Below are 113,075 nucleotides of genomic sequence, written 5' to 3' on the forward strand. Positions count from 1 at the left end.
CTGCACAGCACTTTCAACAGATGAGCCTAGGAACTTAAATTCGTAACTTTACTAGACACTAAAAGTCATGGTCTTAATAAAGATACTGGATTTATGGCTTATTACAACTATCTGTAACCCACGAATGCCAGTTTTTGTCCTATGACTACAGGGGTGTTAACAGGCCACATCACTTTGAATGGTCTCTTGGAAATGTGCTAACTACTTAAGCTAAACTATCTGTTCCACCTTGTATTTAGCTGTGACACTCTGAGTACCTTTCCCAGACTTGAGGAAGAGTTCTGGGTAGCTTGAAAGCTTGTCTCTCTCACCAACAGAAGTTGGTTCAATAAAAGATATTATTCACCAACCTTGTCTCTCTAATAAACTAAAGACAATTTCTTTTCCTTAGGAGCAGACCATTAACAAGTGTATGGGTGTGTATGTACACAGCAAAAAGACAAAGCATAGAAGAAACACATGGTCTCATCTGGTAAATTCATCCGCAAAGCCCTCATCCTCAGAGAACCAATGATGACTCTTACTCTCTGAATGGAAGAGTTGTGCAAAGGTCTCTCAAAATCTTAGCTCTCATAAATGCATGCTGTCTCTCTTGAATCTGAAAGAAATAAATGTCACACCTTTTTAAGTTTCACTCATAGCTGTACTTTATAATTTTATAGGAAAAATATAAATAAAAACATTTTCTTGCCACAAAACCTAATTTTAGCTTGTTGATAAAATTTAGATTCAGGTTGAAATTTATCATATACATTCTCAGTTTGGGAAGGAATTAAACACCACATTACTCCATACACACACAATTTAAATTTATAAAAATGCTTTCAGGGTCTTTTAGAACTTAAAACCTAGTGCAGTAGCGCCATTAGAACCATAATGACATTGTAGAAAACTTCAGCAACAACCATCTAAATAGCTGAGATAGTAAATACTTGAAAGGAAAGAGGGTGTAAAATATTGAAGTTTTTAGTCATGATATTTTCATTGACAAGGGGGAGAGAGTTTTGCCTGAGCAAGGACTTCAGGAGAAGGTTCAAGGACAACAGGAAATCATGAATATAAGCATACAGAAATACAGATTCCACCCATTTAGGATTCTTTCACAATTGGGTGTTTTCAGCAGAATCCAAAGTCTTTGTATAGTTTTCTCATCACTGCCTCCTTAATTTTGCTGCAGTTCCAGAAGGTTTATGTGTTATTGGTACAGATCACCTGAAAGCAAATATGACAACAAAAAAGTCACAAAGCCCTCCCCCCGAAAAGATTTGCTGCCTCTTTATTTGTTCTCAGATGCTTCCTGTGAATTTACAGCTTCAGATTCTAAGATTTCCCCAGCTTCTGTCCCTGAGGATGCTACAATGGACTAAGGGAGGGTTGCATTTTTCACATGGAAAGTGCTGCAGTGTTCTTTCCTCCTTATGAAGGGCACTTACTCATGGTGCTGGAGAGGGGGTTGGGGGAGCAAGATGGTGGAAAGATGCAGATCAAATGGTAACAGAACGTTAGCTCATTTCATTATTTTCCTCAGCACAGGCGCCAGATGCTCTTTCAGCTGTGGGTCAATTTGGATGTTGCTGAGTTCCTTGATATTCAGGATAATCTCGTGTGCTTCCTGGAAGAGTTCCTTCCCCACAGCTTCCTCCACCCGGTTGCGCCATTCTGACAGCTTGGGTCTGTCTTCAAAGATGTCACAACCTACTCCAATGGGCTGCATAGAGAGACGTAACTGAAGTGAGAAATGCTGAAGCTTCCACAAGGGAAGTCACCACTAAGTGTGTGTGTGGGGTGGGGTCAGGGGGAACTCATGGAAGAGAATCAGAAAGGTTGGGAGATCTCCTAGTCTACCTGTGCATCTGGAAAAAAACCCAACTGGACTGTATTTCTTCATGCGTTTTAATAGTCCCAAATCCACTCCTGACAACAGTGGCCCCTTTTACTTGATGATGACACAGGATGTGGCTAACACTTATTTGAGTAATGCTCAGCAACAGCATTAAAGAGATGGGGCTAGAGATCCCATTGGTGAATGCTATTGCCTACTTGTTATTTGTAGTGAGGAATGCTAAACCAGGTAGCAACATATGAGACCACCACCACCATTGTAACTTAAGCTGAGGTTTTAGTTGGGGGGCTTCCCCTCTACTTTCTGCCTGTCCCACCCTCTGAAATTCTTCACTGCAGAGATGCAGCACTGCTATTTGTTAGTCACTGGGACATGGAATTAAGAGCGGGAAATGCTCTTGCTCTGCAGGATCCCAGCTCTGATGGCCTGGGACCGAGCAACCAATCTCGGTATGATCCACTTAATTTGATTAAAAAAAAAAGCTCCCCCCAGCTTTGCTACTGGAGGAGTTTCAAGTTGGTATCTTGTGGGTCTGCTGTGGGGAAGAATAGGTAGGTCTGGAGGACAATATTTTAATATAGGAATCCAGCCCTCTGCTGAATTAGATCTGCATTCCTGCTCTAGGGAAACATGCTGCTCATCCCCAGGTAGTTAGACAATACCATCTTTTCCTTGTGCTGAGTCTTCATGATTACAATCCACTACTCACCTGCATGAGCTCCACAATAGCCACTAGGTCTGCCAGGGAGATCTCACTGCCCAGGATGAACGGCTTGTTCTGAAGGAATTTCTCCTCAAATTGCTTCAGGGAAATAGCCAGCTCATCCATAACCTCCTGCAGCTTCTCCGGAGGCAGTGTCTGGCCTGTGAAGAGGGGAATGAGCACCTGTTTAGGGAGAAGGGAATAGACTTAGCCTCCATAGATATACTTGCACTGGATTTCCTTTGCCTTTGCAAATGGGATCCACTAAATTTACCGATCATCACGTCATACAATCTAGGATCAGTTTGAAGTGATGCTATATTCACATGTGGCAAGATCTCAGCTTTCATTAAAAGATGATCCTTTATCCTTCAAAATGCTCACAGTCAAAGCAATCGTGTCCAAAGCAGTGCACAGAATAAAAACCCTCAGTGTTTCACAACTTCACAGCTTCCTCCTGCTATGGCTTCTGGTTAAGCCTCTTGTTTATTTTGGGAAAGTGGAGCTGACAGCTAGCCAGCTCAGGTCAAAACCTCAAGGAAGTATTAAGTGTACAAATTCACTTGTTAGAACAGAACAAAAAGGGATGTTATCATATTACATGTACCTGGTAATTACATTTGCTTTAGATGCGTGAAAGCTAGTGAAATTATGTTATTGTCTTCACCTGTTTCCTGTAATTGCTATCTTTGTACTTAATTAACCTTAGATCAGCAGTTCTCAAACTGTGGGTCAGGACTCCAAAGTGAGTCACGACCCCATTTTAATGGAGTCACCAGAGCCGAAGCCTGAGCCTAACCCCTGGGGTTGAAACCTGAGGGCTTCATCTCTGGGTGGTGGGGCTCAGGTTACAGGCACTCAGCCTGGGGTTGCAGCCTCTGGGCTTGGGCTTTGTCCCCCACTCTCTCCCCCCCACACACTGGGGGTCATGTAGTAATTTTTGTTGTCAGAAGGGGGTCGTGGTGCAATGAAGTTTGAGAACCCCTTAGATCCCTGCCTTAGATCAAAGATGTGTTAGGATAAGAGTTGTCACATTGTTCATGAAAACTAATGAAATTGTCTGGATGTCTATAACTAAATGTATTAGGATGTCACAATAATTGAATGGCCCATCAACCGGGGTGTGAAGCCTTAAACTTTAAATGAAAAGGTTGTTAACTTCAAAGTATGGATCATTATGTAAGACAATGGAAGATCTACAAACTTGGTCTGCATTTAATCAATAAAACAAGACCCCTGCAGTGATGGAAACGCTTGCCAGACTTTTCAACTATAAAAAGGGAACCTGAGAATGATTCTGCATCTCTCATCCATTTGGATGCTGTTAGGGGGTGTTCCAAATAAAAGAGAGAGGTCCCCAAAGCCATTTTGGGAAGCCCTGAGAGACTTATGGAGAACTAAGCAGATACACCATCTCTGCTGTCACTTTGGACTTACAAACTTTGACTCACCTGTTATGTATTTTACCTGCTTTAACCTCTCAGTAATGCTCATTTCTTTTTCTTAGCTAATAAATATTAGGTTAGTTTACTAGAGAAATTGGCTTTGGTGATTTCTGGTTTTAATAAACTTTCATCATAAAGTCCACTTTATCTGGGTGATAAAAAGGTGCTGGAGAGCTTAAGGGGACTGGTCATGGCTCCATGGTTAGACTAATTCAGTAGTCCAGGAGCGCACATTTGTTACTGGTTTGGTGAAATCTAATTATAGAATATACCGCCAGTTTGGGGTATCGGCCCTGTTTTCTGACAGTCTGACCTGAGATTTTCTCTTTCTTTTGTAGCCACATACCAGGCACCGTGACAGGAAAGCAGAACTCTGATCACAGATTTTTGCAGGTGAAACTGGGAGCAAATGTCTCCTAATCATTAGCATATACAGCAATTCATTCCATGATTGCTTAATCCAGGCCAGAATTTAAGCAGATTCTATGTGGCAACAATATGAAGCACAAGCAGTGTTCCTTAGCATGTGGGCTATATATTCATAGATTTCAAGGCCAGAAGGGACCATTATGATCATCTAGTGTTACCTTTGCCATTGAACTTCACCCAGTGATTCCTGCATAAAGATAACTTGTGGCTGAACTACAGTATTTTTGTTTTTTAGAAAGACATCCCGTCTTGATTGAAAGACTCCAACTGATGGAGAACGTACACACCCCTTGGTATCCTGTTCTAATGGTTATTTACATTCCCAGTTAGAATCAAAGGTTGCTACAAGGTCTTTGTAAGTCCGGCATCCTGAATAAAGAATCCCCTCTGTGTTTACTCCACCCAACGCCTGGCTCTTCTCCATGGCAAGGGACACAACAGTCATATGGTTTTAATTTGATATTATAAATTAAAAAGATACAAATCCTGCATTTATTTTCCAGGGATCACCAAGTGAATCAAGAAGAAGTTTTATTACTTGGTTCAGAAGCAATGCTGGAGCTCAGCATAGTTTATTCAGAACTGGATGTGTCATAGATCTTTCAGGCCAGAAGGGACCGTTAAGATCATCTAGTCGGTTCTCTTGCATATCACAGGCCAGTAAACCTCATCCTGCAATTTCTCCATCAAGCCCATAACATCTGTTTGAGCTATAGCATATCTTTTAGAAAGATATCCAGTCTTGATTTAAAGACTTCTGGTATAGATAATCCCATACATTCCTAGGTCAGATGTTCCAACGGTGAATCATAGCATTTCTGTGTAGTGGCTTGGGACAGCATCTTCCTCCTTTTCCCATTCTAGGGACAGTTTGTCTTCTCCCATATCCTAGTTAGTGTGCCCTGTGCTACAGAGTGGTTTTATATCCTTCCCTACCTCCAGTGTTCCAGCAGCTACTTCCTGGACCAGGGTTATCTAATCAGCAGCGAGATTAAGTTGGATTAGAACATAAGCACATAAAAATGGCCATACTGGGTCAGACCAAAGGTCCATGTACCTCAGTAACCTGTCTTCCAACTCTGGCCAATGCCAGGTGCCCCAGAGGGAATGAACAGAACAGGTAATCATCAAATGATCCATCCCGTCACCCATTCCCAGCTTCCAGCAAACAGAGGCTAGGGACACCATCCCTGTCCTTCCTGACTAATAGCCATTGATGGACCTATCCTCCATGAATTTATCTAGTTCTTTTTTGAAGCCTGTTATAGTCTTGGCCTTCACAACATCCTGTGGCAAAGAGTTCCACAGACTGACTGTGTGTTGTGTGCAGAAATACATCCTTTTGTTTATTTTAAACCTGCTGCTATTAATTTCATTTGGTGACCTCCAGTTCTTGTGTTATGAGAAGGAGTAAATAACACTTCCTTATTTACTCTCTCCACACCAGTCATGATTTTATAGACCTCTATCATATCACCTCTTAGTCATCTCTTTTCCAAGATGACAAGTCCCAATCTGATTAATCTCTCCTCATACGGAAGCTGTTCCATACGCCTAATCATTTTTGTTGCCCCTTTCTAAACCTTTTCCCATTCCAATATATCTTTTTTGAGATGGGACGACCACATCTGCACACAGTATTCAAAATGTGGGCGAACCATGGATTTATATAGATATTTATATAGATATTTATATATATAATACTTTCTGTCTTATTATCTATCCCTTTCTTAATGATGCCCAACATTCTGTTAGCTTTTTTGACTGCCACTGGACATTGAGTGGATGTTTTCAGAGAACTATCCACAATGACTCCAAGATCTCTTTCTTAAGGGGTAACAGCTTATTTATATTTTATATGTATAGTTGGGATGATGTTTTCCAATGTGCATTACTTTGCATTTATCAACATTGAATTTCATCTGTCATTTTGTTGCCTAGTCAGCCAGTTTTGTGAGATCCTTTTACAGCTCTTCAGTCCGCTTTGGACTTAACTATCTTGAGCAGTTTTGTATCATCTGCAAATGTTGCCACCTCACTGTTTACACCTTTTCCCAGATCATTTATGAATATGTTGAATAGGATTGGCCCCAGTACAGACCCCTGGGGGACACCACTGTTTACCTCTCTCCATTCTGAAAACTGACCATTTATTCCTACCCTTTGTTTCCTATCTTTTAACCAGTTACCGATCCATGAGAGAACCTTCCCTCTTATCCCATGACAGCTTACTTTGTTTAAGAGCTTTTGGTGAGGGACCTTGTCAAAGGCTTTCTGGAAATCTAAGTACACTATATCCACTGTATCCCCCTTGTCCACATGCTTGTTGACCCCCTCAGAGAATTCCAGTAGATTGGTGAGGCAAGATTTCCCTTTACAAAACATATGTTGTCTCTTCCATAACAAATTATGTTCATCTATGTGTCTGACAATTCTGTTCTTTCCTATAGTTTCAACCAGTTTGCCTGGTACTGAAGTTAGGCTTACTGGCCTGTAATTGCCAGGATCACCTCTGGAGCCCTTTTTAAAAATTGATGTCAAATTTGCCATCCTCCAGTCATTTGTTACAGAAGCTGATTTAAACAATAGGTTACAAACCACAGTTACTAGTTCTGCAATTTCACATTTGAGTTCCTTCAGAACTCTTGGGTGAATACCAGCTGGTCCTGGTGACTTATTACTGTTTAACTTATCAATTTGTTCCAAAACCTCCTTTAATGACACCTCAATCTGGGACAGTTCCTCAGATTTGTCACCTAAAAAGAATGGCTCTAAAAAGAATGGGAATCTCCCTCACATCCTCAGCAGTGAAGACTGATGCAAAGAGTTAATTTAGTTTCTCCTCAATGGCCTTATCGTCCTTGAGTGCTCCTTTAGTATCTTGATCATCCCAGGGCCCCACTGATTGTTTATCAGGCCTCCTGCTTCTGATGTACTTAAAATTTTTTTGCTATTACTTTTTGAGTCTTTGGCTAACTGTTCACTTTTTTTTGGCCTTCCTAATTATATTTTTAGACTTCACTCGTCAGAGTTTTTGCTCCTTTCTTGTTTCCTCAATAGGGTTTAACTTCCATTTTTAATTTTCTTTGAAGCCTTGTGAGAGCAGGTTGCAGAGATTGGAAGCAATTGTATGTTGCATACGTGACTTATATTTGTGTTTCTTCTTTGTGGCGTTTAGCCAACTGTACTCCCATGTCAACAGAACAGGAAGCTAAACAAGCCCCAAAGTGTTTAGTCAATTACTGACAAGGGCAAAGTTACAACAAGCAAGATGAAATTATTACATGTTTACTGGCAACTCTCCGCACAGAGTGTAACCCCATTATTTCTATTCTTGTTCCCATTTTGGACTAGCATCTGTGTGTGCTGGAAGCAGACAGTCTCCTACAGATTTCATAATTGGTGAGTCTGCAGGGGAGCTGTGATTAAAGAATACAAGCCTTTCAGCTTTGTTTTGCAGAGCATGCACAAGGGAAGCAAAAGGAACCCAGGCTCTATTCACACCTCCAAGCTCTCTCTTTGGCTATGTCTATACTAAAACCACAGGGTGTGATGCGGTTTGTGTACACATACCTGAGCGATCTTTAATCTAGCGGTGAAGGTGCAGCAGCGCAGGCTTCAGCAGGGACTAGCTGCCTGAGTAATCCCTAGGGTACCGGGTCTGGGTGGGCTTGTACAGCCTGCACTGAAGCAGCTTCCCTTTCTGAAGATCTATAAAGATCTGTGCTTCCCTGGTGAGGTTCAGACCTTCTGTGTTAGACTGATATTTTTAAGGGAAAGTTGTTACCAAAGCCTTCCTTCCCTCATCCAAATACTAAGGAACTGGGAACAATTGCCTAAGTGAGTTTCCTCTCAGCTGGGTATGGGGCCAAGTGTGCTATTTTGGGGAGACAAACTTGCTTTGTATAGGAGCTGTTTAAATGTCCCATGTCCAGTGAGGAAATACTAGTATTCTGAGCTTTTAGCATTTAATCTTCTTACCTTGATCCACAAGGTCTTGGGAGCATTAGCCCGGATGTTGGTATGATGCCATGACAGGTATTCATCTACCCGGGCCCGTTTCTGTATGTCAGACGGGTACCAGTGATCAGGGGTGTTGTACTTCCTGCTCAGATACAGAAGAATTGCAGTGCTGTCCAGAAATTAACGGGAGACAAACAGTGGGGCAGATAAGGTGAAAGAATATATTCAGCTGCATCAATCTCTCCTCCCCCTTTCCTAATGTTGCTTCCACTAAAAAGTGTTGGGGCTTGGATTTTCAAAGGAGCCTAATGGAGGGAGCCACTCAATTCCCACGGACAGTCAGTCCGAGCTGGGCACCGAACTGTTGTAGGCTCCTTTCAGAACTTTAACCTGTAGGAAAATTAAGCCTCAAGATGAAACCAGTGTTTGTACAGTGCCTAGCACAATGGAGTCCTGGTCCATGACTAGTGATCCTAGGCACTCCACTAACACTGCTATTACTACTGCTAACACTAATAATAATCTGTAGACAATATTTTGCTAAAAACCCATTAGCAGCTGTACTTTTCTGATGCCTCTCTCATCACTGCAGATTTCCAAGGGGTTTGTGTACCCACAGAAGCTCTCTTTAAGTGGCATCCCCCTCCAATCATCTTCATAAAGGCCCTATCTTGCAAGATCTCCCCACCCACCCTCGTGAGTTCAAGGGAATTGCTTGCACAGAGAGCTTGCAGGATCCGGCCCTTGGTGTTTGTTGCCATCCAGTGTTTGTGTCATCACGAGCAGGCAGGAGAAATCAGCCGGTTAAAAATCTTGGTAATTTGCAATGATGTATGGTCAGCTATTGTGCTGGGGAGTGAGTCCCATAGAAAAATCTATACTGACAAAAGTAAAGAAAGAAAATACAGGCAGCCCTTGCCATTTTGATACAGATATCATTGAACTATTTTAGCATGATGACAGTGTAAGCCTGCTGAGATAAGGCTTTTCAAAGGATGCAGACAGGTCATTTTGTAAAATAAAAACGAGGTTTTTTCTGTCTGATGCTTATATGACCTTTGTCGCTGTAGTATCTGAGTGACTAACATAAACAGAAATGTTGCCATGATTTTGTATTTCAGAGTAAAAGTTTTTTTTGTTTGTTTAGCTTTAAACATTCCTCTGCAGTGTTCGTAACCCAAGACTTTGTTGTGTAGTGCATGCACATGAGAACCAGATGGCAAAACCCATGCCTAAGATCCTAGGTGCTATGGTAACACAAATCATACAAAATAACAATAGTATGTTTTCATCATGGAAGCTAACAAATGCAGAAAAGCAAACAAAGTAAATGAGATTTTTTATTACAATAACCTGAGATGTTAAAAGGTACGAATTTTAAATCTTTGTGTATGATTTTTATCATTTTTTGGCAGTGTCAAGAGGTTTCAAATGTGAAAAGGTAATTGCAAAACATTTTAAGTGGGCACCCACAGCCCAAGCATGAGTGTCAGTTAAATTAACCGCTTCAGGGCCAGCAGAGAGGCACATGAGACAAACACTGTATTGTCCTGCTCCAGCCCATGCTAGAAAATCCTTGGTTCCCCATAAATAACGACCAATTAAGCTAGAAATGGCTACTCCACAATTTCAATTACATCTAACCAAAGAGGACCAGCTCCAAGTCTGAATCATATCATATATTTGAAATATGTGCATAGATTTAAGAACATAAGAACACAAGAATGGTCATACTGGGTTAGACCAAATGTCCATCTAGCCCAGTATGCTGTCATCTGACAGTGGCCAATGCCAGGTGCTTCAGAGAAACTGAACAGAACAGGTAATCATCAAGTGACCCATCCCATTGCCCATTCCCAGCTTTAAACATCTAAATGATAACACTGCATGTGAGTCAAGTCCCTACCATCTCCTTTCTTTGCAGGAACATAGGAGCTGAGATACTAAAGCAGACCATCAATCTGTCTAATCCATAAATGCATATGGCAAATTCTGAATTTTCTTTTTAATCAGACATAGGGAATGATACTTCCCAACCCCTGAATTTAATTAGCTTATCCCTCAGTAATGGTATTTGGGGATTGAATTCTTACCTCTCTGCTAAGGTGAAGACTCCATCCTTCAGTGCTGGCACTTTCTTTAGGATGTTCACTTTGCCAAACTCTTCCCTATAATGTTGCCCTAAAAACAATTAAAATATGATAGTCCATGGTCAGAAGTATCTAAACCTGTGAAAACTGAAGCAAGCACCTAGCTTATACGTAACTAGACCATGCATGAATGAGGATCAGTCAAACCCATAAGAACATTCTGCCTTCACTTCATGGTGTTCTGTTAGAGTTTTCCTACATGTGCATGTTTCAGATTAAAAAGGGGCATAAATTAAAGAGTCAGAACATAAGCTATCTGTGAACTTTGCAAACTGCTCAGGTCTGCCAATGGCATGGAGCAGTTCAGGATGTTGCATTAGGATTCAGACATTTGATTCCTGTCAGTGCTAGTTAGTTAGTATTATATAGTTTATATTATGGAGCAAATATTATGTATTTTTAAAGGCCCTCTATTTAAGCTGTATGAATCACCCTTCTACCATGCTTTGCACTAGAAATGTATTAAACTGTGATTAGGCTCTTGTTCTTGATACATGTGAAAATCATCAAGGACAAGGTAATGTTTAGTTGAGGTTTGCTAAAATTAATAGGTAACTATAATTTTTGCAGTTTTTCTAGAAATATTTTGCTATAGATGTTCAAGAACCTTGGAAAACGTGCAAACTGGATAAGAAAGAAAAATAGGGTACATAATGAGACAATGGAATGTGGGAAATTTCCTGTCCATGATAACACGGAGGTGTGCGTGTGTGTGTATATATATATATATATATATATACACATACCGCTGTCAATCAGCAGTGTGATGAGGTGTAATCCCTGACCCACATAGCTCTGCTGGGAGATGCTTGTAGTGCATTATACTGGCAAAAACATGCGCTTACCGGGAAATCTTATTTAACTGGGAGTGAAGGTTGGGGACTGGAATAAGCATCATGCCAGTATAACTGCATCCGTATTAGGAGTGCTTTGCTGGTACAGTAGATATGTATACTATATCAGGAAAGTGCTCCTCACTCTCCAGGGTGTAATCTTTGTTAAACGCTCTCCACTGCAAAGAGAGACATATAAAAGAGATGGTTTGCTGTCAGACTGGGAGGATGTATCATCTAGTGGAGTCCCACAGGGTCTGGTACTATTCAATATTTTTATTAATGACTTGGATAATGGAGTGGAGATTATGCTTATAAACTTTGTGAATGACACCAAGCTGGGAGAGGTTGCAAGCACTTCGGAGGACAGGATTAGAATTCAAAACTACCTTGACGAGTTAGAGAATTGGTCTGAAATAAACAGGATGAAATTCAATAGAGACAAATGCAAAGGAAAGGAGGAAGAAAATCAAATGTACCACTACAAAATGGGAAACAACTGGCTAGGCAGTAGTACTACTGAAAAGGATAGTGGATCACAAAATGAATATGAGCCAATAACCAGGTCCCCCCTCAGTCCTCTTTTCTCAAGCCTAAACATACCCAGTTTTCTTAACCTTTCCCCAGAGGTCAGGTTTTCTAAACCTTTTAATTGTGTTGCTCTCCTCTGGACTCTCTCCAATTTGTGAACATATTTTCCAAAGTGTGGAACCCAGAATTGGACACAGTAGGCCTCACTAAGCTAATATAATTCTGGGGTGCCTTAACAGAAACGTTGTATGTAAGACACAGGTGGTAATTGTCCTGCTCTACTTGGCACTAGCGAGGCCTCAGATGGACTACTGTGTCTAATTGTAGGTGTTACACTTTGGGAAAGATGTTCACAAATTGGAGAGAGTCCAGAGGAGAACAACACAATTAATAAAAGGTTTAGAAAACCTGACCTCTGGGGAAAGGTTAAGAAAACTGGGTATTTTTAGTCTTGAGAAAAGAAGACTGAGGGGGTACCTGGTAACAGCATTCAAATATGTTAAGGTCTATAGTAAAGAGGATGATGATCAGTTGCTCTCCAGGACCACTGAAAGTAGGACAAGACGTAATGGGCTTAATCTGCAGCAAGAGAGATCTAGGTTAGATATTAGGGAAAACTTTCTAACTCTAAGGGTTGTTAAGCTCTGCAATAGCCTTCCAAGGGCAGTTGTGGACTCCCCAGTATTGGAGGTTTTTAAGAAAACGTCAGACAAACACCTGTCAGGATGGTCTTGGTTTATTTGTCCTGCCTCAGCAAAAGGGGCTGGACTCAAAGACTTTCTAGTGTTTCTTCCAGCCCTACATTTCTATGATTCAATGAGATTGTAACGGAAGTAACCAGTTGATCCCTGATGTTCTATCATTTGTTTTGTTTTAGATTTTCTTTTCCTTTCTTTAATCATAAAATAGCCATGCTTAATAATTGTGATTTTGCATGGTCTCAGTCATGGTGTCCCCAAGGGTTTGTAAAAGAACCCCTGCGACTCAAATGGTGAGAGTCACATCCCTGAGGTGGCTGTAAGAGGGATGACTAGTAAGGGCTGGCCGACTTTTGCGTGTTTCTTAAAACACAATATCGTTAGTAATTTTTCAAATGAAATTACTTGGCTTCCAACCATTTAAAATCACCCTTTTCCACCCCACACTCCCTTGAGTGTAATTTGGCTCAGGGGCACCTACTGGAGTATTGCTGGGGCAGGTAGCAAGTGGGGACTAAACCCCAAGCCCCTATGTCCTTGTCTAGCTCAGTCAGGGCTCCCGGTGGGGGTGTCGCTAGGCCCAGTGTTCCTGCTGAGCCCCTCAAGGGGCACGGCTGAACCTGTGCTCTCCACCGCAGGCCTCTTGCGGGCAGGGTTAAGAGCAGCTGAGGACCGAGCCAGCCCGCAGTGTTGCCACATGGGACAGGACTGGGGCTGAGCTGGAGCCCAACTGGCATGAGGGGAAAATTTCCCGCCTTCCAGTGAATTGAAACCTTGCCTGGCCTGAGGGGAAAAGCCCTCTGACTGGCTGACTTCCCTACTTGCCCGCCTTCTTGGGCTGAGTGACCACCTACAGGAGAGCTAGCGCTCACTCCCTCTCTCACCGCAGCAACCCAAAGCCATTCTCACAGGAGGGGAGGGGGCAGCGGAAAGAGCCCAGCCCTCAGGGCAGCTCTGCTCCCTCCTCCCGCGTCCCTTGCTGCAACACTGGCCCTGGGCAGGCGGAGAGGGGACCCCACGGCAGCCCCCAGGCCTGGGAGTGGGGTGCAGAACCCTAGAAGGAGCAGAGGTGAGGCTGGGCGGATGGGGGCGGGGGCTGAACTGATGAGCTCTGGGAGGCAGGACTGATTTGGAGGTTGGGGCTGGGGCAGAATTAATTGCTGGGTAGGAGATGGGCAGATGTGGGGTGAGAGTTCCTGCAGCAGAGGCCAAAATCACCTCACCCAATAAATCTGGGAAAGTAATCAACACCGGTTGTCATACACAGCCAGGCAGGCAGGCACACACGGGCATGCACAGACACTACACACACGGGCTGTCCATAAATTATGTAATACATCTTTTTATTATTTTCAAGCCCCACCCACCTCTTGTAACATGTTGTAATAACACTGAAACAAACACACAAAATTAAGGACCCACCCACCCCCTTATGTAACTTATGGATAGCCCCACCATCACCACCTCACAGACACAAAGGGGATGGGCAGGAGGAGTTAAAAAATCAAAAGTCAGACCGAAAAACCACAGTATCACCTTTAAAAAAAAACAAAAACCCTCATGATTTTTTGGGGTCTGACTCATGGCACTTGAGGTCAACAATACTGGAATCAGCCAAGGAAAGTGAAGATCAGCAGAGCAGGGTTGAGGCACGGTAGGAGGGCTGAGTGGTGAGACCTGCACCGCAGCTGCTGTAGCTATCCTGTGCAGAAGGGGGATTTCTTTGGGGGTCTCATTCTAGCATCTCTCACCACCCCAAATAGTCACTGATGTTAAACAAATCTATTAACTGAGAGGCTCAAACAAATTTCCAAAGAAAAGAACAGCCCTGAGGCAAAGTACAAGGGCAAGGGTTATTATCTCCAATATTTTGAGCTCTGTTGACCGAGTGAGCTCCCTGCAGAGCTAGGGTTGGCTTTTGGATTCTGTAACAGACAGAGCAGGCTGTAGGGAGTTGTCTCTATGAGGATTTAGTTGTTGTCCATGTTAGTGAGACAAAAGATCCCAGAATGTGGGGATTCTGTATGTGGGAATTAGCATGTGCATCCTGGACAGTAGGTTCATCATGGTCTTAGGTTAAAGGGAAACAGCATCCATGTTTCCCTGCAGTCTAAGTTCACAAGGTAACAAACACCTTTCAAAGCAAATGCACTGTGAATTTATATATACGCTTTATGCTAGTTATCCCTGGTGTCTGAGCCTATTGTTAGAGGCAGCCGGCGACTGAGTAATGATGTCCTTTATCACAGTGGCAGCAGGAGAGCTCCATGTGTAATACTCTGAACCAGCTTCCAAGCTGCTTTAATTATTAACAGTCCTATTAAGAACTTAAAATTAGTGTCCTTGATGGAACTACTAAATCATTAAAGCAGCTTGGAGACTGGTTCAGAGCCTCTTACAGGAAGCTCTCATGCTGCCATTGTCACAAATGAGAAATTACATCTAATTTTTTTGTTTCATGATGGCTTTACATATACAATACAGCCTTGCTGAGATTTCTGTCACATGGCTCTGCAGCAAGCCATTCAGGTTTGCAAAGAAAAGCTTTAATACCAACACTGGTTTCACATTGCTTCAATGGGATTAATGGTTTATTTATTTATGTATAAAGATAATTATTATGACTGATCTTTATATTTGCAATTTAGCAGACATAACACTGTAGCCCCATTCTACTAGGCCAGGGATCGGCAACCTTTGGCCCGCAGCCCGTCAGGGAAAGCTACTGGTGGGCTGGGATGGTTTGTTTACCTTCGGCATCCGCAGGTTTGGCCGATCGCAGATCCCATTGGCCGGGATTTGCCGTTCCCTCGCCCCCAACAATGGGGGCTGCGGGAAGCGGCAGCCAGCATGTCCCTCGGCTCGTGCTGCTTCCTGTAGCCCCCATTGGCCTGGAATGGTGAAACCCAGCCAGTGGGAGCTGCGATAGGCCGAACCTGCGGACACTGCAGGTAAACAAACCATCCCAGCCTGCCAGTGGCTTTCCCTGATGGGCTGTGTGCCAAAAGTTGCCCATCCCTGTACTAGGCTGTGCTGGTCAGTATATGTGAGAAGCCTGTTCACAGGTCACATGGTGTTGACCTGACTTGTGGAGTCATCTTCTGAATGGGAACCAGATCCGCTGCAAATAATTAATGATTTCAAAGCAGCACCTCCAGCTCTCTTGGGGTTATGTACACAAGGGTGGTTGCCCTGCCTCCTAGAGCAATTTCAATAGGTAGCATACACAGTTGTTCATGGAATCAAAAAACTTGTTAGGATACTAACAATGAGGACTCCTAAGTATAAGACCTTAGGGGAAAGGAAGTTTACTAGACAGAAGGGAAAGAGCAAAGTGGGTAACATATTTTACAGAAAAGAGAAAAATCAATCTATTCGCCATGGCCAGCCATTCTCCCAGGACTCACATGTCTGAGAACTCCACTTTTTTGTTTCAAAGTTGATCAGGGTGACCAGATGTCCTGTTTTTAAAGGGGCAGTCCCATATTTAAGCCCTCATGCAGGTGTCCTGATTTTTTCTTAAAAACAGGCAAATTGTCCCGTATTTTCTGCCTCCCCCACCCCGCATGATCCCTGCCCACCAGCCACCTGCCCACCAGCGGTGAGTGGGAGGGGTCCAGTGGCCGACGGTGGGGGTGGTGGTACAAGTTTGGTGGCGGGGCAAAGCTGCAGCGCACAGGGTCGGGTGCTCCCTTGCTGATCCATCAGTGCAGTCCCTGCTGCGTGCCGGCTCTTGGCCAGCAGGGCCCCATCCCCTGTCCCATTTCCAGCTGGCACTGGCTGCGAGCTGCGGTGGCTGGTGAGTGCGGGCAGGCACCAGGCGGCGTCCGGTTATGTGTCACCGCTGCTGCCCACCCACTGGCCCTTTACATACTCCCCCTCTCACTGTCCTCTCCCTGCTTTGCCCCTTCACCTCCCCCAGACCCACTGCTCCTCCATATTCCCCCCGGTGGGGTGCATCCCGCTGCCAGTGCTGTGCGGAGAACCAGCCCCCGGACAGAGCTCTAAGCTCACCAACAGCCCAGGTCATCTCTTCCCCCACCTCCGCTGCGGCTGGAAGCAGCTCCCATTCCTTCCCTCCCACACAGCGCCAAAAAGCTGCTGCTGGCCACAATTTGGTGTGAACCCTGGCAGAAATCGGGGGGGGGAGCATGTGCCCCTGCGTGCGCCCCCACATGTGTTGCCAGGTACCATGAGAGCCGGGTCCGTCCCGGGGGCCCACCCAGGCAGGGAGGGCGGAGAACACTGAGCAGGGAGCATCGGGTTGGTTGGTCACCCTCCTGTGTGAGAGAGGTGTACAGGAGTGTGTGTGTCACCTCTCGCTATGTGAACCCTAAAGCCTAAAAGATAAGAAGGTAAATAAATAGAATCTAACTACACAGTATTTCTTTTTAACAGGGGCTCAGTCAACTTGATGTTAATTTGAACATTTGTACTGCATAGTTCTCATTGATTGCCGTTGAACTAGCTTGAATACGAGTAATTTTACCAGGAGTCCAATATTCAGCATAGGGAAATATGGCCACCCTAAAGCTGACAGATGGATATAGCTGGAAGGTGCAGTCAGTAAATGAGTAACAGTCATTTTAAACAATTGCGGGGGTCTAAACAGAAGCAAGCTGATAAATACACAGTCCTATATCGTGCTCCCATGCAGACATTCAGGGTATCTCTAAACAAAACAATGTCCAGTGCCCAGGCTGTCCTTCCCCTGCAGATTCTCTGTAACGAACCAACTAAACTTGCTAGACATGGCTGTAGGGTATTCCTAGCAGTGCCACAGAAGCAGCCACAATACAGATGAGTCAGGTGGGTATTCCAGGAATAGAAGCACACTAATCAAACCACAGTGGCCTCTCCCTTAGCTCCCCGCAGTAGGGAGTTCAAATAATGCCATTGCCTTAGCAGTGAATCCGTCTCTCTCTCAACAGGCCGGGCAAAGTTTCCCGGGGCTGGACTAGTGGAATGGATTCAGTTAGGCTGTGCACCCCTTCACAGGCTGCTGAATTGGAATTCATTTGCAAATTGGATACTATTAATTTAGGCTTAAATAGAGACTGGGAGTGGCTAAGTCATTATGCAAGGTAGCCTGTTTCCTCTTGTTTTTTCCTACCCCCCCCCCCCAGATGTTCTGGTTTAACTTGGATTTAAACCTGGAGAATGGTCAGTTTAGATGAGCTATTACCAGCAGGAGAGTGAGTTTGTGTGTGTATGGGGGTGGGGGGGATGTGAGAAAACCTTGATCTATGCAGGAAATAGCCCGACTTGATTATGTAAAGAGTTGTCACTTTGGATGGGCTAGCACCAACAGGAGAGTAAATTTGTGGGGGGAGGTGGAGGGTGAGAAAACCTGGATTTGTGCTGGAAATGGCCCACCTGTTGATCACTTTAGATAAGCTATTACCAGCAGGACAGTGGGGTGGGAGGAGGTATTGTTTCATGATTTCTGTGTGTATATAAAGTCTGCTGCAGTTTCCACGGTAAACATCTGATGAAGTGAGCTGTAGCTCACGAAAGCTCATGCTCAAATAAATTGGTTAGTCTCTAAGGTGCCACAAGTACTCCTTTTCTTTTTACCTTCTTTTGTGTCTCTCCCATGCATCATGGGGCACTGGCTGGCAGGATGACAGCAAGAGGCTACATACAGATGTCTCTGAGCTCTGCCCCTCTGTGTTCCCCCCAAAAACAGTCCCTCTTACCCCTTCCCTCAGCATATTTTACAGGCTATGAGAGCATGTGTCCACTTTCAGGGAACACAAAAGCTCTATTTTCTCATGCAGCACTGACAGCGGAGAGGGCCTGCTGACTTGCGCTCACTAGAATTACAGTTGTTTGAGTTTCCCTGCAAGAATTCTACAAAATGAATGTGATGAATTCCAGAAAAGTGGCAGTTTATTGAGGAAGGACAAATTTAAAAGGAAGCAATTGAGATTCTGGTCACAGAGCAAAACTGGAGAGGGAAGAATGTGATGACCAGGTAAAAGACAGCAAGTATGTCTCCTCTTATTGGTGGGACAACAGGATTCCACTGATACTGGTGAAAACAAAAGTGCTTGTTGATTGGACAGCAATATTTGCTCTTTCATATCTAGGCCTTTCAGACCTATGAGCAGAGATGTTGTTTGAGGAAAATCAGCCCATTAGCTTGAGAAAGCAGCACATGGATATAAACATACTGATTTGCTGTGGTGGCAGAAACTGCCCATAACTCCCATGCATGACTGTACCATTGAATCTCCTGAGTTATAAGCAGCCTCCAGGTCACAGCTCCCATTTAATTGAACAGGTAAAACTAGACACCCTGCAATTCCAAAATGACCACTGTCTAGGATTGCCAGCTGTATGGCTCCTGCCGTACAAAGTGATCTTCTGGTTGCTGGATCCCAAGAGGCCCATCTACGCTGCAAAAAGCCATGTTACAAGACAATATTTTCCTGACCACTTTATAGAAAATTCTGTTCTTGCTGTGTAGATGGCACCAAACAGTGTTACACATATTTATTGCCAAAGCCCTGTAAAGCTCAGTTTGTTTCCCCTTTCCATCCAGATGAGGCCAACCCATTTTAAGAAGATCCAAGGACTATCTTGTTATAACATCATGCCAAGGGACAGTTCTTGGTTGTTATTTCTAAAGGAGAGAGGCCTATGGTTTGTCAGCTGAACACCCGGCATTGCTTATTAACTGGTTGTAAGTCCTATTAGTCAGCTGAGGAGTCAGTGCAGGAACTCTCTGTGAGTCCCTATTCCAGGGAGAGAAGAAGCTGCTGAGATGACACTGGGGGAGGAACGGGAGAAGTAGAGAGCGAAGAGTGGCGGGGGAAGAAGAGGGCCAATTCAGGGCCCCCGACCTCTGATAGAAAGGGGAGACAGTTCATTTTTGTAGGATTCTGTCTCTTTTGTGTAATGCAAGAGCAGTGTCTGTAACCAGGACCCTTACCTTCGTATGAGTGTCCTGGGTTATTGCCACCTGGCATTTTCCTCCCCAGAATGGAATCTGCCAACAGACAGGTAGATTACTGTGACTGAATGCACCCCTGTATTCGCACTCTACACACTCTATAATCTTTGTACAAAATATGCCTTGTTAGGTATCATTTGAAAACTAATAGCTTGCCGGTCAGTAATCTCATGGTAAAATGTGTGTAGCAACATTATATGTAAAGTTATGAATTCTTCTTGAATGAAGTTAGTGGCACAAGTTCAAACCCATATAGCTCCAATTTGGCAGAACTGGTCAAGCAGGCCTATCTTAAACAAAAGAATGTGTGTTTAACTCAATTTACATAGACGTAGTAAACAAGGTCCTTAAGACAGCAAGAGGGAGACAAGGCAAATCTGCATTTTAGCAAAACACAGCAGGAAACCTCTTTCACCACCAGATTCCTTGTCTCTGTGCTCACAGCAGGCCTGAACTTTTACTAAGGGTAACTCTGAGGAATATGTCAGGTTTCAGAGTAGCAGCAGTGTTAGTCTGTATTCGCAAAAAGAAAAGGAGTACTTGTGGCACCTTAGAGACTAACAAATTTATTTGAGCATAAGCTTTCGTGAGCTACAGCTCACTTCATCGGATGCATTCAGTGGAAAAAAATAATGCATTTCAAAGAGTGGCAGACCTATAAAAGTGAGGGGCAAAAACATCCCAGGTTCTCTCCCTATTCATCTCTCTCTTGCACCTAAGAAGACAAAAGAAACAGCCTATGGATGTGGGAGCAGATCCTAAATTTGTTAGTCTCTAAGGTGCCACAAGTATTCCTTTTCTTTTTGCGGATACAGACTAAGACGGCTGCTACTCTGAAACTTGGTCAGCAATGTTACTGGAAATTTGTGGTAAGAATTTCACCTTGGACCAAGCCTAGTTTGTTAAGTTTAGTACAGTTAAGTTTAGGAAGCATTTTATCTTTATTTTGCTAGTGATCATTTCTGATTTTAATGCCTTATACTTGTACTTATTTAAAATCTATCTCTTTATAGTTAAATAAGCTTAATTTATTGTTTAATCAAAGCTAATCCAGTGTTGTGAATTGTTTGGGTAACACCATTTAGGGTAGCAAGCTGTTGTATGTTGATCGCCTTAGAGGAGCAATGGACCTATGTATCTGGACTGTGCAGGCGGGGGCTGGACAGTGCAGAACACATTTTGGGGAGAAAATCTGGGACTGGGAGTGTATTGGGGTCACCTTGCAAATGGTACCAAGGCTGGTGGAATTCAGAGTGTGACTGATGTGTGGCTGGCAGGCTGCAGCTATACAGACATTCAGGATGTTACCTGCATGCTGGAAGGCTATTCATGAGCAGCCCAGGTGGGAGGTACAGCAGCAAACCATTGTGATGGACTCAAATTGCAGGACAGGGGTGCCACAACCTCTCACGGGTCTGGATTGCACTCCGCAATGTCATAATTACACAAACCAGAGGGACAAAAGGAAAAAGGCCTTAAATACTAGGGGGTCCTTAGACTGGGCCTATTTTCTTCTCACCTGAAGTAAAGCCCATGCTGTGTACAAATGTCCATGCAAACCTCACATTCCAATCTCCTCATAAACTTCCAACCCTTTCCCTAAAACCTCTATTACCCCCATCTTCCTACCCCACCCCCCAAGAAAAACTGACTGCCACACAGTTTATCCCAATCCCTATCTCCCTTGTGTGCTGCATCCCACACAGGATAAACTACTTCTCCACATACAGACAGACTTCTCATCCCCCACAAACTCCTGGCCCTCTCTAACTCTAGCTCCTTTCCCACTAGGAAAGATCCCAAGATTTGAACTCAGCCTTCCAGCACCCAGGCCTTGTAACATCTGTCTCCAAACTTCCCTATCCCACTCAGACTCCCTCTCAGCAGAAAAGGCTCTCATACTTTGCACTGCTCTTCTTTCACTGACTTCTGTAAAGTCTGTTACTAGCAGAATAATGAAGGGTTTTCAACCTGGAAATGTACCAAAATATCTATCCTGGAATATTCCAGAAAAGTTATGTTTGTATGAGCCTCTACGTGGCCCCTCCTATTCCAGAATAAGTATGTCATACAAGAACTGATACCAAAATTATAATCAACCCAGAATAACTATTTTGATACAATCCCACTTTAGAAAAGTCCTTAAAGGAGGAAGGGAAATGCACAGAAATCCTGGGGAGGGGATGGGGGAGAAGGAAATGCACCACAGTTCCTTAGGGTTTGAGGAAATGGGTAATATTGCCCCCTCTCCACAAGTGCAGGAAGTGTAATTTGACTGAGTTCCCCATGGACAGGTGCTAACCAGGCTCAGCCCCCAAGGGGGGATGGGATGCAGAGTGGTAAAAAGGCTCAGCTCCCCTCACTCACCTTTGAACAGCTCCACATGCTTGAACTCAAAGGGGATGTTGTTCTTCTTTGCGAAGATGTAGACCGTTCGGCAGGGCTGGGAAAGCAGATCCAGGTAGAGCTCCAGCCCCATCCTTCCTGCTGGGCACAGGGAGCAGCAGTGAGAGAGAGAGAGAGAGAGGCTTGTCTCAATGTGGCTTTGGCAGCAGCAACCGACAGGGTGGACAGAAATTTCTCTCCAAGGCAGACAGTGGCTTAACTTTGAACCAATAAGGAGAGCCCTTCTCCTGGACTGCTAGGTGTTCCTCTAGGGGAGGTAGAAGGGGCAGGGACTGCAGTAGGTGGGTGGTAACTTTCCCTCTCATTCAGAAAAGGACTAGACATTTATACATATAGTACTGAGAACAGCCACTGTTATGTTACTTTGGGTAGCAAAGTACAAGGAATATCAATAAACCTTCATCTTCAGGCCAACCACTCACTAACTGGTTAAGCAGCTGGCATACTGTGACCACTGCTTATTGCCCAGATATTGCTATCTTGTAATTCCCCACCTGTTTGTTTTATTCCATGTGTTTCTCACCATAGATTGGAAGGTCTCTGGGGCAGGCACCAACTTTTCATGATACCTATGTACAATACATTGGACAATACAGTGGCTGATCACACAATACAAATAATTAGAATTAATCAACTGCATGGAGTTAGGAAGACCTTTCCCTTATGGGCAGGTTATTCCGTAACTGTGGGGCTCTTGTACTTTCCTCTGAATCATCTGGTACTAGCCACTGCCAGGAACAGGATACTGGACCAGATGGACCACTGGTCTGATCCAGTGTGGCTATTCCTATTAGAATCGTGCCAGCTCCCAACAATCACCACATTGACATTGTCCCTGAAAAGGGACCTTCACCCAAATTCAGAATGAAGTCTCATTATTATTTTTAACTGCTCTAATTGCTGAAGTCTCTGTAACCCTTTGATTATTTGCTGCTTTTCCATCCCCTCCGGGAAAGCAGCATCAGGTCATTGATCAAAAACAACTACAAACCAGGCAGTTCAGCAAACTCAGTAACCAATAGGAGACAATGGGTTGGGAAAGAGCCTAGGATTTGGGAGACCTGGGTCCAAGTCCCTGCTCCATCACAGACTTCCTGTGTGACCTTGAGCAAGTCAGTTAGGTGGGAGTGAGGCACCTAAATACCTTTGTAAATGCCATCCTTAGTCTCTCTTTGCCTCAGCTCCCCATCTATAAAATGGGGATAATAATACTTCCCTATCATTAACAATTGTTAGGCACTCAGATACTACAGTAATGGGGGATATATAAGTACATAAGATAGATAAATTTCCCCTCTACCGTTGTCTAGGACTGGCCTTTGGGACCTGAGAAATCCACTGTCAAAGGCCCCTGGTGTTTAGGGGTGAGATCCCAGACCGATTTGTAGATTTGTGAGGCCATGCTGCCCAAGGAGTCAGTGGTGGCATCAGAGCTCTGGAAAGTTTCCATCCAGGTGCAACTGAGGCTATGTCTACACAATGAAATTAGGTTGAATTTATAGGAGTCGGTTTTGTAGAAAGCATTTTTATACAGTCGATTGTGCGTGTCCCCACACAAATGCTCTAAGTGCATTTAGTCAGCATTTAGTTGGCGGAGTGCGTCCACAGTACCGAGGCAACCGTCGACTTCCGGAGCGTTGCACTGTGGGTAGCTATCCCACAGTTCCCGCAGTCTCCGCTGCCCATTTGAATTCTGGGTAGAAATCCCCATGCCTGATGGGGCAAAAACATTGTCGAGGGTGGTTCTGGGTACATATCGTCAGGCACCCCCTTCCCTCCATCCCTCGTGAAAGCAATGGCTGACCAGTCGTTTCGCGCCTTTTTTCCTGGGTTACCCGTGCAGATGCCGTACCATGGCAAGCAAGGAGCCCGCTCAGCTCACCATCACCGTATGTCTCCTGGGTGCTGGCAGACGCGGTACTGCATTGCTACACAGCAGCAGCTCATTGCCTTTTGGCAGCAGACAGTGCAGTATGACTGGTAGCCATTGTCGCTGTACTCCAGGGTGCTCTTTTAGCTGACCTCAGAGAGGTCGGTCAGGGGTGCCTGGGCAAACATGGGAGTGACTCAGCCAGGTCATTTCCCTTTTAAGTTTCATCTCATGGAGATTCAGTCCTGCCGGCAGTCCTACTGCACCGTCTTCTAATGAGCAGCCAGGAGACGATAGCAGCCAGCAGTCATACTGCACCATCTTCTGTCGAGCATCCTGGAGATGATGATGGCTAGCGGTCATACTGCACAGTCTGCTGCCAGCAAGATGTATAAAGATAGATGAAGTGGATCAAAACAAGAAATAGACCAGATTTGTTTTGTATTCATTTTCTCCTCCCTTCCTCCTTCCCTGCCTCCCTCCATGAAATCAATGGCCTGCTAAACCCAGGGTTTTGAGTTCTATCCTTGAGGGGGCCATTCTGTTTCTCCTTGATGCAAAGTCACCCCCTTTCTTGATTTTAATTCCCTGTAAGCCAACCCTGTAAGCCATGTTGTCAGTCACCCCTCCCTCCATCAGAGCAACGGCAGACAATCGTTTGCTGCCTTTTTTCAGTGCAGACGCCATAGCACTGGGAACGTGGAGCCCGCTCAGATCACTGCGGCAATTATGAGCACTATAAACACTGCACGCGTTATCCAGCAGGATATGCAGAACCATAACCTGCAAGAAAAGCGAAACCAGGCGAGGAGGAGGCGACTGCAGCATGGTGACAAGAGTGACGAGGACATGGACATAGACTTCTCACAAAGTACGGGCCCCTGCAATGTGCACATCATGGTGTCAGTTGGGCAGGTTCATGGCGTGGAATGCCAATTCTGGGCCCGGGAAACACGCGCAGAGTGGTGGGACTGCATAGTGTTGCAGGTCTGGGATGATTCCCAGTGGCTGCGAAACTTTCGCATGCTTAAGGGCACTTTCATGGGACTTTGTGACTTGCTTTCCCCTGCCCTGAAGCGCAAGAATACCAAGATGAGAGCAGCCCTCACAGTTGAGAAATGAGTGGCGATAGCCCTGTGGAAGCTTGCAATGCCAGACAGCTACCGGTCAGTCGGGAATCAATTTGGAGTGGGCAAATCTACTGTGGGGGCTGCTGTGATGCAAGTAGCCAATGCAATCACTGTGCTGCTGATATCAAGGGTAGTGACTCTGGGAAATGTGCAGGTCATAGTGGATGGTTTTGCTGCAATGGGATTCGCTAACTGTGGTGGGGCCATAGATGGAACCCATATCCCTATCTTGGCACCGGAGCACCAACGCAGTGAGTACATAAACCGCAAGGGGTACTTTTCAATGGTGCTACAAGCACTGGTGGATCACAAGGGATGTTTCACCAACATCAACGTGGGATGGCCAGGAAAGGTACATGACGCTCGCATCTTCAGGAACTCTGGTCTGTTTCAACAGCTGCAGCAAGGGACTTACTTTCCAGACCAGAAAATAACCATTGGGGATGATGAAATGCCTATAGTTATCCTTGGGGACCCAACCTACCCCTTAACGTATAGCTCATGAAGCCGTACACAGGCACCCTGGACATTAGTCAGGAGCTGTTCAACTATAGGCTGAGCAAGTGCAAAATGGTGGTAGAATGTGCATTTGGACGTTTAAAAGCGCGCTGACACAGTTTACTGACTCGGTTAGACCTCAGCGAAACCAATATTCCCACTGTTATTACCTCTTGCTGTGCGCTCCACAATATCTGTGAGAGTAAGGGGGAGACGTTTATGGCAGGGTGGGAGGTTGAGGCAAATCGCCTGGCCGCTGATTACGCGCAGCCAGACACTAGGGCAGTTAGAAGAGTACAGGAGGGCGCGGTGCACGTCAGAGAAGCTTTGAAAACCAGTTTCATGACTGGCCAGCCTATGGTGTGAAAGTTCTGTTTGTTTCTCTTTGGTGGAAACGATCCCCCCTCCCCTACCCGGTTTCATTCTACTTTCCTGTAAGCTAAGCACCCTCCCCTCCCCCCTTCTATCACCGCTTGCAGAGGCAATAAAGTCATTGTTGCTTCACATTCATGCATTCTTTATTTATTCATCACACAAATAGGGGGATAACTGCCAAGGTAGCCCGGGAGGGGTGGTGGAGGATGGAAGCACCGGGTGGGGTGGTGAAGGAAGGAAGGACAAGGCCACACAGCACTTTAAAACTTTAAAACTTATTGAATGCCAGCCTTCTGTTGCTTGGGCAATCCTCTGGGGTGGAGTGGCTGGGTGGCCGGAGGCACCCCCACAGCGTTCTTGGGCATCTGGGTGAGGAGGCTATGGAACTTGGGGAGGAGGGCAGTTGGTTACACAGGGGCTGTAGTGGTGGTCTGTGCTCCTGCTGCCTTTCCTGCAGCTCAACCATACGCTGGAGCATATGAGTTTGATTCTCCAGCAGCCTGAGCATTGACTCCTGCCTTCTTTCAGCAAGCTGACGCCACCTACCATCTTCAGCCTGCCACCTCTCCTCGCGGTCATATTGTGTTTTCTTGAGGGTAACACAGAGAGATAAAGAACGGATGTTGTTTGAATGCCAGCAAACACCGGGTCCATACGCTGCAATGCTTTGTTCTGCAATGATTCCTGACTACGTGCTACTGGCCTGGCATGGTAAAGTGTCCTACCATGGAGGACGGAATAAGGCTGCCCTCCCAAAGACCTTTTGCAAAGGCTTTGGGAGTACATCCAGGAAAGCTTTATGGAGATGTCCCTGGAGGATTTCTGCTCCATCCCCAGACAGGTTAACAGACTTTTCCAGTAGCTGTACTGGCCGCAAATGCCAGGGCAAATTAATCATTAAACACGCTTGCTTTTAAACCATGTATAATATTTACAAAGGTACACTCACCAGAGGTCCCTTCTCCGCCTTCAGGGTCCGGGAGCCTGCCTTGGGTAGGTTCGGGGGGTACTGGGTCCAGGTCCAGGGTGATAAACAGATCCTGGCTGTTGGGGAAACCGGTTTCTCCGCTTCCTTGCTGTGAGCTATCTACAACCTCCTCCTCACCATCATCTTCCTCGCCCCCAAAACCCACTTCCGTGTTGCCTCCCACTCCTGGGACAGAGTCAAAGCACAGAGTTGGGGTAGTGGTGGCTGCACCCCCTAGAATGGCATGCAGCTCATCATAGAAGTGGCATGTCTGGGGCTCTGAACTGGAGCGGCCGTTTGCCTCTCTGTTTTTTTGGTAGGCTTGCCTGAGCTCCTTAATTTTCACGCGGCACTGCTGCGGGTCCCTGTTATAGCCTCTGTCCTTCATGCAACTGGAGATTTTTTCAAATATTTTGGCATTTCGTCTTTTTGAACGGAATTCTGCCAGCACGGATTCGTCTCCCCATACAGCAATCAAATCCCGTACCTCCCGTTCGGTCCATGCTGGAGCTCTTTGGCGATTCTGGGATTGCATGGTCTCCTGTGATGATGAGCTCTGCATGGTGACCTGTGCAGGTGAGTTTGCCACGCTGGCCAAACAGGAAATGAGATTCAAAAGTTTGTGGGCCTTTTCCTGTCTACCTGGCCAGTGCATCTGAGTTGAGAGTGCTGTCCAGAGCGGTCACAACTGAGCACTCTGGGATAGCTCCCGGAGGCCAATACCGTCGAATTGCGTTCACAGTACCCCAAATTTGACCCAGGAAGGCCGATTTCAGCGCTAATCCCCTCGTCGGGGTGGAGTAAAGAAATCAATTTTAAGAACCCTTTAAGTCAAAAAAAAGGGCTTTGTCTTGTGGACAGGTGCAGGGTTAAATAGAGATAATGCTGCTAAATTCGACCTAAACTCGTAGTGTAGACCAGGCCTGAGACTGCTCCACTGCTAAGCTCACTTTGCTCTCAGGAGGGAGAGCTCAATGACATAAAAGGCATTTCAGGGTAGTGAACTAAGCACAGGACCGAGAACAATGACGTTATAGTTAGGGTTTAATCTTGCATGATTAAGGCACATTAAAGGGCTTTAATTTGCCTGGATCATCAAGACCTGCACTGCCAGTTCCCAGTATAATAAAGTGTATTTCTGACAGCATCAAATTACAGGCCTGCAACGTGACTTCACGTGCATTATCTGGGTACCTGAGTCGTGCAGGACAGACAGAACTGAGTGGGGAGACACTTTGTTTAGGAACATTGGGGGAATGTGTGGTCATGTGACCTAGTATGCTTGCTGGCAAAACCTTTAGTAATTAAAAAGCATTATTAATATCTCAAATCAGTTTAATCATTTAATATTTTTACTGATTGTATATTTCTCTTTAATCAAATCATTACAGAGAGTATATAGTTATTGTTTTTAATTGGTTTCTTGAGTTTGAATTATTTGTGAGTTCAAGTGTGGTAGCCACTGCTTTAGTGTGGTTAATTCTTTGTCTCACTGGAGGCACTACCAAGAAGTCTTTTTCTTTAGCACACCAGGAGGAGGAGTTGGCCATCTATCAGCAGCACAGCAAAATGAGACCAGATGACAGAAATTTTGGGACTGTCCAAAGACTGTGAGGTAGGAACATAAGAATAGCCATATTGGGTCAGACCCAGTGGTGAGCTGGAGCCGGTTCGCACTGTTTCGCTCGAACCGGTTGTTAAATTTTGAAGCCGGTTTAGAACCGGTTGTTAAAGGGGTGGGCAAACTCTGGCCTGCGGGCCAGAGCTGGCCCGCGGGACTGTCCTGTCCGGCCCGCCTGAGCTCTCGGCTGGGGAGGCTCCCCTCAGAATCCTTTTTTAATTTTTACTCACTGGGCGGCGCTCTGGGTCTTCGTTGGCACTTCGTTGGCGGGTCCTTCACTTACTCCGGATCTTCGGCGGCACGTTGTTCAGTGCCACCGAAGACCCAGAGCGACTGAAGGACCTGCCACCAAAGTGCCTCCGAAGACCCGGAGCGACTGAAGGAACCGGTTCTTCAGCTGTTGGCAGCTCATCACTGGTCAGACCAATGGTCAATCTAACCTAGTATCCTGTCTTCTAACAGTGACTGGGGCCAGATGCTTCAGAGAGAATAAATAGAACAGGGAAATGTATCAAGTGATCCATCTCCTGTCATCCAGTCCCATCTTCTGGCAATCAGTGGTTTAGGGACAACCAGAGCATGGAGCTGTGCCCCATATCATTTTGGCTATTAGCATTTGCTGGACCTATCCTCCATAAACTTCGCTAATTTTTTTTTTGAACACAGTTATCCTTTTGGCCTTCACAGTATCCCCTGGCAATGAGTTCCACAAGTTGACTGTGCCTTGTGTGAAGAAGTACTTCCTTAGCTTTATTTTAAACCTGCTGCTTATTAATTTCATATGGTGACCCCTGGTTCTTGCGTTATGTGGAGGGGTAAATAACATTTCCTTATTTACTTTCTTCACACTATTCATGGTTTTATGGACCTCTATCATATCTCCCCCAGTCCTCTTTTTTCTAGGCTGAACAGCCCCAGTTTTTTAAATCTCTCCTCATATGGAAGCTGTTCCATACCTCTAATAATTTTTGGTGCCCTTCTCTGTACTTTTTCCAATTCTAATATTTTTTTATATGAGGTGACCAGACCTGACACAGTATTCAAGGTGTGGAAGTACTATGGATTTACATAGTGGCATTATGATGTTTTCTGTTTTATAATTTATCCCTTTCCTAATGGTTCTTAACATTCTGTTAGCTTTTTTGCTGGCCACTTCACACTGAGCAGATGTTTTCAGAGGACCATCCACAATGACTCCGAGATCTCTTTCTTGAGTGGTAACAGCTAATTTAGACTCCATAATTTTGTATGGGTAGTTGGGATTTTTGTTTTCCAATGTGCATTACGTTGTATTAATCAACATTGAATTTTATATGCCATTTTGTTGCCCAGTCACCCAGTTTTGTGAGATCCCTTTGTAACTCATCACTGTCAGCTTTGGTCTTAACTATCTAGAGTAATTTTGTATCATCTGAAAACTTTGCCACCTCAATGTTTACCCCTTTCTCCAGGTCATTTATGAGTATGTTGAACAGCACTTGTCCCAGTACAGATTCTTGGGGAACCCTGCTATTTACCCGTCTCCACTGTGAAAATTGACATTTATTCCTATTCTTTGTTTCCTATCTTTTAACCAGTTACTGATCTATGAGAGGACTTTCCCTCTTATCCCATGACTACCTACTTTACTTAAGAACCTGTGGTGAGGGACCTTGTAAAAGTCTTTCTGAAAATCCAAGTACACTATATCCATGTTTGTTGACCACCTCATTGACTTGTATTTACAATATATCCTTGGCATAGGGTTGACAACCCTCCCGGATTGGCCGTGAGTCTCCTGGAATTGGGCTTGTTCTCCTGTTACTGAAGCCAATCAGGGAGATTTTAGGCTGCTAAAAGTCCAGTCAGCTGTGCAGTGGGGCTAAGGCAGGCTCTCTACGTGCCCTGGCTCCGTGTGGCTCCCGGAAGTGGCTGGCATGTCCCTCTGGTTGCTAGGTGCAGAGACGGCCCGGGGTCTCTGTGTGCAGCCCTCAGCCCAAGCGCTGACTCCGCAGCTTCCATTGGTCAGGAACTACAGCCAATGGAAGCTGTGGGGGTGGTGCCTAAAGGCAGGGGCTGCACGCAGAGCCACCTGGCTGCCCCCAAGCCTAGGAGCCAGACTTGCCGGTGGCTTCCAGGAGCCTCCCGAGGTAAGCACCACCCGGCTGGAGCCTGCACCCCAACCCCCTCCCCATTGCTGAGCCCCCTCCTGCACCCAAACTCCCTCCCAGAGTCTGCACCCCTCATCCCCTCCTGCAGCCCAACCCGCTGCCTCAGCCCTGAGCCCCCACCACACCCAAACTCTCTCCTGGAGCCCGCACACCTCACCCCTTCCTGCACTCCAATCCCTGCCCAGACTCAGCCTGGAGCCCCCTCCCACACTCCAAACCCCTTGGCCCCACCCCCATCCCAGAACCTGCACCCCCTCCTGCACCCCAACCTCCTGCCCCCAAGCAGAGTGAGCAGGGGATGGGGCCTCCAAGAAGGGGTGGGGCCTTGGGGCAGGGGCGGGGCAAAGGTGTTTGGGTTTCTGTGATTAAACAGTTGGCAACCCTATCTTGGCAGGAATTTATAAAGCTGCTATGGAGAGCTCAGTACATATCTTTAATTCAGCATTATTCTCACAATGTTGGAGCTTCATAAGATGCTCATTTCTAGAGATCAATATACCCCATGCCCATCTCCTGGGTCAATTACCACTGCTTGGTGATGCCCTGGAGTGGAGATCTGCAGAGTCATTTTGGGGGCATGAAGAAAGCTTGCTTGCTTACTTGCTTGCTTACTAGAAGTAGAACCTGTACTTCTCTGAATATATGACCTCTGCAGATCCACAGTCACCAACCCTTTTCCCCAGTTCTCTGAGGTTTAAGATTCCTTGCAAGGAAAAAAGAACAGAGGGAATCCAGAATAGACACAAGCATGTGCCTTGAGCCACTGATTGTTCTCTGCTCTGGAATGGAGCTGCAGCTTATGTGATTCCTTGGGTGTGGATATGACGATATTTGGAGCATTTCAGTTACTGGAAAGTATCCTTCTGCACACCCCAAAGTCAGAGCAGGTAAGCCAATGAAAAATAAAGTAATCCATAATTAAATCTACCTCAGTCCCCTAGCATCCCCTTAAGTTTACCGCAATCACTGAAGGCTTATATTTCAGACTTTTAGGTCCTCTGAAAGAGTCACAAGAATCCCAATGAAAGGAAATCACTGGATTTGCTGCCCTTTTATTTATCACACATATGATTGTTACATACTACTATGAAAAAGCTTTAGGGCTCTGAGCACAAGGGAGCTCTCAGGTTGAATTAGAGTTGGAAACAATCTCCATAGTTTTTGTTTATTTTGATACACACAGATTGCTAGGATTCCTGCTCTGCATTTTCTAGGAGGAATAGGGATTGCTGTTAAACTAGTCTATCTGCAAGAGTCTTCTGAGCAATTTGGTCTGGAGTCACTTCAAGGCAGTAATCAACGAACCCACCCCTTTTACAGAGCCATTTTTTGGAGTTACAGCTACACTTTAAGACTCTTCCTCACTTTCTGTAGCTGAGCAGAGAGAGATGGGCTGTGGAAGTGTTTCATTTCCTATATGATGTGGAGTTCTTCCCTCACAGCCTAAGACCAGCCACACATGCAGCTAGGAGGCCAGAAGATGCAAAAGAAATAAATGTACTTTTTAAATAAACGTTTAAATAAACGTTTCAGGCCACCATCTTCAGCAGCCTAGGTTTCATTTGCTCTTTTAGTTGTGGCTCAATCAGCATGTTATTCAAATCCTGGAAATTCAGGATCACCTTATGTGCTTCCTGGAAAAGCTCCTTCCCCACAGCTTTCTCCACTCGATTGTACCACTCAACCAGTTTGGGCATGTCCTCAAAGATATTATAACCAATTGCTATGAGCTGCAGAGAGAGACGTAGCTGCGAAACACTTGGGTGAGACTTCGATAAGGAAATTCACCACTTACACAGCAGAATCCATTCTTGGCGAGTGCAGGAGTGCAGGAGGTGTCACTGACTTGGATTTACTTGTGATTGCCACAGGTAGGAAAAGAAGTCAGCAAGGGTGTCACTAAAAGCTGGAGGATGACACCCTCAGTCTTTTCTCTCACCTGCAATAAGAAGCACCTGACCTGGATTTCTGTGCCCATCCCCCCAGGTTAATGACAGCTGCTTTATGATCAAAGGGGACTGGAACTATGTTCCGCCACAGTGCTACAAGTCGAGTAGTCTGGGCTGGATTTTCAGGCGCTGTGATTCATCTGCTCACCATATGCAGGGGGGCATACTGAAAATATAATAAATGTATCAGATGACACAGTAACATGCATCTTTTCCAAGATTAACAAATTCAGACACCAGTGTTTTTCCCACTTTCGACCTGCAGATGGTATGACTGAGCTTGTCCACATCACAGTGACTAACTCCAGAGACAGTCAGTGCTGCTACTTGTGTCATCCAGAGGGGGAGAATGGGAGGATGTCACTGCCAGCCTGGAAGTGAGCTTCTGACCTATCCTAAGTGCGATCCATTTAATATTTAGAAACGACCCATCCAGAAATCTGAGCTGCTGGAGAAGTTTCTGGTTAGTGTTTTGTAGGCAACGTACAGGGAAGCCATTGCCTTGTGGAGGAAATAGTCACATGGGATCCCTCTCCCTCTGTCCCCATGCCAGGGCATTCCTGAGCATTTGTTCTCCCTTAGGAGAATGATATTACCTTTTGGATCTTGCATTAGGAGAATTAAGAAGCTGCAACTATGGATGAAATCCTGAGGGGGTGGGTCAGGCAAACGGGAAGAGAAAGAGCTGTGAGAACCTCATTCAGTCTGTGCTCAGCATGCACCTGCTTCACTAGGTGTCTGACGTCCTTGCACATACTTTGCTCCCCATCTCTATCCTGTGCTGATAGGGTACAGAGCACACCCATTTGGAAGTGGTACAGCATGCTGTCCAGTGGCCAAGCAGTTCAGACAGCGCTGCTTTCCTCATCCTTCTCCAGCCCTTACCTGCATGAGCTCCGTAACTGCCACCAGGTCTGCCAGAAAAATCTTGTTGCCTACAAGGAAGGGTTTGTCCTGCAGGAACTTCTGCTCTAACTGCTTCAGGGGAATGGCCAGGTACTCTAAAGTTTCCTGCAGCTTCTCTTCAGAAGCTGTCTGGTCCATGTATAAAGGAAACACCACCTGTGTGGGGAAGAGGGTATAGACTTAGCCTTCATACATCTACACACACTTGATCCTGTTTAGTAATTGTGAAAAAGGTAAGCTCAGTGATCATCATGCTGCAGCCAGTGCCACAGTAACGAACAACAGTGGTGCTGTTTGTGTGGATAATACACAGACGGGAAGTCTAGACTCATACAGAGATCAAGTCCCTTATCTTAAATTAGAAGATGATCACTTGTCCTCCAAAATGTTTACAGTTAGGGAAGTAATGCTCAAAGGAGAAAGCAGAATAAAAATTCTCAATAATTCACAGCCTTAGGAGGCTGACAGCATATGATTTCTGCCCAAGATGGTGGATGGGGGGAGGGATAGCTCATGGGGGGAGGGATAGCTCAGTGGTTTGAGCATTGGCCTGCTAAAGCCAGGGTTGTGAGTTCAATCCTTGAGGGGTCCATTTGGTATCTGGGGCAAAAATTGGGGACTAGTCCTTTGAGCAGGGGGTTGGACTAGATGACCTCCTGAGGTCCCTTCCAACCCTGATATTCTATGATCTCTCTCAAGATCTGCTTATTTGCAGGTATTGGAACTGGCAGGGCTGCAGGGGAGGAGAAGGGGAACTACGGTCAAAGAATAGGATAGGAAGGCTGGTCTAGTGATTAGGGCACTAACCTGCGTGCTTCGGTAGGCCTGGGTTCAGTGCCCTGCTCTGACACAGACTTCCTGAATCACTTGCACAGGTCTCTCTGTGCCTCAGTTCCACATCTGTAAAATGGGGATAACAGCACTGTTCTACTTCATAGGGGGTTGGGAGGATGAATACATGAAAGACTGGGAAGTGCTCAGATACTACAGTAATGGGGGTTGTCACAGTTTCAGGGAAACTGCACCTGTATTCCCCCCACCGTTGTCCCTCAAGGGCACACACGTAAGGTTTCCGGCTCTCACCATCTACTCTCTTGCTCAGAAACCTGCGTCTCGTTGCCTCTGGACCAGGGTTTTAAGGCTGCACAGCTACCTGTCTTATGCTGTGATTTCCCCAGCAAACCAATCTACCTAAAGGCCATTGCCTGTGTTTTGCTTTGCTTTCTCTCTCAGGGCTATGACCAATGTACTGCCAGCAGTTACAAGTTATTATACAGCTCTTTCTAAGCAAGCACATTTATTCTTAAGGTAAAACCATTACAGAGAAAACATGTATAAAACAAAAGTTCCTATACATGTGCTCAAAACTTACCAGAGGTCACCAATCAGTCACTTAGTAGGCCATAGTCTTTCCAACCCTTTTGTAAAGGTCAAGGTCCTTGGACAGAAGGTCCTGTCCATATTCTGGATCAGAATGAAGGCCCTGAGTCAGTTTAACCACAGCCTTTTTATGCCAAAAGCCCTCTCTTTATGTCTGTTAGTCTCTGGAAAATCCAGTTTGGACCAGTAGATGTGCGCTTCCCCAGGGGTAGTGCCTCTCTGGAGGTGTTTACAACCTCAGTTATTCACTTTTTTCACTCTCCTGCACGTTTCTGATTCCTAGAGGAGCTGTGGTAACCCTTCCCCCTGGAATTGCATACAATCCCTGGCCACAGTAGCACACAAACTTACAACAATATGTTCCCCCAAAGATACTGGATGTGGTTGCAGTATCTGTCACAGGGGCCATAGAAAGTACCAAAGGTAGATAGCATTAGGTTCTGGAGCACAATTCTCCACCATGGGAAATTCAGCAGCTGCTGACTCACACGAGGTCCAGCTTTGGATATTTAAATCTCTTACCTTGAGCCAGAAAATCTTTAAAACACTTGGCCGGATGGCAGAATGTTGCCAGGCCAGGTATTCATCTACCCAGGCTCATTTCTTCATATCCAATGGGTACCAGTGGTCAGGGGTTTTATACTTCTGACTCAGGTAGGCAAGAATTGCAGGACTGTCCAAGTATAAAGAGAAGAAGATAGGCAGGTGAGTTAAGGTGAAAGAAAGTTTTCATCTGCATCCCTTTCCCCTTCATTTCTTCATGTTACTTGCATTATAAAGCATAGGAATGGAGAATGGTAGAAGGGGACAGCCAGGAAAAAGGGAAAGTTAATGGAGATAAAAAAATTGAAGTGGGGAAACAGGAGGACGGAATAAAGAATTTGAGAGTTCTGAGTTTGTTATTCCCCTCCAGTGAGCTATATTTGCTTTAAACACCTGAGCAACATTTATTAATGTAATTCTGCTGGGATGATGGGAGACAAGAAAGATTGGAATTCTGGGGACAGAGACTTAGGGAAGAAGGGTGACAGGAAGCAGGAAAAGTGATCTTGAATTGAGGAACAAGTGGAGCACCAAGGCCAGTATATTGCAAGAAATCCACCTATGGCATCACATTCCTAATGGTTCCACTTGTGGGGAAAAACAGAGATAACTTTATTCTAAAGACTGCATCACTCTCCAAACAGACAGACAGGCCTTGATGAGATTCCAAGCTGGGTCCCCATGGAACATTCAGCCAGATTGCAGCGGCAGTGAGAAGAGCAATCTCAAAACAGCAGAGAACTCTTATCATCCACTTTTCCTTGCCTGCTTCAGGCCAAAACCATCATCCTACAATGGATTGCAGCTGACAGATGTGCAGCCTCAGAAGGATTAAAATTATGAATAACGGGATAAGAAAGAGAAGTGTGTACTTCTATGGAATTCTTACCTTTCTGCTAAGGTGAAATCTCCATCCTTCAGTGCTGGCACTTTCCTTAGGACATTCACCTTGCCAAATCCGTCACTGTGCTGTTGCCCTGGAAACAGTGAGAAAAAACTCACCAGTTATGAGACTGGTAGCTGGACCAATGGAAGCTAAAGTGAAAGGAGCACCCAGCTCGGACTGGACTCTGCCCACAAGAATGTCCTGCCATCATTTTATGATGCTTATAGGAACCTTTGTGATATACAACTAGAGTTTTTCCCATATCATGTATTTGTTTGAAAAAAGGGACTATATCGGAGAGAGACAAAAGACCTTGCCCAGATTTGACAGTCACCTGGAGCAGGGGATTTGCTGTTGCAAGAGGATTCAACCACTGATCTCTGTCACTGGGAATGGCAATTGTGCAACTTGCTGAAGTGTTACTCACAAATGTCCACTATGCAGTAGAAAGCGAGTGTGCCAAGGTCTTAGAGGCAGGGAAAGAAGAGGGAGATTTGAATAAAGGCAACTGAACATCTTAAATATATTTTCATATTTGTGAAGGAAATAGGCATGGCCTGGAAGAAACACATTTGTGCACAGAGCATTATAATGAGTCAGATGGTCACTAACCCCCCACTCTTCCTCATAGGGAAAGTCAAAGCTAAACCATTTTCTTGCAGCTCATGAAGGAGACCAACACCAGCTAGGACGGAATAAAGAAAGGAGCTTGAAGACTGTGGATCAATAGAGATCACTGCAGTGGATGAATATCAACTGTAGACAGCCCAGCTGTAGGAGCAAAGTCTCCGCTCCAGTTTGCTAGGCTCTGAACAGCGGAGGACACTTAGCGCTCACATGAAAAGAAGATGCTATCAGCAGAATCTGCTCCCCGGGGAGAGGAGTGGCTGAGGAAGTTTCCAGAGCCCTGACTAGGAAGAGTACGACATGGATGTCAATGACACAGCAGTCAGCTTGTTGCTGCATAAACAGTCACAGAAAATGATTCATCTGCAAACAAGGGTTCTGCGGCTCTGGAATAGCAGAGAGGCTGGAGGTCAGAGTGGATGAGCATTGACCTAGTTATGGAGAGGGAAGCTTACACAGCATTTCCCTGCACTGTTCCTGGCTTGAGGATGCTGATATTAGTGCATCCCTTTCAGGAGACCTCGTGAAATAATTTATTCTTCCCTCTCTCATAGGAGAGTTAAATTCCACAACCATGCTGTTCCAACTGGCAGATGTTAACAGAGTTTGTTATCTAATCAGGTCTTCAGCTTCTTTGGAAACGGGACCGACACAGCAAAGCATAAAAGTGGGGTTTGCGCTTTACTTCGGAATGATCTAGAAAATATATCTCAGAGTTTGATTTTGGTTTTAACTGTTCCACCCTTTCTCCCTGCCCTCACTTCATATTACATGAGAAATCTTGGATTCTCACTTTTCTGGCTTTGCTGGAGTACCTTGGCAAGAACCTGGGGGCCCAAATAGGGATGACACATGAAATGGTAACCTGAGCTGTAACTTCTACCTGCCCTCTAGATGCTGATTAGGTGGTAGACTGAGTGGGGGAGGGAAAACTGGTTGCATAAGTTGCAGCCTCATGTGACTTTAGTGACCAGACCCGCCACAGATCTTGCTAGGCCCTCCTAGAACTACAGAGAGAATGAGGGTCTGGTAAGCAGGGCCGGTGCAAGGATATTTTGCGCCCTAGGCGAAACTTCCATCTTACGCCCCCTGCTGATCCCCCACTTCCCCCTCAAAACCTAGCCCAGCACACAAAGAGCCCCCCCAGCCAGGCACACAGCCCCCCTTCACAGCACTCAGCCAGACACGCAGCCCCCCTTGACTCCCCTCCGCCTTCTCCCCCCCGGCACACAGCATCCCCCCTCCGCCTTCTTCCCGCCCAAGCCCTGCTTGGCACACAACACCCCCCCTCCACCTTCTCCCCCCAGCACACAGCACCCCCCCGGCACACAGCATGCCTCCCCCAGCCCTGCCCGGCCCATGACTGAGTCCTGCTACTGTCTCCAGAGTGTGGCACGCAGCCCCCTCTGGCCCAGCTCACCCAAGCCTCAGCCTGACCATGCCACGGGATCCTGCCCCCTGCTCCAGAGCTTGGCATACATTCCCCCCCCCCCACATCTCCCCCCAGCCCGGCCAGCCACGCCACGCTGCCCCTCCCCCCAGAGCCTGGCACACAGAGTCCCCCCCACCCTGAGCCCCCAGCACCAGCAGGCCCCTGCCTCCCCCCAGAGGGCAGAGCTTCCCAGGAAGCACATGGAGCCCCCTCCCCGGCAGCCCGAGTCTTCCCCCTCACTCCGCCCCCACAGCCCGGGTGCCCAGCCCTCCCGCCCTGCCGCCTGCCTCACCTCCTCGGGTCCGGGGGAGCCGGGGCTGGGCACGGGATGGCATCTGCAAGGGGAGAGGCGGGGGAGAGCGATCAGCGTGTGTGGGGGGGTGACACCAAGCTCAGCCCTCCCCCCTCCACCCAGCCACCTCCCACCTGCAAGCTCGTCACCGCTCATCCTGCCGGAGCCCCTTTTGGCGCCCCCAAATCTTGGTGCCCTAGGCGACCACCTAGTGGTTACACCGGCCCTGCTGGTAAGGTAAAAAATAAGGAGAAAAAACACACGCCTTCTGTTTGTAGGGAGGATAAAGTTTCTGGGGCTGTCTTTGTACATCATAAAGAACCAGTAAAGGCCACAATCCTTTCTGTTGCTCTTGTTTTGCAGTTTATCTTTAAAGAAACTGAAACATGCCCGTTTAAATTATTGGCAGGGAGAGTCAGTGTTCTGAGTTCCTGGATGGTCACCTGGGCACAGACAGCCCATCTGTTTGTTTATTTTATATTTCTACTTAGTGGGACATTAAGGTCTCTGTTTCACATCTGGCTCAGGTCAGTAATGGCTGATAGTTATCATCGGATGGCTGTTCATTGGCCAAGATTCCTTATTCTAGTTCTTAGTGCAGAATTCCTTACATTACATTAATCACCAATATCATTGGCACCCTCTGTGGGAGGCCAAGGGCTGAATGGCCATGGAAACTGAAATCCCCTATAATCCCTGGAGGTGACCTTGTTAGTACAGAGGCAGAGTGGTGAGGTCTGCGGTGTTGCTGCTGTCCCTGTTCTGAGCAGAGTGGGTTGCTTTTGGGGCTCTCAGTCTGGCACCTTTCACCAGCTCTCCATATTCACTAAGTTAAATAAAATTCAGGTGACATTCCAAACAAAAAGGGGGCGGGGGGAACAGGCCAGAAGGCAAAGTACAAAGAGGAGGCTCATTATCTCCAATATTTACAGTATGGAAATGCTGAAGCAAATTCATTCCTAGTTTACTGACATCCAAGGAGTTGCTCCATGGATGCACTTGGCCTTGTATACTTGGATGGGTTCTGATTGCCAGCGGTCATGGTATACACAGCTCTGTTAACAGAGTGAGCTCTTGGCAAAGTTAGGCTTGGTTTTTGGATCCTGTAGCAGATGGAGCAGGCTATTGGGAATTGTCTTCATGGGTATGTGTAGCAAGGTGAGGACGCACCGGTGAGGCGCCTCCTGCTAGTCTAGGGAATTAGCTCTTTTGCAGCTTACGGAGCACCCTCTGCAGGACAGTGTCTCACCTGCCGCTGGCCCCGTGTCCCTCCCAGACCCTGGTGCCCTTTACCTTGGGGTGCTGCCCCCTGTCAGTGCTCCCACACTCTGGGTCTCCCCTCCCAGGGGAACCCCCAACCCTCTAAACCCACCTTGCCTCAGTGGCTACTGCCAGTCATCATCTAGCCCCCACTCACTGGGGCAGACTGCGGTCTGTAATGGGCACTCATCATTGGCAAGGGGTTAGGACCTGCTGCCTTTGCCTATTCCCAGGCAGCCCCTCTGCAGCCCCAGTACCTTTCTGGGCCTTTACTAAGGCCTGCAGCCTGGGGGTTTACCAGGCTGGAGCTCCCCAGCTCCCTTTGCCCTTCCCCAGCACCGTTCCACTTCAGGTACCTGCTCTCAGGCAGCTAACCCTTCTCACTCTGGGGCTAGAGTGAAACTCTCCTGCTTCTGGCCTACAGCCCTCTTATAGGGCCAGTTGTGGCCTGGTTGGGGCGTGGACCCAGCTATGGCCACTTCCCCCAGTCAGCCTAGGTTTGCTTCTTTCAGTCTTTTTCCCCAGCTGCAGCCCTCTCCAGGGCTGCTTTAACTCCTTCAGGGCCAGAGCGGGGTGACTACCCCACTACAGTATGTCTATGGTACAATTAGACACCAGCACTGAGCCAGTACCAGCTGATTCAGGTTCGCAGGACTCGGGGTGAGGGGCTGTTTAATTGCGGTGTGGATGTTAGGGCTCAGGTTCTAGAGCCCAGGCTCCAGCCCAAGGCCGAACATCTATGCACAATTAAACAGCCCCTTAGCCCGAGCCCCATTAGCCCAAATCAGCTGGCACAGGCCAGCTGTGGGTGTCTAATTGCTGTGTAGATATATCTCCATGAGGCTATAGTTGTTGTCCATGTTAATGAGACAAAAGATCCCTGTACCCGAAGGTGAGGATTCTGTATGTGGGAATCTGTGTGGGTATCCTGCACAGTAGCTTTATCGCTGTGTTAGGTTAAAGGGAAACTGCTTCCATGTTGCACAGCCCAACAGTCTAAATGTTCACGAGGTAACAAACACAAGCAAATACACTGTGAAATCCGATATGCTAGGCTGTTAGTTATCACTGGCATCTGAACCTACTGCAGGAGGCAGCCAGCAAGTGGGGAGTGAGGGTGTCCTTTGTGGCACTGGGCAACAGGAGAATTCCATGCAAGGGACTCTGTACCAACTTCCAACCTGCTTTAATAATTTATCAGGCCCATAAAGGACACTAATTGTGTGTTCTTAATAGGCTGTTCCATTTTTAAAGTAGCTTGGGAACTGGTTCTCAGTTTCTTACATGGAGCTCTCATGATGCCATGATGTCATAAATGAGAAATGACACCTTATTGGCTTGGTGTCACACGATGGCCTTTCATACACAATACAGCCATGCTGAGAATTCTGCCACAGGGCTGTGCATTGCACCATTCAGGTTTACAGGGAAAGCATTTCATGCCAACACTGGTTTCAAGTTATTTTGACAGGATTATGGGTTTATGTATTATGATCATGGCTGTGACTGATTTCTATATTCTGTGTACACCTGAGCAGAAGCGATGCAAGGTGTTTGTCAGTGTTGGGGATGGGAGGTTCATCCTTTATTAAAAAAAAAAAGAAAGAAGAAGTTAGAGGTCAGGAATTTGGAGGATGGGTGGAGAGAACAAAACGTAACAGAGAGGGGAGTGAGACCAGTGAACTCTGAATTCTCTCACACAACATAGATGCATAAGAGGGTCCATTTTACATTGACCGTGCTGAAAAGGATAGCCAGTTGCCTTGGGTAGGCTGTCATTCATAGAGGAAGGGCAAAGCTGTGAGAGGGTGAGCCAGTGTGATGTGGCTCACACAGATGATTTTCTTTAGACTTGACCAAGTGCTGCATGCAGGCTGCTGAAAGCAAAGGGAAATTAGTGCATTGAGCACACAGGGCTTAGTAACTAAGCCTCCTGCGGCTGGGCAGGCAGCAACACTGGGGTGCTATTCCTGGACAAGAAAGAGCTCCTCTAACCACAGAGTAACAGCTTCTTTTAGACATACTTGCCTGGTTAAAAACCAGATAAAAAACCAAACATTTTCTTCCTGTGTTAATATCAGCATGAACACGGATGGAATTCTGGAATCCAATTTACATTTTCATCACTGGTACTGTTTGTTGATGTTCTGCATTTCACTTAGCTTGGAGGTGGGAAAATAAATTAGCCCAGTTCACTTTCTGGCTTTTGTGCAGTAGCCGAATGCTGCAGTATGTGCATTGAAAACAAGGTGTCAGGATGCCCTTAAGTCTTTTGAACTGAAGAGGTGTTAAAACTTATAGATCCACCTGAAAGGGCATGCTAAGCTCCCTTGGGCAGGTAGCGGCCTTCTCTGACTTATTTAGTCACTTGACTTGAGGGTGGTGACCTGCATCATTTTTCCAGAGGAGAAAAATAGCATATCTAGGTAAAAGCATCATTACCTGTGTCACCCATTACTGCTGCAGGGGAAGGATTGCATTTCTCATACAAATCTCACCAATCAAGTGAAAACCTTTTGTAAAAGTGTTGGCTTCGGGGTGGATGGTGAAGGGGCTGTTCAATGTTCCAAGAAAAGCAGGCATTTACCCTCCTAACACAAACTCTACATTCTGGGTCTAAATTCACTATCCTTTTAATTATCAGCTACTCTGATCTGTGGATAAAGAGGCTGAATAGGAAAAGCGGCACACCAAGCTAAATAGAGAACGCCTTTCTCTGTCAGATCTCCCATTGACTTCAATGGGATTTAGTCTGGAAGTCCTTATTCCACTATCATTAAGGCAGCAAAACTCCCACTGAAGTCAACATCGGCAAGTGACTGACTCCCCATATTCCTAAGAGCATTCTGCGCCAAAAAATTAAAAATTCTGCACCAGAAAATTAAAAATTCTGCACACAATATTTTAAAATTCTGCAAAATCTGTCAAATAAATGTGGAGGCTCTAGCATGGCATTGGGGAGCACAGGCCACTGGCTGCGCAGAGGTGGGAGATCACTGTGCAGCTCCCCCCGGGACACGGACTCAGCAGTGAGGCTGCACCCACCCTGACACAGTGGAAGGACAGGGCCTGCCCCAGAAACACCTCAGGGCCCTGCCCCTACATGCCAGGTGCACCAGGTATGGGCAGGCAGGCACAGCAAGGCAGGATCCAAGTGTGAAGGGGCTTAGTGTAGGAGGAACCAGGTGTGGGTCGAGACAGTTATGTGTGGGGCAATCTGGGTGTGGACAGCTTAGTGGGGGATCCGGATGCAGGGGAACTTGGATGCACAGGGGCTTGTTGAGAGGTTCTGGGTGCAAAGGTAATGGGACTCTGCGGTGGGGAGGGTCCAGGTGAAGGTAGTTGGGGCTCAGCAGGGTGGGGTCTGGATATAGGGGGGTGTGAGGGACTCAGTGAGGAGTCCAGAAGCTGAGAGAGTAGGGCAGGGATCCAGGTGCAGCTGTTTGGGGCTCAGTGGTATGGGGATCCTCAAACGGGTGTCTCGTCAGGGTGGTCCAGGTGCCGGGGGAGTGGGGCTCATGTGGGGGGCGGTTCTGAGTGCAGGGGGTGAGGCTTCACAGGGGAGTCTGGGTATGAGGGGGTTTGGATGCATGGGGGCTGGGCAGATGGGGGAGCAGCTCCCTGTACAGGGATCCCTCCCCCTGCAGCTGAGGAGCAATGGGTGCAGGAAGCGAGGGGTGGGAGAATTTGCAGAGCTTCCTGCAGCTGGGGGAGAAATCTGGGGGTGGGTTTGACACAGCCCTGGATGCTATGCAGGGGAAGAGGAAGTCCTATCCTGACTAGCAGCTGAGCCTGGCACAGGGTAGGAGGCACCAGCCATCTCTTCCACAGTCCTGCCCCCGTCCTGCAGTGTTTAACCTCTCTGCTGGCTGCCCTGGGCACCTGAAACATACTGCTGGGGAGGTTCTCATGACCGCTCTTGTGGCTTCCCTTTGCTTCCCCATCAGAAAGTCATTTTTCTGCAGGGGAGCAAATAAATCTGCAGGGGACATAAATTCTGTGCATGCACAGTGGCACAGAATTCCCCCACGAGTACTATAAATACCTTGGACAGATAGACAAAGATGTTGGGCTAAATCTTAAACAACAAACCACCCAAATCAGTACTGAATTCTGAATTGGATACAGAGTCAGTGCTTGCTCAAGTGCCTTGCCAGGATTTTGCAATTAGGCCCCAGTGGGGCTTAAACAGCCTTTTACTTCCTGCTCCCATTTCTTTCAGTATCTGGGTTTAGAGTTCCTTCACAACCCAAATTACTGCTGCTAAGCCTCCTAGCTCTCTCATGCTTGTGTACAGAGTAACTTTCCTGCTGCTGGCTCCTAGGAGCCCTTGTCTGACAAAGTTTATTGGGCAGAACTGCTGAATCATAAGCTTTTCCCCACTAATTGGTTGACAGCCCCATTACTCACCTGGGGAGGAGTCATTTGGGGCTCTGAGTAAAATGCCTCAGAGGAGAAGCTGGAGAGAAATGAGACTTTGGTCAAAGCAACACACTCCCCCTCCATTACACCAAGCTGTAGAAGACCAAAACCAAAAGGTTGATCAAAAATAAACCCACACCTCTTTTCTACATAGAGTAACCTCTCATGCAGCAGCATTAACCGCCACACTTGTGAGATAAGCTTCCCTATTCAAAACATGAATAATGCTCAAGAAGGAGTGTGAGGATTCAGGCATGTTTCAGACCAGTTCAGCCCTGGTGGAAGCAGGCATAACTCCCATGGGAGTCAATGAGGATTACATCTACTTATGTTAGGCCTGCATTTAGCTGGCCATGTTTTTGATTAACTCTCCAATGGACATCCCAAGCCTGCCTATTTTCATGGCAGACTGACAGACTTTCCATTCATATAAAGCATTATAGTGACTTGAAATTACAGAAAAGAATACAATAAAATTGATTATGCAAAAGGCTCAGGAGACAGCAGTAGCCAATGGAGGACTGTGGGAAGCTGATTCACAAAGCTTTGACAGCTCCTCATGTGGAATGCATCCGATGAAGTGAGCTGTAGCTCATGAAAGCTTATGCTCAAATAAATTTGTTAGTCTCTAAGGTGCCACAAGTCCTCCTTTTCTTCATGTGGAGTGCAGACCTCAAAGAGAGGGAGCTGGCCAGCACAGAAAACCAGCCAGCTTCCCAAAGGCTGCTTCCCACTGTTGGCCAGCAGCATGTGAGCTCCAGGACTTCTGTGGACTAGTCAGACTTCAGCACTGAAAGGTTTATGTTTCATGCAGCCATGAAGAATTCACCATTTAGATCTGTATGTGCAGGTCAGATGTCCGATATAATGTGTGTATATTGAAGACATATGTAACTTTCAGATACACTTCTGTTCATCTGAGGTTCAGATTATCATGGTTTCTATGTATGGTTTTATACTCACTTCCCCGTCAACATTGGTATCTCAGGACCTAGTTTATCCACTGACTTTAGAAAGCTCCATGGATGTGCTAAAAATGTTCCCCAGACATGTTGTTGCTTATCCCTGTGGCCAAGATTCTAGCCCTAAGGAGACAACGTTCTGCCTAGAGGGAAGAAGAGCTAAAAACAACCTACATTCTTTTGGTCTAGCAGGTACCTCAGAACGTGATCAGTAAAATGGAGGTAGATGCTTACCAAATGCAGAATCTGTGATCACAGATTAGAAATGAAAACCGGGAGACCCTCTGGCACCACAATGGGGAGCCATTGTGTAATGAGCGAAAACAAGGAAAGATTATATACATTTTCTGCGTCACTATCCAGAACATAAAGAAGGGCAGAAAACCCTACTCAAGGCAATCAGAGTAGGCAGAGATTTCCCCTAATCAGTGAGGAAGAAAAACTGCCTAGGGAGGGGAGCGAGAAGAGAACCTCCCCCCATAATATATCACAACCACCACTGAGTCAGAAAAAGACAGCAGTACAAGATGGAGACCCTGTATAAAACCCATCACCCACCTGTTCCTGGCCACAATGTATTTATACTGGGCAGCATCCATATGGCTTGTCAGGTGTTGAAATGGAAGTGGAAAGTACATGGGGCTGGGAAGGGGGAAGCAGAGTAAAAAGAAACAGAGACGGGGAGTAGAGCACAGAGCCACAGCATGGGGCTTAGGACCCTTGAAGCTGCAAAGCGGATAGGAGGCAAGCTCTAGCAGCATTCGGAGTTGGCATCTGCAATGTCATGCCAGAGTAGTAGCCAGAAACTTAATTCTTACCCGTCTATGACAGTCCCAGCTAAATCCCATCTGGCATTTTGCTCCCCAAAACTGAATCTGCCTCCCAGATTCTCTCACTCCAGAAAAGGTTCCCAGGGTTTGAGCTTAGCTTTGTTCATTTCCTTCTTGAAGGTCCTTGACTCACAAAGGCTGAAAGCAGGAAGGGATGGGATGCTTCATAACCTGAGGTCTGTTGGGGGTAACTGGGCTCAGTGCCCTGCCTGGGAAGGAAGAAAGGTAAGCAAACACAACCCCAAGGGGGAGCAAAGGGGTTCAGCTCCCTCACTCACCTTTGAGCACCTCCATTTTTTTGAATGTGAAGGGGTTGTTGTTTTCTTGGCAAAGATGTAGACAGCTCGGCAGGGTGGTGAGAGCAAGTCCAGGTAGAGCTCTAACCCCATCCTACCTGCTGGGCAGAGGGAGCGAGGTCTGTGTGGATGCTGAGATTACCTGTCCTTGGCTGAAGCTGCAGAGAAGGCAGACTGAAGAGAAACTTCTTTCCGTCTCTTAGTTATTGTGTATCATGAGAGCTCCTCTCCTACCGTTCCTCCAGAGGAAAGAGTCAGGGACCAGGCTGAGGTGGCATCTCTCCCTGCCCCACCAGAATGTGAACAATGTACCTTAGCAGCCACCTGTAATGCTGACATTTACATGGAAGAACTGCATCTGCAGGAACATATTCCAAGGAGTGTAGTACTCCCACCCCAGAAACCTCTCCCCTCCTGTTTGTATGACCTGGTCCCAGGAGCAGATGCCTGTCTGTAAAGCACAAGCACACCTCTGACATTACACAAATAATGATAAATCCCAGATGCATTTGCATCTCTCAGAAACCACCCCCCACTGGTCTCCATGGTTATTTTTTAATAACCATGTGTTGCTCCTTTCCCTACCCCTCAAGGTGCCCCTTGTGGATCTCCTTGACTGCATTGATGGCCCAGCTGCAGCAGGACGAAGAGGGGAGGCTCCAGGTGACAGTTGGGTTTGCTCATTTGGAATCCTGACAGCAGCCCATAGACAATAGGCTGCCTGTTGTGGCTGTGCTTAAGAAAAGAAGAACCACTTCTGCAAACCTGATCTGCCTTCTCACTTGCAGATGGGGATGGGCAATGGGGTAGAAAGGGAAAGCAGGAGGCCAAAGAAGAGGAAAGAAAACACATGCAGGATTGTCTAGCTCAGGTGTTTGCTCATCATTTTGCCCTGAAGTGGATGGAGTGCAGAAAGCAACTCTAAACTTCCCCAGCAGCATAACACCAAGAGGAGAGGAATACTCCTGGCTGGAGTAGGCGGAGAGGAGACAAGAGAGAAAGGCTCCTTAAGCCTGGCTCCCTGCTTGGACTTTAATAGAGCTGTGCTAGGAATGAATTTGGCCATTAGTACCCAATTCCTGTGGGGAGTAGGAGACAAGGTGAGTGAGGTAATAGTTTTTATTGGACCACCTTCTATTCAATGAAAAATATTACCTCACCCACCTTGACATCCTGGAATCCACACAGCATACAAACCATGAGAGTAGGAGAGGCAGTTTGGTTGCAGGGGAACCAAGTCACTTCCCACTGCACCTGTAAGCTGAGCCATGTGCTTCTGTGCAGGTCTGCCATGGCCTCCACTCATGCTGCATTTGTGAGTACAGCAGAGGCCTGGCCCTTCCTATTATGAATTACAATGACTTGGTTAGTAAATCATGTTGGGTTTATTAAGGCCCATGAGAAGGTCCATCCACCCCTCTGACATTTGTTTAATTCTTTGCATAAAAAACCAAAACAATTCAAGCCAGAGTCTCATTTAGCTGAGGAGGCATTGAATACTCAGCATGGCAGAGCATGCTGGCAGAAGCTTTGTTTGGAAATGCAGCTTTTGTTCATATGTTAGATCATTCCTTGCACATTAAAGCTTGAGCCTGCCAATACAAATGTATCATTAGTCATGTGTATAGTTCTACCTGAAGATTGGGCATAATGTTACTCACGGATATGAGTGTCTGCAGGATCAGACTTGTCTTCACCTACATATACCCTGTCCCAGTTGGTTCATGGAGCTGGATGCAGTAGCTTCCTACTGATGGAAGCATGTGTTTGCTTAGAAATTCTCATGCCCAGCTTCCCAGAAGCTGTCTTTGTCCACTTCTCATCCATTTAGCTGGAGGTTCTCATTACTCTTTCTTTGGAAAGGCTGTGAATCTGCAGTCTACTCCCTGTGCAGACTGGGGCTATGACTCCACTAGAGAGCTTACAGTGCATGCAGCTGGGCCACTGTCAGCTCTCTGGTGGAGCTGCACTAAGCTGACAGGAGAGAGCTCTCCTGTCGATTTAATTAATTCACCCCAATGAGAGGCAATAGCTATGTTGATAGGGGAAATCCTCCGGTCAACATAGTGCTGTCTAGTGTGGGGGCTAAATTGGTATAATCTACGTTGCTCAGGGGTGTGTGTTTTTCACACACACCCCTGAGCAATGTGGTTACACCAACATAAGGTTGTCATGTAGATCAGGGCTTAGTCTCAAAATACTTTTCCTTCCCCATTTGGAAATCGCTCAGCCCCTCCTGCACAATGTGACCCGCAACACTAATGCACCCAAATATCTGAAATGTAGGCCTTTAGCTAGTGAGGGACTGGGGGCTTGTACAATCATAGAACTGGAAGGGACCTCGAGAGGTCATTGAATCCAGTCCCGTGCATTCAAAGCAGGACTAAGTATTCTCTAGACCATCCCTGACAGGTGTTTGTCCAACCTGCTCTTAAAAATCCCCAATGATGGAGATTCTACAACCTCCCTAGGCAATTTATTCCAGTGCTTAACCACTCTGACAGTTTAGGAAAAACTTCTAATGTCCAACCTAAACTGCCCTTGCTGCAATTTAAACCCATTGCTTCTTGTCCTATCCTCAGAGGCTGAGAAGAACAATTTTTCTCCCGCTTCCTTGTAACAACCTTTTATGTACTTGAAAACTTATGTCCCTTCTCAGTCTTCTCTTCTCCAGACTAAATACTGAGTGCCAATGTGGATTGAGCTGCTGAGTTGCTGTGAGTGTCAGACAGGTCCAGTGAGGATGAGTCAAGGAAGGAAAGGAAGCCCTACCAATACTGCAGCTCACATGTCTGCAGGTTAAAGGGGTGATTCAGTGTTTGTAACAAAAGATACTATTTTTCCCCCTCTGTAAATCGTGGAAGGGCTGTGATTAAAGTATTGTTAGTAAGATGCTGTTCTTTCCTCTTGGGCAGGAGGACCACTGAGATGTGGTGTTGGAGAAGGGAGTGAAACATGCAGAAAAACCCACACAGGATTAGCTTTGCTTAGAGGGACACTTTCCCTTTTTAATTCAAGTTTTTAGAAGCTGTTTCATATGCTCCCTCAGTTCTGGGGGAACTTGAGGGATGCTCAGATCCTTGACATTCAGGATTAGCTCATGCGCTTGCTGGAAGAGCTCCTTCCCCACAGCTTCCTCCACCCGGCTGCGCCACTCTGCCAGCTTGGGTCGGTTCTCAAAGATGTCACAGCCACTTCCTACAGGCTGCAAAGACAGAAGCAAAAACACAGTAGCACAACTTCCATGCGAACAGTCCAAACCAGAATCCATTTAGAGGGATGGGACCAAAAAGCCATTTGGAATTAAAAACAAATATCAGCTGGATCAAGTCAGATCTGGAAGATTTGAGGGTTTGATTTCAGCTCATTTCAAGTTCTCCATTTCTAGGAGACTAGAGTAGTATCTGAGGATATCTGTAACAGCTACATAGGGACACAGAGAGATAGCAATGTAGTCTTCCCCTTCTGCCCCCTATCCCAACATTAACAGGAAAGGCATTCTTGAGTTTTCATTGGAAACACTTCATTGTTTGGGTTTAAAAATCCCTCTGCAGAGTTTGCAACCCAAAACTTAGAGTCATGCTAACACATGAAAGCCAGAATGTGAAGAGACTAGTATGTCACTCTGCTGGGCAATGAAAATAGACAAGACAAACTGACAGCAAAAGTGTCAATAAGTATGTTACAAACACTATCTCAAGAGATAATCAATTTTATAATGAAAAGTAAAGTAGATTCACACCAGCCAATTAAAAGGAGACTCCTGCAATACAAAAGCAGGTACATCATTCTTAAGGATACATACAGTGGTACTTCAATTGTGTGAATGTGTTTAGGGATACAGAGGAAGTCCTCGCTCTAATATATAGAAATGTTTTTTTTTTAAGTTTAGTCTGTATGCTCAGCACTTCAAGGAAAATGAAACAAACAAACAAAACCCTCACAACTCTGACCCCCAGACTTTTCCCTGTGGAATTCCCAGTCTGAGGAAGGGAAACCATGCACTTCTCAATCAGTTTAAAAACACAGGTAGTTTTTCCACAGTGCTGAGCATTTCCAGGTACACTCACCCTAGAATAAATTTTAGTAACTTAGGACCTTTCAGCTAGTCTACTGATTTCCACTGATTTCTGCCAGAGGACCAGTAATCAGAGCAGGGTTGAAGTTCTTTGTTCAAAATATTTTTCATTTCCATAGGAAGTGTCACTTCAACGCTTCCAGTTTTATCCAAAAAGTTTGAAAGACAAACGGGCAAAGAGAACTCTTATTTGAGATATTTTTGCAGGACCTGAAAGCCATGTGCCAGCTCACTCTCCCAGCAACCCAGCTTGCTTTGTCTGAAGTCTGGTTGGCAACTGGAACCAGTAGGACCAACACTCACCTGCATGAGCTCCACAACAGCCATCAGGTCTGCCAGGGAGATCTCGTTGCCCACAATGAAGGGCTTGTCCTGCAGGAACTTCTCCTCAAACTGCTTCAGAGCAGAATTCAGTTCCTCGACATTCTCCTTTAGTGTCTCTGGAGAAAATGGCTGCCCTAGAATGAGAGGCACCAGTACCTACCAGAGAGAGGAAAATGCAGCTCTAACATGTTATCTGCCAATTTTTAGTCCATCCACCATGCAGCCTTGGCACCCTGAACCACTCTAAGTATCCCTCATTAGTTTATAATGGAGTGGGCTGAGTTAGCTGGTACTGGAAACCCCCTCTGCTAGGCTGGCTAGCATAAAAACCCATTGCATCATATTTGTCCAAATCAGGCAGTCTTGTTCAGATTCTCTTCTTTGGAGACATTTGCCTTAAAAAAAAAAACAACAACAACAACATTTCACACCAACTGCAATCACAGCCCCTTGTTTCAAGAGGAGAGGCCTGTCTCTGCAGAGACAAGCGACAGTTATGCCTAGTCAGTCAGAAAGCAGGAGGAAAGTGGTCAGTGTCTGGCACCATCTCACCCTTGCCGGATCAGTTACATTTACTTACTACTCTGGACTGAGTACAGTGGAGACAATGTTCCCGCAGATTCAATCTTGGGAAGAATTGGGGCTAGAATATAAAGGAATCTTTCAGCAGGAGTAAGCGGGTCCATTACAATCCATCAGGAAGAGTGCTGGCTCACCAGGGAAGCCAATGCAACTCAAGTTCCAGTTTGGTTTCCAAATATCAGCTGGTATGTGTCTTTGGCTAGTGAGGCACATCATCCAGAAACAGTCCCAGTCATCCGTACAAGAAACTCCAAGCAAACAGCACGTCTGGCATTTTCTAGCTTTTGAGCACTGAACTTTGCAACCTCAGTGCTCTTTTAATGTCATTTTGGGGATGTAAGAGATCTACACTACCCCGGCAAGGTACCAGCCTGGTAAGATAGTGACACTCTACATTAAGGTCATTCTGAGTACACCCCCCCAATCCCTTGCCGCACACATACTTTATAAGAAATAGGGATGCTAGGAGAGGGGAGGTTGAATGCATTCTACATGCTACAGCACTAGCAGGTGCTAGCAGTCAGTTCTCATGTTATCGGATATCTTTACCTTGGTTATGAAAATTTTGCACCCTTTTTCCCGAATGGTAGCGTGCTGCCAGGACAAGTACTCATCAACCCGGGCCCGTTTCTGCAGGTCTGAAGGGTACCAGTGATCAGGAGTGTTGAATTTTTGGCTCAGATAGAGAAGGATCGCAATGCTGCCCAGATAGTAACAGGGAACAATGGACAGGTGAATTAAGAGGTTATTGTCTCCCCTCTTCCCCCCACATCTCAGAATACTCTGACTACCAATAGCTAGGTCAGTGAGTTAATACTGACAGACCCAAGAATCTCCCCATAGTCCCTAATAACCAGTCATGTTCTGTAACATGAGAGTTACAACTCAGACTTCTCTCCCTGCCCCCCTTTCCCTCACTAGAAATGTATATACCATAGTAACATCTACTTCCTAGCACGGCTTGAAGTCTTGGGTACTTTTCACAAAAGAAATGGTTAGAAACTGAACATTTTTAGGATTTTTTTAAGTTTTGCTTTTCAAGATGAATTCATTTTGAGTTGTTTCAGTGAAATGAATGTTTTAGTTTTGAAAAAGCATTTGGAGTTTCTGCAGTCCAATTCCAGCCACTTCCCGGTGTGGGGGGTGGGGAGGAAGGGAGAGAGAAAGCAAAAAAAAAAATCCACTCTCACTTTCGCTTCCCCCACCTTCCTCCAGAAAAGTGAGAAGAAGTGGATTTCCTCTTCTCCTTCCTCCACACTTTAAAAAAACAAACAAACAAACAAAACTGCCCTGTGATACTTTATCCAGCGGCTGAGGGGGGGTCAGCCATCCAATCCCACTACCGCCTGTATTTTCAGTTGCAACTTGAACCACTAGAGCAATTTATACAATTTACACTGGACCACATACCCATGATGGGAAAGCTTCACATTACCAGACCTGTAGACATCCTCAAGCCAGCCCATCCTGCACAATCAGCGACTCACCAGATCCATGGAACTTTGCAAGCATTGAGCCTACAGGCAGCTTAGCTGCAACATCACCCGATGCAAGTGGCTGGGCTTGGCCAAAGTTTGTCCTCATCTCCTTGTCTTCAAAGATGGATGCACAATTGCAGCAAGGCGTAAGGGACAGAAGGAATGGGGAAAATATAGGACTGGAAGAGGCATAGATGAGTGGGGCTGATAAATAGGGAGAAAAGAGAAAGGACATGAATGCAGAAAAGACAAAAAAACAGCATATAAAAGACAGATAAGCCAAGGCATGGAGAGAGAGAGAGAGAGAGAGAGAGAGAGGAGATGAGCAAGTAATAAGGTAGAACAATGAGCAGGGGACATAGCAGGCAGATGTTAAGTGTTGTGATGTTAGACCGTGCATCAGAGAGTTGCATTTGTTTCAACCTTACCTTTCTGCTAAGGTGAAGGCTCCATCCTTTATCGCTGGTACTTTCTTCAGCGCATTCACCTTGCCAAAGTCTTCACTATGGTTATGCCCTAAAAAGATTTAGGAGGCGATTAAGGAGGCGGTAGCGGTGACGGCATGCAAGGAAGATTCAGTGACTAGAAGGAAACAACCCGGCAAAGTTTAAATTTAGCACCCAAATCAAGCTAGATTCTTTACCCATTAGTGAGGATCAGCAGAGTCCCTGGGAATATTTGACCATGACATCTCAACTTTGACCACATAAGGAAAATTCCTGTTTATTTTCCTAAGAAAGCAAGTGGGCAATAGAGCTCTATAACAGATATAGATTTTGCCTGATGCTATCTTCTCTGTTCATCAGCTTAGCATTCCTGTCTCGCTCCTGTTCATTGTCTGCATGTTCAGTGTTCTGACATTTGTTAATAGGCTTGTAAGGCTCAATTTATGCTGGTAATCTTGTCAGCTCGGGCCTGCTTCATATCAGATATCTGCTGCTTTAATATCAGATACCTGCTGCTAGAGTGTCCCAAGACCCCTATCAGGATCCCTGTGCGAGGCACTTTACATAGGCAGAGTGACAGCCCCAGAGGGCATGCAGTCTAATTTTAAGATGAGAAATAACAAATGGGTGTAACCGAAAGAGGGAAGTAGGACAAGGGTAACAGTGATAAAGTGAAAAGAAAAGGAGCACTTGTGGCACCATAGAGACTAACCAATGTATTTGAGCATAAGCTTTCGTGATAAAGTGACAGTTACTTTGGTCTAACTGGAGCGCAGCTCAGTTCAGATGCAATTAGTTTTTCAGGCCCTGCTAGCGTGAGGCGGGATTTCAATCATGCTTTTGAAACATGAAAATGCAATATTGTATAACTGAGTGCTGTGACACTTTTACCAAACCCCTCAAAGCTGCTGTTGGAGTTCAGGGTATTTTCGGTCAGTTATATGCATTATAGTTTGTCGTCAGACATCCGTTGCTTTCGATTATCAAATGGAACTGCCACCATTAGTTTATTGAAGGAATAACTTGCATCAGGCAGGGAGGGGAGAGAAAGGCAAGCTTTCAGGTCTGAGATAGGTTATAGACATAGGCAAGGGTTTGCATTCTCATGACAATTCTTCAGAGTTCAAATACAAGACAGAAGGAAAGGGATGAGCTTTATAGCCTGAAATGAAAAATATTTACCTGAAGTCTGAGTGCTCTTCACATCAGGGCCCAATCTGAGAACTCTTCCATGCACAATTAGTGCTTGTCTATCTGGCTAGACTCACACAAGTCATCCACTGAAGTGTTTGCAAGATTGGGCCCTTTGTTTTCAAGCTCCTCTAACCAACTTGCACAGGTGAACCTCGGAGAGCTAAATGATGCAACTCTCAAGTCTTTTGTACTAACATTCTGGCAGCCGATCCCCAGATAATGCAGAACCTTCTGGGAATTGGTTTAGTTTTCTGATACTTGAATAGTCATGAATGACGCTTGCCATCTTCACACAGTGAAGTGGTTCCATTTCGAACACAGCCTCATTTGGCAACCTTCCAAAAAGGATATGGAGATTTTTCCATGTTTCTCTCTCTGCTGCACTCTAGAAATGCCTGGAGAATTCCAGGCCTAGACTTCACTCAGGCCACACACGCCATTCGGGGGCGATTCCTGTTCTGTCCAGTCCTCATCCTTTGCATTTGTTTCCCTGAAGCTGCCCAGAATGTTAGAGAAGTAAGAATGCTTCAGAGGACTTGTTCCTCCAGCCAGCCTCTGGAGCTATGGAAATTCACTTCCAAAGCACCACCTCTGAAATACCAACCATCCTTTGGCTTCAGAATGAGGCTTCTAATGGTTCCTGAACTCTGCTTTGCAATTAGTGGTTTTGCTGTTATCATACAGATTAAATGGGTCTGGTTTTAGTTTGATGTGTGAGATTTATGCATGCAGCGCCAACACTTAATAGAAGACTGGCTTTTATTTTATTTTTTTAAATACAGCTTAGCCTGTATATTGTGCTTTTTAGCCAGGGTTTGGTCTTTACATATTAAGCAGGATCTGTTGCGATGAGCTAACAGGCAATTACCATTTTATAAAAGAGCTCTGAGGCATGGGTGTAGTTGTGGGGTAAGGGGGGGGAGCGTTGCCCCCCCAAACTGCAAGCCTTGGGCAAGCATGGAATCCCCACCCCCCACTCCCACATGGCCCCATTGGCCTGCTGGAGCTTCCCCCCCCCCGCACAAATATAGACATCAAACTACACCTATGCTCTGAGGCCTTATTTAAGGTATCACCTAACAATGGTGGCTCTTCCAGGGAAGCAGAGCATCCACTTGTTTCCAGTGGTCCAAATTCAGACGTTGGGCTGAACTTTGCGCCCTCCTCAGGGTGCCTTCCATGCTCAGCAACTCTGTCAGGATTTGAGAGTAGGGCTTGAAGCAAGGGTGCAGATTGGGACTGAAGATTTTACTACACCCTTCACCTGCTGCTCCATATCCCATATGTCTGTCTGCATGCTGAGGCAGCATAGGGGCCCATGGTTTGTCTGTATAAAAGGCTATAATAACCCTGATTTTGCGCCATGAATGGATGCCTATGTCCATGCTGGTACCACTTAGGACCTGAACATAACCAAATGTATTTAACTTATAAGCGTTTCCATAGGAATCCAGGAGGTTAGTGCAGTCAGAGATACAATGCACTTTAGAATCCCTGTAAGGAGAGCAAATGTAGCAGTTCTTCTCTGTTGTAGTCATAAGCTACATGTAGGCTTTGCTAAAGCCTAGTGCTGCTACTGTATAACATAGAGCATCTGGAGCTTGCGATTTTGTTGAAATCTCCTTCGGTCAGTCCAATGACAACGGAGTCAGTTTTTCACCCTTCTCAGTAAGTTCACTGGCTTGTCTCCCCCTGCCCCATATTTTAGTGGCTCATGGTGGTCAGTACTGAAAAGGAAAGGAGCCCAAATGTGTGTGTGTTTAATACGTTAAATATTCTTTTAAACTGACAATGCCTCCTTCCCCATGGTACCTTGAATAATCTTATTAATCTCCCCCCACCAAAGTCTCTAGAAAGACAAATGTCAAGCAAGAGCAAGGCATAGAGAGAGGAGAGAATATGGAGCAGAACTCTTAATTATTAGTAGGCTTTATTGCAAACTCAGGCTTCCCCACTGAATGAATGGAAGCAAGCATGAGACTTCTTGGGGAGAGCAGCTGTGCTGCAAAACACTAGAGTTTGCCATACACTGAAAGGGGAGGTTTCAGAGTAACAGCTGTGTTAGTCTGTATTCGCAAAAAGAAAAGGAGTACTTGTGGCACCTTAGAGACTAACCAATTTATTTGAGCATAAGCTTTCGTGAGCTACAGCTCACTTCATCGGATGTCACTTAACCTTTCAGTGAAGTAGTTAGATGAAAACTGGTGGATTAACTGGTGCCAGGCTGCACTGGGTTATATCAGTGAGCACTGGGAAAGGAAAGAGTAACTGCAGAGTGCCTGCTCAAGAAACTGCATTTCTCCTTCCTGCTGTTACTGTAAGAGGGACCTAGAGCAAGAGCTGCAGTGTGTTGCAACAGCAACCCAAGTGAATCTTCGGCATTTTTAACATGCCCATGACTGCAGTCTCAAGATCACCCCAGGATACAAAGCCTAAATCTGACATTATGCCGTATTAGCAGCCAGGGGGATGAGGGGAGTAGCTTGTAGGTTAGTAATTACAGACAGTTTCTCTTTTCTGGTTTATTCCAGCCAGGCTTAAACTACATTTTATGTCATAAGATGGATGGCAAGGGAGCATCCCTGCTGTATCCGCTCACGTTCACCTCAGCAATAGGGCTGCAGCAGGAGCCAGAGAGGCATAAAAGCTCTGCAGAATGTAGGGCAGGAACCAGCACGGGGTCCGAGACACAGCACCCAGCAGCTGCTGCAAGGTCAGCATAGACCCATTAAGGCCACATAACTTTGACAGATTCTTCTGTGTGTGTCATAGCTCAGCAAGCTCCCAGCTGGGGCTGCCTGAACTCAGCCAAAATGGGATTTTTCATAGGCACAGTAAAACCCCAGGAGTCCTGTTTGCAGAGAAGGGCATCCTATTACATGTCCCTAGTTCACACTTCCCTTGATGAACTATCGCCTTTTGGTACCAAAGACATTCAGCAGGCACAGCTTTGACTTCAGGACAGCAGACTTCTGTGGTAAAGAATTGGCTGACCCTCTCCAGAACCAGCTGGGGCAGTTCCAGCTACCAGCATCAGCATGACAACATAGCTACTGCCTGGGAGGTAGGTTGTCAAACATGAGCAACTAAATGAGACTCATAAATCCCCCACTGGTGTGTTTATGCCACCCTTCTCCCCCACATGCTATTTTGTTGCTTCAGACTAGCAGTGCATCCCCCACCACCACAGAACGCATCTTGTGCCCCATAGTAGCAGGGGATGGAAGGGAACCTCCAGAACTTTAGAGGATGTAGCTGGGAGTACTTGGATTACTTTAGACTCGGAGCAGAACTTCCAGCGTCTGCCTCCAGATAGGAAGAGACTTGATCTAGAGTGAGCATTTTGTATGTAGTTAGGTGTGCTCTGAGAATGCTCAGAGGATCAGCCTCAATAGGCAGGGCAATGCCAGCTTTCACCTGGCATGAGGATCCCACTGGTGCATAGACATGAGATAGGCATTCAGGCGCCTGCCTGAGGCAGCAGTAGGTATACCCAGAGGCAGAAACTTAAGGACCTAGGAAACCTTTTACAGTAAGAATTTAGGCACGGAGGAATTTGAGACACCTCTAGAGTGAGGTGGCAGCTGAGCAGGGGTTTTGATGATCGCCTTGGTGCCTAAACTTTGGCCTTAGGTGCCTCAGAAGTGGCAGTTATGTGCCTAAGTGTGTGAGGCATAGGGGCTAAGGAAGCGAAGAAAGATCAGAGTCACAGAAGCAGGCTGGGCATAATGCTCTCACTTAAACAGGGAATAGTGGAGAGCTCTCCTTAGCAGTGCCAACATTCTGGGTAACACAGTTTAACTGAGAGAGGAGTTGCTGCTCTTTGTAGATGGAATATCCATCTGGGATGAATGAAGCAATTAAGCGCGTATTAATAAATGAAGGACGAGGAAGAGGAGAGAAAACACAAGTCACGATGAAAAGTCTAAAATCCCTGCTCCCCTTTCAAAGTTTTAAGGCTTTTGAAAGGTGAGCCTGCAAAGGAGGTTTTTAAAAAGAGTTGTGCCTTTTTTGTTCTTTATGGTGGATAACAACCCACAAAGGCTCTTTCCCTCTCTTCATTATTTGTAACATGGTCTCCTGGGTTTTTTTTTTTAAATTTGTAAAGCATTATGAACATCAAGGCTAGATGACCTCCTGGAAGACTCAGAGGATGGTTGTTATGAACTTGAACCAAAGGGCCCACAGCATTAAGTTTTGAAACAAAAGAGTCATTTATCCAGAGTGAAGGAGTACTTGTGGCACCTTAGCACCATATATGCTCAAGTAAATTGGTTAGTCTCTAAGGTGCCACAAGTCCTCCTTTTCTTTTTGCGAATACAGACTGACACGGCGGCTACTCCGAAACCATTTCTCCAGAGTGTTAGTCATTGACATTAGATAGGTATTAACAAGATTCAGAGTAGCCGCCGTGGTAGCCTGTATTCGCAAAAAGAAAAGGAGGACTAGTGGCACCTTAGAGACTAAAATTTGAGCATACGCTTTCGTGAGCTACAGCTCACTTCCTCAGATGCATGTAGCTCACGAAAGCTTATGCTCAAATAAATCTCAGTCTCCTTTTCTTTCTGTATTAAAGAGACAGGCATCAACCAATAGCCAAATTTAAAGCGGTTTGATGAAAACCCTTCCTTTCCCAATTACTCGGCTTTCACTCTTGTGCGGCCACCCTCCACTAGCTCTCCAGTCACCACAAGCCTTACATCTACTCTACAAAAGATTCCTCCTTGCTGCCTGCTGACAAAGGATGCTGGCAACATGCACACTTGGACTGGTAAGCAACATGGCTGTGCCTGTAGTGGAAGTGAGGACTAAACACGTTCAGCACCATGTCAGCCCCCCGAGCGCGGCAAGTTTCAGCGCTGCGACGTGGCAGGGTAGGCAGTGCACCAGCGCTGGGTGCCGCACTCCCCTGGTGGAGGTGGTCTTTTCCGCTGGTGCCGCGACTACCCAGCCGCATTAGAACACTGCTGCAGCAGCACTTTCACGTTGCTAGTGAAGACATGCCCTCAGTCTCTCTGGTCCTTCTAGCACCTCAGTTTTAGGGACTGTGCAAGAATCTGCTTCAGGGTCATAATAGGGAGACAAAACTCAAGACTTTTTTAGTGTTAAAGATGGCACGAGCGCCAAGGTTTAGACCTAGATCAGCAAGTCTGAATTACAGGAAGCTGGAGACAACTCAGCCGAGGCAGGACTTTTCAGAAAGCATTTCTGCTCAGCGCTTTTGTCTAGTCATGTCATGGTATAGGAGGAACATATTTAGTGGAGCATGGAAACAGCATGACATGTGTGTGACAGCAAGAGCATGGCCCTGGCCCCATTCCTTCACTTAACAATGCTCATCAACTGCTAGTATGCTTAACTGTTAAAAATCAGAGACTGGGTATAACCTTGCACCTCCCAAATGTGAGCCTGACAATTAAAAACAGCCAAGATGTGCAACTATTACAACAGGTTTCAGAGTAGCAGCCGTGTTAGTCTGTATTCGCAAAAAGAAAAGGAGGACTTGTGGCACCTCAGAGACTAACCATTATTTGAGCATGAGCTTTCGTGAGCTACAGCTCACTTCATCGGATGCAACAGTGGCCCAAAGTGAAAGTACAACAGCAGAAAAAGGAGCTTGAAGAGCTGGGGCTACATTTCTTTCATGCATCTAGTTTCCTAAATAAGATTTCCACTGTCAACTGGAGGTCAGTAATGAAGAATAAGGCAAAAATCCCTGTGTGAAGAAACAGAGATACATTAGGGTTTAGAGCAAGGGAATCAGTTGCACCTGAGAAGTGTAACATGCTGATAGTCTGCACAGATCAATTCTCCTAAGAGCAAATGTTCTCCCTTAAGATGTTATTGCTGGACCCCCCTAGCAGAGTAATGAGAGAACACACACACAGTCCATCCCCCAGGTACAGGTGCCCTTCACTCACCTTTTAGCAGATCCACATGCTTGAACTCAAATGGGATGTTGTTTTTTTTGGCAAATATAAAGAGGGCTCGGCAGGGCTGGGAGAGGAGATCCAGAAAAAGCTCTACCACCATTTTGGCAGCTGGGATTCAGTGAGAGAGAAACCCTACAGCAGAAGAGCCTCTCACAGCAACTCAGCCTGCAGCAGGTGGCCTAGAGGCAGGACTGAGAATAACTTCTGCATACCTCTGCTAAGAGCCTTTAGTAAGCAACTCAGCCAGTGCTGCTAGTTACTTTGGACCAATCAGGAGACTGCAGGGCTCATTCAGGCTGGAAACACCCCAGTGCAAATTTCCTAGCCACGGGAACAAAGGTTGAGGGATGAGGGAGGCAAAAAATAGATAAAGATTGACTTGGATTTATGAAAGGCATCTTGTCCTCTTATTTATAATGAGGAATAATTTAAAGCAGCTCAATAAACAAAACAGTAGAACTGAAGTAAAGCTATCATGAGCACTGGGTCCTTTCCGACCTCAGCCCATCAGTACCGAGACTGTCTGCAGTTCATGGCAGGGACCATGGGCAACAGTCTCAAAGACAGCTATGTGATGTAGGTGCCTAAATCCTATTTTCAAAAGTGATTCAGAGACTTATGAGCCTAAGTCTCATACAGAGTCAGCTCTGATTTGCAAATTGGACTTAGGGCAGTTTTGAAAATTTGACCCCTTGACACATTGTCTTGTGCCTAGCACTGTTAGTGCTTTATGGGATGAGCCCACCCTGTTTTCATTTAATGGGAGAAAACCTTTTAAAACACTGATCCTAGCTTGAATCATCACTGGATGGATAGCAAGAGAATTTATATCATGCTGCTGCACACACAATGTAGTCAGGTCTAAGTCTCTAATCCTGCACTAAGAAAAGGAGGACTTGTGGCACCTCAGAGACTAACCAATTTATTTGAGCATGAGCTTTCGTGAGCTACAGCTCACTTCATCGGATGCATACCATGGAAACTGCAGCAGACTTTATATATACACAGAGAATATGAAACAATACCTCCTCCCACCCCAGCAGGAGAGTGAATTTGTGTGTGGGGGGGTGGAGGGTGAGAAAACCTGGATTTGTGCTGGAAATGGCCCACCTGATGATCACTTTAGATAAGCTATTACCAGCAGGACAGTGGGGTGGGAGGAGGTATTGTTTCATATTCTCTGTGTATATATAAAGTCTGCTGCAGTTTCCACGGTATGCATCCGATGAAGTGAGCTGTAGCTCACGAAAGCTCATGCTCAAATAAATTGGTTAGTCTCTAAGGTGCCACAAGTACTCCTTTTCTTTTTGCGAATACAGACTAACACGGCTGTTACTCTTAATCCTGCACTGAGTTCCATGGGGCCAGAATCCTCCACCCACTCAGAGTTCATTGCATGATGGGGGTCTAAATGCTTAACTGCTTTAGTGAAGGAATCTCCCACCCTGAATGATGCTGAAAAACAACTACATGACACTGACCTCTGTAATGTGCTTTGAGATCACAGGATGAAAAGCACTACGTGAGAGCTAGGTACTATATGACTTTTTTCTATATAGGCTTTTATCCACAAATCAGCTGTATTATGTTACAGATTTTAAGTGCCAGATAGTAGGTATAAAAGTGTAACAATCACTCCTGCACCGAACCCTGTCAGGAAACATTCTGGTTTATATGTATGGAAACTGGGTTAGTTTATCTAAGCTACTGACCACAAATTATCGTGAGGATTCTACCTTGAGCAGGCCAATGAGGTAGAAAATTTAAGTGAATTTCACATTTTCTCTCCCCCACCCCAGTCATGCCCACTGACATTTTAACAGACTTGAGCTCCAATCCCACTGCTTGCATGCAGTTTATTGCAGAATTGGGTCCCTAGGCAGAACTTGACAGAAGTTCATTAATTCAAGTACAATGCACATTAGCTAAGTAAGGCATCACATTGCTTTATTCCACAGGGGCCTGTTTCATTGAATTACTTTCCCCCCCACACCCATTTTATCTTTATTTTAGCATTATGATTTTTTCTATTTGAAGTTGATGACATAGGGCCTATGCCGGCACATGCTATTGCTTTCCAAGTACAACAAGGTACGTTTCCAGCATGGTGCACACGTTCCTTTAATTGGCGTGGAAGCTCCCCCTCACAATACCTTGACATTTTACCTCTAAAATTGAACCATCTTTACTGATTCTTCTTAGCTTAACAAGTTCTGCTAAAGCTGTGCCAGCTCATTTGAAAGGACAGCCAACACCTGCAAGCACAAAGTGACAGGATCAGCCTTCAAATGGAAAAGCATTCTGCCCAAACAATTGCAACATCCCTGCAACAGCAAACAAAGTGGGAGACTTTGGCTCTTGTTTCATCAGCACTGCCTTTTTACAAAAAAAAAAAAAAAAAAATTAAACCAAAGCCAACTGTTTTATTATGATTTCAAAGAACACCGCTTATTGGGAGGATGCAGAGATAGGTGCCCATGTCCTGTTCATACAAGAGAACAGCTGAGCACTTGGAGGTCTACATGCTTTTTCTTTACCATGACTGTGACTTCAGTAGTCGGTCTTAGGAAGTGCGTTATAGGAAATAGCTGCTGTGCAGAGAGGGGGGTGAGGCAAGGTGGGTATCAGCATGGAGGATGAAAGATGGCTTTAGCATTATGCAGGTGCGATAAAAGGTATTGTATTCCCCCCTCCTTCTACAAAACTAGACCCCCCCCAATCAAGATAATTTAGTCACCCATCTTCACCACCCCACAAAAAGCCCTATCCTTCACTTGCCTCCTTCACAGCCCCCCCCCGCCCCCAATCCACTTTCTGGAAGCCTTCCAGTGCTGCCTTCCCCCATCCCACCAATGCTTGATGTTACTTTCACAAACTTAGCTTAATATTAACTTTAAAAAAAATTCAAACACTAAACTCACGCAACTGACATACAGAAGGCTACATGATCATTTAATATAGTTTTGAAATCCCCAGTTGTACTGTGTCTAACTTAAATTGCAAGCTCAAGGAGCAGGAACTTTTGTTTGAAAAGCATCATGCCCACCTCTGCCACTCTAAACATAATATGGGGCAGTTGAAATGTGTCAATAAAAGGTTTAGAGCTAGCCCTGCCCTTGTGGGCAATCACATTAATGGTGTGTGTGTGTTCATGTTACAAGTGGTTTTATAATGACAGTAGAGCTGTCAAGCGATTAAAAAAATTCATTGCAGTGTTAAACAATAATAGAATACCATTTATTTAAATAGTTTTGGATGTTTTCTACATTTTCAAATATATTGATTTCAATTACAACAGAATAGAAAGTGTACAGTGCTCACTTTATATTTATTTTTGATTACAAGTATTTGCACTGTAAAAAAAACAAGATAGTATTTTTCAATTCACTTAAGTACTGTAGTGCAATCTCTATCATGAAAGTTGAACTTACAAATGTAGAATTATGTATAAAAAACCCCTGCTTTCAAAAATAAAACAATGTAAAACTTTAGAGCCTGCAAGTCCACTCAGCCAATCGCTCAGACAAACAAATTTGGTTTCAATTTGCAGGAGCTAATGCTGCCCGCTTCTTGTTTACAATGTCACCTGAAAGTGAGAACAGGAGTTCACATGGCACTGTTGTAGCTGGTGCCGCAAGATATTTACATGCCATATGCACTAAAGATTCATATGTCCCTTAATGCTTCAACCACCATTCCAGAGCACAAGCGTCCATACTGACGACAGGTTCTGCTTGATAATGATCCAAAGCAGAGTGGACCGACGTATGTTCATTTTCATCATCTGAGTCAGATGCCACTAGCAGAAGGTTGATTTTCTTTTTCTGTGGTTTGTGTTCTGTAATTTCGGTATCTGAGTGTTGCTCTTTTAAGTCTTCTAAAAGCACAGTCCACACCTCGTTCCTCTGATTTTGGACGGCACTTCAGATTCTTAAACCTTGGGTTGAGTGCTGTAGCTCTCTTTAGAAATATCTCATTGGTACCTTCTTTGTGTTTTGCCAAATCTGCTATGGAAGTGTTCTTAAAACAAACGTGTGCTGGGTCATCATCCAAGATTGTTATAACATGAACTATATGGCAGAATGCAGGTAAAACAGAACAGGAGACAAAATTCTCCCCTAAGGAGTTCGGTCACAAATGTAATTAATGCATTATTTTTTTAACGAACATCAGCAGCATGGAAGCATGTCCTCTGGAATGGTGGCTGAAGCATGAAGGGGTGTACGCATCGTGTTTATCATATCTAACATGTAAATACCTTGCAATGCTGGCTACAAAAGTGCCATGTGAATGTCTCTTCTTATTTTCAGGTGACATTGTAAACAAGAAGCAGGCAGCATTATCTCTTGCAAATTTTAACCAAACTTGTTTGTCTGAGCGATTGGCTGAAGTAGGACTGAGTGGACTTGTAGGCTCTAAAGTTTTACATTGTATAAAAAAACTGCATTCAAAAATAAAACAGTTCTACATTTGTAAGTTCAGCTTTCATAAGGAGATTGCACTACAGTACTTGTATGAGGTGAATTGAAAAATACTATTTGTTTTGTTTTTTACAGTGCAAATATTTGTAATAAAAATAAAGTGATCATTGTACACTTTCTATTCTGTGTTGTAATAGAAATCAATATATTTGAAAATGTAGAAAAAACATCAAAAAATATTTAATAAATTTCAATTGGTATTGTATTGTATTAACAGTGTGATTAATCCCAATTAATTTTAGAGTTAATCACGTAAGTTAACTGCGATTAATTGACAGCCCTAGTAAACAGTAAAACTTCAGCATAATTAATGGTGTAATTTAGTCTGATAACCCTGCTGGTATTTCCAACAGGAACTATGACCACGCGCCTGACTTGATAAAGGGGGAATAAAGGTTGGTATGAGGGACCCAGAACAACTATTAGTTCACTCTAAAAAATCCTTTACTTACTCAGAACCATCCTTTACAAGAAAACAAAACCATATTTTTTAAAGTTACTCTTTATTTCAAAAGTTAAGACATCCTTTTTCTCCACCCCCAGCCTGGAACAGTTCTTGAATTGACAGCAGTCTGCTACGTACATGGTACGGCTTTTGATGCACTTTGCAGATACAGATCATGTGTCTGCAGCAAAGGAGAAGGAACAATTGTCTTTGTCGAAATGATCCACAGGCAAAGCAGAGAGGGGCCTGGCCCCATCAAATTTGATAACTGGAAGCTCCATCAGATGCACACTCTAAGAAGGTAGGATGTTCTATTTACTGTTGGCAGTTTTCAATATACCAATAGGACAGGAGAGAGCGTTCCCCTGCAAAGAATATTTGTTCAAACTGAGATCGGAGCTTTGGTGCCAGTTCCCTCAGAATGGAAGGGGGCTGTACACACTCTGTGAGGTCCACAATGCCTGTTGGCAAGGTGACAATTTAGCCTTTTGACTAGGAGGTTGGGCAGCTAATCCATTGGCTCTGGAGCTGCACTGTTACCCTGACACTTGCCATTAACAGCAAAAACGTGATAAGTCCTGGTTTGATTTCAATGCCATGGAAAATATACATCAGTCTTCTCTCCTGGGCTCTCTCATGCTCGTTTCTGTGCTCGCTCATCCTGTTAAGACAAAGAAGGTGACTGCAGATACTCAGAGCCTGGGTCACAGGGTCACACAGCTGTGCACAAACTGTATCAAACAGGCAGAAATGCAGCTGAATTTGACACATTTTCTTTCCCTTCTCTCCACTTCCCCAGCACTGCTAAAGCCCAGAAGCTGGACACCAAAGCCATCTATTTTGCAGGGACAGGTCGCCAATCTCTTGACTTTAGTTTTAGGATTCTCCACAAAGTACTAGAGCAGGAGCTTCCCCCCAGATCAGTTACCATGTGTGACTGCTCTTACGCTTAGCTGGTAAGGACACTGATGTTCTGTTTACAGATGAAAGAACTCCTGTCTAATGGAGGGTCAGCAAATGGAACCCCTTTTCCTTGAAAGTTCAAAACATAGCTATGCAATTTGCAAGTTGGGTGAATTGTGTCTCAAATTCTGATCTGACAGAAGGTTCAGCCTCTGCACATAGTTATTCTGTCTTCCTCTTCCCAGCCCTCAAATCCCCAGCGCACTAGAGGAAATCAACAGATCTGCAGAAAGGCAGTAAAATAAGTAATGCCTACTGTGCTTTCAACACAGGGCCCTTCTGTTCTCTACTGGCTCAAGCATCTCAATAGATCTCCAAGGTTAAGACACTGAACACTAACTGACGTTCAAGTCTGCAGCAGGTTACAATGAGCTTTTTGTGCAGTTGAATTTTATACTGCAGCTCTTCACTGTTGCGGTTACCTTGACAGTTTTCTGGAGCTTGGACAGTGCTTCCTCATATTGCTGCAACAATGGCTTTAAATACTTGCTCTTCACCAGCTGCTTCTCCAGATCTGGGGTGCCAGCATCCCACAGCATCTGCAAAAACTTCCGCTCCTGTATCACAAACAGATACAGAAAATTAGGGGGAGGAGGAGACTCAGGAAAGTGGGTGCTGCCCCCTTCATCTTTTCACCACAACTGTCAGACCATGAGCCTGGGAGGCTCCATCTAGTTTGGAAATTACTAGTGAATAAACTTCACAACCAAATATAAGCTCAATTCTGAGAAGACCTAACTTTTATGCTTAAAAACTAGGTTTGCAGTCTCCCCAAACTCCTGAAGAATTCACACACGAGGCCTGGAATGCAACAGAGTTCCTGGAATGCTGGCAGGAAATCAACGGTTCATTTTCAGCACAAGATCTGGAAGCTTAGGCATACTGCTTTCAGTGTGTGAAGGGGGGCGGTGTGGATACCTCCCTTCATGCAATGCGGTATGCAAAACTAAGAATTCATACTCAATACAGCCACGCCAGGACATCTTCACAACCAGTGAAGAGTAATTACAGTAGTGTCTATGAAAAATGTGCTGTACAGATACCACTGAAGGGAAAGTACCTGTACACAGAACTGGACTGCACGTGAATGGATGGAGGAAAATTACGTTAACCCCATCCTCCTCACCACTCTGCTGTGCTTCACTTCAGAATTGCTGCCATGACTATGACTCACCTGCACTTTCAGGAGCATGGTGAATGCTAATCCCGCCTTTCCAGCTCGAGCTGTTCTTCCAACTCTGAAATCAGATAAAGGAGGCCAACCTCAATGTTGGTTTAACTGTCCATCTGCTCCCCCCTCAGCTGCAGCACATTCCTTCCCACCTTGCCCCAACAGGAGTTCTTGAAACCTGAAGAGGACTATTCAGATTATTTCTATAAGTACCGTCAGTATAAGAAGGCCTCCTGTACATAAACACAAAAGGTTAACATTTCAGGGTTTGATCTTCAGAAGTGCTGACCCTCCAGTCCTCACTTATTTCAACTGGAGTTGGGGCCCTCAGCGCTTCTGAAAATCAGGCCATCAGTGTTTGGGACCGTCCAGGGCAATACCCACATTTTCTATAAATTAGGCCTGGTATAGTAGGAAGCTGCCCTAATTTAGACTGGCCTTGTGTCACTACAGTGACTCTACAGGCTTAATTTTGATTGAACAACCGCTTTCATATTGAACGAACAGCTCTATTGCAATGGTATTAAAAAACTTTTCACACCACATACATTTTTTGTGTACGTGAAGAATGCTTTAATGTCTAAAAAGCCACATCCAAAAGAGAGAGGTTAGAATCCGAATTCATGTTTCTTCTTTTTATTCCTCAGCCACTCACCGGTGAATATAAGTCCTGATGAACTGAGGGGCATCATAGTTTATCACACACTTCACTCCTTTAATGTCAATCCCTCGAGCAGTGGCATCTGTGCTGATTAACCTGTTTTAAGTTTTAAAGAAAAAAAAACTAGTAGCATTCATTTCCAGGTCTTTTGCATGGCATAAAGCCATTGCCCAATGACACTGCAAATTCTGGTAACTGGATAAGGAGCAGCTCACAATATGTTACTAATCTCCCTAATCAAGCTAGCCAGACAAACACAGAGGGCTGGGTCTTTGGAGCATAAAATAGTACCACGAATCACACCACAGATTTATTAGCTATACCAGCCATATTAGACACTTGTGGGGAAAATCCATTCCAGTGATGTGCTAAGCACTTCTGGAGGATTTTTTTCTATTGACATAAACCATGACACCACTGGAGTTTCCAGGTTTGGTAGCTACAGAGGATATTAACAGCACACTATGTGGAATTTTTAGCCAGGCGACTCCTATCAAAGTAATTGGGAGCTAAATGTCCACAAACCATATTGAAAATGCACCCAAATGTTCATGCTCAAAGCATTCAAGACAGGACAGCCAAACAGCCACTGCAAAGAGAGGTCTGTATTAAAAAAAAATGTATTTTAATATGTTTCCCCTTTCATGAAAGGTTCTCAAGGACACTTGTCAGGCAGTGAGTACTCAGTGCCCCATCGGTATTAAAGAAACTGAAGCACATGATTAAGTGATATACCTCAGGTCACAGCAAATCAGTGACAGACCTGGGAACAAAAATCTAGACAGTTAGTCTAACAGGTTCTTGCTGTTAGATTACATTACTTTTGTTCATTATAGCCCCCGCAGTAAAGCGGCATCCATTTTCTATGATGTGCCAATAAAAACCTGATCAGCAGAAAGGCTCAGATTATCAGAATTACATGTGTGCTTTGTGTATTTACTGCCATTGCACATGACAAATGCCCAAGCAACTTAGCAGCTAGATTCTAAGAGGCTATCTGCACACACAAGTAGCTCAACTGTACAAAAAATTGCAGTAAATGCACACAAATGCACCAGCACAATTCAGAAAACGTGAGTCTCAGGCTATGGCTACACTACAGAGCTTACAGCAGTGCAGCTGCATCGCTGTAATGCTCCTAGTGCAGGTGCTCTAAACTGACGGAGAAGGCTTTTCCGTCAACTTAATTACTCCAGCTCCTGCGAGTGGCGCTAGCTATGTCAGTGGGAGAAACTCTCCCGCCAATGTAGCGCCGTCTAAATTGGGGCTTCTGTTAGTGTAACTCACGTTACTCAGGGAGGGTGCTTATTCACATCTCTGAGCGACATAACTTACACCGACGTACGCTGTAGTGTTTACATAGCCTAAGCCTCCCACTCAGTTCACAAGTTGGATTTTGCAAGTTCAGTTTTGCAGATGAGTTTGTTTTATTACATACATGTTTTCACTACTCTCTCTACACTGGAAAAAGAAAAGGAGGACTTGTGGCACCTTAGAGGCTAACCAATTTATTTGAGCATAAGCTTTTGTGAGATACAGCTCACTTCATCGGATGCATGTAGTGGAAAATACAGTGGGAAGATTTTATATACACAGAGAACATGAAACAATGGGTGTTACCATACAGACTGTAACAAGAGTGATCAGGTAAGGTGAGCTATTACCAGCAGGAGAGCAGGGGGTGGAGAACTCTGACCAGGGGTATTCTATCTGCTACCCAAGATCCATAAACCTGCAAATCCTGGAAGCCCCATCATCTCAGGCATTGGCACCCTGACAGCAGGTTTGTCTGCCTATGTAGGCTCCCTCCTCAGGCCCTACGCTACCAACACTCCCAGCTATCTTCAAGACACCACTGAGGAAACTACAATCCATCGGTGATCTTCCTGAAAACACCATCCTAGCCACTATGGATGTAAAAGCCCTCTACACCAACATTCCACACAAAGATGGACTACAAGCTGTCAGGAACTGTATCCCCGATAATGTCACGGCAAACGTGGTGGCTGGACTTTGTGCTCACCCATAACTATTTCACATTTGGTGATAATGTATACCTTCAAATCAGCGGCACTGCTATGGGTACCCGCATGGCCCCACAGTATGCCAACATTTTTATGGCTGACTTAGAACAATGCTTCTTCAGCTCTCATCCCCTAATGCCCCTACTCTATTTGTGCTACATTGATGACATCTTCATCATCTGGACCCATGGAAAAGAAGCCCTTGAAGAATTCCACCAGGATTTCAACAATTTCCATCCCACCATCAGCATCAGCCTCAGCCTGGACCAGTCCACACAAGAGATCCACTTCCTGGACACTATGGTGCTAATAAGTGATGGTCACGTAAACACCACCCTATACCGGAAACCTACCGACCGCTATGCTTACCTACATGCCTCCAGCTTTCATTCAGACCACACCACACAATCCATTGTCTACAGCCAAGCTCTACAATACAACCACATTTGCTCCAACCCCTCAGACAGAGACAAACACCTACAAGATCTCTATCAAGCACTCTTACAACTATAATACCCATCTGCTGAAGTGAAGAAACAGATGGATAGAGCCAGAAGAGTACCCAGAAATCACCTACTACAGGACAGGCCCAACAAAGAAAATAACAGAACGCCACTAGCCGTCACCTTCAGCCCCCAACTAAAACCTCTCCAATGCATCATCAAGGATCTACAACCTATCCTGAAGGACGACCCATCACTCTCACAGATCTTGGGAGACAGGCCAGTCCTTGCTTACAGACAGCCCCCCAACCTGAAGCAAATACTCACCAGCAACCACACATCACACAACAAAAACACTAACCCAGGAACCTATCCTTGCAACAAAGCCCATTGCCAACTGTGTCCACATATCTATTCAGGGGACACCATCATAGGGCCAAATCACATCAGCCACGCTATCAGAGGCTCGTTCACCTGCACATTTACCAATGTGATATGTGCCAGCAATGCCCCTCTGCCATGTACATTGGCCAAACTGGACAGTCTCTACATAAAAGAATAAATGGACACAAATCAGATGTCAAGAATTATAACATTCAAGAACCAGTTGGAGAACACTTCAATCTCTTTGGTCACTTGATTACAGACCTAAAAGTGGCAATTCTTCCACAAAAAAACTTCAGAAACAGACTCCAATGAGAGACTGCTGAATTGGAATTAATTTGCAAACTGGATACAATTAACTTAGGCTTGAATGAAGACTGGGAGTGGATGTGTCATGACACAAAGTAAAACTATTTCCCCATGTTTATTCCTCCCACCCCGCCACTGTTCCTCACACGTTCTTGTCAACTGCTGGAAATGGCCCACCTTGATTATCACTACAAAAGGTCCCCCTCCTACCCCGGCTCTCCTGCTGGTAATAGCTCACCTTTCCTGATCACTCTTCTTACAGTCTGTATGGTAACACCCATTGTTTCATGTTCTCTGTGTATATAAAATCTCCCCACTGTATTTTCCACTACATGCATCTGATGAAGTGAGCTGTAGCTCATACAACCTTATGCTCAAATAATTTTGTTAGTCTCTGAAGTGCCACAAGTACTTCTTTTCTTTTTGCAGATATAGACTAACACGGCTACTACTCTGAAACCTCTACACTGGAAGTAGCGTGGGTCAGTACTGAAACCACCCCCCAAACACACATACACACACTCATCTGAGACACTCACAGTTGTATCTTCCCCTGTTCAAATTCCTTCAGGGTCCTCTGTCTCTCACTTGGAGTCAACCAGGAAGAGAACTCAGCTACATTCACTCCACCAAAGGCTCGAATCAGTAAGAACAATCTATTTGGAAGTGGGTGGGGAGATAAAACAGAGTCATGAATTTACCCTATTGACTGATACAGGTACACATAGTAAGTACCCCATCAATGAACTCACCTGTGGGAAATCTGCTTGGAGTTGGTAAAACAGAGCACCCGGGTAAATTTCATTCTCAGCATGAAATACAAGAGGAACAAAGGTTTGGAATTCAGGTTACAAGGTACATAATATTGCTGTAGGGGACAGAGAAGAAACAGTAAATTTTAAAAACGTTGCTCTTCACATGGACTCTTTCCCCAAACCTACTTGTCTGAGCTTCTTACTTACAAACACATTCACTATTACAGATAACTGATCCCACAGTGCCATCTCCTTTGGGACAAGTTATACAGGGAAGGTAGACAACACTTCAACCTCTCCAAAGGTTGAAGACAACACAGGACTGAGGCAGGAGACCTGTGTTCTAGTCTTGTCTCTGACACTGATATACGGTGCAGCGTCAGGCAAAAACAACACTGTGCCTCAATTTCCCAATCTCTAAAAGAAGATAATGATGTATACTTGTCTTTGCTACATACTTTGTGATCTACACCTGGAAAGTGTGATGTAAGTGCTATGTATTACTCTTATCTTATTATCGCACTCCTTAGTGCTGATGGTGCTTCTCATCCTCTTTTAAAGGAGTATCTGTGTAAAAAAGCCCTGTTCTGAGATGAACAGGTGGAGATCCATCAACAGGTATGCATATGTAGAGCTACATATGTAGGACCTATCTGTTCTCTTAACCATTTCTCCTCCTAATCCTCAGTAATGCAAGGCTGCCTGGAGAAGAAATGCTTTTATTCATGGGATAAAATTAAGGGAAAATGTAACCCTATTTCCAGAAGCAGATCAAGCTGCTTTGAGTCTGATGTGTTCTTCAGATGTAACCTATTCACGCTCCTTCCCAGTTGGAAAGCTGCCCAGCAAGATACCTTCCATGGCTGCGAGAGGATAAATCACCTTACCGAAAGTCCCTCAGGGAGAGGGAATTTCTTTTCAGCATCCTGTTCTGTTTCTGTCCCAGCTGTGACGGCTTGTTTCTCAGAGTAGACAGATGTGAAGAGGCGAGGCTGGTACAAGCCCAGCTGCTGCAGTTTCTCTGGGTTCCGAGTCAGTGTGGCTGAGAACAGCAACTTCTGTAGTGGTATCTGGGGACAGCAGGTGCTGAGACAGATAGCGTGCAGGCATTGAGCATTACGGCAGACTGGAGGAATGTCACATTTTACTCCTCCCCTCTAACAACATCTAAAAAATCTGAGGAGTCGTTAACTCTTCCTGGAACTCTCTTCCTGACCCAATCCACTTTCTGCAAGTCACTTTGCAACCCCCTGCCCCTTTAAGCTTGCTTATACTGCTAGTGCTCTAATTAGTTCATAAAAGCAGTTAATATCAACTAAAAAAAAAACCTGTAAGCCCCCCATCCTTCCCCCAGTGCATACACCAGCTTCCCAAGTGAACAGGCAATCTTCGTGTCTTCGCCTTGGTCCTAACCCTACCTCAACCCCTCCTTCAATTTTCTCCTCCTGTTATTCTGTCTTAACCCTGTTCTGGGCAGGTAACCTGCCTGTATGTATTCTGAGAAAGGCCATGCATGTCTATGATGCTACATAGAAACAGCAACTACAGATGAATAGCTCAGGGGTGGTCCAGCAAACATTCTGCCAATCTCCTTATAGGGGAGCTGTGATAGTTCTGGAGCAACTCAGTCAGCTATAAAAACATAGCGATTGATCCTCAAAGTTTTGCACATTTTTGGTTTCTTTAATACCACCCTAATCTAGCTGGAGAAAGGATCAATAGATCCAGTTGGTAAAGTTTCAGAGTAGCAGCCATGTTAGTCTGTATTCGCAAAAAGAAAAGGAGTACTTGTGGCACCTTAGAGACTAACCAATTTATTTGAGCATGAGCTTTCGTGAGCTACAGCTCACTTCATCGGATGCGTACCGTGGAAACTGCAGCAGACTTTATATACACACAGAGAATATGAAACAATACCTCCTCCCACCCCACTGTCCTGCTGGTAATAGCTTATCTAAAGTGATCATCAGGTTGGGCCTTCTCACACACACCCCACCCCCATACACACACAAACTCACTCTCCTGCTGGCAATAGCTCATCCAAACTGACCACTCTCCAAGTTTAAATCCAAGTTAAACCAGAACATCTGGGGTGGGGGGGTGGGTAGGAAAAAACAAGGGGAAATAGGTTACCTTGCATAATGACTTAGCCACTCCCAGTCTCTATTTAAGCCTAAATTAATAGTATCCAATTTGCAAATGAATTCCAATTCAGCAGTTTCTCGCTGGAGTCTGGATTTGAAGTTTTTTTGTTGTAAGATAGCGACCTTCATGTCTGTGATTGCGTGACCAGAGAGATTGAAGTGTTCTCCGACTGGTTTATGAATGTTATAATTCTTGACATCTGATTTGTGTCCATTTATTCTTTTACGTAGAGACTGTCCAGTTTGACCAATGTACATGGCAGAGGGGCATTGCTGGCACATGATGGCATATATCACATTGGTGGATGTGCAGGTGAACGAGCCTCTGATAGTGTGGCTGATGTTATTAGGCCCTGTGATGGTGTCCCCTGTCCTTGCCTACAGACAGCCCCGCAACCTGAAGCAAATACTCACCAACAACCACATACCACACAACAGAACCACTAACCCAGGAACTTATCCTTGCAACAAAGTCCGTTGTCAATTGTGCCCACATATCTATTCAGGGGACACCATCACAGGGCCTAATAACATCAGCCACACTATCAGAGGCTCGTTCACCTGCACATCCACCAATGTGATATATGCCATCATGTGCCAGCAATGCCCCTCTGCCATGTACATTGGTCAAACTGGACAGTCTCTACGTAAAAGAATAAATGGACACAAATCAGATGTCAAGAATTATAACATTCATAAACCAGTCGGAGAACACTTCTATCTCTCTGGTCACGCAATCACAGACATGAAGGTCGCTATCTTACAACAAAAAAACTTCAAATCCAGACTCCAGCGAGAAACTGCTGAATTGGAATTCATTTGCAAATTGGATACTATTAATTTAGGCTTAAATAGAGACTGGGAGTGGCTAAGTCATTATGCAAGGTAACCTATTTCCCCTTGTTTTTTCCTACCCCCCCCACCCCAGATGTTCTGGTTTAACTTGGATTTAAACTTGGAGAGTGGTCAGTTTGGATGAGCTATTACCAGCAGGAGAGTGAGTTTGTGTGTGTATGGGGGTGGGGTGTGTGTGAGAAAACCTGGATTTGTGCTGGAAATGGCCCACCTTGATTATCATGCACATTGTAGGGAGAGTGGTCACTTTGGATGAGCTATTACCAGCAGAATAGTGAGTTTGTGTGTGTGGTTTTTGGGAGGGGGGTGAGAGAACCTGGATTTGTGCAGGAAATGGCCCAACTTGATTATCATGCACATTGTGTAAAGAGTTGTCACTTTGGATGGGCTATCACCAGCAGGAGAGTGAATTTGTGTGGGGGGGTGGAGGGTGAGAAAACCTGGATTTGTGCTGGAAATGGCCCAACCTGATGATCACTTTAGATAAGCTATTACCAGCAGGACAGTGGGGTGGGAGGAGGTAGTGTTTCATATTCTCTGTGTGTATATAAAGTCTGCTGCAGTTTCCACGGTACGCATCCGATGAAGTGAGCTGTAGCTCACGAAAGCTCATGCTCAAATAAATTGGTTAGTCTCTAAGGTGCCACAAGTACTCCTTTTCTTTTTGCCAGTTGGTAAAGTTCACTTTAAAAAGCATGGGTCAATTCCTAGCATCAGCTCTTTGCCACCTGCATTTTGAAGCCACTGAAAAACAGCAGACTTGATTAGCAGTATGTTTTCTAAGTGAATGAGTATTGGAGCGTACACAAAAATCAACATCCAAATGGAGCAGACAACAAAACACCAGCACTGAATAGAGGCTTAACCTGGAGTCCTCCTCTGTAGTAGTGATTCAGCAGAGTGCATTTTCCAGGTTACCTGGCTGCCGTTACAGGTCCCGGTTCTGTCCTCTGGAAAAGCATGTTGGTGCCAGAGTCCTCTTCGGCTCGGAACACTGCTTTTACCACTTGATGCAGCCAGTTCTGGTGCATGTCATCTATCATACGGTCAGCTTCATCTATAATCTGCACTCAGACAGAAACAGCCCTTGTTGTTAGGCTCCTTTTGGTGCTGTAGCTTTCCTCCTGCACACATTAAACCCCACTCTTTATAACAGGGAGAAGACATTTCTGCTTGGGATAAACAAATGATAGAAAGGAGTGTGCACACACACACACACACGACCCTTGTGTATATGCATACATTTCTAATCAGCCAAACTACTTCACTTAAAAAAAAAAAAAAAAAAAAAGCACAGTTTTAATATGGGAGCTGAATCCTAAATTTGGGTCCTTGCATAGGCATCTAAATACCTGATACATAGATTCCAAGGCCAGAAGGAACCATTGTGACCATCTAGTCTGACCTCCTGTATAACAAAGAACTTCTCCAAAATAATTCCTAGATCATATCTTTTAGAAAAAAATCCAATCTTGTTTTGTTGTATTCAGTGACCAAACCGAAGGGCAACCTTGAGTCCCATATGATAAATAGATTTGGTTTAACTTAAATCCATTGGCTAATAAACACCACGTGTCTTTAAATGACATAAGGGAAATCAGATCTCGGATACCTTGAATAAATAAGGCACCAAATAAATGTGATCCCAGTGCATACTCCGATATGCTGGTGAGTTATTATAAATTTGATAATTTACTGTGAAATCTTGGTTTTGATTGTTGAAGTTAGACCCTTTAAGTTTTATTTTTGGTAGATTTTTTCCCCTCCAGGTGTTTACATAAAATGCCTTTTCTGGAGGCAGATACTAGGATTAGATGGCCAATAATCTGAATGGCATGGCAATTCCTATACATAGATGTGTATATGCACCAGAAGTACAAAAAGATGTAGAGTAGGAATTATAGACACAAAGAGCCTTGTGATAATCAGCTCAGTAGATCTGATTGTTTTAACTTACCAGAAAGCGAAGTTGTCTCAGGCTGAACCCTGGAGTCTGGTCAATATGATCCACAAGTCGTCCAGGTGTGGCCACAATGATATCAGCCAGACTGCAGTAACCCATCACTCTGAAAAGACAAAATGTCCTGTCACCCAGCTGCTTCCTGCTGTGCACAGTATAGTGAGATCAATGTAACATGTTCCTGTGACCAACCAGTATCTGGTTTTCTTTTTTTCGCTTTCCTTTCTCACGTCACTTAATTGAGGAATAAGAAGTCAAACATATCATTTACATTAAAGAACGTGTATGTAGGATACTCGAGGCCATGCTTTGCTCTGGAGAGCTGAGATGGAGAACTAGCTTACTTCAGACAGATTTGGAGAATGCTTCATGGTTAAATAATTGGAAATTATCTGGTGTGTAACCCTTTTTTTAGCCAGTGTTATAATGTGGGCTGCAGGCCATCACCATTGCCCCAATCCCAGGTTCTCTTAGAAGCAGGCGTGTCTGTGTTGGAGAACCTAATTGCGAAGATAAAATAAGAGGACAGAACTGAAACCCAGGCCGAACAAACAGCAAACCTACAAAGCAGCCACTGGAGAACAAAAGAATTTCCTGGGGCAGTGGTTAAAAAAACCAATCAGCTCCAGAAAGAGACAGATCTTATAACACCAGACAAGAGCAGAAAGCATGAAGTGCTAAGGATCCCAGTAAGGAGGGACATCCTCCACCCTTCCACTTTCATGACCAATTTGATTCCTGAAGGTGCAACTGACAGACATAGCCACTTCTTCCCTCAGCCCCGAGTGGGGCTGCTGATCCCAAGGACAGACTCTATTGCATAAATAGCAGTTCATATTCAAAGTCACAGGTAACATGTTTCTATCCTACTAAAGCTAACAAAACTTTAGAAAAACGCTGCTCCTAGCATTCTGGCAAGCAGAGATTTTAAACAATATCCAGTATATGAACCTAGTGTTCAGAAAAACTAACGTGATGCAACCTAACATGTGATGCAATAGCCTACACTTCAACCTCTCCATGCACTGAGATAAGGGGTTGAGACATTTGAGCTGTAAAACATTATCCAAAAGCATATTTAACCTACGTTCTCTGGACAAGAGTCTCCTGCTCCTTCCTGAAAGATTTCTGCCCAGAAACCAAAACAACCTTCAGACCTGTCCCATCAGCGTAGATGTTGAATACTTTACTCACCTGCAGAGGGGAAATGGGATTTGTTAGCTTCTTTGACAGTTGTTTATGACAATGCTTTCTGTTATGTTCACCAGCATCAAACCCAGTTAGTCTTCAACCTACTTCTCATGGTAGAAATCACATGTGTTCGGGCAGTGGGTTTAAAGCACCAGCCTTTCACTTGACTTAAATTCAGCTTAGAGAAAGGAAGGAAAAAAAGTCTCTTACCTGCTGTGCAAGTTCTTTGGTGGGCAAAACTGCCAGAGCTCGCACCTGGCAAACCACTCGTTGTAACAGAGCCTGCCAAAACAAAGGCCATATGAGCACTTGAAAGCTAGTAGGGTCTCTGTGCCCAGTCTGGGCAAGTGGGCAGCATCCTCATAATCCCCCAACATTTACTAATTCATTTATTCCCCGCGGTCTTCCTCAACTCCTCACATTATGTTCTTTGGCCACGAAAGCTGGATGGGGCACTGAAGTTAATGGGAATTGTATCTAGGCAACTCTGCAGTTCTAAGCCTCAGTGCTTTTGTTGGTGTTTCTTCCTGACTTTCTTACCTACCTCAAGAGGCTTCCATTTTACAGCCCTGCTGAGAAACAAAGGCAACTGTGGCCCTCTCTGTTACAACTATACACCTTGGCTGAACTCACCTGTACCACAGGGATGACGAAAGACAGTGTTTTACCACTGCCTGTAGGGGCCGAAACACAGATATCGCTGGGCTGGCATCCTCCCCTCCCTACCAATAAGCCACTGGATGCACTCTCCAAAATGGCAGGAATCACCTCCCCCTGAACTGAACAGAAGGAAAATGAGGATCAGTAAAAGCAACAACCTGGCCAAAGTCTATCCGTCAAATGCTATTAAAAACTGTACAATGTCATCTCTTTCTGTGACTTGGAAAGCCTTGTGTTCTCCCTGCTGTTAAGTTAGGTTTTCTGGTGCAAATATGGAAGATCTGGAGTTCAAAAGAGCTCTTCACTACTCAAGGGGAACCCCAATTCATTTTGGAAGCTGTTTCACAGCTTTTCATCAGGGTCTTTTTTAACGGGCTATAAACAAAAGATTAAGTCAATTTATTGATTCTGAAAGTGAGCCCTGACTAGATCTAGGCAATGATTATGTGGGTTTCCCTATACAAGTAATTCAGCTGTCCCTAAATCCGAACTTAGCACCTCCTTGTAGCTCATTATATATTTTTTTCTTGTTTGCCTATGTATCAAGGTGATGAAAGTGTGAACAGAATGATCTTAGGCAGGAGTTTAACAAGAATAACCATATAACTATTTAGTATTTTTTAAAATCTTCCTTTCACTGGGAGACAGCACAGAGTCTGTTCCTTCAAGGCTGAGGGCAGCTGTGTACTCTCTGCCTAAAAAGATGGTTCTTGCTCTCATCTGGAGCTAGTCCTGCAAGGGGCTAAATGCTCCCAACTCATGTCAACTTCAGTAGGAGCTGATGGTGCCCAGCTTCCTGTAGCTCTGGGGCCTTGAGGAGAAGTTACAAATGAAGCGAGAGCAAATTATTCAGGACAAAAGCTTTGACTGAAACCTGTGACTTCTCTCCCTTCTTCTTCGGAGAGCTGTGGCTTATTAGCCAGCTTTGAACTAAATATCCACTAACAAATCATCTATGAGCCTCTTCCTCACAACATATTATGGTTTAGCTTTTTCTTGATTAATAATATAAAACTATTTACATGGACAGTACAAGCAGTAAATGATTGAACGTATTTCCTGCCAGTGTATACGATAAACTGAACACAGGGGTTTCTGGACCTCAAAGTATAAGAATCTGTGATTGACATAAGGAGAGTAACTGAGGATAGCATACCAGCAACTCATTACACTCTGCTATATATTCTAGCACAGCAAAATATTAAACAGTGAAATAATTTAAAATAGAAAACGTCTGAGCTAGAGCTGCAGTCCTTTGATGGTCTTCTGATGCAGACTAAGACCTGATAAATCCAGATCACAGATGTAATTAGTTAAGTCTTTAAAAGAGAAAGGTTAATGCATTAACCCATTGTAATAAATCTACGTTTGTTTTCATTCCTTTGTCTTAATCAAATCAACAATGTGCAACATACATGCTACCAATAAGACCTTCCAGTAGAGGTTTGTCCCTACCTAGCCTATGTCAGAACCTCTACATATACACAGGAATACCTCAGCTCCACCTCATGTCCAAGTATGGAACAGCAAGTTTTTTTCTAAGATGGATCAGTCTGTGACACTGAGGTGTGCTATTACCAGCAAAGGGGGGGGGGGAGGGAGGGAGGGAGAGGAGGGCTGGTGTGTGTGTGTGTGAAACCTTTTGTAGTGATGATCAATGTGGGCATGTTCTTGTCAACTGCTGGAAATGGCCCACCTTGATTATCACTACAAAAGTCCTGTGTCGTTGTCGTCCCCCACCCGCCCCCGCTCTCCTGTTGGTAATAGCTCACCTTACCTGATCACTCTTGTTACAGTCTGTATGGTAACACCCATTGTTTCATGTTCTCTGTGTATATAAAATCTCCCCACTGTATTTCCCACTACATGCATCCGATGAAGTGAGCTGTCTCACACAAAAGCTTATGCTCAAATAAATTTGTTAGTCTCTAAGGTGCCATAAGTCCTCCTTTTCTTTTTGAGGATACAGACTAACACGGCTGCTACTCTGAAACCTGTCATATAGGTACCTAATTCTTCTCTTCATCCAGCTCTGGTAGTGAAGATGACTAAGTAACCACTTTACATATTGGTTTAAATTAATTTAAAGTTAACAAATCCACACCACACTGGCTAAAGTATCATATTCTTGTCAGCTTTGGGGAAATTTTGGAATTTGTTTCCACCGCCCCCCAAAAAATCACTTATCTCAAGCATGCCCCAGAGCCCTGATTTTCTAGTAAGTTCTTTATATCATACACAAACACATGACATGAGCGGTTTGAATATTGGAGAAGTTAGCTGATTAAAAAAAAAAGAGAGAGAGAGACCAAACAAAATATTAAAGGTACCTGGGAAAAAAGACTCTATTCCATTCATTTGCAGCTTCTTTAGCAGTTTGGGATGGATTCCTGGAACCTCCTGTATTGGGACAAGGTTCTGTTTTATGTGTTTATGGACCAGCTTGGGTTGAGCAAGCCACTGTGGTAGGATGGGCTGAACCTGGAAACAAAAAGTGAATGAATCCTAAAATAGAGATTCTCAGCAATTGGCCTGAAGTTGAAGTTCCTTTAATCCAGGGGAAAAAGTTAGTGTAACACAATCAGTAACTAATTATTATTCAGTATTTTTAAAATAATTATTGGGGCAAGATTTTATGCACTCAGACTTAAGAGGATATGAACTTTTCTGTAGAAAATGTTAACATATTCTCTCAAAGTAACACACAAGCAGCAAGTTACAGGCTTGAAGATAGGCCAAAACTGTGCATCTCTGCACTTATACAATTGAAAGTTTAGTATCTGCACAAAGAGTTTTCAGGATTGGGACCTGACACACTGACCATACCATTAAAAAATGAAAAACAGTAAAACATTTGAAGAGCAAATTGAAATGAAAGGGCAGTCAACCATGTATTATTATACATCAGGATTACAGTCACCATTGTTTTAAATTTATCAAGCAGATGGTATAATCAGTAACACTATTTTATTTTTTGTGTAAAACTCTTGTTTAAAATATACTTTATCATTTATACGGAAAAAAAAATTTTATTTAGAAAGGCTAGTAATCTCTGTATTAACTAAATGACTTCTACCATAAAGCCTGACAATGCTACTTATAAAGCATGTTAGAATACTCCTTCTCTCACCCAAATAACACAATCAGAACAAAATCCCTGGCCAGTTGGTTACCTTCTGCACTGCTCTTTTGTCATACCCTCCCAGAACCAACAAACTAGAGGGTGGCGGTGTTGCTTTTTCATTCAAAGTAGGTATCGACACTTCCTCCTTTGTGCTTTGATTCCCTTTCACTTCAGCTCCATTTGTCTCAATTTCTGTTGGAATGTCCCTCTCCTTCTTCCTCGCAGCTTGGTGTCTCTTCAATTTACTTTTATTTTCCTGTTGTCTATTGTTTTCATCAAGATCTGAAATATTGGTAGAAGGAATAAAATGCTAAAATGAGACAGAGGGACAGATTAAAAAACTGGAAGTATTTTTACTAATTAGGCTTTCCAGGATCTAAAAATCCACTTACATTCTCATCTCTCTTTCCAATCCTAAGGTTGATGTAGCTCTAACTGCCCTTTGATACTGTTAAATCAGTGGTTAACTTTCCATACTTATGTGCATGTCCCCCTACCCTCACACACCAATTTCCAGGTTCCAGTTGTAAACCAGACCCAGAAGGTCAGAATTTTGCACTTTCTTCTAAAATAAAAAATAATTTGACATTGAATTTTAAGAATTAAATCCTACACTTTCAGTTTTGCTTTCACCTGCTTCAATTTTCTTTTGAGGAAGACTTGATTTTTTCCCATTTTCTTTCTTTTTCTTCTTAGCTGGAATGTAGCCATTGTCAGCCTCACCCGCTAGGCCAGAATCTGCCCCTGCTGAAGGCTTCTCAGAATCACTGCTCACTTGGTGGTTCTTCTTCAGCTTCTTTTCCCCTTCTCCACAGGAACCCTCACCACTGTGTCCTCTCTTCCTCTTTTTTGCCTCTCTCTGTGATTCATTTTCAGAATCAAATCCAGAGTTTTTGAGCTTTTGGTGGAGTTCATTTTCTGTTTTCTTTTGTTTTAATTCATCAGAAGGCAAAGGCACCTGCTGCTGCTTTTCCAGTTGCCTGGCTCTAGCCTGTTCCCGCAGCCGTTCTAACAGGGCCTGTGACCGGTCCTCAGTAGCATCCTCCTCACCGCCAAGGTATCTGAATGTTTCACAAAGAAAACGCTTTAAACATACCACAGCAAGCACTACAACAAGGCTGTAACCACCCTTTTCACATTTTTACTGGCAGAGAAAAGGCAACAAAATTCAGTTTCACAGTCAACTAGATATCGTAGGAAGGCCCAATAATCTAGGCCAGTGGATCTCAATCTTTCCAGACTACTGTACCTCTTTCAGGAGTCTGATTTGTCTTGCATACCCCCCAAGTTTCACCTCACTTAAAAACTACTTGCTTGCAAAATCAAACATAAAAATACAAAAAAAGTGTCAAAGCACACTATTACCAAAAAATTGTTTACTTTCTCATTTTTACCATATAATTATAAAATAAATCTATTTGACTATAAATATTGTACTTACATTTTAGTATATAGAGCAGAATAAACAAGTAATTGTATGAAATTTTTGTTTCTACTGACTTCACTAGTGCTTTTAATGTAGCCTATTGTAAAATCAGGTAAATCTCTAGATGAGTCGATGTACCTCCGGGAAGACCTGTGTACCTCCAGGGGTACATGTACCTCTGATTAAGAAGCACTGCTCTAGTCTACGCTTTGTAGCCAATTAAGAGTACTTCCTTTTGTAACCTTGTATTAACCACGGTAACGCAGGCATTTAAACCAAAGTCTTATGACCCTAGAGAAAATATTGAAAACATGACACAGGTGCAGCCTGACGGCTCCAAACCCTGACAGCAAACCACAAGAACTCATGATTTAAAACGATCTCAGGATTTTTAAGACAATCTCGTGATTCTGGGGGGCTGCTTGGCGTGTTTGGGTGGGGAATGGGGTGGACCCCCCATACACAGTGTGAAATACGATTTCATGTAACGTGGATGAGCGGCGGGAGCAACGCCGCGTTACGAATCCCTGCCCAGCCTGGCAGGGCAGTAACGCCCCCGACACCCGCCCTCGGCGGAGCCTGTCTCCGCCACACCCGCGGGACGCCCACCCCAGGCCCCAGCAGCGCCGCCCCTCCCCCGACACACGTGGGCCTGTCTGCCGCCGCCGCCGCCTCCTCGTGCTCTGCTCCACGCGCCGCGCCCTCCCGCGGGCTCCGTTCGTCTCCCGACCCCCCCGCGCTCTCTCTCTTTCCCGCTTACCTGCTGATGAGGAAAAGCGCCATGGTACCGCAGCCCCACCTCCCCGCTGCTGGCGCTCTCAGATGACGTCAGCCGGCGCAGTAGCCACGTTCGCGACTGAGAATTGCACAGCTGGAGCCCGGCGGCCGCCATCGCCCCCTACAGCCTGGGAGGCGCGAAGAGGCGGCGGGCGCCTTTGGGCAGCTCAGCCCGGCTCCAGGCTGTGGCCAGGCCGGGCTCCACCCTCGGCCCCGTCTGGCAGGGGCAGTTGTTTAATCTGCCTCGGGCTCTGGCCTGTCACAGAGCATACGGGTTACTGGGCCAGGCCCCAGCCAGGGCGTCTCCCCTGAACAGCCCCCTCCTCGCCATTGGCCCGGCCACACCTCAGCTGGCAGCCTCCTAAGGCACAGGCTGGTCACCCCAGCACAGCATCTGCCGGGGTCTGGGGCTGGGCGGCAACAACAGCGAGTAGCACCAGGGGCCCTGCCCGAGTCCTCGGCTGCCCAGGGGAGCCTGCCCGCACCGGGCTTTACTCAGCAACCCTTCCGAGAAGGGATCGTCCTTTGTATCGGCTTCCGATGGGCGAGCGAAATATGCTAGGACTGGTGTCCCTAGCCTCTGTTTGTCAGAGGGTGGAGATGGATGGCAGGAGAGAGATCACTTGATCATTACCTGTTAGGTTCACTCCCTCTGGGGCACCTGGCATTGGCCGCTGTCAGTAGACAGGCTACTGGGCTGGATGGACCTTTGGTCTGACCCAGTATGGCCGTGCTTATGTTCTTATGCCAGCTCAAGCCACTAGGCAAGTAGAATTTTGCAAGGCATGTGCCACTGCCAGCTAAAGAACATTCTTGTGCACCTACCTAGCCAATGAGAGTGTGCATAGGTGAGAGAGTTAGACACAGATTTGAACATTGCCCCTACAAAATGGGCACTGAAAGGACACCTGGATTACAATGCATTTAAGATTTACCTTCATGCGCTACACAATATGGAATTAAAAAGGAACAAAGACGTGTGCTACATCCATTTTGATCGCTGGTGAATGCTCTACACTTAAAGCAGATTTCTTAACTGAACAAATCCTCTGATGTGACTCCCTTCCCCTGAAATCCCAAGGATGGCAAGGCAGCCTCCACAGAAATGCCAAGAGCTGGCAGCCATTTCATTTTCTTAATTTTGAAAGGCAGCAATATTACTCTTCCAAGCATCATAAGATTGTGCATGTGTTTACAAGTCTTGTGTAAATACATGCCCAGTCCTATGATGTTTGGAAGAGTAAGAGCTCATTCTAACCACCACTGGTGCCAGTCATCAATCTGAATCATTTGCATTTTGAGTCATTGAAAACTAATATGACTTATTTGGCCTCACCCTTGTTCCTAGGACACAGTGTGGTTCAAAGAGACAGAAAAACACTTGTTTGTTAGGCTAGCCAAACTCCCTCCCCGATCCTAAAGGAAGAGCTCACGCCATGCCACTTCCTTCTAAATCTTTATTTTTTATTTTCTACATATAGAAAACAAAAGGAATGTTAAACAGTCATGTGAACACACTAGCAAGGAACCGTCATCCGTGACAGTGCACAAAATGCAGGGAAGGGCAACTTGTGCCATGGTCTGCTAACAGGCAGGAGATGTGCAGGTCCAGGAATAGCCTCTTTGCTCACATGGGAGTGCCCTATTGGAAGGTGGAACCATTCCAGCCCACATTAGCAGCATTCATGTCATAATAGTTGATGTAGACTCTGTTTAAAAAAAAAAAAAAAAAAAGTAGAAATGTTGACCATGACAAATGTTAGATGCTTAGTACATGAAAGCTATCCATTATTACCTATATAGGAAACCGGGGGGAGGGAGAGAAGGGGAAGGAATATCACTCCCCCTCCCACCCTCCAAGGGATGTGGTTTCACATTTCCATTTTTAATTTTTAGAAAAGCTAGCAAGATCTTTACCAGTAAATTTTGGCTTAAGCCCAGAAGCTGCACCACCCACCACCCATTCCCTTCTCCAATACTTTACCAAGCACTGGAAAGCTGGGTTTGCCAAGGCTCGCAGCCTCCAGCACACTGCCTTTTCTTTCTTGCATTTCCAAGCTCTTAGTTAAAAACACGTCATTTTAGTGACATGTCTGGAACTGCAGGAGAGATCAAAAGGTTTGAGCTCTTTTGAGAGCTGCAACCTTTTTCCAAAACCAAATGGACTCTCCTGGCTGCCTGCAGCTCCCTGCTTCTCCAGGCATAGGCAGCAGCAGCTTCCTCCTGCTGTTTGCCACTGAGCACAGCTGCTCTACTCCCTTGCTGGCTGACAGAACTACAGCTGTTTGCCAAGTGCCTGCATTCTTCTGGGTCCCCAATCTGCCCAAGGATCTCCCTTCATGCCCCCCAAAAAGGGGGGGGGGCACACTGAATATTATACATACGTTCATCATATTTCACCCTAACCCCTAAGGGTCAGATTATACTGCATTAGTCAGCCATTCGGGATTAGAATTAGTCTATTAGCCAAGTGGTTCTCAACCAGGGACCCGGAAAGCTCTTCCAGTGGGTACATCAACTCATCTAGATATTTGCCTAGTTTTACAATAGGCTACATAAAAAGCACTAGTGAAGTCAGTACAAACTAAAATTTCATATAGTCAATGATTTGTTTATACTGCTCTATATACACTATATGCTGAAATGTAAATTCAATATTTATATTTCAATTGATTTTACAATTATATGGTAAAAATAAGAGAGTAAGCTATTTTTCAGTAACAGTGTACTGTGACACTTTTGTATTTTTATGTCTAATTTTGTAAGCAAGTAGTTTTTAAGTGAGGTGAAACTTGAGGGTACACAAGACAAATCAGACTCCTGAAAGGGATACAGTAGTCTGGAAAGATTGAGAGCCAGCCTGAACCACATTAATCCAGAAAAAGCCAATTAATGGCACCAGCACACACCTTTCAGATTTTAGAACAGCTGTAACTCCCTACTCAGAATAGATTCAGTTCTTTAGTAAAAGGCTTGCATGATGAAGGACTTTTTCAGTTAGGAGTCTTATGAAAGAGCCATATTTGCAGTATTATACTGAAATAAAGCTGGAAAAAAAACACCCTCAGGTGTGCGTGGGAGGGAAAAACAACCCCTCAGGTGCGAAAAGCAATAACAGACAACCAGAGAGCATAATAAAGAATCCAAAAAAGTAATTTTAGATAAGCAGATAACTGGAATGTCACTCTGGTGCAGCCTTACCTGTCTGCAGGTATGTGCAGCTGTTTAGTGAGCAAGTCACACAGCAGCTTGGTATAGCTCTTGTTCTGCTGCCCTCCTATCTTGCCAATGCTGTGAAGGCTGCAAAGGGCACAAGGATCGGTGGAGCCCCCAAAGGACATAAGCTGATCAGCTGCAATGTGCACAGCTATGTACTGTGAAACAAATCAACAACCGGTGATCAGGTAATATTCCACGCTCTCCTGATGTGTATTTACTTGGAATCCAGAGAGCAGGCTTGTTTTCTGGAATTAGCTACTGCAAGCACAAATGGTGTTTAATCATACACATTTCTAAAGCATCCACTACAGTAGTATAGTACCTTAGTCAGACATGTAGTGATTTAGCTCCCCAGCTTATATTTTTTCCTTTTTTTAAATAATTCTGTAATTTTTTAAATAAAGACATCAACCACCTCCTGCAAAGGTGTGGTGATCCTTCTCATTGAGACTCATGCCTGCATCCAACTCGCTGTCTAGCCAGCTGATGTTTAGCCATTGGTGAGGGCTGTAATTGTTAGCTTCCACTCAAGTTGTAAGCAGGTGCACATCCCGGGGGCCATTGACCAGTCAGATTGCTCCCATAAATCTATAACATTTTAAGGCATCTGCGGTCTAGTAGATTTAGCACAGGACAGGGAGGCAGGAGGACTCTGTTCTCTTGCTTGCTCTGCCACCAATTCACTGGTGGTGTGTAAACTAACCTTTTTTGTTCACATTTCACACTGGTACAACTCCAGTAGTGTGACCGCAACTCATGCTGATGGAGAAAGACCATTGGCATTTTGGCCACCTCTCTCCTAACCCTGCTCAGGGGCCCATAAAGATGATTGGGTGATCAAAACACTAATGGGCTGTCTACTCTGATACTCCCAGAGCTTTAGCTCCCATTATAGTAGCACAAGTGGGAAATTTAAAAGATAATGCTAGCATTGATAATAGCCACTGTATGACCTTGGGCAAGCCAGTGGAGCCACATACCCACGCTTGTAAAGTGATTTGAGAGCTATAGGGACCAGGAGCCTCGATATGTGCTAGACAGTAGATAAACATTTTTTGTGACTGAATAGGATTTGAAACTGTATTTATTTTTAAGATGAATTTTCTGCAGCTACCTGGGGCTGTCACACTCTCTCTTACCCATTGCTGCCCTCTATGCCAGAAAGTTTTTCCAACCCACTGGGCCTCACTGCAGCCCAAATCAGCAAGGGAAAAAAGTGACCTCACATAGCATTAGTCTTCTGTACACATCATTCTTTAATAGCAAAGCCCCACTTTGATCCGGCTTTTGTGGACATCAATAGAGAAAAATACTTGTAGGGTGACCAGATGTCCCAATTTTATAGGGACAGTCCCAATATTTGGGGCTTTTTCTTATCAAGGTGCCAATTACCCCCCACTCCCAGCCCCGATTTTTCACACTTACTATCTGGTCACCCTAAATACTTGGTGAGAAGAGCTTGCCAGGTTAGTAAGAAACACAATATGTTTGCATGATGAATATTCCTAATCTATACACCCATTACAGTGAAGACCTACCTATTCTAACAGAACAGTTCCCTCCCACAAATACAACTACAGTAAACAGAGCTATCTCAAAAAGAAAAGGAGGACTTGTGGCACCTTAGAGACTAACCAATTTATTTGAGCATAAGCTTTCGTGAGCTACAGCTCTCTTCATCGGATGCATACTGTGGAAAGTATAGAAGATCTTTTTATAAACACCCATTTTTTCATGCTTTGTGTGTATAAAAAGATCTTCTATACTTTCCACAGTATGCATCCGATGAAGAGAGCTGTAGCTCACGAAAGCTTATGCTCAAATAAATTGGTTAGTCTCTAAGGTGCCACAAGTCCTCCTTTTCTTTTTGTGAATACAGACTAACACGGCTGTTACTCTGAGAGCTAGCTATCTCATTTGCTTTTCTACAAGCTAAGCATGCGAGAACCAACACCCTGGCCTTGCCCACGAGGGAGACGGGCCTCATTATGCAGTCTACATATTGGTCAGACGCACATTCAGTTATGCCATTGGCAGAGGAGGAGGAGAAGAACCCAACTCCCCCTCCCCCGGGCCATGCCAGCAAGCCTCCATGCGCTCACTCAGTCCTTCCACCCTGTCTCGTCGCACTCCCAGGCGACCGACTGACCTCAAAGCTGCCTGCAGCAGCAGCAACAATTAGAGGTCTCCCTTTTCCACGGAGACTCGTTACAAGAGACTCATTTCCGTTTCCTCTAGGCTAGAAAGGAAGCATCCAGGAGAACAGCACCAAGGATTCAGGCTAGCTACGACGTCCTTACGTTGTACAGTTTGCCCTGCCTGCCTGCAAGTTACCTACATGCCCAAGGGGGTGGGAGGAGGAGGAGGAGGGGGGGGGTTACCCCCCTGAACTCACCTGGGCAGGCTTGCCCGTAGCCTTTGCTAGCTGCTGGGTGATCTCCCCAGTCAGGCTCTCTGGCACTGCATCCTTGCTCACGTTGGTGTTAACAACAAACATGGGCATCTTGAATCCTTGCAAGGAACTTTCCCTTTCTGCTAAACCGTTAATCTCAGCCTATGGCTGCTTCCTGGGCGGCGGCTGCAAAATGGAGCTGAAGAGAAGAGAGCCTGCAGCAAGCCCCTCTCGCTGGGCTCTGAAATGCTGCTCATGTGATCTGTGCCGGACCAGATTCTTAAAGGGACCGCAGCACCCAAAAACTGGGGCTGCTGTCTGCAGATAATTTTGGCAACTAAACACTCAGTTAAAGCGTATTCCTGGTGCACCTACTGGGTTTAATGTGTTTATAGTTTCCCCTCTCCCCTAGATTCCCTACAGAGTTCTTCCCATTTCTTCCTTTGCTCAGTCATTTGCTTTACTCTATTAATTAATTAATTAATTAATTAATATTTATATTATGGCAACACCCAAAGGCTCTTGTAAGGATTGGATACCCCTTTGTGCAGGGCACTGTACGAACATAGGCCCCAATCCTGCAAACACTTATGCTTATGAATGGTCTCACTGATTTCAGTGGGACTATTCATCGTGGTAACATTAATCATTGGTATTTTTGCAGGATGGGGCCAAAGAAAAGACACAACTCCTACCCTGAAGATGAGCTTTTATTTGCAAATAAATGGCATCCCTCTGCATTTTTTGATATAAATGTGTATTTGGCTTTGTCTGGTTTCTTCGTGTCACATAATGCAAACCATGGTTTAGATCTGTGTTGCTGGCATAAATTAGTTCTTCAGTGCTTCTCCTTTGCTTTTCACTGTTAAATAGACAATGATCCATTTCTTTTCAGTGCTATGATTTCCATACCATGTTTTCTTGTTTGAACTGAATTATGCAGAAGTGGTCTATCTAATCCTGGCTCTTGAATGAAGTGGAGCTACTTCATATAGAGGCCAAAGGCTGCTTGAGTGATGAGCCCTCTGCTGGGCTGTGTGCTGTGATGTACATAGATTGCCCTGGACCTTGTGTAATCATTTACTTCAGCGCAAAGAGAGTGTAAAATGCTGCTAAATCAGAATGGTAGCGTTTTACCCCCAATTTGCACTGGTTAAATGACTCAAAATAGAGGGCAACAGAGAATCAGATTCATAACCTCCTCCAGCCTGGCCTACACACACACACACATCCACACACACATACAAGAACAATTGAAAAATTACTTGGTTCTTATATTTGTAGAAAACCAGCCAATATGTAAATAATGACACAACTGAGCATAGACACCGGCTAATGTACCTACAGTAATGGTCCAGAAAAACAGTATACAATAAATAATGAGATGGCAGGGTCTGGGTCAAGAACATGGGGAATGTTTTAAAATGTTTTAGTAATGCTATTTTTAAAAAGGACACACTGTCCCTATTATTCCCTGCAATTGCATAAATCATTCTCCCTCCCTGCTCCCTCACCTCCAGCGTGCTGAGGGATTGCAGGAATGAAAGGGTGTTGCTTCTGGGAATTCCTGCAATACAGGGGATCATGGCGCAGCGAGTGACTGCACCCCAGCCGTTCTCACATACCTTCCCTGGCCTGCCAACCCCAAAACTACAGAACCCCAGCCATCCTGCAGTTCTTGCATGGAGAGTATCTATGGTCTCTGGTGATGCTGTGGAAGTACTCTTCTTCACTTTGGCAGGTTTGGGGGGAGGTTTCCCCTACACAATGGAGGGCAATATTTGGCCCTCTATTTGGATCTCAGATAAAGGGCTTGCATGTTCACTAAAGCTGCCCATGTGCATGTGTAACCGACCTGGAGTGTATATATGTTACACATACACACAATTTTAATCATTCATTTTTGGATACACAGCATGCATTTTAAGATGTGACCTGAGCCTTTTATTCTTTCCTAAGCATCACTACACACAGTAGACCCTCAGAGTTATGAACACCAGAGTTACGAACTGACCAGCCAACCACACGCCTCATTTGGAATCAGAAGTACACAATCAGGCGGCAGCAGAAACAAAACAAACAAACAAAAAGCAAATCCAGTACAGTACTGTCAAATGTAAACTATTAAAAAAAAGGAAAAACAAGATTTTTCTTCTGCATCGTAAAGTTTCAAAGCTGTATGTCAATGTTCAGTTGTCAACTTTTGAAAGAACCACCATAACGTTTTTTTCAGAGCTACGAACATTTCAGAGTTACAAACAACCTCTATTCCTGAGATGTTTGTAAATCTGAGGTTCTACTGTATTTTATAATTAAAATAATAATAATAACGACCATCTTGGGAAGGAATGGGTCGAAGAAATAAAGATGCTGGGATCTCAGATGGTTTGAATTTGTACACATAAAAATGAATCAGGCTCAAAGCTCTCATGACGTGGGATGGCTGCTGTGGGCAGAGTGCACCCAGCGTTTTTTTTTAAAATGTAAGGCAGACAGTTGGGTCCAGATCCTCAAAAGGATTTGGGCGGCGAACTTCCATTCTAATCTTTATTGTCCTTGGACATTGCTCAATTGGTGAAAAGGGAGGGGAAACAGTTTGTCCATTTACGGTCTCTGCACATTGCAAATCCTAGGATCTGATATTGGCCTCTTGTAGCAGATATGACCATAGTTTCTAGTAAGTAGCTAACTGCCTTGCTACAACTATGTTTTTTGGTGTAAGTACAATTTTGGACACACTTTTGCTAATACAGATACAGGGAGGGTTTGTAGCGCAATCCTACTCTTCAGTTTAAGTGTGCAGAGTGATTCTAAGAAAGGGCAGTAAGGCCAAATCTAAAGGGAACTGGGAGCCATGTTATTCAGACTATTTTGGTAATACAATTTAAAATCAGTTCAAGCTAATTCTGTTTAAACTGTGTTAGACTGGCCAGCATGAACAGGACAAAAGCATGTCTAAATTTAGTTTAGAAGCTGTGTTCTAGCCCAGATTTCTACCTGAGCTAGAACACAGTTTCTAAATTCATTTTTCAACTTCTCCACACTGGCTGACTTGACTAAACTGTGTTTAAAGGAACACTCTTATATGAAAACATATTTTTAGGAAGCACATTTCCTTATGTATTGTCACAGGGTAGCTGGTCCCTTTAAGGGGAATCAGAGCTCAGTCTACATAGAACTGATGTCTTTAAGGAGAATGAGCCAATCTTGGCCCACCTGCCAATTAATTGCCTAGGTAGGTGGTTGGAAACTAATTTTTTTAATGAGCACCTGGAGCTGATAAATGGCTACTACAGTGCAGGTGAAGAATACTCCTACAGTGAGTAAAGCCTTATAAGGAAAGGAACTGCCTAGATAGCTGCAGGAAGCCTCGTTTGTGGGGTGCTATGGGCTGCATGCTATCAGGAGAAGAGCTGCAGAGGGTAGGATGGCCCTGGCTCCAGTGAAGGAATCAGTGTTGAGAGAATGCCTACTATGTAAAGAGTCTAGGGGTATGTCTACACTATGGAATAAGGTCGAATTTATAGAAGTCGGTTTTTTAGAAATCGGTTTTATATATTCGAGTGCATGTGTCCCCCCACAGAAAATGCTCTAAGTGCATTAAGGGCATTAACTCGGCGGAGTGCTTCCACAGTACCGAGGCTAGCGTCGACTTCCGGAGTGTTGCACTGTGGGTGGCTATCCCACAGTTCCCGCAGTCTCCGCCGCCCATTGGAATTCTGGGTTGAGATCCCAATGCCTGATGGGGCTAAAACATTGTCGCGGGTGGTTCTGGGTACATATCGTCAGGCCCCCTTTCCCTCCCTCCCTCTCTCCGTGAAAGGAAGGGCAGACAATCGTTTTGCGCCTTTTTTCCTGAGTTACCTGTGCAGATGCCATACCATGGCAAGCATGGAACCTGCTCAGGTAACCGTCACCGTATGACTCCTGGGTGCTGGCAGACGCGGTACAGCATTGCTACACAGTAGCAGCAAGCCATTGCCTTCTGGCAGCAGACGGTGCAATATGACTGGTAGCCGTCCTCGTCGTGTCCGAGGTGCTCCTGGCCACGTCGGCTGGGAGCGCCTGGGCAGACATGGGCGCAGGGACTAAATTTGGAGTGATTTGACCAAGTCATTCTCTTTAGTCCTGCAGTCAGTCCTATTGAACCGTCTTATGGTGAGCAGGCAGGCGATACGGATTGCTAGCAGTCATACTGTATCATCTTCTGCCGGGCAGGCAAGAAATGAGGATGGATAGCAGTCATATTGCACCATCTTCTGCCGGGCAGGCAAGAGATGAGGATGGCTAGCAGTCGTACTGTACCATCTTCTGCCGAGCAGCCATGAGATGTGGATGGCATGCAGTCCTTCTGCACCATCTGCTGCCAGCCAAAGATGTAAAAGATAGATGGAGTGGATCAAAACAAGAAATAGACCAGACTTGTTTTGCACTCATTTGCTTCCCCCCCTCCCCTGTCTAGGGGACTCATTCCTCTAGGTCACACTGCAGTCACTCACAGAGAAGGTGCAGCGAGGTAAATCTAGCCATGTATCAATCAGAGGCCAGGCTAACCTCCTTGTTCCAAGAAGAACAATAACTTAGGTGCACCATTTCTTATTGGAACCCTCCGTGAAGTCCTGCCTGAAATACTCCTTGATGTAAAGCCACCCGCTTTGTTGATTTTAGCTCCCTGAAGCCAACCCTGTAAGCCGTGTCCTCAGTCGCCCCTCCCTGCGTCAGAGCAACGGCAAACAATCGTGCATCTGAGTTGAGAGTGCTGTCCAGAGCGGTCACAATGGAGCACTCTGGGATATCTCCCAGAGGCCAATACTGTCGAATTATGTCCACAGTACCCCAAATTCGAGCCAGCAAGGCCGATTTAAGCGCTAATCCACTTGTCAGAGGTGGAGTAAGGAAATCGATTTTAAGAGCCCTTTAAGTCGAAATAAAGGGCTTCATCGTGTGGACGGGTGCAGGTTTACATCGATTTAATGCTGCTAAATTCAACCTAAAGTCCTAGTGTAGACCAGGGCTCTGTGTGGGAAAGGGTGCTATTTGATATGGGGTGGGGAGTTACTCGCTCTTTGACTTTTTCTAGGTCTCTGTGTTCCCTTATGTCTTCTACTTTTTGCTTGTCCTTCTCCCTGCCTGAAGACTTTGGATGTGGTCATTAGAAAGACAACCCTTCTTTCCCCCCCCCCCCAAATCTTTCTTAAATGATGTACCTGATGTGGGACTACCCTGAGACTGAGCTGGAGGCTACCTCCTAGGGAAGAAGATCTTTGTTGTGCAGTCTGTTAATATCTGAGAGCCTCAGAAGTGGGGGAGGGCTTGGTTGACATGTAAAAGCCTTGGCTAAACTTATTGTTAACTGAGTTGGGGGGAAAAACTCTGGTAGAGTATCCACAGTGCTGGAAGGATGTTCGTGTTGGAGGGAAGGGGGATGATGGCCTGTGCCTTTTATACATAATATAATTAATACTTTAGATCAAGACCTGAATCAGCTTAAATGACTGACTCATTACTTTTATACTGTTTACATCTGGTATTTTTCTTCATGAACATGGAAAGTAGACTAGCTGGGATGACTTGTTCGTAGTGCTGCAGACCTTGAAATACTGCCATGTTTGGAAGTTGGTGCTAAAGGGGGATGATTATTTGTTTAAAGAAAACTTCCACTGGAAAAGCTCTCATGATGGAACCCAATGTTTTGTGCTTGTTTAGGTAAAACCAGTCTTCAGCTTCTATACTGATGAATGTGAAACTTTAGATGGTTTCAGGCAGGAAACAAGTTTATTGGTGATAAATTCAATTTCCCAGCAACCCTCCACCACAGCTGACAAATATGTAGTTCTTTAAAGGCTAACTGGCTGCATGTTCAGTTAAACAAAGCTAGGAAGTCCATTTACAATCTGGTGACTGTGGTAATGTTGCACAAACATTGACCAACTTCCTTTGGCTTTATGTTTGTGGCTTAAAAAAACAAATGCCTACATTTTGGGCCAAATTGGACTAGTCAGGTTCTTTAAACTGAATTGACTGGTTTTTGGCCAACAGTAAATGGAGTTCTATGGCCCAGTCCTGTACTCCTTCCTCAGATAAAGCTACTGTTGAAGTCTGACTGTAAACTATACTTTTAAAATTGCCTTGAGAATTAAGTGCCTGGTGCAGGCTGGCTAAACTTTGGCTAGACTTCTGTTGCCATCTAATCAGGCATTAAGTGCTGTGCTTGCCTCTGTGGCTTTGTCTAGGCAATGAAAACTCAAATTTCCCTCTAACATTAGCAGCTTGTGTAGACAGGTTGCTGCTGACATTTAATAAGTCAACTAATCCTGCTCAGAGCAAGTCTAATGTACAATTAAGAAGCATCTCTCATACAGATCAATAGAAAGCGTGTCCATCTTCCCATGTCTCTGAAAAGTAATAAGACTCTCTGCACTTTTTCTAAGTCTCTACTTTTCTTTTACAGGTGTGGTGCAGAAGAATGTTAAAGCAGCAACAGGTAAGCATGCTAAGGAATCGTGATCCTTGAATTGGCACACACAATGCAGAAAGTATGACATGAGCACTAATCTCAAACTCGGTAAATGCTGGTCCACGAATAACCTGTTACTTTATGTAGGTGCCTTAAGCAAAGGTGGTACGGTTCCAGCCTACGTTGGCAGCACTCATATCAAAGTAGCTGATGTAGATTCTGAAAGAGAAGAGATGCTGAGAACAGAGCTCTGCAAACTGTGTTTCACTAGGTGAAACAAACACAGTGTCAAATATCCCTGTAATCCTGAAGCCTTCTCCAGATTTTACTATCTGAATTACATGTTCCTTAAACTGTCAAGCATCTGCAAAAGCTTAATGTAGTCTCCTTATCTTCCTGTCAATTTGTACATATTATTTCAACTTACCTTAAATTATTTATTCTTAAATAAATTGTCATGTCCAGTTTGGGCCTACGTAAAGGAAAAGCAACAGAAATGCTGCTTTTTTCTTTTGTAAAAATTCTGATGGGAACAGGTTGGTTTGTCTTTTTTTGAAAGAAAACATTCCTCTGCAGTTTGTTTGCATCCCAGATTCTGCATTGAAAATTCAAGTGCATGAGAACCTGAAAGTGAAATTAATAACTAGCAAGTGATACTGTGTAGTACAATGTTGCATTCTGGAAGACCAGATGTGAAAAGCAAACAGTAGTGGAAAGTTACTTATTTGTCAAACCTTTATTTTTAAAAAATATGGTTTCCAAACTGACAGGATTTTAACTTTTTTCTTCAGTTTCTGTTCTTGTAGTATCAATTTTGTTCTCTAGTAGTTAGTCAAGTTGTTATATCTAATCAGTTGGCCATGGTCACATACTAACTGAACCTGAGATGTTCAGCACCAGCATCTCCTACCATTTGTGCTGAAGGGGTTATCCCCTTCCTATTATGACAATTGGCAATACAGAGTTTAAATTTTGTTTTTTACTGTCTTCAAACAGGTTGTTCAAAAAAGTGTTAATGCAAAGAGCTATGTAATTTGGGGTTAGTAGTTTAAACAGATATGGAGACCCCAAATCAGGCACGCTGTAGTACAGGCTCACCTGTCTGCAGGTATTTTCAGATGTTTGTTCAGCAGGTCACACAGCAGCTTGGAATAGTCCTTGTTCTCCTGGTCTCCTATCTTGCCAATGCTGTAGAGAAAGCACGTGGCGCAGGGGTCTTTAGAGCCATGGAAGGACAGCAGCTGATCAGAGATCTGTAGTGTTAGATTGCTTTTCTTTGTGATTGTGGGGGAGATTTTCAAAGGCAAATTAACTGTCAATGGGATTTAGGCACTCAAGTGTATTGCAATACAAACTGCCATTATGTTTGTGCCTTGGAATTTTCCCCTTGTATACTCGCTCTTCACCCTAGCTTGTTGTTACTTGTATTGAATGCACCGAAGAAGGTGAGGAGTTGCTACCCCTTGCCCTGTAACCTCAAGTGCCTTGCTGCTGTGGTTCCTCTGCCTGGGTCACCCACCCTCAGCAACAAGGATGTACTTCTATATAGTGGGCAACCCTGGTCCAATGCTTTGGATCCTGGTGCCTGCCTGCAATCTCTCAGACTACCACTGGCTTCTACCAGCCTTGGTTAACAACTGGTATGGTGATTCCACACACTCATAGCCCTGAATTTTCCCAAAAACCTGTTTTGATTGTTCCAGGACTGGATATATCAGAGGGATATTAAGGTTTGCTGCCCTTTTAAGGAGTCAGTATCCAATAGCTAGCTACTTTAACTGGAGTTACCAAACTGTTCAGTTTAAATATCACACTTTTTTGATTAAAAACAAAATGAGTTTCATCACACAGATATGACTTTAAATGAATTCAAATGAGTTAGAAATGGTTACCTGCAAATAAAAGTGAAACCACCCATCTAAAATGTAATCTAGCAAGTTTTGGTTCAAGGCTTTAAGATGGCCTTACTCACCCCCAGTTTTCCATTAAGAGGGGGACTGACTCTTCCTTGGTCAGGATCTTGCCCAGATGCCCAAGGGGTTTAGGTGAAATAACTTGGGGTTCTCTATAGTCTAAGGAATCCTCGAAGTGGATTATTCTGAAGGGTTTCCTGCTCCTCCCCTCCCCCTGCAAGTAAAGCTCATTTGAACTGTGAGGTAGGTGACAGAGCATGGAGCTTCCTTCACCACCAGAGTTCTCATTTCCCCCACTTGATGACAGGAAACAAAATAACTTGTCAGCAATCTCCTCCCTCTGCTATCTTGAGGGCCCTGTTTACTAATTATATGTAAATTGAGGTAAAATTACTTTGGTTAGGATAGGCTTGTTTTAACAGCTTTTGCCTACCTCGGCAGGGCTGTCTGGTTTTGACCATATGTTAATGACATCATACGGGGGACTTTATTACTTTACATAAATATTGCTACATCTATTTCACCATGATATTAGTGACAAGTAAATCTAGTTTTCAAATGATTCCTCACAAAGTGTACTTTGTACAAAGGTTACAATAGTGTGTAGGGTGTGACTACATGGGGTGCTTATGATGTTGCACTCCCTATGTTTATGGAAATATGCTTATGAGTGAATGTAATGTAACTCAAATATGCTTTATACAAAAGGTCTCTTGTAAGATATCCTTACAAAGCTTAGCTACTGAGTGTGTTCATCCTATTTGTATGTATCATTCTTGTATCTAAAACTAGAAATATGAAGTATCACTCTGAGGTCCTATTGTAATCATGCAAAGTGTGGGCCATTAATGGTTTAGAATCTTGATGGCTCCCAGTGACTAGTACAATTGGTTGTAAATGGCTCTGTTTATCTGCAATCCTTCCTGCATTAGTTCCTGTGAGTCAGACCAGGAAGAATGGAGGCTAGGATCTCACAGTATGTCTGACCATGTCACCTGGTACTGGAATCCATCTTAAACCTGGTGCTTCCCCATTTAGAAGGAGGGGTGGGGACCCAGAGAGACAAGATTCCCACCTTTTGCCAAAGCTATAAAAGGAGGTGGAACAGAACAAAGGAGGATGCCAGTCATGAGAAATCCCCTAGTTACCACCTGAGCTGGAACTAACGGACTGTACCAGGGGAAAGGATTGGGCCCAGACTAGGAAGGAGTCTAGTCTGCGAAAGAAGCTTATTGGAACATCTGAGGGTGAGATTAACTGTATTCTGTTTCTTAATGTATTAGGCTTAGACTTGCTAAGTGTTTTTTTGCTTGGTAACTTATTTTGTTCTGTCATTACTTGAAACCACTTAAATCCTACTTTTTATACTTAACAAAGGTGATTTTTATTAACCCAGAGTAAGTGATTGATACCTGGGGGAGCAAACAGCTGTGTATCTCTGTTATAGAGGGTGGACCATTTGAGTTTCTGTATAAAGCCTATACAGGGTTAACTGATTTATTTGGGATTTGGATCCCATTGGGAGCTGGGTGTCTGGGTGCTGGAGACAGGAGTACTTGCTCAGCTGTTTTCAGTTAAGTCTGCAGCTTTGGGGGTGTGGTTCCGACCTGGGTCTGTGTTGCAGCAGGCTAGTGTGTCTGGCTCAACAAGACAGGGTTCTGGAGTCCTAAGCTGGCAAAAAAAAAAAAAAAAAAGGCTTAGAGGTAATTTCAGCACATCAGGTGACAGTCCCACGGATGTCTCTGTGCCCAAACCCATCACAGTGCTTTTGGACACACTTGTGCCATACAAAACTTCTAAAGATAGTGCTGCTAATCACCCAACTAGACAGTTATTAATAAGCCAGGGATGCTTCTAGCATGTAGCATTTGGGCTGGGTGATGCTACCTTCATTACTCCCTCTATTGTAGAACTGTTTTCTTAGAAAGTACGACACTAAGATTGTGGGGTGCATTGCAGCAGCTGTTGTCCTTGTGAGTATTAAGTTATAGGAGGTAGCATAGTTCCCTTGCTCTCCTGCCCCACATATGGGGCATCTCTTCCTCTGCACCCACATAACTCTGCCTAAAGAATATACAACTTGGTGGGGTGGATTTTGATTACATGTAAGAATAATCAGGATTAGTTTCCTAATAGAGGGAAATGGGTGGCACTAAACTTGGCCATTTGTTGCCTCCAAGGAGCAGGTGTCCATTAGACCAGCCATGAAAATAACCCCTTGGTAAAAAGAATTGGGGAAGGAGGGAGAGTGCCAGTTATTTACACACACGCCGATTATAGCATCAGTATAGTGGGAGGTTTGTAAGGGGGAATTAGCCAAAATGATCTTAAGTGTTTAAATATAAAAAGGAGCTGAGCGGCTACAAACCCAATGAGCAGCCATCCCTTGTGCACATGTGAGATGCTATTGGAGAACTATTGTCAAACGGGGGTGCTTAGAGAGGCAGGCCAACAATGCTTATATTAGCACTTAAATTCACACTTTCATTTTACTCAGATGACAGTCACTCCTGTGCAGAGAGGCAACACAAAGCTAGTGTACCACTTAAGCCCTCAGAATAGGGTTTAAATCCTATTTAAGTGGTATGGAGGCATGTCTGCCATCTACAGTGGGATGAATTTCAGGAGGGATTTTCAAAAATGCTTTGTGTTGGTTGTCAACTTTGCTCCCATTGAACTTAATGGGAGCAGTGCCAGACCAATACTAAGTACCTCTGAAAATCCCACCTGGAAACTTGAACACTGAAGTGTGGGCTGTGGATGTCACTTGTGAAAAGGACTCCTGGAGCATTAGGGTGCTGATAACCCTCTCTCAAGAGACATGGAAATCCCTGTGTCAAGGCCTCCATTTTATTCTTAAACTTTGCCTCTGAAACACAGAGGGCACAGACTCCCTTCTCATTTCGCCCCCCCCCCCCCATGATGTCAACAGCAGCAGACTATGAAGTGAAGCATGTGGAATGATAGGGTTAATTGATTTACACCCTCCCCTACTAAAATAAAATTAGTGCACATCACTTCAGACTAGAATACACCATTCTAAAGACTTTGCTGCTGGGGGAAGCTGCAAAATGTTGTGACATACACACATTGGAACTGTTCTCAAGAAGTCACTAAGGGCTAGATTTCAAAAGGCATTTGGGTACCTAATAATGCAGTTAGGCATTTAATGTGATTTTTCTAAAGTGTCTAGGGCCCAGATCCACAAACGTATTTTGGTCTCTAACCTGCATTGAAATCCATGGAATTTCAGTGCATAAGTAAGTTTGAAGCTCTGGGTGTAGGTGCCTACTTCTATGTCCCCTGACCTGCAGTCTATTTCTGCGTCAAATTCAAATACCTCATCTTGCCTTTAAAGATGCTGCTCCTGCCTACATCTCAACCCTTGTTTCTGCCATTATGTGGGGAATTGGATTGCTATCCTGAAAAGCTTCTGCAAGTGCATCATTCACTTAACAGGCACAGAGAGCTAAAACTTTGTTGTTCTTATAAAATAAAGATGCTCATTAAAAAGAGTAAGGAAACAGTAAGAGTTCAGTTACATATGTTCCTTATTTCCTATTTTTTATACACTCAAACTCCCACTCATTTGCTTTTAAAATCAGCACATAGAGGAATTGACCTGAGAATATTTATCCGCTTTACACACTTGTCTTTTTTGATTCTGCAATCAAACTGATAAAACTGCTAAGGAAGGGAAGATGCCCAGAATTTATCTTTTGGCTGTAAAATTGAAAGCTTAATTATGGCCAATTCTATGCCAACTTTGTTAATTTTTTCATTTCTGATCATAATACCAGAAACATCAAGGTTGTTTCTCTAGCATGTCTGTGCAAGAACAATAGCTCCCCATGAGCAAAGAGTTAACAGGTGATCTTTCCCTATCCCCTTGCACAGGAGCTCAATAGAAGTGTGGCTGCTTGGGAGACTGGGGAGTAAAAGGTCAGGAGGGTGATCAAGTTCCATGCACAGGGCTCCTGGGGTAGCTTGAAACTCAGCCTGGAAGTTGTTCTGTTTTGTAATTTAACTTTTTTTTTTTCTTATGAATATCTCATGAGGTAGAGAGTCTGACTGACTGCATGTTGTTCAACTGAGTCATTCTGCCAATTCATAGTAGCGGAGTCAATAGTATGCCCTGACACTATTGACTTGAAAGGATGTCTCCCCACCCCATAAATTAATTTATTAAAATTTAGTAGACAAAGAACCACTGCATAAATAAAAATCTGGTGCAATCTTCTTTCCAACATATTTTACAGAAAAAAGTTCTTAAATTTTGAAACAGATGGGGGGTGTTTCAAGATTTTAAAAGTCCTGCAACTGATTTAAAGGACAAAAAGTTCTAATGGTGAAAAAATACATGCATTATAATTAAAGAAATGCAATTAAATTGTTCTGTTTCCTCAGTCTCTTTGTAATTAGAGTTCATGCTTGAAGTATCACAACCAGTCAATTACTGTGCACAAAAATAAGAATAGAGAAAGTACACAACTATTCAAAGCTTAAGAGAACTAGACACCGTGCAGGTTTTCAGGACACAACCTGAATGAGTATCTCATATACAATTAATATCAGCAATCACATTGCAAGTTTTAAGGATACAAATTCTCATTCTATTTAATGGACTTCTAGCTAGAGTGGTGAGAAAGAGAATCTGCAGAGAAAACATTACAAGAGTGACCATGCTGTGTGCTCTGGTTTAAGCAGTAGGAATGGAGAAGAAAAGACTGGCTTTAGTGGTGATAAAGGGAAAGTGGCAGGACTTACCAAAAGCCTGAATGTGGAAGAAAGATAGGAGAACTTGAAAATTATACTGACGTCATGACCACAGGAGATGGAGAGAAAAGTGTTCTCAATTGTAAGAGAAAAGGACAAGGTCTGGGAGGAAAATATAGGTAGTCTGGGATATAGTGAGCAAATTCCCAGTGTAATGTCATTGCCTTGCCTGGCTTTACACCTGGCATGAATTTGGCTCATTGAATGGACTCAACTGTGCCTATCAGAGAGTGAAGTTAATATAGTATTTCCAACGGTACTGTGGTAGCAAGACATGAGGTTGGCTTGTTCAACTGATTTTGAAAAGAACTGATTCTTAGAAAGGAAGGCGAGACTAGTGGAAAATGAGCTACAGGTAGGAATTAGTCCATCACAGCAGAAGGTCCCACACCTGGTGACGATAGGTAATCTAATCATCATTACAAAAGTAGTGTTAGAATGCTCAATTTCAATGACTAGTCTCAAAATCCCGGTCAAGAACATCTCAAACACACTACTACAATAGGTGGTGTAGCATTATCTAACCCTAATTATACCGACAGCATTCCAAGGGAATCCTTTCTTCTATTGTTTGAAGATAGCTTCCTAGAATGGAATAGCAAATCCAGTTTTCTAAAATGCTCCTCTGCTAATGAGAAGGTGGTACAGTACTGGACCAAGCTGTGTGGTGGTCATGAAAGCTGCTGCTGCTTTAGGGACTGGAGAGGGTAGAGCATGTTTTAAAATTGTATTCAATAAAGATTAAATTTATGGAAATGTTTTAGACCTTTCACTTGCATACTAATAGGGAGGATAGTGCCACCAACTAGTTTGGAGTGATGAATACAGTCTACTCGGACCTGAAAAAGTTGAGAATGTCACCAACCAATTTTGTAGCCATTTCTTTAAATTCAATAAACAGGCAACTTTTGCCTTGCTTTTCATATAAACTTCTCTAACTGTCTTTCAGTCAACATCTGCTGCAATTCCCAGCAGCTTTTTGGTGTTAGTGAAGAAAACAGATCCTTGCAAAAGCTCTTGGGAGCAATAGCTGTTTAAAAGTGCTGTTTTAGTACCTTGATGTTGGTACTGCAGTCATGGATCTTTGTCAGCTAAAAAGTCCCCTTTGGTTTGGTAATGAGGCAAGCAGAGTGTAGTTTGGTACTGGGTACTCCCATCACTTCTAATAGGACATAACCAGAAAGCTTGTAATGGGACACACTATGCTCTTTTTTTTTTTTACCTTCATTAAAACTCAAACAATGATTGCCTTTGATGACTTGTACTTACTATCTAGCAGGTCAGCTTTGGTCAGAGGTAGCAAGAATGTAGATGCTAGTGTCTCCTTTTTTCTGTTACTGCTTGATGGTGCTTCCAAAGAAGTTGTGTTTATGCAAGAATCTTGCATAATTACCAAGGGTTTGGCGGATTCTCCATCCCTGGCAGTTTTAAAATCAAGGTTGGATTTCTTTTTTTAAAAAGAGATGCCCTAGTTGGAAAGGAATTATTTTGGGAAAGTTCTAGCACTTTGGTTATATGGGAGGTCATACTAGATCAGAGGTGGGCAAACTGTGGCCCGCAGGACCATCCTGCCCGGCCCCTGAGCTCCTGGCCCAGGAGGCTGTCCCCCCCCCCCCACTTCCCCACAGCCACGCCACCGCACGGCACAATGCTCTGGGCGGTGGGGCTGCAGATCCCGGCCTGACCCGGTGCTCTGTGCTGCATGGCACGGCTGCCTGTCCTGGTGCAGCCGCGCTGCCAGCCAGCGGTGCTCCAGGCAGCGCGGTAACAGGGAGCAGGGCGGGTTGGATAGAGGGCAGGAGAGTTCGGGGGGATGGTCAGGGCCGTGGATAGGGGTCGGGGTGGTCAGAGGGCTGGGAACGGGTGTTGAATGGGGGCAGTCAGGGGCATGGGGCAGTCAGGGAGAAGGGGTGGTTGGATGTGGCAGGGGTCCCGGGGAGGGGGGCCCAGGGACAGTCAGCGGACCAAGAGCAGGGGCAGGGATCCGGGGGGGAGGGGGGGGTTGGATGGGGCAGGAGTCCCGGTGGGGGCTGTCAGGGGGCAAGGAGTGGGGGGATTGGATAGGGGGTGGGGGCCGGGCTATGCTGGGCTGTTTGGGGAGGCACAGCCTCCCCTAACCGGCCCTCCATACAATTTCAGAAACCTGATGAGGCCCTCAGGCCAAAAAGTTTGCCCGCCCCTGCACTAGATAATCAGAGTGGTCCCTTCTGGCCTTGCAGTCTTAAGAATCTATGCAAAGCAGAAGCTTGATGGACTGTGTTATTTGATACTAATAACAATGGTTAAAAACTTGAGCAGGTCAGATAAACAGACATATCTGAATAATTGAGACATTGCCCAACTTCACAGCAAATATTATTTACCATGAATTCAAACATCTGTAGTAAAAACGTACACAGCACTGATTCTAACCATAAAACTTCCAATCAGGTGCTGTAAGCATGTACTTCACCTCTATTCCTCTCCCCTGCAGCGGCTACCTGTGCTTCAACCATCAGTCCTTACCCAACCAATTGTGTGGAAATGCAAGAGAATCCGTATAACCCTGACCTCGGATTCCTAAACACTGCTGCTTCACATGGAAGCACCTAAGGCGGAGGTTGGCAGTACTGCATTGTACAGCAGGCAGTTCCTTTTCCACATTGAAAATAGTTTGGTTTTTCTAAGTATTCAGTATAAAGAAGAGCTGCTTCTGGAAAGAGGAGCATGTTTATACATAAAGCAGTTTTGCATTACTATTTCAGTCGTAAGGAGAGTGGTCACTTTAGATAAGCTATTACCAGCAGGAGAGTGGGTTTGTGGGGGCGGGGGTGAGAAAACCTGGATTTGTGCTGGAAATGGCCCAACTTGATCATCATACACATTGTAAGGAGAGTGATCACTTTAGATAAGCGATTGCCAGCAGGAGAGTGGGGTGGGGGGAGGTATTTTTTCATGCTTTGTATGTATAAAAGATCTTCTACACTTTCCACAGTATGCATCCGATGAAGTGAGCTGTAGCTCACGAAAGCTTATGCTCAAATAAATTGGTTAGTCTCTAAGGTGCCACAAGTACTCCTTTTCTAGTTGTGTTTGAATAACACTTCTTCTCCCTCACCATCCAGTTTCTGCTTCCATCTGCCTTCATACCACATTTGTGATCCGAGTAGGTGGCTATGGAAAGCCACGTCTCAGTATGAGGCCCTGGCTGAGATATTAAAGTTGGTGGTTCTTTAAACGTGACCTCCCATGTAGAGCAGTGCAAACTCTACCAGAGACTTGGGTCCTGAAACTCAGGCTGGCTTCTTTCTTTCTTGTACATTAATCACCAGAAATAAAGATACTAGAGGCCATGGTTTAGTACCTCATTGACACCTCTGCAAAATCCATCACCTTTTAGTGTGGTTGCACATGAGAAATGGAAATCAGAATATGAAGGCAATAGGGTTGCACTTGTGTAATTGAGTTGCAACATTTGACTTGAAGTATCTTAGTGCTGGGATGTGTGAGAAGGAGAGCTCAGTTTGACTTGAAGTCCAAGTTGAGTTTGCTGGGCTGTTAGTTGGAAAAATGACTGAACTTAGGAAATCTCACATGGAGTCACACACACTGAGTATTAGCCCCATGATTCCATTGTTACAAAGTCACTTTTCAGGGAAAAGCTAAACTTTAATCCGAAAGCTGACATTTAACATGGTTTAATTGCCTATTTATATTTAGATCATATTTCTTGTTTCCCCATCTTTTTTTGACATTACTGAAATCAGCATCTTACCCCTCTTCCAAATCAGGACATTATTCAAGTAGGTGTTTTATATTGCTTTTTCAGTTGACATTTACATGCTAGTTCTTAGTCCCAAACTAAATTTTCTTTAATTCTTAGTCTCAAACTAAATCCGTTTGTGTTATAAAAATGTGAAAAGGATGTTTGCATGTTCTAAGAAACATTAGATGCTGTTTTTCCTGCTCAGTTAACTGAAAAATGGTTTCTCTTTAAAACTTTAGATTTGCCATGGACTTAATCCTAGAAAGTGGAGAAATGCTTCTGAAAATATTGGCTTAAATCTAGCCCTGATGTACAACAGGTTCAGCTCCATGTTTGCACCCACTTACACCACAACTGATTTTGGTCTTTTTGGTTTAGAAATAATAGATGTGTTTTGAAAATATTGCTGGAAAAGTCACATTCAGAAAGCACATTGATACATTCAGAAAATTGCAGTGAGTATGCACCTGGAACTTCACACAGTGGACTGTCAGATGTGAATAATTCTTATCAAGCCAAGATGAGAATCTAGCCCATGGAAACATATTACATTTATTTCAATTGTCATCCTATACACATGGAAAGATTCACATAAAGACACTGGGCCAAATCCAGAATTAGTAGGGATAATTCTGTTGACTTCAACAGTGGCATATAAGTTGATTTGATTTACACATTGGAGTCCATTTATTTGAATTTGCAGACAGTCAATTTTTGTTGATTAAAAACAAATTCAATGCAAAATTTCAGGTCAGTGCAACATAATGGTTGAGCATTTAATGCCAAAAGATCAGGAAAGTTCATGGCAGAATTGGGACTACAAACCAGATCTCAGGACTTCATATGCAGTATGTATATTGGTTGTAGAAAAACCACATTAAAAGGGAACTTGAACACAAAGTCAGGAAGTTGTTATGGTTTCCACATCAAGTGAATTATTCTCTTTTCTTATGAGTCATCTTAAATGTTATACACAGGCTGTTCAGGCCTGGAATTATTTTAGGGGTGTGTGTGTGTTTGCACACGCAAATAGAAGGTTCTAAATACAGTTAAATTTTTCAGGAATTCAGTGAAGTAACAATAGATGTATTTCCAGGTGTTCTTTTCTGGATTAAGACCCTAGCATATACTATATTGTGCCTAGATTATAAATACAGTAATTATTTGAACCTTTTCTGCTTACCTGTGCAGGTTTACCCAATGCTTTTGGTAGTTGATGGGTGAGCTCTTCTATCAAGCAATTTGGCACTTTATTCTTGCTCACATTTGTGTTAATAATGAATTTAGGCATCTTTTGATTACAAGAGAGCCTTTTTCTAGCCTTTGTTAAAATCCTCACTGAAACTACTACTCCCTGTGCTGTTTCACAGTATACCTGTTATACTGCTCGCTCTCCTATAAAAAGCCCCACAAATGCATAATAATTAATTAGGATCTCCTGATAGTCAGCAGTTCCTGCCCCACCACCCACTCAGGCTCACCTGTTGGGGTTAGTAGAGAGGAAGGAGGCTGGCTAAGCCACCTGCTGGCCTTAATGTTAATGCAAGTAGGAACTGTAAATATATTACAGTGGGGAAAATGTGTATTTTTCACTCATAACAAACAAAAACAGATTTTGTTTAATGTTTAAACAATAATTCATTTTTGGATACAGGCCAATCATGAAAAATATTTAAAAAGTGAATGTTTCAGAAAGTTACAAGTATATAAGAATAGGGGGTTATAATGAGAACTGTTTTGCAATGTTAAGTATAACAACAAATGTAGAAACTTTCCATAACTGTGTGTTCTGGGAGCACTTTACATGGAATAGAATACGAGAAAATAGCAAATGCTCCTTATGTTATGTGGGCCTGGCCTAAAGTCAGTGGAAAGACTCCTATTAACATCAATGGATTTTAAATCAGGTTTTATAACTTCCTCTTTCACCAGTACTACATTTGCGAAGCTTAAAGAATAGGACTAGTCTCTGAGTTCTTGTTCTTCATGCTGTATGCTACAAGTGGTCCCACTGTAGTCAACAGGATGAGAAATCAATGTGAATACTCATAGTGTAAGGTACTACACAGCACTGTATGGGTGGAAAAATTGGGCCAGTGTGACTTTTGTCCCTAACAAGGGTTGCTGTCCACTTGAATGTTCACCAGTAAGGTTATTGAGGGGGATAGGGTATGTGGGCAGGAGGGCATTTGAGGTGAAGTGTGTGTGGTTAGGATACAAGGCAGGTTTTGGGGTCCCAATAGGAGAAAAATTGAATTAATTATTTTCTGAGGAGAAATAATAAGAGTAATGGTGGATCTAGGCCCCTGTAACCCCTCTGGGCACAAAGGGCCCCCCATTGCCTTCAGTCAGGGCATAGGGCCTGGAAAAGCCAGCTGTGTGGGGGGGGAGGGGGGGGAAGCATACAGCTCTAGTTTCTCCTTATCCCACAGTTTCCTGACTGCTGGCACCCAAAAGGTTCCTCCTACAAGACCAGTGGTGCTTGGTGCCTGCTGGGAGTCTTTGTGTTGGAGATCAGGAAATTGGCATGGTCTGCAGAAAGCTGGGAGGAGACTGTCTGAAAGGGGGTGGTGTTAGGGCTGCTGTTCTTGGAGCTCCTGTGTGTTCTGCACTAGCAGAGAGTGTAGCTTGTGGATTCAGCAGCCTGTGACGTTGCTCATAACGAAAGACCACAGGCTCGGTTTGGTGGCGAAGGCTCAGCCAGGTTTGTTTTCGACAAGGCACAGTCCTAGTGCCCGGCTCAGTGGTTACAGGGTATTAACACATGTATGCCTGCAACAAGGTATTAGCTCACTCAACATGATATCATCCCCTAGGCCAATACAAAGATGCCCCTCCGTCCACTCTCCTTTCATATATTGATACAAACAAGTTATGTATTCCATTCCATATGTTAGCTACCCTCTTTGTATCTGCTAGTTCAATCCTCATCTATTATCCTGTCATTTCTTTCTTATTTTACTAGGGATCTGTGTGTTCCTGTACTCTCTAGGAATTTGTTGATGTGGTTACTTGAGAGTTCAGGGTGCAGTGTACCATCCATTCAGGTCAGGAATGTGCTTACTGGGGTAGCTGATACCTAGTGTGTTAGTATTCTGCCAAGGCCTACTTTGGTTCATACTTTTAGCTATCCCTAGGGCTCCAGCAAGGCCTACATTGGGGACCCTAGGCTGAGGCAAGGGAAAGAGGACTGGGATGGGGAGGGGACAGAATGCAGCACTGGTGAACAGTCAAGCTGCTTCCTGAGGGGAGGCAATTAGTGATCTCCTTCCTGGACTGAGGCTCCGCTTTGGGAGGAAAAACCCCCACCATGGTCCACCTGGCAAGAGAGTGACTCTCCTGTTGTGCCATTTTTAACTGAGCCAGAGAGAGACATCCCTCCAGGCCGCCTGGCCTGTGGCAAAGGAAAAGGTGGGATTAAGGAAGCACCAGTGAAATGTCGAACTGTCACCTGAGGGGTGGTCATTAATTCCTCCTCCCACTCCTGGGATGAAGGACCTGCTTGTGGAAAGAGACCCTGCTCTCCTCCTTCCACCATGGGCTGTCTAGAACTGAGCTAGACAACCGCCCCCACCCCCCCTGCACTTCCAGGCTGCTGGGACTGAGGGGAGGGAAATGGTGGGGGGGAAAGGTAGCATGAGAAAAATCAATGACTTTCCATCTCATCTGGAGCAGCTAGTGACCTCTCCCAGAGCAGAGAAGTGCTGCCCCCCACAAGGGTGCCCTCCAAGTCACCACTGGTGAGCAGGGCCCCCCACATCTCAATATCCCCTCAGTCTCTTCTCTGCTATTAATTGTGAGAAGATCCCTTACCTAGTCACACCTGAGGCGTTGGGGCCTAGTTGGGTGGCTGAGGGGACAGTGAGAAGATCGCCCTCTCCTGTCCTCTCTGAGGAGCCAGATCCCCTGAGAGACAGCGTTACAGGGCCCAGTCCTGAGCACACTGCCTTATCTTCAGGGATGCTGCAAGATGCCATGAGGCTGGATCAGATAGCTGGAGAGACTCTCACAATTGGGTTACATTTCAGGTAAGTGACCTGCTCAGTGGGGGGGTGGGCCTATGCCCCAGGTGGCAGTGGATTGCCTGAAGTGTTCCAGGAGCCATTCCGTATCAGGGTAGTCAGTCTCATGGGGCATTCCCAGTCTTCAGAATAATAGAAATTTCAAGTAAATGTATACCAGAATCTCTCTACCAATAGCTCTGTATATACCTGGCTATGTGAGTTGTGATCTTTTCACCTGTCACAAGTTAAGCATAATTCGGGAGACTCTTTGGAGGTCTAAGGAACACTTAGATGCTGTGGAAAGTAGTACTGACGGTTCAGTAAGAGGCACTTTGCTCTCTGAACTGGAACTGAACCAATCCTCCAGGTTGTAACTTCAGAGTAACTGCATAGTACCTACCTAAATGACCCCAGCAATTTTAGTTGGATATGTTATTCCTCAATTCCTCTCCTAAAGTGTTCCTTTGTGTTCTCAGACTAGGAAGAAAAAGATGTTGGAGGGACTACTTCAAAGATAGCCTTTATCACAAATGTTGTTGTCTGATAAGCGAATACAGTTCTCGTATAGTTTGTATGCCCATACCTAATTAGCTGTATCCATTCATCCTGAAGTGTAATAGATTGTTGCTGGCACCCAGTGCCAGAGGCGAACAACAGCAGGGGTTCGTTACCCGGTATGCGTCACTCAATAATCACAACGGGGTGGAGAAGCAGAAAAGTTTATTTGCAGCTGCAAACAAGGTACAGGGAGAATAGAATCTCAAATCCTGCACACCAAGTAGGAAGTTACACAGGCTTTTATACATCCTTTCTTCAGCATACTTATCCAATAGCAAGCTGCCCTAAGTATCCATATAGCCAGCCAATCCAGTTACCAGCTAGTTCCCTTGTTCTCTGTACCATCTGTTAAACCATACATAAAGCTGCTTTATTCAGCATTGTTCTTCCATATCTGCCCTGTTTGGCCTTGTTTAGTTTCAGGCAGTCTGACTCTGCAACATATTGTTGCAGATCCTCAGCATAACTGCTGCGAGTGCCTCCAGGCCGGGGGGCCAAAGACACTTGGGCCTAGTATACATAACTGCTGCGAGTGCCTTCAGGTGAGGGGGGGGGGGCCAAGGTACTTGGGCCTAGTGTGAGGGGGCTTCATCGACACTCGTGGTCTTCCATCCCCTCGAGTTACCTAGTGGCCATGCCCAGTGTCCCCAACAAGATGATGCAATTGGCTGCTTATGTTGGAGCCACAAGAGAATTTGTCAAAGTAATGGGCTGGGTTGGTGTTATTTACAAGGATGTACGTGGGAGGCCACTTTTCATTTTCAAATGAAAATAAATGAACCTAGCATTTTTAAGGGTAGATCTGCAGCTTGTCTAATAGTCAGAGCACACAACGAACTTTGTCCAAGTCAGGTTTTTGGATGACTTGGGCTGCTGCACGATAAGGTTTTCCTATTCTGAGAATTGCTGTGGTTTATTGCAGGTCATATCAGAGGTGGCTGCATTTCAGTGGTGGATGGGAATGAGTATGTGTGTAACTCTTTAAAATCCTTTGAGTTGAAAGGCATAATACAAATGTACTATTACTACAATTAAGGGAAGGCAGGACTGTACATTTAGTGTGTGGTGACATGCACTCCTAAGACCACCTACATTTTTACCAGACCTGAAGCTGGAAAGTTTTGCTTTATCCACCTCTGCTTTCTGCCCAATCACCTGGCTTGATTCAGGTCTCTGGGAGTTGAGAGGGAGGCAAGGTCTTAAGATCTATCATCCAAGAGTTCAACAAAATCTTCACACTGGGATGGAGAAGAGAGGATACTTGTGTGCTCAGTGGAGTAGAGGAAAAAGCCTCTATTTAGTTTTCAGGGGTAGTAAGTGATTAAGTCGTAGTCTTTGTCCTTCTAATCCCTTGGCTGTGGGTGTTTATGGTATCTCCTTCTGACTCTTTGGTATTGCAAACAGTAAGTATTTTCTTTCTAAGGCCCAGAGTTCACACTGTATTTTTTTGCTAGGAGCTACTGAGTATACTTGTTGCTTTCTAGTGCTCCCTGTAAGATACCCCAGAACAGGCAGGGCTTGGAATATTGCCCAGACTAAATTTTAAATATAATAGAGGTAGCTAAAAGAGCTTAAAGTGAGCAGATGGAAATGGAGAGGTTGTTCTCCTTTTCCTTCCCTTCCTTTACCTTTCTGTTCTGCCCTTTTTGTCTGTTCTTTCCTTATTTTTTCAGGGTGGGGAAGAAAAGAAATCAATAAAATGTAAATAAAAGGGTGGATCAACCTTTGGTTAGTAGGTGTCTAGTAAATTAGAAGCAACATTCCCCAACTGCTGGAAGAAAGAAAGAGCTTGCTTACAGCCCTGCCTAAACACAGCTGTTGCACCAGTTTAGTTTAAATGTATTTACT

General features: G+C 44.7%; 5 protein-coding genes and 1 pseudogene across 8 annotated transcripts; all 6 read right to left on the reverse strand.

Annotated features, from left to right (window-relative positions):
- Positions 1–758: 758 nt before the first annotated feature.
- LOC140898673 (glutathione S-transferase theta-1-like) lies at positions 759–35,354 on the reverse strand. Of its 3 annotated transcripts, none has more exons than XM_073312841.1 (7): positions 35,328–35,354; positions 21,921–22,037; positions 19,533–19,589; positions 10,477–10,564; positions 8,402–8,552; positions 2,553–2,729; positions 759–1,708 (listed from the first exon to the last, which is right to left on the reverse strand). In XM_073312841.1, the coding sequence occupies exons 2-7, from the start codon at positions 22,030–22,032 to the stop codon at positions 1,508–1,510; spliced, it is 786 nt and encodes a 261-aa protein (XP_073168942.1). In that variant the 5' UTR covers positions 22,033–22,037; positions 35,328–35,354; the 3' UTR covers positions 759–1,507. The 3 variants fall into 3 exon arrangements, with proteins under 3 accessions (XP_073168942.1, XP_073168940.1, XP_073168941.1); XM_073312839.1 differs by lacking the exon at positions 35,328–35,354 and adding an exon at positions 26,782–27,580 and having other exon boundaries at positions 21,921–22,040; XM_073312840.1 differs by lacking the exons at positions 19,533–19,589; positions 35,328–35,354 and adding an exon at positions 26,782–27,580 and having other exon boundaries at positions 21,921–22,040.
- On the reverse strand, positions 26,915–46,448 carry LOC140898867 (glutathione S-transferase theta-1-like; annotated as a pseudogene).
- Positions 46,449–49,332: 2,884 nt separating this feature from the next.
- Positions 49,333–60,596, reverse strand: LOC140898679 (glutathione S-transferase theta-1-like). Its single transcript, XM_073312846.1, has 5 exons — positions 60,379–60,596; positions 53,246–53,333; positions 51,889–52,039; positions 50,737–50,913; positions 49,333–49,560 (listed from the first exon to the last, which is right to left on the reverse strand). The coding sequence occupies exons 1-5, from the start codon at positions 60,488–60,490 to the stop codon at positions 49,369–49,371; spliced, it is 720 nt and encodes a 239-aa protein (XP_073168947.1). The 5' UTR covers positions 60,491–60,596; the 3' UTR covers positions 49,333–49,368.
- Positions 60,597–65,287: 4,691 nt separating this feature from the next.
- DDX51 (DEAD-box helicase 51) lies at positions 65,288–85,519 on the reverse strand. Of its 2 annotated transcripts, XM_073312331.1 has the most exons (16): positions 84,147–84,332; positions 82,594–83,021; positions 82,010–82,242; positions 81,167–81,317; positions 78,810–78,955; positions 78,387–78,458; positions 78,073–78,179; positions 76,983–77,091; positions 75,944–76,089; positions 72,914–73,112; positions 72,024–72,139; positions 71,811–71,927; positions 68,106–68,207; positions 67,454–67,517; positions 66,702–66,836; positions 65,288–65,977 (listed from the first exon to the last, which is right to left on the reverse strand). In XM_073312331.1, the coding sequence occupies exons 1-16, from the start codon at positions 84,167–84,169 to the stop codon at positions 65,951–65,953; spliced, it is 2,175 nt and encodes a 724-aa protein (XP_073168432.1). In that variant the 5' UTR covers positions 84,170–84,332; the 3' UTR covers positions 65,288–65,950. The 2 variants fall into 2 exon arrangements, with proteins under 2 accessions (XP_073168432.1, XP_073168433.1); XM_073312332.1 differs by lacking the exons at positions 65,288–65,977; positions 66,702–66,836; positions 67,454–67,517 and adding an exon at positions 67,536–67,683 and having other exon boundaries at positions 84,147–85,519.
- Positions 85,520–85,606: 87 nt separating this feature from the next.
- LOC140898504 (macrophage migration inhibitory factor) lies at positions 85,607–90,027 on the reverse strand. Its single transcript, XM_073312333.1, has 3 exons — positions 89,778–90,027; positions 87,365–87,537; positions 85,607–85,872 (listed from the first exon to the last, which is right to left on the reverse strand). The coding sequence occupies exons 1-3, from the start codon at positions 89,883–89,885 to the stop codon at positions 85,806–85,808; spliced, it is 348 nt and encodes a 115-aa protein (XP_073168434.1). The 5' UTR covers positions 89,886–90,027; the 3' UTR covers positions 85,607–85,805.
- A 6,356-nt stretch (positions 90,028–96,383) lies between these two features.
- LOC140898868 (macrophage migration inhibitory factor-like) lies at positions 96,384–107,956 on the reverse strand. The gene is made up of 3 exons (XM_073313394.1): positions 107,849–107,956; positions 97,330–97,505; positions 96,384–96,450 (listed from the first exon to the last, which is right to left on the reverse strand). The coding sequence occupies exons 1-3, from the start codon at positions 107,954–107,956 to the stop codon at positions 96,384–96,386; spliced, it is 351 nt and encodes a 116-aa protein (XP_073169495.1).
- Between the last annotated feature and the right edge of the window lie 5,119 nt (positions 107,957–113,075).

This window comes from Lepidochelys kempii, chromosome 15 (genome assembly GCF_965140265.1).
Source record: "Lepidochelys kempii isolate rLepKem1 chromosome 15, rLepKem1.hap2, whole genome shotgun sequence".
Classification (NCBI taxonomy): Eukaryota; Metazoa; Chordata; order Testudines; family Cheloniidae; genus Lepidochelys; species Lepidochelys kempii.

What these genes read in the sequence shown, in the direction of transcription:
- LOC140898504 (XM_073312333.1), bottom strand. Translation starts at nt 89,885, where the DNA reads ATGCCCATGTTTGTTGTTAACACCAACGTGAGCAAGGATGCAGTGCCA. An exon ending in CTACGGGCAAGCCTGCCCAG is followed by an intron (nt 87,538 to 89,777) that starts GTGAGTTCAGGG and finishes TTTGTTTCACAG; the next exon opens with TACATAGCTGTGCACATTGC. An exon ending in CTGCACATACCTGCAGACAG is followed by an intron (nt 85,873 to 87,364) that starts GTAAGGCTGCAC and finishes TTTTTTAAACAG; the next exon opens with AGTCTACATCAACTATTATG.
- LOC140898868 (XM_073313394.1), bottom strand. Translation starts at nt 107,956, where the DNA reads ATGCCTAAATTCATTATTAACACAAATGTGAGCAAGAATAAAGTGCCA. An exon ending in CATTGGGTAAACCTGCACAG is followed by an intron (nt 97,506 to 107,848) that starts GTAAGCAGAAAA and finishes ACAATCACAAAG; the next exon opens with AAAAGCAATCTAACACTACA. An exon ending in CTGAAAATACCTGCAGACAG is followed by an intron (nt 96,451 to 97,329) that starts GTGAGCCTGTAC and finishes CTTCTCTTTCAG; the next exon opens with AATCTACATCAGCTACTTTG.
- LOC140898679 (XM_073312846.1), bottom strand. Translation starts at nt 60,490, where the DNA reads ATGGTGGTAGAGCTTTTTCTGGATCTCCTCTCCCAGCCCTGCCGAGCC. An exon ending in GCATGTGGATCTGCTAAAAG is followed by an intron (nt 53,334 to 60,378) that starts GTGAGTGAAGGG and finishes AAATCTTTTTAG; the next exon opens with GGCATAACCATAGTGAAGAC. An exon ending in GCCTTCACCTTAGCAGAAAG is followed by an intron (nt 52,040 to 53,245) that starts GTAAGGTTGAAA and finishes CTATCTGGGCAG; the next exon opens with CATTGCGATCCTTCTCTATC.
- DDX51 (XM_073312331.1), bottom strand. Translation starts at nt 84,169, where the DNA reads ATGGCGCTTTTCCTCATCAGCAG. An exon ending in GAACAGGGGAAGATACAACT is followed by an intron (nt 68,208 to 71,810) that starts GTGAGTGTCTCA and finishes AACTTAAAACAG; the next exon opens with GTTAATCAGCACAGATGCCA. An exon ending in ATCAGGACTTATATTCACCG is followed by an intron (nt 67,518 to 68,105) that starts GTGAGTGGCTGA and finishes ATCTGATTTCAG; the next exon opens with AGTTGGAAGAACAGCTCGAG.
- LOC140898673 (XM_073312839.1), bottom strand. Translation starts at nt 27,454, where the DNA reads ATGCACTGGCCAGGTAGACAGGAAAAGGCCCACAAACTTTTGAATCTC. An exon ending in GTCTTCACCTTAGCAGAGAG is followed by an intron (nt 8,553 to 10,476) that starts GTAAGAATTCAA and finishes ATTTCTGGACAG; the next exon opens with CACTGCAATTCTTCTGTATC. An exon ending in CTATTGTGGAGCTCATGCAG is followed by an intron (nt 1,709 to 2,552) that starts GTGAGTAGTGGA and finishes CTCTCTATGCAG; the next exon opens with CCCATTGGAGTAGGTTGTGA.